Here is a 144179-nt window from a genome sequence, read left to right as displayed (position 1 = left end):
AAACTGTCATGCAGTAACCATACCCAATTTTGTACATTTGAATGACAGAACCAGTGCACTCACCTGTATAGCTATAGGTTTGGCACACTTAGCCTATTCTGAAAAATAATATATCATTTCCTATGTCCTAAAGACACATTCAACATATTTTAAAATTTACACCTCAGTCTTGCACTAGGATCCGCTAGAACGGACTCCTTTGCCTATACAGAGTCCCATTGCTTTTAAAGGGCCACAGAGATCTGTGTAAACGTAGCTCATGCAGAATTAAGGCCATGTTTTGCAATAAGTAAACTGTATTTAAAATATTATAAAACTGATCGTTCAATGTTTGTAATATAGCCCATCACATGCGGGGGCATATTCTATACTGCTTCTGTATTCTGTTTAGTGCAAGAGGATGGGAGGGAGCAGTCAGTGAGCTGGTTATGGATCCCTGATTCTGTGGGTTTGTCTGCACCTGTCCCAAGCTTTGCATATGGTCCCTTGGGAGCCAGCAGAGCTCCAGTCTGACACAGCCCCAGCCTGCATTGATAGGGGGTTTAGGAGGCTGATGCAATAGCCTACTCTGCTGGCTTTACACTTGATGGGCAATTCTCAGCTGGCTAGCTACAGCCAGGATCCAGCAGACAGCTCATAGGCACCATACCTCAAGAGAATTTGATGCCCAGATTATTTGTGAGATGCCCAATCAGATGCCAGGTGGCCTAGTGGCTAGAGCGCTGGACTGGGATTCATAAGACCTGAATTCTGTTAAATATTAAGAGCTAAGTATTATTATGTGAGCTAAGTATTATTATCAAAAAGAATGAGGAGTCCTTGTGGCACCTTAGAGACTAAGGCTTGGTCTACACTACCCCCCCTAATTCGAACTAAGGTACGCAACTTCAGCTACGTGAATAACGTAGCTGAAGTCGAAGTACCTTAGTTCGAACTTACCTTGGTCCACACGCGGCAGGCAGGCTCCCCCGTCGACTCCGCGGTACTCCTCTCGCCGAGCTGGAGTACCGCAGTCGACGGCAAGCACTTCCGGGTTCGACTTATCGCGTCCAGACTAGACGCGATAAGTCGAACCCAGAACTTCGATTTCCAGCCGTCGAACTAGCTGGTAAGTGTAGCCAAGGCCTAACAAATTTATTTGGGCATAAGCTTTCGTGGGCTAAAACCTTATGCCCAAATAAATTTGTTAGTCTCTAAGGTGCCACAAGGACTACTCGTTCTTTTTGCTGATACAGACTAACACGACTACCACTCTGAAAAGTATTATTATGTGACATACAAAACATAATGGTGGAAAGAAAAACAATATAGGCCAAAGTTTGCAAACTTGGGTGCTTAAAATTAGGCTTCTAAAAGCCAAATTTAGGCACCTAAATACAAGCAAATTTTAGAAGTGGAAAACATCTACAAATCCTGTTGAAGTTGAAGGGAGCTGCAGGTGCCCAGCATCTTTGAAATTGAAGTCACGCATAATGAAGTGTCTAAATATGGATTTACAAGACTAACTTTAGGCACCAAGGTTGGAATATTTTGGCCATAGATTTTTGTATGGTCTTCTTTTTATATTTTGATTCCCAAAATAATCATTTCATTGCCAAATAAAACTTCTAACCAAACATTGTCCTGCCAGGAAAGTTTAGGGGAACAGTACCATATCTCAGAAACACAAAGAGGAACACAGTGTAATTTTCTTTATAAAACTAAAGTCAGTGCATCATTTTTTATAGGCCATGGCAGGCTGTGTGACACCATGTAATTTTTGAGGTATTTTATACTTTGCAAGGAAAACAATAACAATACCTAGTGTCTTTTTAAGACTGTTTTTGCTGCCAAAAGCATCCCATTTGCTTTGTCATGATTACAGCAGTAAATCTTACAGTGAAGGTATTTAATGATGGCTACAAAGATTCCTTTATTTGACCTTGCAAAGAGACACTTTAGAACTGTCCTGAGCATGGATCTGTCTGCATCTCAAGGAAATCAAAGTACACTGTGTAAAGCCTATTTTACCCAAGTACCGGGTACAGGTATAGCTGCAATAAAAGAGCACTGGTTCAAGGTAAGCACTAAGCCGCCATATCTCATTAAACTATCTCCAAACCTTTCTGTAGAATGTTTAATTACATAGTAAATTAGCATTGTATCTGGCTTTGCAAGGATGAGGGGGGACACAAAAGCCTTTGCACCACTGTGTTACCTCTTAGTGCTAGGGGTCAGGGCCGGCTCTGGCTTTTTTGCTGCCCTAGGCAAAAAAGCCACCCGCCGCTCCTCCCGCCCCCAGCCCGGCAGGGGAGGGTGCTGAGCCTGGCCGCGGGCCCACAATCCCTGGCGGCCAGAGTGCTGGGAGCAGGGCGGAGAGCCCAGCCGGGGCTCTCCGCTCTCCCTGGCGGCCAGAGTGCCGGGGGGAGGGCGGAGAGCCCCCGGCGGCCAGAGCGCCGGGGGGGGGGCAAGCCCAGCCGGGGCCCTGCTCTCCCCGACCGGCTGGAGCGCTGGGGGGAGGGCGGCGAGCCCGCTGTGGCTCCGCTCTCAGGCCGGAGCGCCCCGCTGCCCCCCATCCAGGCGCCGCCCCAAGCACATGCTTGGTGGGCTGGTGCCTGGAGCCGGCCCTGCTAGGGGTGCACAGGCCTCCCCAAAAGGAAAGAGGGGAGAGGGGCAGGTCAAGACCCTGACATCCCCCTTCCTTCTGGCTGTCAGAGTTGGCTGAATGCAGACTGTACCATTCTAAAGCATGGGGCAGCAGACGTGCCCCCCCCTTGCATATTGAGGAGATCCTGAAAGGAAGGATTGTGCCTCCTGGAAGCATGATCCCGCCTGAAGCTCCACCTGGAACAATGTGGCTCTGCACCAATCCCTGCACGGAGCAGGGGTTAAATTAGGCCCATCACAAGAGAGGCTGAGCTAAAACTAATCGTGCTTGTCAAAGACCAGCTTCTCTCAGAGTTACTCGTCTGCAAGTGTGACATTTACACAGTCTGGCACTGAAAGGCACAGTCATTGCAGCTTAGATCAGGAAAGCTAAAATGAATGGACTTATTTTTAGAAAGTCAGTTTTTGGTGAGTGATTTAGTTATTTGAAGAAAACTTCAATTTCATCCTTGGATCTCCCCTTCAGTCAGAAAAGAACTGGGAATTGTATGGGAGGTGAATTTACAAGGAAGGCTGAGGAGGAGGAGGAGGAGGAGTGGGTGGTCCAGAGTTTGAGATGAGACTAGGTTTAGAGAACATTGTCCTGACATTCTGCTTTCCCCTCTCAAGCCTGTGCATGCTAAAGTGCAGTTTGTTTAGAAGTGTGTTAATTGGAGTTGGGCAGAAAACTACAGAGAAATTCAAGTATTGGGAATTCTGTTCTTTTCAATCCTGAGGATTCACAAACACACATCCACAGCCACAGCGTTAACTCACCATCATGGCCCTGTGCACAAAGCCTGAGTAAATAGGTTCTGCATGTGGGAGTGGCTCTAGAGGCTTGGGGAGGAGGGGGATAAAATCCACAACCTGTCAACCTGCAGGCAGGGTGTAGGACGGCTTCATAGCCACTACTCAATCTCCTGGGCTAAAGTAGACTGTGACCTCTGTGTTTCCCCTAGGCAGGGGTTTATGGTCTCTGGGTCTGCACAATCACAGACCCAGTGGCCCTGCTTATTCTCCGGCCTCAGTGGCGTTCCATATGGAATGATCTCAACTAAATGCAGAAAATGTCCTTCTTTGTGGCCTGCACACTCACTCCACAGCAAACTTCCTGATTTTGGAGGAAAATCACAGCAGTCCTGCTGTGATGTGTTTCTTCTGTGGTACTTACCATGATGGGAGAATTTCATACTCCTTTAATCAGTCTACCAGCTCATCTACTACACTGAGCCATTCTTCCTTCAAGGCAACTTTCTTTCTTTTTTTCTTTCTTTCTTTCTCCACCTCCTTAGAAGCATAAACCCATTCCCCAACTCTGTGTAACTGATTTAAATGCTTGCTTTTCTGAAGCATTGTACAATTTAATGTAATCCTCTACTACTGCATATGCTAGTCATTGTTACTGCTACATTGTACTGAACTATCTTTTTTATACTGTTTTCTTATTGATGTGTATTGCAAGCCATTCTTTCACAGTTATAAAGGAGATAGTCAATTGAACAGAAATATAATATAACTTATCCATTTCATCTATTTGAAAAACAAGATAAAAGAGCACATCAGAGTCTATGCTCAGTCTTTGAAATGATGGAATATATGAATTGAACGTTCATAGAATATAATTCTTTGAACTGAAAGATTACTAATGAAAAGGCCATTCACTCTTTAATGCCACATTTTTCAAGATAATGTTAAAGGGACACTATGCAATAGTCAAGACCAGTGCTAGACACTTGGGGCCAGATTTTTAAAGGTATTTAGGTGCCTAAAGGGGCAGATCAGCACTTAGTGGATTTTCAAAAGCACCTTAAGCAGGTTACATACCTTGATTTTAGTTGTAAGTTGGCATCTAACTCACGTAAGTTTTGTTTATAAATCCCATTAAACATCTATCTGTATCCTAGATGCCTAAGTACCTTTGGAAATCTGCCACTTGGTGCCATAGGCTAGCTTGGGGTGCAGAGCACCCTTAAAAGAGCAAACATCCTCTCGCTCGCAAACAAACTGCCCCAGCTGGTGAATGGGCTGGCTAAGCAGGATTCACCTCTAAAAATCAGGCATTCTTAGCAGTCTTCTGAGTAACCTGCTCCAACTCTGGCAGACCAATTAATTTCAAGACTCCTTCACATTAAAATCCTTGAGTTCTTCAGGCCAGTCATCCTCCTTAACTAATTCCCCTTTTGAAATCCCTAGCCGCAGACCTATTTTTGTTTATCCTATCCTATCTCCTAGAACTGGAAGGGACCTTGAAAGGTCAGCAAGTCCAGCCCCCTGCCTTCACTAGCAGGACCAAGTACTGATTTTGCCCCAGATCCCTAAGAGGCCCCCTCAAGGATTGAACTCAGAATCCTGGGTTTAACAGGCCAATGCTCAAACCACTGAGCTATCCCTTATCCTTCCATTTAATTTCAACTCATGATCACTCAAAACAAGTTGTTCTCTCAGCCAGTTCTTCTATAAGGACCTTGGTACTTACCAATATTAAATCTAAAATGGCATCACCTCTTGTTGTTTCAGGGACTATATGGTGAAGAAATCTCTTGGCTATCACATCCAGGAATTTAAAGTCCCTGCCATTTTTAGTAGCATTTGTCCTCCAATCTATATCTGGGAAATTAAAGTCTCCCATAATCACACAATTCCCAGTTGTATTTATTTCATTAAAAATATTAAATAGTGTCTCTACATATCCAAGTTATTCACTATCCCAGTGGAGCCTCTGTTACCTTTCTTCTGAAAGTGATTTTGACCCAAACAGATTCTGTTTTATTATCCATTCCATTACTTCTAATTTCTGTATTGTCTACCTCATCATTAAAAAGCAATGCTTCTCCACCACCTTTACCTTTATTTCTGCCTTTCCTGAACAGCACATACTCTTCACTACATGTATTTCAGTCATGACTACTATTCCACCAGGTTTCCATTGTCCCTATATCTAGTTTCACTTCCTGCGCCAGTAGTTCTAGTTCCTCCCATTTGTTATCAAACCTCCTTGCATTGGTGTACCGATATTGTAGTTGTTTCCTCTTGGTCCCACCCAGATTCCTTCAGCAAATTAGATACAATCATTTTACTGCTGGTATCACTTACCTGACTGTTACTGTCATTGGTATTGGCACTACCTTTCCTCTTGTTGTCCATTTTCCTTTGTCCATTTCTGTATACTCTTTAACTTTATTTTCCACCTGCTTAATATTAGAGTCTCCCCCGAATTCCTAGTTTAAAGCTTTTTTAATCACTTGTGTCAGTCTCCATCCCAGAAGTCTTATTACCCTCCCTACTCTGGTGGAATCCATCCCATGAGAACATCCTGTGTCCATGAATGCCGCTTAGTGGTTGAACATCCCAAAGCACTTCGTAGAGTACCACTGCCTGAGCCATCTGTTGATCAGCATAATCTTGTCTTGCCTTTGCTCTCCTCCTCTAGCGAGAGGTAGAATCCCACTGAAGATCACCTCCACCTCCATTTATTTCAGTGTCTTCACCAGCCTCACATAGTCTTCTGTGATGCATCCCAGAGAGAATCTTACAGTATAATTTGTTCTCACATGAAGGACAATCAGTGGATTCTTTCCCACTCCTATTAGGATTCTCTGCAGCCTTGGGTCCACATCCAGTATCTTAGCTCCTGCCAGACAACACACCCTTCTGTTCTCCAGATCAGTCTGGTGACAGACCTGTCTGTTCTTAGCAGGAAATTGCCAGTCATATACACCTGCCTCTTTCTGGTATTGATGAGACTCTCAGACATTCCCCTTTCTGTTTTTTTCTGGCTGTAAATCTTCTAGTCTTCTGTTTCACCTGCAGTCTTCTGTGAGTCGTCCTCTATTTTTCTGGAGCTCTGAACTCAATTGTCTCTTTCCATCTTCTTGTAAGGCTAGCCTTGCTCTCCCATCTTCTGTTATTCTCTGCCTCGCCCCTTTGTTTTCCAACCCAGTGAACCTGTTCCTCAGCTCTGTTTCTCCTTCCCTAGCTGATCTTTTCCTTTGTCTTGTTCTCATAGTTACATGCTTTCAAGGGCCACTTTCTTCATCAAGTAGCTTACTATCAGAGTTCTCTTGTCCAGCATTCATCTGCAAGTCTTGAGTTGTCCCTTATCAGCCAAACTTGTATTCTCATAAAAAAAAGTCAAGTTAGTTTGACAGGATCTAATTTCCACGATTCAAGGTTTAGTGGCATTAATTATATACTCTCCTTTAATTCTTTATAAATCTAGTCCCATATCAGTTGCTCCATTATCCTGCCCAGGATTGATGTTCGACAATCCTATAATTAGCCAGGTCATCCCGTTTACTTTTTTAAAATATTGGCACAACATTAGCATTCTTCCAGTCTTCTGGAACTTCCCCAGTGTTCCAAGACTTATTGAAAAGCAACATTATTAGTCTAGTGAGCTCCTCAACCAGCTCTTTTAAAACTCTTGGATACAAGTTATGTGGACCTGCTGATTTAAAAATGTCCAACTTTAGTAGCTGCTTTTTAACATCTGCCTGAGATACCAGTCAAATGGAAAGAGTGTTAGTAATGGTTCCTGCATGTATCCTTGTCCCAGACTCTTCCAACTCTTCTTTTAACTCAGGTTAGTAGCTTGAATTCAACTGAAGGGTCCCCTATAAGTTTTAACTCAAGCTACTAACCTGAGTTAAAAGCCAACTTGACATGTATTCACTGCTATTTTAACCCAAGTTAGCTGTTAGCTAACTCATGTTAAGAACACACTTTTTATTATTTGCAGTGAAGATATATTTCTAGCATAAACTAGGCCTGAGTTCAGCTACGTGATGCCCATGCTCTTTATCACTAGTTATTACCACATGTGCAAGTTCCTATTTTGAAATCTATGACAGAAAATGTATTCCATTCTTGTTCCATCTAATCAATAAGGTTGTTTCAGATACAATAGCAAATTCACAGAAATTACTATAGTTTTTCAAGTTATACTTAGGTGTTCACGAAATTGTCATTAAACTTTCTTCTCCATGTTAACACTAATGGTCCTGATCCTGCAAACACTTATGCACGTGATTAACTTTACTCATGCAAGCCAGTGGGAGTGCTCACAAGTAAAGTTAAGCACACACATACGTATTTGCAAGACCAAGGTCAATACTGATGGAGACTTTGACTAGGGCTGGTCTACACTACTGCAGTAAATCAATCTAACTACGTAACTGAAGTCAACGTAGTTAGATCTACTTATCGTGGTGGCTACACTGCATTGTGTCAATGGAAGAGCATCTCCCGTCGACTTCCCTTACGCTTCTCAGAGAGGTGGAGTACACAAATCAATAGGAGAGTTCTCTACGATCGATTTAGCATGTCTTCACCAGACCCGCTAAATCGACACTCACTGCATCAATTGCAGCAGTTCCAAACTATCGGTTAGTGTAGACATGCCCTTTTTAGGTAAAACTGTGAGAGCAGTAATGGATTCAAACTGTGTAGGAATCTCTCCCCTACCCAACTTCTTGGCCAAAGAGAGGTGCACTTGTACCACATCTCTGTAGCCAACTGACTTTCAGAAACACTTATGAACATCTATAAAGGCCAAATTGTGCCCACAGATCCACACCCCATATCTCCAAAATTCTTAATAAGTGATGCGATTGAGAGGCAATAGCAACCTCTGCACTTAATGTATGGTATGCCAGCATACTGCCATCCCCCAAATATGTGGTTATCCACATGTCATCTGGTGAGTTCACAAGAGAGACCATGGATTTAGCCAAATATTTCAGTTCTTCATGTCCCATTGTCTTTCTTAAACAGTGTTAGACCCATTTTGAAAGTGTACATTAGCAGTGATATGGAATAGTCTCCCATTGCTCTGTACACACAGCTTCCATTAATGTCAGTGGGAATTGTACATATGAAATGAGGGAGGTAATAGCCCATTCTCAGCTTTGGCCTGATCAGAGATTCAAAAGCAGAATGCAGCATTTATGTGGGGCTATTTATAACACTTCCTGTAAAATTATTTCAATGGCCAGTGCCTTGTAGAGGGGGAGAAGCTCTCATGTTCGCCACCCCCTCACTTTCTGTTGGTGGAATAGCTAGTGTAAGTCTCCCAAAGATCAAGAGCATTATATCTCGGTTATTCAAAGACTGGGGCTATCAGCACCCATTTCCCTACAGATGGTGCAATTCTTTTTATTCACCCATTCTGACTCAGATCTGAGCCAGGACGCCATATCCTACTTCAGGAATCCATTTTACGCACTACTCTGAGTGTTTCTCTTTAATGAAATACTCTGCATTTCACAATGCAATAAAGGTACTGTGATGATTTAGTAACCAGGGTTAATACCCCCATGTATTAAACTAGTAAATAAATCATTGTTATAAAGTCATGATAAATGAACTGGGATTTGGCAATTTTCTCTTCAGAAAATGTCCAACATTTGTTTTTTTAATGGCTGTCGCTTACCTCTCTGTGAGAGGAAAGAAGATGAGTGCTTTTCTTTTACCTCTTGAAACTTTGCTTCAGTGAGTCACACATACTCTTATGTGGGTAACAGAGTTTTCTGCTCTACATATGGACAAACTCTGCCACACACAATGACAATGGTAGTATAACCAGAAAGTGACTGTCACAGTATTGCCAATCCCAAGCATTCAAAATCATGAGATTGGCTTAAAAATCCATGTGAACCTTTATAGGGTCACATTTTCATTCTTTTCTCTACACCCTTAATCACATGACTCCGGGAAGCTTTAAATATATACCACATACTCCCCGACTCACAAAAAACTGCAACTGACAACACTCTATAGTCATGGCATGTCCCTGCTAGGCACTCTAACTGCTGCTAGTAAGGGACAACTATGAAAGCAGCATTGCTTCTGATTAGCAGAGCCAGCTGTAGTATTTTCCTCAAACACCTTACCATAGGGCTTGTGGTGCTGGAGTTTAGAGTGATGTTGAATTATTGTGTCAGATCAATTTCCACTTTTTAGATAATATATTTTATTTGATTATAATCTTATGGGGTGAGGGAGGAGAATCCCCCACATTGCTACACACAGAAGTGGAATTTGCCAGATTGTGGGGCAGTTTGGAGGTCATTGCAGAGGTTAACATCCGCATTACAGATGGGGAAAGTGAGGCATGGAGAGGTTAAATGAGTTGCCCAAGGAGACACAGTAATTTAGCAGAGATGATAATAGAACCAGGTATATCCTGACTCCCAGTCCTGTGCCTTATTTACCCGACTGCACTGCAACAGTTTTATACAGTTTATATGTATATATGATACAGTTTGTGTATCATCAAAAAGAACAGGAGTACTTGTGGCACCTTAGAGACTAACAAATTTATTTGGGCATAAGCTTTCGTGGACTAAAACCCACTTCATCAGATGCATGCGTATATCATGTGTATCATGTGTCTGTTTTTTTCCATGGGCTTTGTAAAGTTTAAGGAAGTCATTTATTGAGGCAAAATAATGCAAGATCTAATCATTTTTCATTATTTCAATTCCTAGAAGGTGCAAATATTATGAGAAGACAGATAGTGTGTTATTTCAGCTCACAAATATTTCCCTGGGGCCAAGAAAAGTTAATGAAACAAGTACAAACACAAATATCAAAGTATTTGGATTTATTTGGGTTCCTATGGAATCTGAATTCACAGCCATAGCAAAAAGTAACTTTGCTTATGCACACACAGTGGCATTAATACTTAAACATTAGAAGTCCAAAGGTGATTTGAAAATCTTTTAGACCTGCCCAGGCCTGAGTTCAGGGTTCTACTTCACTTGCAACAGATGATGAGATCAGATACTAAAACAAAGCGAAAGCAGCACAGATGTTAGTATATATGTCTACTAATGCAGAAGCAACACAGTACCCTGAACTCAGGTCTTGGGTAGTTAAGTGAAAGAAGAACCAATAGTCTCCTGGAAGTGCTGATAGACAGAAATACTTGTAATTCTGTTACTGATTTGGGCTCCTCAGTATTGTAATTAATTAATTTTTTAAAAAATCAATTCACCTTTAAAAACAATGTGATATGCTTGATTAGATTGGATTGCATATAATATGGATCGCATATAATATGAAATTTTTTTATGTTTGGATCTACATTTATTATATGAAAATCTAATTCATTCTTTTCTGATGATATCCAATTGCATCCTACATTTAGGTCACCTCTTGCAATTAGTGTAGCGTCCTGATCAGTGCACCCCAAGCAACTTCCATGTCACTTGCAAAAATGATTTTTTATTACAAAGGCTACCTGCTAGCGATAGTGTCCACCCCTCTACTTTGACTGTCTTCTCACAATATTGTAATAAACCAGGAGGATGTTGTTGATGTCCATGCAATAACACTGTTGTGAAGTCAGTGTAAGCAAGAAGAGAATCAGGCCCCGTTTGCCTTTAACTGTACTGTATTTTTGGTTTGGGGGTTTTGGTTTTGTTTTACTACTATATGTTGCCTTGTTTTACTGCATCTTGTTCATAGTCATGCTATACAACAGTGGTTGTGGATAGTTCATGATATAGCTAAGGATAAGTTCCAGTTTCCATTCAACCCTCATTCTTTTTCATTGGTCAGAACTTTGTCAAATTCCTTTGGCTATGATATAAATAATAAAAATAATTATATTTGTTGTAACAAGAAGTTTTGTGCACCAAATGAAACAAAATTAAACACAACTGAAATGCAGTCAAAATGTATATTATGGTATTATTCATATTTATTTTTAATTTGAGAGATTCTATAATTATACTATTGGGATTAAAAGTATTATAATTAAGGATTCTTTTAATATGGGACTAACTCACTGTAGTATGCACACCTGTTTGAGACTATTTCTACTGCTCTCAGATTTGAAACTGTACAGCTATTGTATGCCTCAAATTATTAATTTATTTTAGAGTGGGAGAAGATATTTTCTTCAGTTCTATTTACTTCTCCATCATATTATATATAAGGATATTCAATTTTGTGTCCCAACTAAGTGCTGCTTTTAATGGCTTATAGCTGCTAATGGCACCAATCATCTACTATGTTTTCCTCAATATGTAATGTCTTATATGTATTGTCTAACTTAATCTTGTTACAACTCAGCTCTCTTCTCCCTAAAAACACCAGACCGTGATATTTCATGATGTTGCTGGCACCATATCATTTACAAATGACCCACATACTTTGATGTCCATTGAGGTAGAAAGAAACTTGTCTACCATAAAGCTTTGTAAAACAAGTGAAACAACTTCCTACATTACATTAAAGGCAGCTCAAAGAAAAAAAGGAGGGTTTTATAATGGCCCATTGCTCCTTGATGTATGGCTGCATTATGCAAACACTTAGAGAAGCAGTATCTGGATATCTTTCCGCAATTAAACTATTTGAAAACTATCTCTTCTCTATCGACAAAACATTTTTTACTGAATAAGGGGGACTTGGAAGGGGAAGGGGGATGGGTTAGCTCACTAAAAGTATTTCAGTGTTGAGATGAAAAAATCCTAATTTTTAAGTAGCTCAGTAAAGATGAGTGCACACCAAAGCATATGTGTGTGTGTGTGTGTGTGTGTGTGTATTATATGACAATCTAACTCATTGTTTTCTAATGATATCCAATTGCATCCTACATTTAGGTCACCTCTTGCCATTAGTGAAGCCTCCTGATCAGTGCACCCCAAGTAACTATTGTATACATTGTGTATATATATATATTGTATCTAGAGATGGTCCCAAAAATAGGCCATTGGATTCAAACCTGTGAGATCCAGATCCAATTTCCATAGAGATCTGAGATTCATGATTCAGGATCCATTTCTCATTACATGTACAAAAATTAGCCTGAAATAACTTTAAAATGCTGTTCTACTGTCTAAAGTGACACTGTCAAATGGTATTGAGAGGTTTGGATCTGGATGTTACAGGGAGATGATAATCAGTTGACAAGCTAAAAGATGGTTATCCTAACAACCAGCTTCTAAACCTCAACTTCACATATGAAAGTCAAGTTGCTTATTTACTACAGGAAATAAATGAGCAAAAAGAAAAGGGGGTGGGATTTTAAGCTCCAATTTAATATAAGCTTCTTGGGCTTACACTTAAGTGCTCATCAGTAGAAGCCATAAGTGTCAATCCTGCAAGTTGCTCCATGAGGGAAGAACACAGGACTAAAGGTCTGTCCATTCTGATCAGCTTGTAGGATTTGGGACCTTACCTTTGGTCCATATTTTTAAAGATATTTAGGTACCTAGAGATGCAGATAGGTTGGAATGGGATTTTCAAAAGTGCTTAAACACCTAAATCCCATTGTGGGAGTTAAGCATTAAGGCTCTTTCAGAAAAAAATCCTTCTAAGGGCCTATCTGCATCTTTAGGCAACTAGATACCTTTAAGAACAGGCCCGTGGTCCCTAAAGTAAGCTGATCCATCTGTGAATATATTGTGGCAACCAGCGGTGTAGTGGCGAAAAAAGAAGTAGGTAAACTAACCTAAATTAAACTGCATATTCCCCAAATGAGAAATGGGTATCTCGACTTACTACTTGCCGCAACCAGTCTGCTGACTGAGATGGTACAAATTTTATATAGATTTTTTTTCAGAGTAGAATCACACTTTATTATTTTTATTTTTTGTGCATATACAAATGTGAAAGATCTGCCTTGCATACTGAAATCAACAAAGACCAAGAAGTTCAAAGAAAACATAATAGTCAACCTGTTCCTGTTCTGTCTAAGTGTCTCAGATGTCTCTGGCTAGTTAATATTGCTATATACTTGGACTCTTCTTTCCCGTGGTATGTAACTGCTGTTAATGTTAATGGAAGTTAGGAATGCTCTTGAAGAGGAGAGCAGACCCCTTTATGTTCTGCAATCCTACAATGCAGTGGGTTAAAAATATAGGGCTAGTCTTACATTTCCTGGGTGAAATCCTGGCTCCACTAAAGAGTGTTGCCAATGACTTCAGTGGGGACAGGATTTCATCAAATTACTTCTGACTGTAAATGAAACTACTATTATTTGAGGATATTTATTACATTACTTTACTTTTATTTTTAAAATAAAAAGTAAAGTAAAGACCAAGACACATTCTCCCACAACAATGTATGGGACCAGACACAACTGAATGCCACAAATCCTTCATGGACTTTCTGATTGATAGTTTATATAATGTGATTTAGACATGTTTTTAGGTAACAGACCAAATCATATGCATCCACTTTAAGTTGCCAAATTTCCATTTTAAAATTTAGGATTTTTTTTTATATAGCACAATTCAAAGAGCAAACAACATTTTGACCTGGTAAGGTGTGGGTAAGCAAACGTCCATAAATGTATGTTTATCTTTAGAGAAATAATCACACATCTCACTTCAAACTGAGCAAAAATGGCTTTTAAAAAAACCTGTGGAACAAAAATTAGCTTGCAGGCTGAGACCTTGTCTGTCCATTTTCTGCCAGAAATAAATTTTCCAGACAAAGTTATGAATTCCTGAAGAAATGAGTTTGATGGACACACTGACACCATTTAGCTGTTCCAGCACTTCATGAAGCTGTTATACAATGAATATCTATTTATCTTTAAGATCTTACTTATTTTCAAGAACAAGACACTTTAAAAAAAAACACTTTTGTTTATACAAAGAATTGGTTTGGGTTTGTTTGTTTTTTACTAACCCATTAATGACATCACATCACACGTTACTTAAACTGGAATATAGGTGCAAAAATGACAAATGTACAAAAGATTACTTAAGCTATAGTATGTTAAAATGAAGGTAAAGAAATAGTTTTAAAATCTTAAAGCAAACACCTGTATCTAGTTAATTTCTTGCCTTATTAGGTTTTTCAAGATGCATACTATATCTCTTTGCTTTTATATATTAGAAATACATCTAAGATTGCTTCAGATGTTTCTAAAAGTAGAATGAAACATAACTGTTAATATTAGGTCCAATGCAGTCTTTGTGATAATCTTCTTAAGGACATATTATATAGAGAGATGTGTGTGGTATATTTTAGTCATAATTCTGTATTTGCATCATGAAATTTGCATATTGGGGTAGGTGTGCGTACAAACACACACACCACCAACACAATATTTGGACAATTATGAGATGTTAAGAGAGTTTATTCATGAGACAGATCACACATTCCTGTTTGCTAAGAAAATTATGTGGTGCGTTAATTAATGCTGAATTGCAGTAGATTTCCAATGTAAGTACTTATGACATTTATAAGAATGCAAAATGAGTTCAGTCTGATCAATGTTATTACAATGAATGCCAAATGAATTAATAATGCTGGAACACTTAAAATGAAGAATTACCAAGGTTTGTGATATAACGCATATGGTTAATTATTATGTAATTAAAAACCCTGTAAGCTAAGAATCTCAATAGGAAGAAAGCAAAATTCAGTCTCTGTGGCACAGATTTAAAAGTGGAGTCAAGCAAGATGTGTGCTGGCCTCACAGGTTTTAACTTTAAATAAATGTACTGTGTACTGTGTTACAGCCCTTTAAGAACACTGTCAGCATTTTAATTACCAGGGTCCCGTTGAAGAAGCAGTTTATAAATAGGTTTGCCTGCACTGGAATCTCATATTAAAGCTCTCTCGTGTCTTTCTGTTGTTGCAGTTTATTGTGTACCTCCAATCTATAGCTTTACAATAATTCACTTATAGGAAAATGGAGAAGTAGCCAGCCCCAAGGCTCTTTTAGCATGGTACTCCGAGTTATACCATTATGTGGGAGACATTCTGTACATAATTGAAAAGAAACTATTTGAAATATAATAGCCCAACTGCGTCTGAGTAAGTTATTGCTTCACAACTGCTAACGATAACCTGTATTGCACTTGTAATATTTATGCGTGTAGATGGAATACATAGCAACAATTCATATCTATTCTAGACATGAAGGCATAAATGGGTTTAATCAGACATGTAATTATTTTTATGCCTCCAACTCAAAAATATGCATAAATGAATTTATGGTTATTTGGCAATCACTGGGAATAGTGTTTATAAATGTTGAAACAGCTGTTGGCAAATGTATGTGCAAAAGCAAGGAAAACAGCTTTCCACACCTATTAGTCAAGTTAGCAATAAAGGAACTACTCCTCCTTATTTAATACCTGAGGGCCAGATTCTGAGCTTATTTACAGCACTGTACATTCAAAGCAACTTTCCTGAAATCAGTCTATTTACTCTGCATTTATGGGAGTGTAAGAGATAAGCGATATCAGACTTTGGTCCCAAATCTTTGAATAGTTGTTTCATCATCCTTGATATTGTCTGTAAATATGAACACCTATAACAACAATTTCCTGTGGTATTGAGAGAATATTTTATTAAATGAGGATTTACTATACATTTCTCTGTCTTAATTCTTTCAGTTTAATTTCATAGTTGAAGTTGTCCATTTTGGTTGTGTTTCAGCAAAGCGCTTAAAACTCTGTTTAAAGCTCATTGCATGCTTATATATTTTGCTGAACAGAGATGGATTTAAGTATGTGCTTAAAATTAAGCACATGCTTAAATGCTTTGCTGAATCAGGGCCATTATGCTGCCTTGCTTGCTCATTCTCATTTGCTGTGTTATTTGTGGTACATTCTACTTTACACAGAACACATGCATTTAAAATAATGGATGATGATGATGATATACATAGTTCTGTCAAGTATGTGAAATCTGGCATCTGTTTGAATTTCTCACAGATAACTCTGTGCTGGTATACTGTACCATTTGTAAAGTTTTACACTGTAACAAGTAAAGCTAATCCTATGAATACATAGTTAGATTATCCCACACAATAAATTGCATTTCAGTCCATCCCGTACAAATAATCCAGAAACATCTAATTTGCTCTTTTTTCTTCCAATTTTAGATTTGAATTTTGTAATTTTGATTTGACAAGAACTGATAACAATGCAACTGAAATGTTCTGTAAACTAGCATATTAAATATTATCTGAAGGAAACAACAGCTTAGGCAATATTTTGCATTTTTTGAATTCTATATTGAGCAGGTTTTTTGCACTGAATTGTCCAGTTGTAAAGCATTTTGTGTTAGAATGTTAAGGCAGCAAACAAACAGACAATTTCTCTTTGCTGTATATGTGAACTTTGAATTAAAAGTATGTTTCACTTTACAGTGTTTAAAGGGTAGCTACCAACTAACACTGTGTACTCCACAGATTTAACAATCTCTAGTATCTGACTCTCTCAAATGATGGGTTTCTCTTTAATTCATGTATTGTATGCTATTGTAGAGATCAGTAACATTTTCAATAAATTATACATTGACCAGTCCTAAGAGCTTCTGCCTGTTGTTGGAGTATGCTCGTCTAAAACCTTACTCTGTGAAACACACACTCAACTCGTAAAAGCTGCTGCTAAACGCCTTTGAAAACCATAGAGTGCCCTCTGTTGATCAAAAATGCTGCATATATTCCCTCATGAATATTAAACCCTTTGGAAACCAAATCTTAACAGCTTCATTTTTTCTAAACATCAGTAACAAAAAACAAAGCAACTCTTGTAAAAATGAAAATAAATATATGCTATCTGGATACAGAATGTGTAAAATAACAAAAGGCTGAACACAAATGCCTTGATATATATATATATATATATATATATATATATATATATATATATCCATGCACATGATACTGATTGGGTAAGTACATACCTTGAGATGCTAAGTGAGGTGGCTTCTTTCCATATATATGTGTGTGTGTGTGTGTGTGTGTCTTATGGATTAATTAATATAATGTGAAATAATATATTTAAACAATATGTAGAAAAATTGATATGAGCTCTACTGGTAAATGTTGCAGAACCCAACTAGTAACAAAAATTGTTTTATATATTGATGATTAACTACTCCTCTCAGGCTCAGAAAAAAGCCAAACAGCTGAGTGCAGCTTTTAGCTCCTGTGTTGTCTTTATATGACATGGAAAAATTGATGGCCTGGTTTGCTGGTATCTCTTTCAAATAAGTTCCAGTAAGCCTTGATAAAACAGTAAATTTCATTGCAATTTTTGAGCAGTAATTCATGGAAGGGTGAGTACATCTCAGAGTTTGTTCAGCCTTTTTCCTGTTTTGTGTCTCTTTAGTTTGTAGGCTGAGTTAAAAAAAGCATCTTCACCGTTTAAAGTTGTTTCATGTGTTAGCTGATTTATGATGCCAACACTGAAAATTATTAATCTGCATAAAACATTTCCTGTGGAAAAAATACATGTTTTCCTTTACATTGTTGTTGAGATGTTAATGCCAGAATGGATATAAATTAAAAAAAACACAAACAAAAAAAAACCCTTGATTGTTTAAGAAACTTGAATAAATAACTTAGTTTGCATCTATAGAGTTGCATAAAGTTGACTTATTTCTAGAAGTAATTGTTCTGTTCTGTTTTGTGGTAGAGAAAGATACATTTTCTATTTTTAGAGTCCTTTTTAAAAGACAAAAGAATGGAAAAATAAAAGATATCATGTAGCTTGATTTCTTAATATTATATTATGGACTGGGTATAGCAAGTGTTGCAGAATTCTGCTTAGAAACAAGCTCTGTGCTGAAGGTCTGTGCCTTCAGAAATACAATATTAATCATAAAACCATAAATACTGGAAACATCCCAAATCATCATTAAGGTGCTGGCAAGTATAAACAATGTGATAATTTTGTAACATTTATTTTCTGATATAAATTTATAATGTTAATTCAGTCGCTTGGAATATAAAGAAGAAAAAAAACAGAAACTCAGTTATATAAGGATCTTTCCCCATACTTGCTTTATATTTATTCTCCAAATAGGATTTTTTTCTAATGCTATAATTAAAACATGTATTCATGAAACCGATGTTTTATTAAATTGAGAAGGTGATAATATATAATCTTTTTATGTACATTCATCATATCGTTTTTGCATATAATCTTGCTTTTGTCAGGTCCATAGATTACAGCATTTTCAGCTGTGAATTTAAACATCTCATACATGCTTTTATGAAAAAAAGGAAAAGATACAAGAAATGGTAAAAGGAAACATTAAAGTGTTTTTGTAAATTAACAACATTTATTAATGCTGATTTACACTTCTTTGAAACAAGTTACTTAACAATTTTCTATTGCCATAAGCAGCTGTCGGCAAAACTATTCCTGGGCTATTAAGATTTTTTACATGCAAATATTATAAAGATGTTAATGGTATGCAACCGGAGAAGATTAACAGCATTAATACGACTACCAGTACTGAAATACAACTCTAAAACTAATGGAAAATAACACCTAATACTATAGCGCCTGAACGAAAAGAAAAATGTGTTTGAAGTAGCTGTTTAAAATCAAATTGTCTTTTGTGTTTACAGAAATAATTCATATAATTCTTTTTTGAAAATGAACTCTAAACAGAAATCACTTTCTTTGTATATGATTCTAACTGCAAAACATCCCCATGACAACAAATATCCTAGGCTAGTTAGTAGTTTTGATATCCCTGTGTTTTAAATCTGATACAAACTGGCCACAAGAGGGCACTCCGTTTTTGTTATTGTGACTTGTGTTAGATGGTATCTGTGTATCTTAGACCTGTGTTGATTTACAAACAGTATTCTCATTTTTCAATATATTCTTTTTTTAAATGATAAAAATAGTATGTTTTGTCATTGAAGAGAATTAAACTTTGCTGATTTAAGATTAAAAAAACTAAAAGGTGAGTAAACAACTCTAACTTTTCTCCTCTTACACAGGTATCTCTTCATCATTGTATTGTGGATGCTTTCACAAACATTGCATCTTGTTCTGACCAGTGCATATGATACATTTAAAAATATCAATCAGCCAGATTTGCTTGAGGAGGCAGATGTGTGCAGTAAGGTCCTGGAATGACTGCTGGATTTGAATCCCACTGGGCCAGAAAGTGGCATACGATGAGGGGTCACAGCAAGATCCTACATTACATACCTAACCCCAACACATCTGGTTGATTGGTATTTGTTAAATGCACTACCTGCAGACCCTGGAACTGCAAGGAATAATATTTTTTCAACCATTTATTTACTGCAGCCTGATTTTTCATTACATAAACAGAAGTTAACATAGCTCAATCTTCCAATTCGAGCTCCAAAAGAGCCCTTCAGAAGGAGACTGACAGGAAATGTACTTGTGATTCCTGGGTGCATCCAATCCTTTGCTAGCACCACCCACTTTCAGAAGTGTATTGGACTGTATTCTCCAAGCCACACAGTAAACTGAGGGATGCAGGTATCATGCATCGCTACAGTCCTTATCTCTAGAGTCTTTCTGCTCTGGAAGCCCTGTGAAATGGATTATTCAGACAGAAGCCAATTTATTATGGGGCTAAATTAAGCCCTGTATCTTTATTTATACTACCTTTATCTATGATTTTCAGGATTTTTCCCAATGAGGCTGGCTCTAAAACTTTCAAATATAAGGCTAACTTGTGACCAGCCCTTGTGAAAGTGCACAAGGCGAGAGGCACAACCTTCCTCGCCTTCCATGTGTACCTCGCACCCACTCATGGGAATCAGTCACAAGTGCTGTCCTTGCACCCCCGGAGAGAGAGAGTGGGTGAAATCCTGGCATGATTTACACTAATAGGAGTTTTGCCACTGACTTTGATGGAGCCAGGATTACATCACACAAAGTTCTGACTGGGTGCTGCAGTCTCCATACTGCTCCCAACACCAGGCTCAATATAAATTGTCAGTCTGAAAACAGGGCACAATTTCCAAGATCTGTCAGTTCATCTGCATTCAAGATCTAGCTATTTTTATTTCCTTATTGTGAGAGATGGTGACAGCTATCAAGATCCTTGTTCAATTTAGATTTCGGTCTCGGTCTATTTTCAGGATTAGTTAACTTTATGTAGAACCTGTCCCAATGGCCCTTTTGTTTTGTGTTCATTTATTGCAAACGATAAAATATTACCAAAAAATAAAAGGCGAACCGAATATTTTTCCTGCGAGAAACTCAACTGCTGGTGCACAGGGTCCTGAGCACAGCCTCCCGGGGTGATCTGGATGGCTAAGAAGAGGTCTTGTCAAAAGAACAAGAGTTATGGAACAGGCCTCTTTCTGACTGCAAAGCCTTTAGCTATTGCTAGATCGACACTCGAGAACTCAACCACACATGTATCGATTTCATAGAACTATTTAGGAGAACATTTTCATGCCTCCCAGGTAACTGGAGGATATCTTTTGAGTTTTCGTTCTACAGTCTACAGTTATAGGATTACTTTTATTTTTTTTTTCTATATCTGGGTGAGCGATGCAAAGGAAGGTGAGGGATACATATTGTACAGTCGTGTGAACAAACATTTCTCTCTCTGTATATTAGGTCTGAGCAGGTGTCACCTTACTATCTCTCTCCTAGACTTTGCCTGTGAAGAGAGTGCCAAATCTTGAGGAATTCTGCCAGATTGTACTTTTATAAGTGTTTGGTATTTGCATTACATATACTTATTCTGTGATACAATATCTGGAGATAACAAAAATTGTATAGATTTTTTTAATTGTGGTTTTTGTTTCTTAAATTTGCTTGTAACTTCTAGGATCATAAAATCCTCTTGGTTATGCATTATGAAGTATTTCAGTATGCGGTGTTGTTGCAGCCGTGTTAGTCCCAAGATACTAGACAGGCAAGGTGGGTGAGGTAATATTTTTTATTGGACCAACTTCTGTTGGTGAGAGAGACAAGCTTTCGTATTTATATAGAGCTTACGCAGACCTGAAGAAGAGCTCTGTGTAAGCTCAAAAGCTTGTCTTTCTCACCAACAGAAGTTGGTCCAGTAAAGGATATTATCTCACCCACCTTGTCGCTCTAGATTATTTTAGATGTTTCTGTCACTGCTTATGGACACTCTCCACCCAGCAAGTCAGCCTCAAGGGAAGACGACATTAGTTCAACTCCCCATTTGGTATTAGCCTTGGAGATGCAGTCTCCCTAACATCAGCTGAGAGTCTGCAGCTGTGTTTTGGATTGTATTTCATGCTCACAAGGATTTCTTCAACCAGCAGCTTTGTCTCAGTCTTATATCTCTAATCTCCTTATTAAAAAGCCAACTCTTCATTGAGTTATGGACAAAAAAGAAAAAAAGGGCTCTGTCTGAGCATCACTGGAAGAAGACATCCAGTAAAAGTAGCTTGGAGAAAGAGTGGAAGATAGTGTCAAATGATCAATCTTCAGGTATAGCCTTCAGGTCTCTTTCCCTACTGTCTGGGCTATGGGGATTTTTAAAAGGTACACATAGCATTTGTAGTTGCATATGCTAATGTAAGGGTTAAAAAAAAAAGAGAACCTTGCTATTTATTTCATTGCAAAACTGATCACCTGCAATGATCAGAGAGGAATATCCCTTCACTCCATGCGCCACCACCCATAAGTATAACATTGCGTCATTAGTTAGCAGCATTACCAGGATTGCAGGTTGCTTTCCCCCAAAGCACTAGCTATTGGTCACTGCTGGAGGAAGTATACTGAACTAGATGAACTAATCCTTTGCGCTGATATGCAAATATTTGAAACTAGGAGTGAGGAGTTAAAAAAATGCTATCAGCTCCAATAAGTGTAAGCAAACAATATCATATTAATATTGAATTCATCCCAGAAAAATGATTTAAGTTCCAAACCAAAAGAATTCCCAATTAGCCAACCAGCTTGGTATCCATGAAAAATGTAGATTATGGATGGGTGATGAGATCTTATGCAGTCCCAGAATTTTTAGCTAGAGCATTAGTAATAAATAATGCCTCTGAGTGTACATGCTGTGAAATTGCTTTCTGTTATGAATACATCTCTTCATTATCTGCAGGTGCCGCAGTGAGAATGTTGGCATTGTTAATCACTCTCAAAGTGGGGAAATTGGAAAGATTTCCTTGGCTTACTGATGGGGTCTGGTTGAAATCTCAGTGATCTAGACAGTACATGATGTCCAGAAATTTAGTAGGGTGCCTAGATACAGAATGGATATGTCATAGATCTGAATGACATACCTCCACTCCAACCTCCTTTCTCTCCCGCTACCCTTTGGAAAAGTCCCAACTTTAATACAGAAAGGCTGTGTAGGCAGGGAAATGTTTTACCTTGTCTTATAATCTATCTATCTAGGGAATAGGTCAAAGAAATCAATAGGGCTCTTCTGTCTGGGTGGGATATGCTGCTCAGCCATCAGTCTCATATTTAAGAGTGCCAACATGCTATCCTTGGAAAACAGAGGTTCTCCAGCTCTCGACAGAAATTGTACAGCAAAAGCAACAAACACTACATGTTTCAGAGTAACAGCCGTGTTAGTCTGTATCCGCAAAAAGAAGAACAGGAGTACTTGTGGCACCTTAGAGACTAACAAATTTATTAGAGCATAAGCTTTCGTGGACTACAGCCCACTTCTTCGGATGCATATAGAATGGACAGTCTCTACGCAAAAGAATTAATGGACACAAATCTGACATCAGGAATCAAAATACTCAAAAACCAGTGGGAGAACACTTTAACCTGTCTGGTCATTCAGTGACAGACCTGCGGGTGGCTATATTACAACAGAAAAACTTCAAAAACAGACTCCAAAGAGAGACTGCAGAGCTAGAATTGATATGCAAACTAGACACAATCAACTCCGGTTTGAATAAGGACTGGGAATGGCTGAGCCATTACAAACGTTGACTATCTCCCCTTGTAAGTACTCTCACACTTCTTATCACACTGTCTGTACTCGGCTAGCTTGATTATCACTTCAAAAGTTTTTTTTTTTTTTTTTTTTTTTTTTCCTCTTAATTAATTGGCCTCTCAGAGTTGGTAAGACAACTCCCACCTGTTTATGCTCTCTGTATGTGTGTATATATATCTCCTCTTTATATGTTCCATTCTATATGCATCCGAAGAAGTGGGCTGTAGTCCACGAAAGCTTATGCTCTAATAAATTTGTTAGTCTCTAAGGTGCCACAAGTACTCCTGTTCTTCTTTTTGCAAACACTACATGTTTCATCATGCTGGTCTTTCGATGAGCCTTGACAATGATCTTCATCACCTCACTGGGTGAGAAGTTAGTTTTGCTTCCATGCCTCCTGATACTTTGTTATCTTTACAAAATCTGACAAAAGGTTCAATTAACACCAGTGGTGTTTGTGTTTTGTGGTCTGTAGGTCATCTTTATTGCTATTCTTTTTCTCCTCAAACTTGTCACCTTCACATCAGATAGAAGTTAGTGTCAATCTAACTCTTAGTGGGAGCATTCCTTATCTGGTGAATATAAGGTTATATGAATGTGTGTCTGACCTATTGAGAACAAGTATATACCCATATATAGGTGTAATGTTTCTCTATCTGTAGTTCTCTAATTCTTTCAGTTGATTGCCTCTGTCTGTAGCATCATGTAATCTAACTTCACTCACCCTCTCATCTTGTGCTTGCTTTTTAAAAGTTGTCTAAGTGGAGGATATTACATTACCTCATAATAATGTAGGCTCATTCGGAGCCAGACAGAGCAAATTTGATAGTTTCATGATGGCCAGGGCTGGTTATACCAGCTTTGTAGAGAAGAGTTTGCTGTATTTTGTTGGTTTGGGCAAATTGTATTTCTTATTTTTTAACACAGTCGCTGCCCTTTCTAGGATCACTGCCACCCTTGAGTGAAACAGGCAAGATTCCTGCACCCCACATTCTGTAAGAGAGAAGACAAACGTTATGTAATGTTGTTATGGTACATTTTTCACCACCATTATTTGAAAATCAGAGAAATGCCACATTGGGCAAGAGAAGAAACATGGTGAGTTGATAAAGCACACAAGGGGTGTCTATTCAAATTCAAGAGATTTCTATTCTGTTCCTGGATCTTAGTCAAATTACTTAATTGTTCTTTGCTTCAATTTCTCAAGTTGTAAAATGGGGATCATAGTGCATACCCACCCCACAGGGTTGTTCAGGCTTAATCCATTAATGTTTGCAAAGTGCTTTGAGATCCTTGGATGGCACGAGAGAAATACAAATTATTATACAAGAAAGATTTTTCTTTTTCTTTTTTGTACAATATCTGGCAATCATAACTTTTACACAAAACAAGTTTATATTCACTTGTACTTTAAAACTAATGGAAAATAACTGAATCTTTTGTAGTTAAGATTACTTTTCATTTGCAAAATTCATTAGCATTCGGTCCACAGGCATAGTAGAAAATCGTTTGACAGATATATGACAGTTACACACTGAAAAATTATTTCATCTATCTTCTACACAGTTATTGTTCTTAATTTAAAACACTTCTGTCAACCATGTGCATTAGCATATCTCATGTCTATGTATATTGTAATAGAGAAAAACAAACAAAAGTGTCTGCATTCACAATACCCCAAACTGTGATCTTGTCAGATATCCTACTAAGTAGCATTGGACTGGTTCAGTAGCTGAATTGCTGCTTTTCCCCATTCGTTGGTGTTAGACTAATACTCCAGTAGCACAGTCACAGTGCCATCCAGCACAACTGGAGTACTACAGAAGGTGCTGTTTTGTCACAGCTATAAAATCTAAATTATAATCACTTTTGGTCAATTAAAAAAATCCAATATTTTTTACAAGAAGAGGAATATTAGCCTTGATGTCCTGTCCAAATTCCAGCTTGCTTAATTATATTCTTCATATTTCTGTTACATCTCTTGTTTCAGCTAGATACAGTAATATCCACTTTGAGCCTAACTCTGTTTACACTGACTTTTTAAGGCATCTTCATACTGCCAGAGTGGAGTAAAGAGACCTTAGTGTAAATAAGAAATCAGGCTCTACATGTCTTAAAATATTGCTTTGCACTGTTAAATTGTTGCAGCAATCAATCAAGGGGCAGCCACACTTTGGTGATGGACACGGTCATTCAAATATATATCAAAGAAGTGTCAGTGGCAACTCTAAAATTAAGCTTGCACTGAGAATGGCACTTGCAGCAGGGTCATCCTACTATTTTACAATTACAAAATGCATTTTGGACTCATAATTTAATATGTGAAGTCTTCAGATGACAATTTTCTCTGCCATTTGCAAGAGTGCCCACTCAAATTCTTCATGGGGGGGAGGGAAGCCAGAAAAAAAATAACCATTTAAAAAAATTTACCCTTGGTTACTTAACTTTTTTTTTCTTCCGTTTCTTCATAATTTGGGTTTTAAAAGGCAATGATACATAAAACCACACACAAACACACCCAGATAAAAACTACATTAACATGGAGTTAGGACTGAGAATAAATATCAGTAATTTAGAGTACAGACATTACTGATATTTTGTAATTATTCCAAAAGTAAGCATTATAAACCTAGGAAATTCAGAGTTAAGGTGAAACTTAAATGAAATCCAAAAATGTTAATATAGTTAAAGTGCCCAATCAACCTTAACTGTGCCCTACAAGTGATACCATTATAACTGGGTTCAAAAAAGAATGAGCTAAATTCATGGAGGATAGGTCCATCAATGACTATCAGTCAAGATAGTCAGGGATGTAACCCCATGCTTTGGGTATCCCTAAACGTCCAAATGCCAGAAGCTGGACAACAGGGGATGGATCATATGAAATTGTCCTGCTCTGTTCATTCCCTCTAAAGCCTCTGGCAGTGGCACCTGTCAGAGACAGGAAGCTGGGCTAATTGGACCATTGAACTAGAATGGCTATTTTTTATGTTTATGTAATAATGATTAATGCATTTTAGTGTTTGTGGTCCCAGATTAGATGCAGCATATTTTAAAGGCACATTCCTCCCTCCCCCCCCCCCCAGTGTCACTAAAGGGCAGAGTTAAGGTAGTTTGAGTGCCTCAATTGAACGTTTCCATATCTTACCATGTTTAAATTTCTTTTACGTTTAAACTTAACTCTGAATTTCCTGGGTTTGTAATACTTGTTTTTTGGGATGAATACAACATCACTTTTATCCTTAAGTTACTGCTATGTACTCTCAGCCCTGGTCTACACTACAAGTTTAGGTCGAATTTAGCAGCGTTAGATCGATTTAACCCTGCACCCGTCCACACGACGAAGCCATTATTTTCTACTTAAAGGGCTGTTTCTGTACTCCTCCCCTGACGAGGGGATTAGCGCTGGAATCGACCTTGCTGGGTCGAATTTGGGGTAGTGTGGACGCAATTCGATGGTATTGGCCTCCGGGAGCTATCCCACAGTGCACCATTGTGACTGCTCTGGCCAGCAATCTGAACTCGGATGCACTGGCCAGGTAGACAGGAAAAGCCCCGCGAACTTTTGAATTTCATTTCCTGTTTGGCCAGCGTGGCAATCTGTAGGTGAGTGCAGATTTCATCAGCAGAGGTGACCATGATGGAGTCCCAGAATCGCAAAAAGCCCCAGCATGGACTGAACGGGAGGTATGGGATCTGACCACTGTATGGGGAGAGAACTCCATTCAAAAAGATGAAATGACCAAACATTTGAAAAAATCTCAAAGGGCATGAAGGACAGAGGCTATAACAGGGACCCGCAGCAGTGCCGCGTGAAACTTAAGGAGCTGAGGCAAGCCTACCAAAAAACCAGAGAGGCAAACGGCCGCTCCGGGTCAGAGCCCCAGACATGCTGCTTCTATGATGAGCTGCATGCCACTCTAGGTGGTGCAGCCACCACTACCCAGCCCCTGTGCTTTGACTCTGTCAATGGAGTAGCACGCAACAGGGATGCAGGTTTTGGGGACGAGGAAGATGATAGCTCACAGCAAGGAAGTGGAGAAACCATTTTCCCCAACAGCCAGGAACTGTTTCTCACCCTGGACCTGGAGTCAGTACTCCCCGAACCCACCCAAGGTGGGCGCCCCAGACCCGCCAGGCGGAGAAGGGACCTCTGGTGAGTGTACCTTTGTAAATATTATACATTATGTAAATATTGTGTGATGGTTTAAAAGCAAGCGTGTTTAATGTAATTTGCCCTGGCATTCGCGGCCAGTACAGCTACTGGGAAAAGTCTGCTACCATTCAGAGGTGCCCGTTCCTGCTGGGCTGTTTGCCTGTGGCTGAACAGAAATGTTCCCCACTGTTAGCCACGCGGTGGGAGGAGGGGTGAAGCGATCATCCCAGAGAATTGGGTGTATGGGGGGGGGGGGGGGGTTAGTTGGGTTTGTGCTGCACGTTAACCTGAAAACCGCAGCCCTTCCTCCTTTTAAATGGCCAACCCATTTTAAATGGCCAACCCATTTTAAATGGCCAACCCAAAGGCTGCTTGGTATGGGAAATGAGGGCACTGCTGTTTGAAACCATTCCCACATGTTATGAACATTAAAGAAGCCAAAAGACTGTCTTACCATGGCTGCCTGCAAGCCAAATTTTATTGCCCGGCCCTGCGTGAAAGATCTCTCACACAAAACCGGCATACACTCAATAAGAGGCAAAATGTGACCTTTTACCAAAAGTACATGTGCTATGTAATGTTAACAGCAAGGTTTACCGTGAAAGAGTCTACCCATTGTTCTCTAAAATGTGTCTTTTTAACTACCACTCTCCCTTTTTTTTCTTCCACCAGCTGCAAATGTTTCAACGCTCACACCATCTTCTCCTTCCCAGAGGCTAGTAAAGATTAGAAGGCAAAAAAAAACCACACTCGCGATGAAATGTTCTCTGAGCTCATGCAGTACTCCCACACTGAAAGAGCCCAGCAGAATGTGTGGAGGCAGATAATATCAGAGTCCAGGAAAGCAGAATATGAACATGAGGACAGGTGGTGGGCTGAAGATAATAAGTGGTGGACTGAAGATGTTAGGTGGCGTCAGCTTGGTGATAGAAGGCAGAGGCAATGCTGAGGCTACTGGAGGAACAAACTGATATGCTCCGGCGTATGGTTGAAGTTCAGGAAAGGCAGCTTGAGCACAGACTGCCGCTACAGCCCTGTGTAACCAACTGCCCTCCTCCCCAAGTTCCATTGCCTCCTCACCAGGCGCCCAAGAACACGGTGGGGGGGCGTCCGGGTACCCAACCACTCCACCCCAGAAGGGGAAAGCGCCGCTTCTTTCCGGCCGCTGGCTGCACAGCTGCCCTTGCTTCTTCTGAGTCCTCTGGCCCGTGCTCGCAGGGCCGCATTCCGAAAGGAGCTTTAGAGCTGCAGGCCAGGGCCCCGGGGCCCCCTTTGCGCAGGGCCCTGCAGCCCCTAAAGCCCCCACATTCCGGGTGGCCCTGCCTGCCCGGGGGGGGGGAGGGGCAGCTCCCAGAATCATGGCTCCCAGAATCGTGGCCATGGGTGTGGTACAGCACTGTGCAGAGCCACCTGCACACCCCCTGCACCAAACAGGAGCTGCCCCAGGTAAGTGCTCTGCACCTCCTGCCTGCCCCAGTCCTGAGCACCCTCTCGCACCCTAACTCCCTCCCAGACTCTGCACCCCCACCCTGAGCACCCTCCCGCACCCTAACTCCCTCCCAGACCCCGTACCCCCACCCTGAGCACCCTCCCGCACCCTAACTCCCTCCCAGACTCTGCACCCCCACCCTGAGCACCCTTCCACACCCTAAGTCCCTCCCAGACCCCACACCCCACCCTGAGCACCCTCCCACACCCTAACTCCCTCCCAGACCCTGTACCCCCATCCTGAGCACCCTCCCGCACCCTAACCCTAATCCAGACCTTCGAATCGCTGTCACAAAGTGTTAAACCAAGTTTTTCAGAAATAATGAAGCATATTCAATCACATTGCTCTCACTAAAAATATTATTATTAATTTTTTTGTGAAAGCAAAAAGGTTTTTTGTACCGTTAAATAAAATTAAATTAAAAAAATAAAAAATATTATTTCATCTTTATCTCATCCTTTTTTAATTTTATTTTGGTGTATGTTTTATAATGTACATAATATATTACTACAGTAGTAGATGTGTATAATTTATACATAAATAAATATGCATATATTGGGGGTGCATGCTCAAAAATTTTTTACTGATAGGGGTGTGTGGTCAAAAAAGTTTGGAGACCACTGGTGTAGACATACCCTCAATCTTAAGTCCATTTTAACATAGTATTTTTATTAATTGTCCTGATTTTGATAGGAAACTTGGATTTTCTTACTGAGCTAGTGTCTCCCATTAAAAGCATATAGCATATAACTTCTAATTGTAGAAAGTTTCTGCATCAAAAAAGGAAAAATATATTGTACACCACCCAATGCTTGAGATTGATATGAGATGTTGCATGTTATATAATATGATACTGACACTCATCAGTTATAATGTAGTCTTGAGGATACTCAGATGACTCTTCCAGGGGAGAGGGGTCCTACATTAAATTAAATTAAATTAACAATTTAAAACAAAAATCTTTAATATGGAAGAGACATCTCTGGAGGAGATTTTTGGAGTGTGGGTGCTGGAAGACGGGTGGGAGTTCCATCTGTTTTCTCAACCCTGGTTGCTTCATGTTTGTTTTGTTGTGTTCAATAAAATTGCTGGTTCCAGGTCAACTAATGAGAGAGATTAAACAAACAATCAAAACATTGTTGTCTAAGGATGAAGGTCAGCGCATCACATCCACTCTGTCCTGTTTGACAAGTATGTGAGGAAATCACTGTGTGGTGCAGAGGTGATTTAGTCCCACTACCCCACCCACTCCTGCCCCCATGTGAAGGATAGAAAAGGGTGTGACTAGCAGAACAGGCTCCCAGGATTCTCTAATCTACACTGGGGCCAGTCTGGCTGCTGGTTGTGTTCATGAACAAGTGAGCTCAAAGGTCCTGCACTGGGCCCAGCTCGGCCACATGTGAGGGTCTGGCCTAGTGTTAGGAACAGAAAATCAGCTAGAAATAATTGTATAATTTTTTTACTACATTTGAAGTTTAATAACAACCATTCCAATCATTGTCCCAGTAGCATTCTTGCAGATTCTTGTATTCTAAACCTTCATATTTGAAATACATAGAGCCATCTCAAAGAAACAGTAACAGATCCTAAAACTAGGGCAATCTTCCATTGTCACTTTAGATAGAATTGGAGGTTTTGGCATGAAAGAGTGGATCATGTTTTGTAGGATTTGGTTTTGTGTGTTTTCTGAAAAATTGTCTTTGTTTTTTGCTCTCACTTTGTTTTATGCTTTGGTGTTTTCTTTTATGTTTTGTTGTGTTTCTGCTTTGTACATGTGGGCCACTTTATTAAAGGGTCACGTGAAAGGTGTGTGCAAATGAGGACTCCATTCACTTTCATGGGAGTTGCATTTGTCAGCATCAGAATAGTTGTTTGCTTTGGTAGGGTTACCATACGTCCGGATTTTCCCGGACATGTCCGGCTTTTGGGGGCTCAAATCCCCGTCCGGGGGGAAATCCCCAAAAGCCGGGCATGTCCGGGAAAATCGGGAGGGCTCGGCCGGGGCCTCTTTGTCTGGGGTCACCGGTGCGGGGCCGGGGGCATGGTGCCGGGCCAGGAGCCGGGCCGGGCGCGCGGTGCCGGGCCAGGGGCCAGGGTCGCAGTGCCGGGCCGGGCGCGCGGTGCCGGGCGCCGGGGGGCCGGGCCGGGCCCGCGGGGTCGGGGAGCCGGGAGCTGGGGTCGGGGAGCTGGGCCCGCGGGGCCGGGCCCGCGGGGCCGGGAGCCGGTCCGGGCCCGCGGGGTCGGGGAGCCGGTCTGGGGTCGGGGAGCCTCGCCCGTGGGGTCGGGGAGCCGGGCCGGGCCCGCGGGGTCGGGGAGCCGGGAGCTGGGGTCGCCGAGCCGGGGGGGCCGCCGGGGGTGGTCGGCCGGGGCCGGCACCCCAGGGCTCGAGCCGACCCAGGCTGGAGCCGCCGGGGGCCAGCCTGGGCCGCGACTCCTCCCCCCACACTCCCCCTTACCTGCTACAGGCTTCCCGCGACTCAAATGTTCGCGGGAAGCAGGGGAGGGGGCGGAGACTTTGGGAGGGGCGGAGTTGGGGCGGGGCTGGGGGCGGGGCCAGGGCCCCGGGGAGTGTCCTCCATTTGGAGGCACAAAATATGGTAACCCTAGCTTTGGTCCCTATTTTATGCAAGGTAGCAATAGTGGGTAAAAATGTAAATTCAAAGGTGCAGAAGTCAGAAAAAGATAATAGGCTTTCAAGCCTTTCTACATTCCTGAAATATCCAGTGTACCTATGTTTCTGCATTATTAGGTTGAAGATTTCCTTCATGGCCTGTGAAGGGAACTTAAAACAAAAACAACAATTATTGTGAAATGTAGAAAGGTTTGAGTTCTCTGGGTCACTTGTCCAAGGCAAGTGAATGCCAATCAGCATTAATGCATACCAAATGTTTAAAGTTTTTACAATTCTGACAATATTATATACTATTGTGCTTTTTGCAATTCTCTGTTAGCATGCTAGACAAGTTCACTGTGCTGTTGTGAATAAAATGCAATTAAGGAGTTCACTTTTTTCTTCTATGCTCCACAATTTCCCACTTCTTCTAATCTATTTAAATTCTGTATTACTGCTGCTTCTGCCAGGTCAGATCTCCCCTGCTATGCTGAGATAACACTTAAGAAAATCCTGTCTCTTCCCAGCATGCAAAATCCTTCAGCTTCTGAAGTGCCTTTTCAGAGGAGCTATAGATAGGTGACCAGCAGGAGTGTCTGAATGCATTAAAAATCAGAAATCTAGGAGGGAATTAGAATGAGAGAGGGTATAGAGAAGTGCCTTTTTCAGAAGAGAGAGAGAGAAGGGAAAAAAGTGTACAATGAAGAAAAGTGATGATGGAATAAAGAAGCAACTACTGAAGGGAAAATTGGGGAAAAGTGACAACAAAGGGCCTGATTCTCTGCTGCCTTGCATCTTGTATAGTTATGCACACCAGCCCGTGGTGAGTGTCAATCATTCTGACTGGGCAGTATTTTACAACCACTTTGCACTTGTGCAACTGACTGCAAGGGAGCAGAAACTCAGGCCCACAGATTGACTAGAAGGAGAAAAAAGAGGGAGAGAGTGAAAATGGGCCAGCAAAAAGGACTCAATGTATAACACAGTTTTTAAAGTAGAGTATAGTCACATTCTCAAAAGCCACTCCCACTAAGAATTTTGCAGAGACTAAAGTTTGCTTAGCATGGGTGTGATGGGATGTACCAACCCTGCACTGGGCCAACGGGGCTTGAGCAATCACTGTGGGCCCAGGAGATCACGTCCCCTCATCCCTGCTGTGCGTCCTGTAGGTGGAGGAGATAGATAAAAGGAGGCAGCTCAGCTCAGTTAGGGCTGGTGGAAGAGGAGGAAGGACATGTGTTGCAGGTTCCTGCAGAGGAACCTGCATCTCTCCAGGCTCCTGGGGACTGTGGACCAAACTATGCTATGGACGACCAGCCGACTGCAGAGACTGACTGGGATGCTGAGCTGCAGTCAGCCGAAATGCCCGAAATGGGCCTTATGGTAGGAAGTGACCCATAGAACATATTAGAAGCTGATGCTTGAACCCTTAACAGGGAATATTCTGGCTTCCTAGGGCACTGGGTCAGAACCCGGTGGAGTAGGGTGGCCCTGGGTTCCCCTACCCACCCCCCTCTGCACTGCCATTCGGCATGGCTCCCAGCGGGCCTAGCTTGAGACTGAGCATTTGCTCTGCCACATCTCAGGCGCTACAGACTGTTTGCTCTGCCCTGCCCAGGGGGTCAGAGCCCCAGCTGCTATTGTCTGCCCCAACCAGGAGCTCTGGGCTACAGACTGACCATTTGCTCTGCTCCTTCCAGAGGGACAGAGCCCCCAAGAGCTTTATTTGCCCAAGCCAGGAGGCTTGGGAAGCCATAGACTGAGTGTTTGCTCTGCCCTGCCCCAGGGACTACAGACTTTGTTTGTTTCTTCTGCCCTGCCAAGAGGGCCAGAACCCCAACTGCTATTGTTTGTCCCAGCCAGGCAGCTAGAGACTGAGCGTTTGCTCTGCCCTGCTCCAAGGGCTACAGACTGCTTAGTTATTCAGAACCGTCAGGGCCCCTGAGTACCCTCATCACAATTGTTTGACCCAATAGGGAATCCCAACAATCGTGTGATGGGGTGTCCCAACCCTGCACTGGGCCAACAGAGGTGGCCCCACTCAACATGCTGAGCCCCCCGTGACAATGGGTATCAACTTCCTCTGGAAAAAAAGTGGACGAGACAAAAGTTCGCATTGTTGCTACTGAGTTTTATCAGTTCTGATGCAGAATGCATCTGTTCTCCTGTCTCCTTGTTCCTTCAGAAGAAACTCTCTGATAGAATTATGCACGCTTAGCCAAGGATGACAGTGCCTTGTCTGCCTTGGGTACTTGGATTCAGTGTGTCTTGGTTTCCTGACTTTTGTAGAGCCTTGATTACTGCCTGCTCATACCCTGTTTCCCCGAAAATAAGACAGTGTCTTATATTAATTTTTGCTCCCAAAGATGCGCTAGGTCTTATTTTCAGGGGATGTCTTATTTTTCAGAAATGAAAAATGCCTTATTATCGGTGGATGCCTTATTATCGGGGAGGTCTTATTATCGGGGGGATGCCTTATATTACAACGAGAGGCAAAACTGTAAGTAGGCCTTATTTTCGGAGGATGTCTTATTTTCGGGGAAACAGGGTATGCAGGCACCTATTGAGCTGTCCAGGCTCCCAGGATGGCATCTTCTGCCAAGTTTGTCAGGTGGATTAGAGGTGGTTCTTTGTGTGTGTTAGAAGGCAGATGTACTTTGCTTTGAGGCTTGGTCTACACTACCCCCCCCAATTCGAACTAAGGTACGCAACTTCAGCTACGTGAATAACGTAGCTGAAGTCGAAGTACCTTAGTTCGAACTTACCTTGGTCCACACGCGGCAGGCAGGCTCCCCCGTCGACTCCGCGGTACTCCTCTCGCCGAGCTGGAGTACCGCAGTCGACGGCGAGCACTTCCGGGTTCGACTTATCGCGTCCAGACTAGACGCGATAAGTCGAACCCAGAACTTCGATTTCCAGCCGTCGAACTACCTGGTAAGTGTAGCCAAGGCCTGAGACTGGAGGGTTCTACTTCCTCTTCCTGTAATTCTGAGGTAGAGGCAACATTTACCATCTTAAAGAATTTAGCTGCAAACTCTTTGCGAGGCATTTCTTGGTCCAATTTCTCTGTCTCCATGCTCTTCTGAAGAAGAATCATCTAAGGAAATTGAGGACATCATCTTTTTTATGTTTTTTTTTAAATCTACACTTCTTTTTTACTCTTTTTGGGGAAGGGGAAAGGAAAGAGGACAAGAAATCTGTAGAGACATTTTTGGCATCCCATTCAGAGAACTTGAAGGGATTAGAAAGAATCTCAGCTGTCTTCTCTTAAAGTGGTCATGTTCTTTCTTAATTAAGGAATTTTTCTGGTCTGAAGCTTGGGAGGGTTACCCTGGTACCTTAAAGCTCAAACTCATACTTATGAAGAAGCTGAGAGGGTTCAGGAAGACATGGGGCGGCAAAGCTACATTAGTCTTGAAAAAAAGATATGGCAGCTGGAACAGACTGTCTTTGTAGAATACTGCTAAAGGGGATTTGGTAGCAGTGGAGGAAGGCATCCTTGCAGAGACTGACAACTGTAAGAAACTGATTAGAACTCTGTCAGAGTGAAACTACACTGCTAGACACAACCTTTTTTCCCCCCTCAAGAACAATGGTAGAAAAGCACTTTTATAATCAAAAACAAAATTTCTGCTATGACAGAGAGTGTCGCAGATGGCCTGCAACTCATCTGGGAGTGTGATTGGGGACACAGCTGGCCAAATACTGAGGGCTTTATGTCTACACTGTAATCCTGTCTACACCGTAATCCTGTTTGAAGAGCATTATATTAATGTGAGCTAGGAATCTTAGTTCTTGCCTGCAGCATCCACATAGGTGAGTTACACTGCAGCAGTCTGGTGCGCACTGCTACTCATGCCCCTGTAACCCAAACTGTGGGTCAGTGAAGACAAGCCCAGGTCTCTGCTGGTTTCCTCCCCATCACTACCAAGTACACGAGAATCCCCATCAGAGAGGACTGCCAACCATGCACTCAGCTGAGAACAGAGTTTTGATTGACCTTTCTTAGGAACAGAACACAGAAAACTTCCAAGCGTTGCTTGCAAAACAAATTCTTCTCTTTTTATGTCACTGATTTCTAAGACTTGTTAGCTTCTTAACAGGACTTGCTAGCTTCAAATAGATAAAACTACTGAACAAAATTAGCTTGTGTAGAGCTTTTAAGGTGCAAATACAAACAGAGCAAGCATGTTTTTTCAGATCTCTGTGGTTTATTGTTTCAGTGTGTACAACAGCTAGCCATGTAATTTCACTGAAATACCTGTCAAAGTTTCTTGCATTATTTAAGTCTGATGATGGGTAATTCTAAAGAAAAACTAACAATAATAGACTATAAGAACATAAGAATGGCCATGCTGGGTCAGACCAAAAGTCCATCTAGCCCAGTATCCTGTCTTCTGATAGTGGCCAATGCCAGGTACCCAGAGGGAATGGGCAGAACAGGTAATCATCAAGTGATCCATCCAATCGCCCCTTTCCAGCTTCTGGCAAACAGAGAGTAGGGACACCATCCCTGCCCATCCTGGCTAATAGCCACTGATGGATCTGTCCTCCATGAACTTATCTAGTTCTTTTTTGGAACCCCGTTATAGTATTGGCCTTCACAACATCCTCTGGCAAGGAGTTCCACAGGTTGACTATAGAGTCCTCTGGGTTATGGCTTTACTCTAAATACTAGATTCTTTCCCATATTTAGCAAAAATAAAAACTCCAAAAAGTAGGTGTATGTTATGCACCGTACAAGAAGTATGATGCACGACTCCCTCTGAAGAATCCTGATTGGGAGAGTAGGACAGCCAGTTGGGCCCTAAATGTCTTGGTGGGAGAAATGAGACTTCCAGATGCATCCTAAAAACCTCAGAGGAGTTTACACATTGGCTACTCCTTGAAAATACAAAAGGGGCATAATGGCTGCCAGGTTTTCACCTCCCGCAACCAAGAATCCAAGCCAGGTTCAAACCTTCCTTCCTCAACCCTAGCAATGTCAACACAAAGCTATGTCTATCTGACAAAGCATTTACACCATGCTCATCATGGTGAGAGCCTAACATGTACGTCATGCCTATATACCATCCTAATCAACAACAAATGCAACAGGAATGCATGCAAGTCCACCTCTATGAGGGGCCTGTCCACCACTGTAGAATAATCCTGAGGCCCCATTATCACCACCACAATTGTGAATGATGTGAATAGGTAAACACTGTAATCACAAACACAGTTACATGTTCCCATCACATATAGCTCATGAAATGGCTCACTTAAGTAAACAGTTGTGTAAGTCATCCACTAATACAGTGCTGAAGCCAATTACTCCTCCTGAAGTATGATTAGAAAGCGTATAACACTTCAATACAGAAATAAATACAAATGCGCTATATGGAACTGCAGCAGGCTTCACGCAAGTTGACCTGTGGTCAAACTCCTCCAGAGAATCTGGAAGGATCCCAACATTTTAATTTTAGATTGGTAATATATTTTATTATTTTAAAACCTCCCATATTTTGACTTCTTGGGCCACAAACTTTCCTGGTGATCTGCACAATTCATAAAAACTTTTAATCTAAACTCTTTTTTTTTAAAGGCAACTCATAAATGTATTGCAGTCTTATGGCATACCATTCAGATTGATTTATAGGAAACATCTTGAATTTCTTATAGCTGAATTAACAAGCATAAGCCAGGTAAGCCATCATATTAAAAATAAATTTACTATGGGAACTGTATATTAAAAGTTAAATAATGGCTTGATTTTTAAGCTTAAACTGAAATATTTGCTTTTCTGCCAACTAGTCAAAAACAATCTCCAAATGATTGCATTATTTTTGCTTCCAAAATGTTGTTTTTTGTTCACTGAAAGTCATAATCATTTGGACAAAAAATATAGAATAAAAAGTGTTATTTACGTACTCTGACCTGCAGAGTTATTACAATGCCACCTTCTCACATCAAAAATGGACAGGTATAGCCTTAACCTGGCATAAGGATGCAGTGATTTTTTTCCAGCTGTAATCATTATGAGAAGTGATATACAGATATCTATATTTATAGCATGTATACACACAGATGCAATATTTTAGTATTTTAAAAACAGAGAATTACAAAAAAATTGTGCATGGTACTATTTTCATATGCCTCCTGCAAAAACAGGCTGTCTTGTTATTTAATACACTACTTGCTACTTCAACTGCACAAGCCTTGAAAGGTGAGCAACAGTCTCATTAATACAATGTAGAACCTTCTAAGAATGATCTAATATTTTTCTAATCATAATAATGTCTGCATTTTAAGCTTTTGCAATCTACACGGCTAAATGCAGATGCCTTAGATCAGTGAAAAGGAGGGATTCCAAACTGTTCGGTGCTATAGAAAATCCACTTCTCTTCATAAAGTTCTCCAAACCTTAAACTTGGCACTGATTCAGGATTGAATATTGTCTATCCTGCACCTCAGAGCGGTGTCATTTTCAGAAAATATTCTATATTTGAGGGAAAGAAGGAAATATATTTGCAGCAGAGATGATATCAGAAGTGACATCATCATAATCAGTAGATATAGGTGAACTTCAAAAGATTTGAGTTTGTTAAATATCCACCTGCTCAGATATTTATCCCAATATTAAACATCACTTTGACTGAGAAATTGGTCTGAAATCTCATGAGAACAGACTTTCTCCCACAAGATCTCCAGCACTTATTCATTCAACCAGAAATACCCGAGAAGTATTTCTTATGGTATAGCCATACCTTCACATTCACTTTCAGCTGAATGAAGGCCTGGGAAACAAAACAAAAAGAAAAAAGTTAACTATTTTTTTTCAAACATTAAATGATTCATTTGGGGATCAACTGAGATTTTGGACAAAATCTCAGGTCATTTCTTTTTATTTGAGCTAGAATATCCATCCCTAACAAGGAGACATGTGAAGCAACCAATCTGGCTCTTACTAATTGATTAAGACTGTTTTACATTGCTGAAACCTATGCAAAGTTCTCATTCTGCATAAAGATCCAAGTAGTTCCCTTCATGAAATAAAAGGGAAGCCTTCTACCCATATTTAGAATCCTCACTCTGTTTATGACCAGGTAGTGCTTTACATTAATCAGGAATGTGCATTATTTGGTTAAAAAACAACAAGGAGTCTGGTGGCACCTTAAAGACTAACAGATTTATTTGGGCATGCCCAAATAAATCTGTTAATCTTTAAGGTGCCACCAGACTCCTTGTTGTTTTTGTAGATACAGACTAACACGGCTACCACCTGATACTTCACATTATTTGGTTGTATTGCAAAGTACACTATAACTCTCCCCGCCTCCAGACGCTTATGTTTCTTCTCTTCCCCCCTTTCCCTTTTGGTTACCCTACATTTACACACAAGGATAGATTCCTCCTGGTTGGAGCAGGGAGGTGCAAATTACTATACTCAGGGCAGATTCACTCCCAGGGAATGCCCTTCCCTGCCTCTGCCAGGTGACACATCAGGGAAGAGCAGCATTAGTTTCTGTTATGTGGCCTTCACTGGCAGAGACCGGGGCAGGAACATGCTGAATCAGAACATTCCATGGTCACACTGGCTATGTCCTGATCTCATCCAGAGTTGCCCACTTTTGAGGCTGCATTGGTTCCCTACTAGATTCCCATTAAAAGGAATTGCAGTTACCTTGTACTACTGGAAGACTTTCTATATTCAGAGATTTTAAGGGTGGAAGGGACCCTCACCCAGTAATTTCTGCTAGCTGCCCTGCACACTCATGCTAGAAGAAGCCATTGTAAACAAGGGGCGTGTCTGATTTGTAGATCTTATTACTAGGAAGAGCAAGCAAAGGATACTGCAGGGTACTGGACTCAGCCAGCAAAGGTATAGCCATCCTAATCAAAAAGTGGAACAGGATATGAAAGAACATTTATAAAAAGTATATAAGTAGTATGTCCATGCGGAGTACTGAATATTCAAGTTCACTGGTATATTATAGTATTTGGGAGTAGTTTTCCAGTAACTGATCAGAGCTGCTAATGATAATAATTTTAAAGTAAAAATGTAATTGCAAAGAAAGCATGTCTCTTGTCTTTTATCTGGTCGGTGAGATACTGTACAATAGATATGATTTACTGCATGTGTTGTGAAATTTCATGATTGAGCAGCACTGCTGTGAATGCTATAAAAACAATGGCATAAAGGTAGAGTTATTTAACAACTTACTTTCTAGCTTCCCAATTGTGGTGGTAGTTGTATTTTTATATGCAACTATCCTTTTTATAAACATTAATTACTGAGCAATTTATGACAAATGAATGCAGAAAAATGTTACATAAAACAGCATATGTCAGCACTTATAATTTATTCTGGATGTCAGCCTTAAAAAACATTCTCTCACATTTTCTTCTAACTGTAAAACATATTTCATTGTGGAAAGTACAAATGGCTTTTCCATAATGCCTAACAGGCAGGAAGTCTGAAGTTGTGATGGTGAATCTGTGCCATGCAATGTCTAGTTTGCCAAAATACACCTGCAGAATGATAAATGGGGTCAGCAAGTGATGTGGCATAGTCTGACAGCATGCAAGGACACTATCTGGCACCCTGCCAGGTTAATTCCAGCTCCACTTCCCCCATACTTGTACAGGAGCTCAAGAGAGTTACTGTAACAACATACACCTCCCTCTGCTTTTCCAGTGCAAGGAGAGGCCTTTCAGCTCTTGAGTTTTCAAGCCACACTCCTACTACTAAAAAAAGAACAAGAGTACTTGTGGCACCTTAGAGACTAACAAATTTATTTGAGCATAAGCTTTCATGGGCTACAGCCCACTTCTTTGAATGCATAGAATGGAACATATATTGAGGAGATATATATAACATACAGAGAGCATGAAAAGGTGGGACTTGTCTTACCAACTCTGAGAGGCCAATTAAGTAAGAGGAAAAAAATCTTTTGAAGTGATAATCAAGATAGCCCAGTACAGACAGTTTGATAGTAAGTGTGAGAATACTTACATGGGGAGATAGATTCAATGTTTGTAATGGCTCAGCCATTCCCAGTCTCTATTCAAGCCTAAGTTGATTGTATCTAGTTTGCATATCAATTCAAGCTCAGCAGTTTCTCGTTGGAGTCTGTTTTTGAAGCTTTTCTGTTGCAAAATTGCCACCCGCAGGTCTGTCATTGAGTGACCAGACAGGTTAAAGTGTTCTCCTACTGGTTTTTTAATATTATGATTCCTGATGTCAGATTTGTGTCCATTAATTCTTTTGCGTAGAGACTGTCCGGTTTGGCCAAAGTACATGGCAGGGGGGCATTGCTGGCACATGATGGCATATATCACATTGGTATATGTGCAGGTGAACGAGCCCCTGATGGCATGGCTGATGTGATTAGGTCCTATGATGATGTCACTTGAATAGATATATGGACAGAGTTGGCATCGAGCTTTGTTGCAAGGATAGGTTCCTGGGTCAGTGTTTTTGGTCAGTGAAGTGTCGTTGCTGGTGAGTATTTGCTTTAGGTTGGGGGGTTGTCTATAAGCGAGGACAGGTCTGTTTCCCAAGATCTGTGAGAATGAGGGATCATCTTTCAGGATAGGTTGTAGATCTTTGATGATGCGCTGGAAAGGTTTTAGTTGGGGGCTAAAGGTGACAGCTAGTGGTGTTCTGTTATTTTCTTTGTTGGGCCTGTCTTGTAGGAGGTGACTTCTGGGTACTCGTCTGGCTAACAGAGGGGTAGCCATGTTAATCTGTATCCACAAAAACAACGAGGAGTCTGGTGCCACTGGACTCCTCATTGTTTTTCTAACCAATCTAGCGCACCTATTTGCTCAGGCATTTGCCTGCAGTGGAAAGATGGAGGGGAGTGGAGGAATGTAGTTTACTTTTGAGTGGGCAGGAGATTTTTTATTGAATTCTTTAAAGTGAGTTTTGGATGAGTCCTCTGATTGACACTGGGTCAGTTTGCTGTGCTGCATCAGTTTACAGTGTTTTGCATTATTAGTATAAAAAGTGCTTCGTACATACACTTGGAAAACTGTAATAGTGCATTTTATGAACTAGATAAATAAATCAATGTTGTGAATGCCAGTCTCACCTCATGCCTCCCAGAAGGAGTTTACAGGATCTCATGCTGGTCAAGAGCTTTTTGTTCCCTTACCATGAGGGGAAAAGACTTATATGAAACAAAGATAGATGGCAGCTGGGGTTGAGGGAGGAAAATGCAGGAGATTGTGATGGCCCTCACTCAGGGTTGGTTGGTAGGGGAGTGCTGCCTAGTGGTCAGGGCTTAGGCCAGTGACGTGCAGGGGGGTTGTTGGTAGGGGAGGCCAGGCCCTCCCACTCCACCAGGCTCCAACCCAGGGCCCTCTGAGGGCTATCAGTGCTCTTATAGCCAGAGATTCTTAAGGCAGCCCTCCCTGGGCCACTTCCTACCACTTACCTCCCTGTGATTATTCCAAGGTTGCTGTCTGAGGTAAGGCAGCACAAGGGTTATCTGCTCACCACAAGGCACCTTCTGGTGGCTGTGTGTAGCAAGGTTGTTCTTGTTGGGGCTGACGGCAAGTTACCTTGGGGCTATTATTACAGCATAGTTCGGGGGGAGCTAGTAGTGAACTGGCTTTGACTGGCCCGGCTGGCTTGCAGTCTCTCAACTGAATAAACAAGTAGAGATAAGGAAGGCCAGAAAGTGTTGAGTGTGGGAATAGAGAGCAGCAGTGTCTCCTGCCAGAGCCTGCTTGTGGTGAATACAATTTTTCTATTGTCTTTCGAATTTTCACTTCAAACAGCTGGAAAGTAGAAAGCAGATTCTCTTCCTCTTCTCTTATCTTTTGTTACAGTCTCTCTGACTAGGTCTCCTTGACATACCCACTGCACATAAGCCAGTAAGCGTTTAACAAGGCATTTTTTCTGGAAAGGGCCTATTTATGCAAAACCTGTTTAATATTGATAGGAACTGAGTCACAGACCGCTTTTAATTGCTAAATCTATCTGTTAATTTAAAAAGAAAAATCTGCCTGGAGGCATTTTTCTGAAATAAATACAACTTACTCTTAATTCTGTCTTAGGTCTGGTCTATACTACCCGCCTGAATCGGCGGGTAGAAATCGACCTCTCGGGGATCGATTTATCGCGTCCCGTCGGGACGCGACAATCGATCCCCAAATCGGCGCTCTAACTCCACCAGCGGAGGTGGTAGTAAGCGCCGCCGACAAAAAGCGGCAGAAGTCGATTTTGCCGCCGTCCTCACAACGGGGTAAGTCGGCTGCAATACGTCGAATTCAGCTACGCTATTCACGTAGCTGAATTTGCGTATCTTAAATCGACTCCCCGCTGTAGTGTAGATGTACCCTTAGTTTACTTGCAGTTAGGATCAGATAGTGAAAGGATGGGCATTTCCCAGAATCCTGACTCAGTAATGTGTGGCAAGTAATTTCCTTACAGGACCATGGAGAGTGCATTTATTGGCCCTGAGAGGACTGTCTCTGCTCTTTGCAGCTGGAATATGGTTCAAATAAATGTTTACAGGCAAAAGAATAGTTAAACTGAAGATAAGGCTCAAGTACCTATCAATGACTTAAAGGAAAAATCCCTTAAGAGAATGTTGTATTTATCTCAGCCCCCTGACATTCCATCCTGCACACTTGTCATTCCTTCCCTGTAAGATATTTTGCTGAAGGAGGTTTCAATAAGAACTTTAGTCTCTACAGCCTTTCACTATGGAAATTGTAAAATAGGAGTTCTCAAATGTTTGCATACTGTAGACTACATCTTAGCAGAGAGATGGTCTCACAATTTGCTTTTCCTCCCCTTCACAAATGCACAAAGCTTCTTCCTCCCATTGGTCATTGTGTATGTACTGCCTCACCTTCTCATTCATGACTGCATTACATCCCTGTGTCAGCTGCAGCAATTGTTTACATAGGGAGGTAATATTAGGAAAGCATTTAATGCATTTTAAGCTATGTCTAATGCGATTTTAGAAGGTGAAAACAAGGAAAGTTGGCACAGGGTAGGCAGCCAGCTCTCCTCTGCGGACTGCAGTTTGAATACCTCTGCCTTAAAATTTTTAAGGTACGTAGCTGCCTATGAAGATGGACTCTTGAGTGGGACTTTGATTTTATACAAAACATATGTGTGAAACATAAACCAAGGACCTGATTCTGCTATCCCTACTCATGGTGAATAACACCTTAATCTGCAAGAAATCCCTTTAGTTTCAGTGGAGATATTTTGATTCAAATGGGACTATTCATAGAGTAAGATACTATTCATTGTGTATACCGATGGCATAATCTGGCTCTAAATCTCACTATTGCATATGAAAACTTGTATACTTTGGAGCATTTGTCCTAAACAATTACCCTGAATATGGTTATTTTGGTGAAGAGATGTGAAAGCCTGTCTTTTTCTAATTACTCAGTATGGTCTTAAAGATAGGAGTAGTTGTGTGTTGGGAATAGGATTGCCTCCTGTTTTTCAGTGAGTGATAATACAAGGACAAACTCTGTAGAGCCAAATTAAATTAAATTACAAAACTGAATTTAAAAAACTCCCCCTAGTGAAAGTCATCAGTCCTTTACCAAGACTAAAGCTGAAAACAAATTTGGAGTTTCTAGCAGAAGCTGATTTGAATTATAAAGAGCCACAAAATCACCAGAAAAAATGATCGGGAGGTGACATCATCTTTTTTTCCCCTTCAGATTTCCCAAATACCTTGTCTAATCTTGCCTCTAACCTTTCAGAAAAATTCTATCTTGCCAGAAGATCAGGCTTATGAAATTACAGGCAGATGTCTTGGCAAAGTTAGGTCTTTAAATAAAAGGTTGGCTTCACCCTTTACTACTGAATGACTAAAATCTATCCAAAAATGTAGCCTTTTAAAATTTGTGTAGCTTTAATTAATCAGGTAGCACTTTGATGTTATTAACGCTTTTAGAATAATTCATGATTTTTTAAAAAAAAAACTGTACATCTATAAATCCAAATTCTCAAACAAAAAGAATTCTGGCAGTCAACCAAATCCATCAGAAGGTATCAAACAGGAAATAATCTCTGCATGAGAAAAACTTATTCTGAAAAAAATTGCAGTCCAAAAATTGAGTAAATGGAAAAATTACCAAACTGTAAAAAAATAAGCCTACTCATATGTATAATATATGTAGCTATAAAGAATGTCTGTGTACACACTATATATATCTCTATATATTATACATATGAATACGTTTATTTTCCTGCAGTATGGCAATTTTTCCACTCAATTTCTGGACTGCAATTTTTTTCAGAATAAGTTTTTTTAATCAAATAAGTTTATAATTTGTCTAAGAAAACAGTACGGGGCCTGACAGGTGTTTAGTTACAAGTTATTATTAATGGGGGGATGAAGATTTGAAACTGGACTCTAAGAGCAGCTGCAGAAAAGTTTTTTTTTTTTATGAAGAGAGAAAGCAAACACTAAATTGTACTAGAAAACAACAGATTTGAACAAGTTCCAAAAGAATACCTGAAATTCCAGATCCTTTTCTCAGGCCTTCAGCAAAAAGCCTTTTGTAGTTGTTGTCAGTAAAGAAATGCTATACAGCTTGAACAAATCAAACACTTTCCATTCAAGACTGTCTCAGAGGAATGGAACTAACTAAAAGATTAGATGGAATCTTATTTTTAGACCTGAAATTCATCCTTAACAGGATTCCTTTTAATAGCAAATGCTATTTAATATTATTGATGTGGGCGTTACAGTACCCCAAAGCATGTCACCTCCTCAAGGAGCTCTATAATTCCTTTAGTAAGATGACTGTAAAGAAGTCTGCTCCCTCTTTGATAACTGACCCAGAGGGCATTTACTGAGTTCAAAGAGATGGGAAAGATAATTTTTCCCCATAAAGGCAGCATCTACACAGAATATAGAGCACAAAGTATCTCACTCTTTCTTTCTTTCTTTCTTTCTTTCTTTCTTTCTTTCTTTCTTTCTTTCTTTCTTTCTTTCTTTCTTCAACCAGAGGATTGATTTAATATGTGCATACAAGCATAATCTTTCTTTTCAAGGCTATTGACTCAGCTTTATTAAGGTCCATTTTTTTAGTATGCAACTGTGAGCAACTGCAATGGATTAACCCTTTCTGTTACCTATGGCCAACGCTAAACCTATTCCCTCTGTCTCTGAGCTGGCTCCACCAGAAAGCAAGAACTAAACCCCACTGTAAGCTGCCTAGGGTGCTGGGACTGAATTTAATGAACAGACGGAATTTCAAGTGAACATGACAATGCATTTGGATACAACATCCAGATTGCCCACAGCAAAACAAATGACCAAGTCAAATCAAAAGGAAAATTAAGTGACTTCACAGAAATTCATATATGTATCTTGTTTTCTCTCTTTTGACTGTGGGACGTTTTCCTCGGCCCTGGCCCATATTAATAACAAGGGTGAAGAAACATAAGCCAGAGCAGTTCATACACAGTTCAAACACAGGTTAAAGAATATTTATATAAGCTAGATATATTCAAGGCGGCAGAACCTGATAAAATTCACCATAGGGTACTTAAGGAATTAGCTGAAACAGTCTTGAACCATTAGTGATTATCTTCAAGAACTTATGGAGGACAGGTGTGGTTCCAGAGGACTGGAGAAGGGCAAAGTACCTATCTTTAAAAAGGGGAACAAAGAGGACCCAGCAAGTATAGACTAGTTAGCATACTTCAATACCTGGAAGAATACTGGAACAAATTATTAAACAATTTGTAAGCATCTAGAGGATAGTAGGGTTATAAAGAATAGCCAGCATGGATATGTGAAGAACAAATCATGCCAAACAAACCTAATTTCCTTCTCTGAGAGGGTTACTGGCCCAGTGGATGTGGGGAAGCAGTAGACATGATATATCTAGATTTTAGTAAGGCTTTTGACACAGTCCCACATGACATTCTCATAAGTAAACTAGGGAAATGTGATCTAGATGAAATTACTATAAGTGGGTGCATAACTGGGAGGGCATATCTAGTGAGGTCCCATAGGGGTCAGTACGGGATCCAATATTATTCAATATTTTCAAACTGTCTCGCGGCCCACCAGTGGATTACCCTGACGGGCCATAGGTTGCCCACCACTGATCTAGATAATACTTACTCCTGCAATGAGTGTCGGGGACTGGACTAGGTGACCTCTCGAAGTCCCTTCCAGTCCTATGATGCTATGCACTGGTTTGTAGTGTTGCCATATTTTAGTTAGGTTGAATAATTGTCCATTTCTGTTTGTCTTCCTTCTTATCCCCATCTCCATTACTTTTAGCAATTCCACTATCCTTCTTAGCCTACAGACTAGCAAGTAGGTAATTTTATTAATGTCTCCCTGGCTCTCCCTCCCTTCCATATGAATCCTTTTGCTAATTCCTGTTGGCTTCTCTTCTACAATATCTATGAAATGCATCCGATCCTCTCCATTCCCACCACTAAAATATTTGCCTAGGATATAATCATCACTTCTCACATTAACAACTGAAACTGTCTCTTCTCTGGACTTCCACCTTTGTCCTCCATCTTCCTCCTGACCAAAAAGTTGCTGCAGAAATCATCAACTTTGCTTACTGATCTGATCATATCCAGCCCTTTTCCTTTTTTTTTAATGTAGGTTTTATTTAAGTCATATCCACACATCCTCTGTAAATCAGCCTAATAATACATGTTTCCAAGATGCAGTACAGGTTGTATTTTCAGTGTTCAGCCTCTGAACTTTGCAAATGCAGTCATTTTGAGCACACCCTTCCAATAGCTTATCTTCTGTCTGTACACAAGTGTTGACTTCTTGTGCCTACAAAACTCATTGGGGGCAATATTTTTCTTGTAGCTTTAAAATTCATTTTAATTATGTTAAAATGTCATTTTCTCCTGCAATTGTAAAATATGAAAAATTTAATGGAAACACTTATATTTGTAATTTTCCACTTGCTACAAAAGAGGCAGGAAGACAATCTCTGCAATGAAATGTCTGAAAACTGCACTGCTTTGCTTCTGTATTTTTTTTAATGTCCTCCAGTCTCCTCTCCGTAAATATATTTTTAATCTCCAACCCCTTAGTATACTATTTTTAGTTCTTAGAGCCCCTCTTAAAATGATTTGCAATTGAGGTAGCCCTTTTGTCATCAATTAAAAGTTGCTACTGTGGTTATACATGGCACCAAGTCAGCATTACAGTAAAGACATTTTGTCAATCATCTTTTTAATTTTGGCACAGACACCAGCATACTGATATGGCATTTCTAATTCTACCCTCCTATTTTGTCACTCTGTGTGCACTTATTATCTATCATCTGCTACATTAACCCAGGAGTTTCATCCCTTCTCATTTCAGAAGTTCAGCACTGCCCCCAATGGAATTAGAGAAGTGAAAACCGATTCACAAAATGTTATGACAAGGAGGAAGCTTTGGTCTGTATTAATAAACCATAGTATTTAACAAAGATAATTAAAACATGACACCCCCTTCCTATATATTCCCCTCTACATACATGTACACTTCATTAAGTAATCAATCAGTCATTCTATGTGCTGTTCTGGAGTTGCCACCTGTTAATGGAGAGTGCAAAAGTCCCAGATTTTCTTCCCACAGGACCAACATGTAGATCAGAAAACGAATCCAACCTTCTTTTTACCTCTTTGTCAACAATATTTCCACAACATTGTCACACTGAAGAGTTAGGCCTCAAAAAACTGACAGACTTAAAATTGCAACATTTAAAGAAATAATGTTCTGTTTGTCTTGTGATATTGGAACCTTAAGGGACAAGCTTCCTCACCACCAGTTTGTGTGAAACTATTTCAGTTTGAACATGGCCTGACATATGTACAAAAAACATGGGCCTCCCTATAGCTGCTAGAGGGAGATCCACTGACCTCTCTTACTCCCTGCAGTAGGGGAGCTCATTATACTTAACTTTCTTCTCCATCCTACTTCCTTCTTCTGCTTCCCCCACTGCCTTATGTTCCCTCTCCTCAGTCTCTTCCATTTTTCCATCACTGTCTCTTGCCCTCAGTCTTTCCTCACTGTCCCTGCATTCCCACATTCCCAGTCTCATTTCCCTACCACCGATACACGTTCCCTTTAAGCACCTAATTGCCATTTGTGCCTTAAAAATCTCTCCCACAGTCAACAATATGGAAAAGCAAATATTTACCTTCCATGTTACACAAACAACCCTACCACTGATCCACAAGACATACTTACCAATCTGAAGACACATCATAAATATATATTAATTACTTTTTAAAAACTGCATTAAAAGAACTTGATTTAGGTTGCAAGTCAAGCATTCAGAAGTTAGGAAATGCAAAGTTTATGGTTGTCTTTGGAGCCTTAATTCTGCCCCCTTCTGCATACGCATTATGATATAGTCTTTAATTACTTGATCACACATTTTTTCCACAGTAACTCTGGCTTATTCAGTGCACAGGATAGATGCACAAAGTGACAAATTTAGGATTTCACGGACGGTAGAAGTGCAACTACTCACAGAATGTTTTACCCATCAGCAGCTGTGCATGAATCTTTCTCCATTGAAGGATAACATCTGACAGAAAAGTGTTGTTCCTGATAGAGAAAGGTTTGTAGGTAGCTGCCTCCTCCTCCCCTCCACCCCAAATCAGTCATGTGTGTCCCTGGCCTCCTGTGACAGAATATAACACTGTGTCCACTATTGTAATCTTTGTACAAAGTATGCCTTGTGAGGTATCACTGGCAATGTCATAATTTGCTGGTCATTATTGTCCTGGTAAAATATGTGTGGCAACATTGTATGTAAAGTTATAAAGTTACATTCCACTGCATGGTGTTACTAAAACATGTTCCAAGTCTGGGGAGTGGCCAAACCAGCTCCTCAGAGACAACAAGCAAGCTGACGCCTCAGCCAGGTGTAAACAAGGCCTATGGGCCATTATCTGCTAAGTGGCCATTCTTTGGCAGGAAAGGGGGCAGGGGCAAAAAATCTATATCTTAGCAAAGAAACAGCACGGAGTTCCCACCCACAGAGACTGCCTGTCGCCATGCTCCCAGCTGGAAAAGTTTCTCAAAGGGGGAACTGGACTATAAAAAGAAGGGACAAACACCCTCAATGGATCCACCCCCATCCTGCTCTCTCATTTTCTCTGTCCATTCTCTCTTCACCAATAAGCCTGTTGAGAGCATGTGGTGAGAAAAACTTTCCTTTGAATTTAATCTAGTTTGTTAAATTAGACACTAGTTGCAATTTGTCTTTATTTTTTCTGGTAACCATTTCTGACTTTCGTGCCTCATTTCTTGTATTAACTTAAAATCTAGCTCTTTGTAGTTAATGCACTTGTTTTATTGTGCTATCTAATCCAGTGTATTTGACTTGAAATGTTTGGGAAACTCAGGATGTGCGCATATCATTTCTATTAATAAAATGATGGACTTTGTATAAGTTTGTATTGTCCAGAAGAGGGATGGGCAGTACAGGATATACATTTGGGGGGGGGGAATCTAAGACAGGGAGTGTGTTGGGGTCACCCTGAAATATAAACCAGGCTGGTAAGAGCCTAGGTGTGGCTCAAACACAAACCAAGTTGATTTACATGCTAAATACTGTGAGCAGTCCAGGACTGGAGGCTACAGCAGCAAAGCAGTGTAAAGGGCACCCCAGGTTAGAGGGCTGGGAGACACAGCTACTCACTAGTCTGGATTGTACCCTGAGTATGTCACACCTCCGATAAGTTTTGTGTGCACAGAGTATAAACTTTCATTTATAACATGAATAACAGCTAAAAGTTATCATAAATCCAACATTAAAAAAATAAACCAGCATCAGATCTTCTATACCACTGTTTGTATGGATAGACAATACATTGTCAGAAATATTGGTCAACAATTAAAAGTAGAGCTGCCAAGGAAAAATTTCAGCAATAGCCCAATTTCAAAGATATGCTCATAAAAACGTATGGAGATAAACCAAGTAAAAAGTACATAGAAAATTCAAAGGGCATAAAAACTGCCCTATGTGAAATTTCATACCAATTGGTCACATACTTTCATAGATAACCAGGTATTTATGCCCCATTTTCAGCCAATTTTAGAATGGAACCCTAGTTGCTACCAAAACCTCCATAATTTATACATAGAAACTCCTGGGTGCATACATTAAAAGGATTTGTAAGTACGTCTTGCTGATCAGGGTTAAGACTGTTTATTAAATCTGTATGGTTAATTTTTTTTTGCTAGTGTAAGCAGCCCAATTTGCTTTCAGTTCCAGGTCACACATTGTGCAGTGTCCAAATCACCCTCTTTTGAGGATTTGGTTTTATTAACTCATAAATTAACAATGACACAAAGTTCAGCCTTTTTCCTGGCTTGGTTCCTCCTAGAATTCCCATTTCAAGCCTGCTCAGCCCACAGCCTAGTTCCTCTTTCACTGGAAAGCCATTCCATGGTCCCTTATGTTTGAGTGGGGTAATGAGCAGCAAATCCCACCTAACCCTTCCCCAGCAGGATCAATACCTGTAACAAGATGGGGTGTTTCAGGTAAGCACTTCTGTGCCCTGTGTTATGCAGGAAGTCAGATTTGATTATCAGAATGGTCACTTCTCATTTAAAAATCTATGAATCTTTGTTATGCCTACTTCTGTTTCTGTAGATGTATTTTAATTATGACTGAAATCACTTGTTTCTTTAGCCTGTGAGAGTTAAGGATAAATTGTTTCAGAGCAGTGATACAGGCAGTCACTCAGCTTCTAGCCAGTCAATATTTTTAGGGCATGCAAACATTAACACACAGCATGCAAAGTACTTCCGGTGCTACTTCTCACTCATAATACTGCTTTGCGTGTCCAGGAAGTGAATAACAGAAGATAGCATTGTTGGAAATCAAATTAGTTTAAAGTAGCATTACCATTTTCTTTTTAACAGTATTCAGTTTTTTTTTAAATTAAAATCAAGATCAATGGTTATACAGTTGGTTTATTTCCTTTTGAAACAAAAATCAAATCCTTAGACATTCCCTGGAGTCCCAATATTTGCAACCCCGACATTATTTGCAACTAGGACTTCAGTGCAGTATTGATTTATCAGTGTATTTTCTCTTACTGATGTCCACTGGTAGATTCATGGTCTATGTATATAGGATTTGAATGAAATTAATGATACATTAAAGATTTAGAATATCTACTTGAAAAACAAAACAAAAACAATTAATTTTTTCATGTCTTTGCTTTGAAATTTCTATAGATCTTATTATTGCTTTATGCCAAAGATTAATTTCAAAAAGACAACATAAATAATTTTTACTTACAAATTGTGGCACGTTGTTTTCAACCACCTCCAACACTGTACTCAATATATGTGACTCAGGAATATAGACAGAGGTAAATTTCCCCATGGCAAAGAACATTAAAACTTTCTGTATATCCAGGCATATTAATAAGAGTTTTTACTGTTATACTGCCAAACAATGCCACTAACCATACAGCAGTTTGAGGAGAGAAGACATTACTATTTTTATTTCAAGGACCACATATTTACAGTTATATTATTTAAGTGCTAAAGGTCACATGAACGCCATGTTATAGCTTGCAGTTCATCTTTCTAAGAGACCAGTTCTCTACTGAGTACTTTCAACTTTCATTAAAGTTATATTGACTTTAATGTGAGTTGAAAGTGCTTGTTTCATTCCAGGATTGAGCCCTAAGTATACTAAATTGTGCATTTAATTGTGAGCTGTATAACATGCTGTAGTTTTAGATCTCATATAATATGTTATTAGATAGAGAGATCCTCTGAGTATTACCCTGTATAAAACATTTGCTAAATAAATGAGAGGCTTGCAGTGATAATGTAGGCCAAAAAAAAAAAGGTTTTCCAACAAGAAGGTGTGAGTAACAGTAGGAGGAATAGTTCTACTTTGTGTAATGACCCATCCACTGCCAGTCTTTATTCAAGCCTAATTTAATGGTGTCTAGTTTGCACTAATTTGCTTACAGACAGCCCCCGACCTGAAGCAAATACTCACCAACAACCACACACCACACAACAAAAACACTAACCCAGGAACCTATCCTTGCAACAAAGCCCGTTGCCAAATCTGTCCACATATCTATTCAAGGGACACCATCGTAGGACCTAATCACATCAGCCACACTATCAGAAGCTCATTCACCTGCACATCTACCAATGTGATATATGCCATCATGTGCCAGCAATGCCCCACTGCCATGTACATTGGCCAAACAGGACAGTCTCTACGCAAAAGAATAAATGGACACAAATTAGATGTCAAGAATTATAACATTCAAAAACCAGTCAGAAAACACTTCAATCTCCCTGGTCACTCAATTACAGACCTAAAAGTGGCAATTCTTCAACAAAAAACTTCAAAAACAGACTCCAACAAGAAACTGCTGAATTGGAATTAATTTGCAAACTAGACACCATTAAATTAGGCTTGAATAAAGACTGGCAGTGAATGGGTCATTACACAAAGTAGAACTATTCCCCCTACTGTTACTCACACCTTCTTGTTACTTGTTGGAAATGGGCCATCCTGATTATCACTACAAAAGTTTTTTTCCTCCTGCTGACAATAGTCCACCTTAACTGATTACACTCGTTATAGTTGGTATGGAAACACCCATTTTTTCATGTTCTCTGTATATATATCTATATCTCTCTATATATAACTTCCTACTGTGTTTTCCACTGCATGCATCCGATGAAGTGGGTTTTAGCCCACAAAAGCTTATGCTTAAATAAATTTGTTAGTCTCTAAGGTGCTACAAGTACTCCTTGTCCTTTTTCCAAGTCTTGCTCCCCACTGCCTCACACAGAAGAGTCAGGGATATATAGGGGCCTTTGGCATCAGTTGACTGGATTCTTAGACAGGATGATGATGTTTACATTTATATTGGAATCAAATGCCTAAATAAGACTAAGTGTGGAGATTTAAACTTTGCTGAAGACCTATTTACAGTATTTACATGAACAGCTCAAGGCCTGGAATAATATAGTAACAGACTACAGTAAATCTAATAGATATGGACTGTTAATCAGTGATATGACCTCTACAACTATAAGGGCTGATTTTTAAGGAGAATGAGCTGTCAGTTTCTATGCAAGACTGGAAGGAGTAGGCTCCTTCATTTGTCTTCGGAGCTTGATCATGATAGATAGATTGCAGAAAAAGGAAATGAGTGTGAGAATCAATAAGGCTACCAATACTTTTTTGTCTGCTATACAATCTGGAGCACGATGTTCAATATCTACAATATAGCATTCCAGTATTATCAATCCTTTCTTATGACAGTGAGACCAGACCTATACAGCCCAACAGATAACACTGCTCTACAGCCAAAAAGCTTCTGAAATAAATGTAGTCAAACTTTACTAATTCTGGGTCACTGAGAACGAAAATGATGCTTAAAATTGTTGATTGGCTCTAGTTTTCAAGATATGCTATTGGGTCAGTATATACGACCCTTGACTTGGGAATGGCAGAGGATAAGTGAGTTATAAAGGGAAGGGATCTCAATTTAAACCAGAAATGACTAAAATACATCTTTGACTGGATCTATGAATAAATCTATGACTGGGTTTGGACAGTACTTGCTTTTTAGGCAAAACAATGAATGATGCAATCTGAAGCTGGTATTGCGTCATACATGATATGAATTGCATCATGTTATTCCTAGAAGTCATGGATGATGCAATCATAACGAAGCTTACATCACTCTGCTGAACAAATTGCCCTATATCAGCTCTAGAAATCATACAGTGTCATGCTCTCTTATTTGTCAGTGTTTGATTTTGCAAAGGGACACATTTCTGTTTAGCCAAAGTGAGCAGAGATGCCTCGTACTTGTGTGAACAGTGCAGATAACTTCTGCTATGTTTGTGGTGAAGTGACTTTTGCATCACAAAAGCGCAGTATAACCACTATGGTTAAGAAAGCCTATCACCTTCATTTTGGCTGCAAAATTGGAGATCAGGACAAGAGGTGGGCCCCAGACATATGCTGCAACACTTGTGCAACAAATCTTCGCCTGTGCATTATCCAAATATTCCATCAGCTATACGCCCAGTACCCCATGGAGAAGGACTGCCGGTTCCTGGTGCACCAGAATCATTCTTACTTGAGTCAGACGAGGAAGAGGAAGAGGATGAAACTTGTGGTCCTGAACCATCAATGTCACAGGACCCACATTTTCTCCCATCCTCCTCCTCTGAACCACACCTCATAACACAAGGTGAACTGAATGACCTTGTCAGGGATTTGGAACTACCCAAGAGTAAGGCAGAGCTGTTGGGCTCCAGACTACAGCAGTGGAATGTCCTGGCAGGTGATGTTAGGGTTTCCATGTTCCGTGACCGTCAAAAGGATCTTGTCCCATTCTTCTTCATGGAAGGTGATCTTGCAGCCTGCAACAACATCGATGGTGTGATGGCAGCCCTCAACATCATTCACGATCCAGATGAGTGGAGACTGTTCATTGATTCATCGAAGACGAGTCTTAAAGCTGTTTTACTGCATATTGGCAATGTTTTGCCATCAATTCCAGTTGGTCATACAGTCCATATGAAGGAAACCTATGACAACATGAAACAACTTTTGAGGTGCATAAACTATGACCAACATCAATGGCAGCTTTGTGGCGATTTGAAGGTTGTTGCTCTCTTGCTTGGTCTGCAGACTGGATACACAAAGTGCTGCTGTTTTCTCTGCGAATGGGATAGTCATACAAGAGATTCCCACTACATCAAGAAAGATTGGCCACTCCCACAGTCATTGGAGCCTGGGAGGAAAAGTGTTCAGCATCCACCACTTGTTGAATGAAGGAAGATTTTGTTACCACCCTTACACATCAAGTTGGGTCTGATGAAGAACTTTGTCAAGGCCATTGACAAAACACAAGCAGCTTTCAAGTACCTCTGTGAAAAATTTCCAAGGTTAAGTGAAGCTAAGATAAAGGAAGGTGTCTTTGTTGGTCCTCAGATTCGTGAACTTCTTCGAGATGATGCATTTGACCGTGCACTGCGTGGCAAGGAAAAGACGGCATGGAAAGCCTTCCAGTTAGTGGCAATAAATTTTCTTGGAAACAACAAGGCAGAAAACTACAGGTTGTTGGTGGAAAACACCTCCTCAAGGGATACAAAAGCCTTGGTTGCAACATGTCACTAAAGATACATTTTTTGCACTCTCATCTAGATTTTTTTCCACCGAACTGCGGAGCAGTGAGCGACGAGCATGGCGAGCGATTTCACCAGGACATTGCAACAATGGAGAAACACTATCAGGGCAAATGGAGCCCATCAATGCTTGCAGACTATTGCTGGACAGTGACAAGAGATGCTCCATTTAATGAATACAAGAGACAAGCCAAGAAGCGCCGAGTAGACACTGAATAGAACTAAACTATGTACATAATAGTTTTTTGCCTTTTGTTGCATAATAAATTTTATTTATATAACCCTTTTGCTGATTTTTAAAGTGTTACATAAACAGGACAGGTGCAATATTATCATGTAAAGCAACCATAAACACATGAAAAGACCTAGGTTTACAATTTCTGATTAAAACTCTACTATCTACACAATATACATAGACATAAAATGTAAAAACTTAAATATCTTAGAAACAGTAGCCAATCAGTTGTTTTAATTGTCATATTTGAATTCAGCACATCAAAATACATAATAAATAGCACATTTTATCTCTGAAGCAGACGACTTCTCAAAAATTGTAGACCAGTGTAATTAGACCATATTTCTCAAACATTTCAATGTTTGAGAAAAACAACAAGGATACTCTGTCAGAACCCTAATTTTGACACAAAAACAATTAGCTAATTTAGAGCTAAGGTTGCTCAAGTATATTTCCTATCAAGGCAATCACTAATAGTTAGGAAAATTACTATTCACAGCCACACCAAACCAATTCACATCCTTGCCATAAAAACATCATAATATCCAAACATGCTCACAGACTCCTCAATTCCACTCAAAAATCACTTTCACTTCTCTTCTAGAACCACCCGCAATGCACCCATCCAATCACATGGATTGGATCACATCAATATCACATAGAAATGGAGAACCTAACTTTGACCTTTGCTAAATTAAGCTATATTCCTTATAAACATACATGTAGTGGCCCGATTTTCAAAAGTACTGACAATCCACAGCTCTTATGTTGTTCAATAGGAAATAAGGATGCTCAGCATTTTTGAAAATCAGGCCATGTAATATTATTTGCATATAGAACATAGGAGGTCAGAATTAAACGGTGGGATTGTATACTGCATCTCCAGAAGTTGCAGCATACACAAGTGCACCAAGGGGAGGGGCAAGGATGGCTCTCAGTCACTGTTGTTCTCTTGGGATTCTGGGTTGGCTGGGGGCTGATACAGCCCCAAGCACAACGTACTGTCCAAGAAAATATGGGCGGGGAAGGGAATCAATGTCTTAAAATATGGCCCATGGTGTCAGTAGTCTGGTAACTGATCCACATACTAGTTCTGAGGTAAATTGTCTTTCATCTTAGGGTGACACCAGATCAGAATACCAGAGAACTGATTTCCTTTTTCGAATTAAGCAAGGGGTGAATGTATACCTGTGTGTGTGTACATATGTGTACACCCACCCACCCACCCACACACACACACCAGGTACATATTATCCCTGTTTTACAGTCTACATTTATAGATGTGGGACTCCTAAATTAATCTGTTTGAAAGTAATAACTCTCTTTTAAGTAGTTCTTTGAAGTATGTGAGTGTTGTAAGTGAATGAGGGCTAGAAACTTTTTTTTTTTAAATGGAAGCTGAGATTTTCACATAATCATATGACTTCAGGGGCATGGACTTCAAGAAAAGCAATAAATACTGCAAGACTTGTATTAGTTAAAATGGCAATAGTTGACAACACAGCCTGAAACAGAATGAGGTGCTGACTGGGTGAACATTGAAAAGCTTGGGCTGAGGAGGAGTTCAGCACTGAGGCGAGTGAGTTGTTAAATTTATTTGTTGGTGAAGTAAAGCAAAGAAAATTTGTTAAATAAAATAAACAACTAAAAATCCTTAGACTTCTTTCACCATATTTGCCATATCTCTTTTGTGCCTCATCCTCTCCTTCTTGGCTCCTCCACCTCTTGAATTCCATCTCAACCCCACCACCTGCTCCACCTCCACTGACCATGTCTCCTGCCCCATGACCAATCCAGGCCAATCCAGTGAGGGTGGAATTCAAGAGGGGCCATGAGGAAGACATACACTCCCTGCTGGTGATCTCAGAACAGAGTTGAAGGATCTTCCCCTACCAAAAAATACCACGACAGCAATTACTTCAGAATAATGAATAAACCCTAATGTTTGTCATAATATGTAAATAGGCAAATAAATAGGACAAACTTTGAAATTGTATGCATTAATGGAATTTGTATCTGCATTTTATATTCTGATTGAGTCAATCTTTCCATGAATTACATGATGATTTCACAAGAAATAACAAAAGTATTTATGATATTTTCTAGAATGTACATTCTGTCAAAATTAGCTTCATAAAATTAATAGACAATGTTTTCAGTAAACGTTAATAAATTAGCCTTATGCATCTTTTTGTGTGCCATTTGCAGACAATGTCTTGTACTTGTAATTGTTCTCTTCCTCTTATTAGTTTTTCTTCATTTTCTATTCCACTAAGCTAACAAAAACATCTTGGTTCAGAGCTCATCACTCTATTTTTTGGGTGTGTGGGGAAACAACTATTGCTAAATCCAAAGTATATAAGCTCTCTACTCTCAGTTCCAAAAAATCAGCACAGCCTTTCTAAATAAAAAACAAAAGAGGAAAAAAATATAACAAAACACAATCATTATTCCCATCCCCTGAGCATACTAATATATAGTTAACTAATTTGCCATTGTTGACATTCTTATATTTTCTGGAGGCTGCCACTTGTGATCACAACACCTTCTTTATTTAGAGATAAAACATTTTTTTAAAGAGGCAGCCTACCATTTTTATGACAGCCTTTCTTTTCTGAGGCATGTTTCTGTTTTTGAACTGAAATCATCATAACTGAGATACTTTCATAAACAGTTATAGTAATGCTGCAAAGAATGCTGATCAAGCCTAAGTATAGGTAATATTGAGCTTGATCCTTTTTCCACTGAAGTCAGTTGAAAAAGTTCCATAGATGTCAGTGGCTGCAGGATTGAGCCAATGGGGTGAAATTCACTCACATGTCAAGGGCCAGCACAAAGCCCTCTGCTTCTCAGGTAGTTTCATTCATATAGTGGGTATGCTGGCTGAGGAGTCGCATATGGGTGCAAGGGAATCCCCTATGTGTTGGGGAAAAGGTCTGTGTGTCAGCCTTGTATAGGCCATCACAGATTACTACACTGGGAGGTGGGCTGGGGTTAGTGCAGGGGGGAGCCGCCGATCCAATATGGAATAGCAGCCACGGGGGGGGGGAGGAGGGGGAGAGAGGAGGGCGTAGAAGGATGTGTGTGCAACAGCCCTGCACCTGGCCCTGTCTTGTGAGAGGGTAGATTTCACCATCTCAGCCACTCTGTACTCCTCCCATGTAGAGCCCAAATACATGGGCTTGATGTGGGTAGAGTGTACGTCAGCCACAGCTTACAGATATAGCCTGATGGGTACTACACTTTATCCCAAATGTATTATGATGCTTTGAATTGCACTCTTAATAGGTAATGAGATTGGGAGAAGAATGTTCCCTTAGTCATGAAGACAGTGAATGGCAGGCTGCTGTGACAATGAAGAGGTAAAATTTTTAGTGTATAAACTAATAGAAACCCCAAAGAACTAAAAAGGGGTCAGATGTGTCAGAGAAATATGCTAGGGCACCGAGAAAAACAAATAAACAACATAGAAAAATGTTTTAAAAGATATTATTTCTGGTCAATGATCTTCATTATAGTCTCTCCAATTGATTGATTTAAAGATAATTCAAGAAAAGGATTTCTAAATCTTTTTGTTTTATGCGATACTTCACTACTAAAAAGTGCATTATATATCATACCTATTGTCTTCATAATTAACTAACCATGGGTTACTTCTGTCTGAAAGAATTTGTCTTACATTATTTAAATTCCACATGTTGTTATTGCCAGGAATATTTAAAAGGGAAAGAAAAATGGGGAAAAAAATACAAACAATTGAAACCAGACTCTGTAAAGTTCTTGCTGGAGCAATTTTAAACTAGATTAATGTAAGAATAATAGAGTTGTATGTTATATTGAACAGCACTAAACTTCTCTTTATTACACACAGCTTCTTAGTAATGTTATATGTTTAATTGCCTGTTGTTCTAATACTGTCTACCTAATACGTATCCCTCTTAAAATTTGACATTTAAAATGTATTTCAATTAAAGTCTAGCACTTTGAATTTCTGGAAAAGAGGAACTTGCTATTGTACTTTTATAGTACAAGATAATTGGGTTTGAACTGAAAAGAAATGAGATTCTTGAGCACTAAGGTATAAGAAATTCCAAGGTATTTCTTCCGCATTTAATACTATCAGTTTACTCATTATAAAAACAACATGATGTTAAATTATGGAAACATAAACACATTGCTTGATACCAAGCTATATTCTACAAAGTAAAGTCTGGGTTGGGCATTTTGAATAATTTGAATGTCCTTTAAGCTTAGATGAAAAATAGTAACAAATAATTATTTTTCTGAAAATCCATATCTCAATGGATGCCAGCTGTGTGTGTCTGTGCGCCTCCAAATGGGCTTGAGGCGGGACTCTAACGAGTCTGCAGTCTACTATTCTATCAATACTGTTTCTAAAACTTCCCGCAAAAGGCACTTCAGAATAATGTAAGATTTACTTACTACACTTTCTACATGCAACCTGCTAATTAGTTGAGCTGCGCTCAACCCCAGCTGCCAACCTGGGAAGAAAGAAACCCAGTGAGGAATTCAAGCTCAGATCCCTTACATGTCAGGGCATGTTTGTGTCCTTTGAAAAACATTTATTCCATCTCTTGGGTAGTTCCCATTTCATTTTTCCTCCTTAGCCATAAAACATCCATGAAAGGGAAAATGATTTTGTACATATGTCTACCAAACAGATCTCTAACAAATTAACTCAACAAATTCCAGAGAACATGATCATCTTCCTGCTTGATTTGAAAGGCTAAGAAGTCTTTTGACACTGATTCAGCAGAGCAAGACTGTGATACAGATAACATGGAACATAACATCTGTGAAAACTAGACTCAGACTCCTATCAGCTTCAAAATTGTATTCATTTGCGCACAAGCCAGACATTCCAAAGATCTTGGAAAATATTACTAGACTGGTTTTTTATGTTCTAAAGGAAAGCAAAATTTACCAGAGAGTACCTTCATATGCCAGTCAAAAGAAATGCTCCACCTCCCTTGACTTCCAGCCCTCAGGGTCTCAAACTAACATGAAATTCCTTAATTTAAGCTTGCTTCCATGTCATCTATATGACTTTTCAAAGCTTTAGGGTCTTTTGTGTCCTCAGTTATAAAAGGCATCATCATGCCCATCAACAGTGATCATTATATCTTTTTTCTCTTTTGTGACCTGTATCCAAAATCTTTACTAGATGATAATTTGTTTACATGCTAAACAAAGTAATTTAAACCCTGCTTTAACTAAACTACTCAATAGCACATTAACTAGGGAGGAAGGATGGTCTAGTGGTTAGGCTGCCAGCCTAGGACTCATCAGATTTGGGTTTAATTACTTGTTCTATTCTAGACTTTCTGTATTACCTTGGGCAAGTTACTTAGGGTGTGTCTACACTTTGAGTTGCAGGGGTATTCCCAGCTGGAGGAGACATAGCTGCTGTGCTAGCTAGGAAGTTAAAAATATAGATGGTAGTGGGGGGCATAGATAAGGTTGCCCTGCTTTTTCTTTCTGAGTTGATGTTTGTTACAAGGTGTGTGTTTATGGAACCACCATGAATCAACATTCATGATGTCATGTACTTTTTCACAATCGGGAGCTAAATTTTGCAGAAAGGCTCTTGCTAAATTCTGCAGAAAATTGGAAATTCTGCAGCAGTGATGAAAAGTGCTATATAAGAGTTAAGTATTATTTAATGAGAAATTGAGGTAATAACTGAATTAAATATGAAAATGAATACTACAGTCAGTACATTTTTCTTTACCTTATTTATTTTGCTATTGAATTCAATGTATATTAATACTGCCTTCAGTGTGCCATAAATTTTTTTTGACAGTGCATTACTGAAGTTATCTGAGGTATGTTCAAGGGGTTCGTGGCGAGCTGGAGGTTTTGATAGCTGTGTCCCTCAAGTCTTTGTCTACATCACAAAATTACTTGTGGCTGGCAAACTTTTTAAACCACATCTGAAATTATGTTGAATGCTCTTTGTCACTGGCTATGTTTGCAGCTAAACTCTGATCAGCCCTGGTTTTACTGCACCCACTGCTGATTCCGTTTGTCCTCAGTGGGTAATTTTGTTACTGTAGACATAGGCTAAAGATGCTCAAATACTTTCAAATGTCACACTGATACCTTCAGTTCTTTTTTAATGTGTCCAGTATTGGTTGATGAGCCATGTCCCGTCTCTTTGTGATACTTTCTTCCAACAGATGATTTGTTTAAATACAGCAAAAGCCCAGCAACTTAGGTTACCAGCAAAGCTGAGCTCAAGTCAGTGGCCAAACTGTAAAATCTGAACAAAACATTTGATTAGTTTCAAACGAAAAGCTGAATTTTGTTTTTGTTTTGTTTTTCTCAATGAAACAAAAAAAAAACAACAAAGAAAATCAATTTGTGTTGAACAAAACTTTTCAACCTTGGTGCTCCCTCATTCCTGGCTTGACTGTGTACCATGCTAGTCCCTTAGAGTAGCAGGCTGCTCTAAATTATTCCTGTTGCCAACAGCTGGAGATGGGAAGAGGACTTAGTATAGGATCCTCTATGCTACTAGAAGATTCCCCCTCAATGTGATTATTCTTCCACGATTGGCTATGTCAGCTTTAGCGACAGAATCCACCATTATTATAGTGCTAAGCCTCTGCAGATCACAAGAATCACCATATGCACCGTCCATCCCTGGCACACTCCTCCTCCCATATGTTGCCCATAAAGCAACCAGAGAAGGGACCAAAGATCTGGTACCTAATCTGTCTACTGCTGAATCTTAATTTAAAATGATATTTTTCAAATATATAAAGAGATGAATGTATTTTATATTAATTTTTGTTTTCAGGTTACTTGTCGCTTTGGTTTGTTTTATATTCAATTACCTAATATAAAAGAATGCCAAAAATGTAAAAGATGTCTTCAGTTGCATGGAACTAACTTACTTTTGCAGTGTTCATCCATTTGTCATTGCAAACATGTATTTCAGCAGGAAACCACATCAGATGAATTAGGATTTCCTGTTCAGCTTTCAGAGTAGCAGAAAGCTATTGACGTGTCTAGCTAGTTCAGAGTTGTTATCTACCATTACAGGAGATACAACTTTGACATAAAAACACTTTAGTAGTTCTTCACTGGAAGGCTAAAGTGTCTGGGCTACATGGTGTCAAATTAGTTCTGTCCACCTCTGTGGATTGCTTGCAGCAACATGCAGCTACTGGGACTAGCAAAGTACAATAAATTGCAGCCTAAGAAAGCTGTCTTTGATGTCAGGCAACTGTGCTTGTGCTCTAAAATAAAAAATATGTATGTACGGTCATAAATCAAGGTGCTCTTCTTAGCCAGATGGAGACCTGTTCATGGCCATGCTCTTTTTTCCAAGCAAAAGAGCTCTCTTATTTCTTAGCAACATCATCTTATAACATCACATAATTCCAGGCAGTATCAGAAAGCAATTTCCTTTTCTCTCACACACAATAACTAAGACTTGAAGAACAGAGAAGAATTTTATGATTTATAATTTGATTTTTAACACTATGTGGGTGAATTATAGCAATCTGCATGAAGTTCTTTATAAAACAGAAAGCACTTCTCAGGCCTCTACCATAATTCAGTCACACACAAAAAAAGTGTGTGTGTGTGTGGGAGGGGGGAGATATGACCAGTATAAAATGGCATAGTCATTTTCTTGACTGATTTTTTGACAGCTTTTCCTTTAATTTCTTCTTTGTTCTTTTTTAAGTGATCACTGAATCCTGCCACAAGACATAACACTGAACAGGGGAAACTTAGTACAAAACAAGAACAAAGATAAATAGGAGTATTTCACAGAGGTTTAATTTTCACTACAAAGATCAGTTATGTTTAAAATGTTCAAACTACTAGGTGTTTTTAAAGTATGGGGCCCCATCCATGAGGACAGAGGTATTTCCTATCTTGTCCTTCTTGAATGCCTTCCATTTATCTTCCATCTAAAGATAGGAAATGTATCTCCTTCAGGCTCATTTTTGTTAGCAGCTCAGCAATTTCATTTGTACATTCCTTCATAACTCTTGGATAAATGCCACCAATTCCTAGTATACAGTGTTGTTGTAGCCGTGTTGTCCCAGAATGTTAGAAAGACAAGGTGGGTGAGGTAATATCTTTTATTGGACCAACTTCTGTTGGTGAGAGAGACAAGCTTTCAAGCTTACACAGATCTGAAAAAGAGCTCTGTGTAAGCTTGAAAGCTTGTCTTTCTCATCAACAGAAATTAGTCCAATGAAAGATATTACCTCATCTATCTTGTCTAGCTATTCATTCCTACTTACTTATTGCAGTTTAAATTGTCAATTTATTCCACCACCACCTTATTTGCTATTTCAAGTGCTGACAGTGCCTTATCTTTGTTATCTGCAACAAGTAGCTCTTGAGTAGGTGTTTTCCTCCTTGTCTTATATGGTGAAGCCTTCAGAGAAGCTAAATAGATTCTTCCTTTGCATCACTGTCCCTTTATTCCAAGTAGCCTAGTGGAACCCTTGACTCTTGCAGGTTTCTGACTGCATATATAACCAAAGAATGCATTTGTCTTTGGATATTTTCTTTTCCAATTCCATCATAGACTTCCTAGCTTCCATTATATAATTTACCTGATACAATTTATGTCTCTATCTATTGGTATCACTTGGGTTGAATTTTTACTTTTATATGGATAATTTTTTTATTTGAATAAACTCTTTAACCAACATTGTTTACCTTCTTTTCTGCTTGTTTCTTGGTTTTGGAGTACACATGCACCCTGTCATTCTAGCATGGCATGCTTACATATATAGATTCCAATCTGATGCTAAGGATTTTACTTTTTTAACTTTTGTCTTCAGTTTCATTTTTAAAACAGGGTTTAGGTTTTTTTTAACTTTCTAAAATTATGATCACTATACTAATCCTTTATTATCTTATGGTTATTCTTACTTAGTCACTCAGTTGCAATTGCTTCTTAAACCAAATCTTGTTTGTTACTTAGGCCTGGTCTACACTATAACTTTAATTCGGATTTAGCAGCGTTAAATCGAATTAACCCTGCACCCGTCCACACAACGAAGCCATTTATTTCGAAATAAAGGGCTCTTAAAATCGATTTCTGTATTCCACCCCGACGAACGGAATAGCGCCAAAATCAATATTGTCATTTCGAATTAGGGTTAGTGTGGCCGCAATTCAATAGTATTGGCCTCCGGGAGCTATCCCACAGTGCACCAGTGTGACCGCTCTGGACAGCAATCTGAACTCGGATGCACTGGCCAGGTAAACAGGAAAAGCCCCGCGAACATTTGAATTTCATTTCCTGTTTGCCCAGAGTGGAGAGCACAGGTGACCACAGATAGCTCAGCTCATCAGCACAGGTAACCATGCAGGCCGATAATCGAAAAAAAGCACCAGCATGGACTGTACAGGAGGTACTGGATATGATCGCTATATGGGGAGAGGATTCAGTGCTAGCAGAACTTCGTTCGAAAAGACGAAATCCCAAAACTTTTGAAAAAATCTCCAAGGGCATGATGGAGAGAGGCCACAATAGGGACGCAGATCAGTGCCGCATGAAAGTCAAAGAGCTCAGATAAGCCTATCAAAAAACAAAGGAGGCAAACGGTCGCTCTGGGTCAGAGCCGCGGACATGCCGCTTCTACGCCGAGCTGCATGCAGTTCTAGGGGGGGCTGCCACCCCTACCCCATCTCTGACCTTGGATTCTGAGGTGGGAATAATCTCATCAGCTACACCTGAGGATTCTGCACCCAGCACTCCGTTCTCCCCAACAGCCAGGATCTTTTTCTCAGCCTGACTGAAGTACCCTCCCAACCCTCCCAAGTCAGTATCCAAGACCATGACCCCATGGAAGGGACCTCAGGTGAGTTTACCTTTTAAAATATAAAACTTGTTTTAAAAGCGTTTTTTAATGATTACTTTGCCCTGAGGACTTGGGGTGCATTTGCAGCCAGTACAGCTACTGGAAAAGTCTGTTAACATGTCTGGGGATGGAGCGGAAATCCTCCAGGGACATCTCCATGAAGCTCTCCTGGAGGTACTCCAAAAGCCTTGCCACAAGGTTTCTGGGCAGTGCAGCCTTATTCCGTCCTCCATGGTAGGACACTTAACCACGCTATGCTTGCAGCAAGTAATCTGGTATCATTGCATGACAAAGCCTGGCAGCATATGGTCCCGGTGTTTGCTGGCATTCAAGCAACATCCGTTCTTTATCTCGCTGTGTAATCCTCAGGAGAGTGATATCGCTCATGGTAACCTGGTTGAAATACAGGAATTTAATTAAGGGGACAGAGGTGGCCATTCCTACTGGGCTGTTTGCCTGCGGCTGAAAAGAAATCCTTCCCTGCACTTAGCCAAGCGCGGGGGGGGGGGGGGCGGAGGGGGAAATTGGCCCTGAGCTTTTCACATTTGGCTAGAAGGGATCTTCCCTGTTACCACCCATGCGGTGGGGGGAGGGGTACAGCGATCATCCCAGATAATTCATGGTGGGAGGGAGGGACGGGGGGGCTAGTTTGGTTTCTGCAGGGATCTTCCCTGATACCAGCCATGCGGTGGGGGGAGGAATAAAGCGGTCATCCCAGAGAATTGGATGGGGGGGGGTTAGTTTGTTTTCTGCTGCTGAAGGTTAACAGGAAAACCGCAGCACTCAATGGGCTTTGCTTGGTATGTGGGAAAGGAGGGCGCAAAAGCCGAAAGACAGTGGCTTACAATGGCCGCATGCAAGCCGAATTCTGTTGCCCGGACCTGCGTCTGTGATCTCTAACACCAAAGCCACAGGCAGTCAATATTAAGATGGAAAATGCGACCTTGCACAGAAATCACATGTGCTATGTAATGTGAACAGTGTTGGTCACCGTGAAAGAGTATAAGCATTGTTCTGCAAAATGTATCTTTTTAAAAAATTATCTCCTTTTTTCCCCTCCCTCCAGCAGCTGAAAATTCTTCAAGCCTCCCTCTTCCGTCCCGAAGGCTATCTCAGATAAGGCGTCGGAAAAAGAAGACGCGAGACGAGATGTTCGCAGAAATCATGGAATCCACCCGCAGTGAAAGAGCTCATCTGAATGAGTGGAAGGACACGGTTCCAAAGTATAGGAAAGAAGCCAGTGAACGTGAGGACAGGAGGGACCAACGTGAGAAGGAGAGACGCTCGAGATGAGAGGTGGCAGCAGGAAGATCAGAGGAGGCAGGATGCAACGCTGGGGCTGCTGCGTGAGCAAACAGACATGCTCCGGCGTCTGGTGGAGCTTCAGGAACGGGAGCAGGATAACAGAGTGCCGCTACAGCCCCTGTATAACTCCCCTACCCCATCACCATGTTCCACAGCCTCCTCACCCAGATGTGTAAGAACGCGGGGGGGGGGGGGGGGGAGGCGCCGTACGCCCTCCCATTCCACCCCAGTGGACAGCCCAAGCAAAAGGCTGTCATTTTTTTAACCTTTTTTTTAGTGGCCTTTACCTTCCTGCCGATCCTCCTCCCAAACCCCACCGGGGTTCTCTCCCTCTTTTTATAATCAATTAATAAAGAATAAATGATTTTTAAATGATAGTGACTTTATTTTCTTTCAAAGCAAGCTGGGGGAAGGGGGAGGGTGGGTTCCTTACAGAGAATGAGTCAATAAAGGGGGTGGGTTTTCATGAAGGAGAAACAAACAGAAATTGCACACTGTAGCCTGGCCAGTCATGAAACTGGTTTTCAAAGCTTCTCTGATGCACAGCGCTGCCTGGTGTGCTCTTCTAATCGCCCTGGTGTCTGGCTGCGCGTAATCAGCAGCCAGGCGATTTGCCTCAGCCTCCCACCCCGCCATAAAGGTCTCCCCCTTACTTTCACAGAGATTGTGGAGCACACAGCAAGCAGAAATAACAATGGGGATATTGGTTTGGCTGAGGTCTGACCGAGTCAGTAACCATCGCCAGCGACCTTTTAAACGGCCAAATGCACATTCTACCACCATTCTGCACTTGCTCAGCCTGTAGTTGAACAGCTCCTGACCCCTGTCTATGCTGCCTGTGTATGGCTTCATGAGCCATGGCATTGAAGGGTAGGCTGGGTCCCCAAGAATAACTATTGGCATTTCAACATCCCCAATGGTTATTTTCTGGTCCGGGAAGTAAGTCCCTTGCTGCAGCCATTTAAACAGAGTAGTGTTCCTGAAGACGTGAGCATCATGAACCCTTCCCGGCCAGCCCACGTTGATGTTGGTTAAACGTCCCTTGTGATCCACAAGTGCTTGCAGCACCATTGAAAAGTACCCCTGGCGGTTTATGCACTGGGTACCCTGGTGCTCCGGTGCCAAGATAGGGAGATGGGTTCCATCTATCGCCCCACCACAGTTAGGGAATCCCATTGCAGCAAAGCCATCCACTCTGACCTGCACATTTCCCAGAGTCACTACCTTTCGTGGCAGCACCTCAGTGATTGCTTTGGCTACTTGCATCACAGCAGCCCCCACAGTAGATTTGCCCACTCCAAATTGATTCCCGACTGACCCGTAGCTGTCTGGCGTTGCAAGCTTCCACAGGGCTATCGCCACTCACTTCTCAACTGTGAGGGCTGCTCTCATCTTGGTATTCTGGCACTTCAGGGCAGGGGAAAGGAAGTCACAAAGTTCCCAGAAAGTGCCCTTACGCATGCGAAAGTTTCGCAGCCACTGGGAATCGTCGCACACCTGCAACACTATGCAGTTCCACCAGTCTGTGCTTGTTTCCCGGGCCCAGAATCAGCGTTACACGGCTATAACCAGCCCCATTAACAGCATAATCTCCAAAGCACTGGGTCCCGCGGTTTGATAGCATTCCATGTCCATATCCTCATCACTCTCGCCGCTGCGCTGCCGTCGCCGCCGTCTCCTCGCCTCGTTTTTCTGGTCCTGGTTCAGCATAAACTGCACGATAACACACGAGGTGTTTACAATGTTCATGACGGCTGTCTTGAGCTGAGCGGGCTCCATGCTTGCCGTGGTATGACATCTGCACTATTCACCCAGGAAAAAGGCACGAAACTGTTGTCTGCCATTGCTTCCCTGGAGAGGGGGGAGGATGTACCCAGAACCACCCGCAACAATGTTTTTGGCCCCATCAGGCATTGGGATCTCAACCCAGAATTCCAATGGGCGGAGGAGACTACGGGAACTATGGGATAGCTATGGGATAGCTACCCACAGTGCAGTGCTCCAGAAATCGACGCTAGCCCCGGTACATGGACGCACATCACCGAATTAATGTGCTTAGTGTGGCCACATACATTCAACTTTATACAATCTGTTTCCAAAATTCGAATTATATAAATTCGGATTAATCCCGTAGTGTAGACATACCCTTAGAGCTAAGTCTCTTGTGCGCCAGCAAAGCCAGATATTCCTAGAAGCAATTCTTTATGGTGTCAGGAACATGCTTCTCCAAACTGTGCCCTGAATAGACATTTGATCAATTAAATTTGAGTAGTTGAAATTACCTATTTATTAGTGGTTTACTAGTTTTTGTGTCTTCTTTGATTACTCTTAATATTGCACATCCTCTATCACTATCCTTATCCAGAGGTCACTACTAAATTGCCATTCTTATGAGTTGGAATTTGTATCCAGATAGAGTACCTGGCATCTACCTCTCCAATCAGAAATTTTATTTCAAAAGAGAGAGCGAGATTACAATTGAATCAACTTGACATTTTGTTTCTTTGCCTTTTTACTAAAGTTTGGTGTGCAAATTCCATCTTGAGTCCCCCTCCAACACCTGCAGTACTTGGGGACTTGACACTTCCAGGAGGTACCCCTCATCTTCCTCCAATAAAGACCACTATGACTACTGAGAGTTCATTCAGTATCTCCCCCTGCAGCTCACTGCTGCGTTTTTCTCAACTCTCAGTCTCCAAGTGCAGTTTGTGCTACTGGGAACTGGTAGGAGAGGAGTTAATCACTGCAGGTTCAGCCTTCTTCCACCTCCCATACTCTTGGTTCAAGGGGTGAGGGCCCAGGGTTCGGCTAAGCTCACTGAAATTGGTGGGTGTAACAGCGGCCTTTCTTTCAGGCATATGACAAGGCTTGAGTAGAAGGTGTGCGTGTGTGCTAGAGCGAGAGCTTTTTGGTTTGAATGCTGGCTGAAAGTGGCTTGGAATTGTGGGCAAAGAACATGTCTGCTGTTGTTTGATTCCTACTGTGTTCAGGGAAACAGGACGTTAGGCTCCTAAGTCACTTTTGAAAATGGGACTTAGCCATCTAAGGCCATATCTGCACTACAGATGCTACTGCAGCACAGCTATGGCACTGCAGCTGTGCCACCAGAGTGCAGTAGTGTAGACATACAGTGACTGAAGAGGTTTTTCCCTCGCTGTAGTTAATCCACTTTTCAGAGAGGTGGTATCTAGGTTGACCAAAAAAAAAATTATAATTCCATCATCCTAGCCACTTCTACGCAAAGGGTTAGGTTGGCTTAACTACAGTGCTCATGGATGTGAATTTTTCACACCCCTGAGTGACATAGTTAAGTCAAGCTAAATTTTAAGTGTAGACTACGGCTTCATTACGTAGGCCTTACAATGCTGAGCACAGCAACACCTAATACCTTTATAAATTTGGACTAATGTATCTGTGAGAAGAGTCAGGTTCATGAGTACATGGGCAGACCAGAAGGTGAAAAGGAGAGAAAGCTAGAAGGAACCTACAAGGACATAAGTGGTAATTTGGAAGCAGCAAAAGCAATTTAGGAGAGAAATGGGAATTTGGATGGAAGAGTCACATTGGAGGGCAGAGAGAGATGAGATGAAAGATAGGGAAAAGGAAAGGAAGTATAAATTGATGGGGGAAAGAGATTTTAGTAGCCAGCAGAGGAAGAAGTTAAGAGAAAGAAAACAAAAGCTTACAAGATTGAAAACAAAAACTAGGCTGGATAAGAAAGAGAGAAGTAGAGATGAAATAACTAAGATTGGACTCAATTAAGGTTGGAAGAGTGGGAACAATTTAAAAAATAAAAGGAACAGAGCCCTGGAACTATGGAAGAGAGAACAGTTAAAGGGCTGGGCCCGAAAGAAAACCGGGATGGGTATTTTGTTTTCTCTGTCCCTATTCTTTATTGTACAATTCCCCATGTTTTCTTTCATTTTTTCCAGTAGCAATTAGTGTGGCTGTCTATAACCCCTGTGTCAAGAAATATGTGCTACAGGGGTTGATCCAACTCCCGTTTAAATAAAAAAATCAACGAGTTCAGTGGGAATTGGACCCAACCCACCTAGAGCTCTTTTGCAGCAGGCAGGGGAAGATTGCACACTGGGTCTTGTAAGGCTTTTTGTCTGAATGGCTAGAGACAAGACTCAGATGACTTGAGGAGGAGCTGGAGAAAGGAGTCAAGTCATGAGGTAAATATGGGATGTAGCAAAGAAGTAGGGGTACTAAGTAGTGTATGAGGGGGCCCACTTGGATATAGTATGTATGGTAATTAAATATAAAAATCATTATACCTTACTGACACTACCCTTATTTCAATTCCCACCATCTGTCCATCACTGGCTTCCAATGTCACTCTCCTCTATCACCCAGTTAGACTGGGATAAGGCTGGCAGAATTGAACACTTGGGGCCTGATTTTAAAAGGTATGCAGACAGAGGCCTAGTGGGAATTTCATAAGCGCTTATATAGGTTAGGTGAAAAAGAGGTGAGTTTTTTCATTATAATCTCTCTCCCCCCCAGCCTAGCCTTTATCCAACCTTTCTTTGTTTGTTAGTTAACAGATCTAACTCCATGGTTTGGAACAGGACCTTAAAAACCAGCAGGGGAGGATAGTTCTTGGGGTAATGGTGTCATGTGCTCTCCCCATGAAAATCCATCCAGATTTGGCTGAGTTATAAAATGTGGAATATTGCTATTTGCACATGGCACTTGCAGTTTCATTTTCTGAACATTCTAGCTGCACCACACAGGCTCCTCAGTGCTGCCTAGAAAAGCCTAGAAGTGGCTGGAAAATTTTAAAATGGGTTTTGTGTCATTTTTTTAATTCTTTATGATGCTTAAAGCCTACAAGATGTTTCTTTTTGCTGTGTTTTTCACTTTAGAAATATCATTAGTGGCAAGCCTGGTTTCCCTTTTTTCTAGAAGACTTGTTGGAGGCCTCAGATGGATATTGGTAGCTTTCTCACACCTTAATTGAGGGATAAGTTTGATAGACATTTATCAAATAAGTTATTCCTCCAAAATACTTCGGTTTTGATATTAAATAGATATTAATAAAAACTGGTGTCTTAAACTTTAATCTGACTATTCCCAGTCTTCATCCTCTTCTGGTGTCATAATTTCATAGCTCTTCTTTTGTTTGGAGTATAAAGTGTTGTCAAGGTCTGGACTTGTAATGAAAATGAGCAGATTTACAAAAAAAGAAAAAAGGTTTTCCTGCCTTCTTTATACATTACAACATTTTTTAAAAGGGACACAAGCCTCTTTTATGAGAAATGCATAAGGAACATAGCTAGGGTGACCAGTTCACCACACTAAAATGGCACCCTAATGTGTTCTGATATCAGCCCTGCCCACAGTCCACCCCCACTCCTCCCAGGCTGCGGCCCCACTTGAGCCTTTTTCAGAAAGAGATGATGTGTCAATAGTACTACTGCCAAACAACTTGCAGCAGAAGCAAAAGACAGAATCACTTGATGTGGAATACTGCAGCCACTGACGGTGCATTTCTTCTCCATTAACAGGTCAACGTTTGTAATGAATTGTCAAGAATTTTTTTTGCTTACTATCTTTGGGAAAATCGAACTGCTGAACTTGTTCCGGCCCATGTTCCACCAGAATTTGTCGGACTTGATCATTGCATTTGGCCCAAGTAGCAGAATCACTAAAGCTCAAATTCAAACGAGTGACATTTTCGCTTTTAGCGTCTTCCAAGTTTTGATCCTTGCATGTCTCATTTGATTCGTCTTCAATATTCAGATTACATTCTTCAAACTCTTCTTCAACTTGTGAAACTCACATCCCCATCTCCATCTCTGCTTGATCCTTTGGCACTGAACTACCCTCATCTCTGGCCAGTGGATGGAGATATTTCAGAAACGAATCTTCTTGCTTTCTTTCTTCTTTTTGGTTATCAGCCTTCCGCTTACGAAATTGTGACCCAGACAATTTTTTTTTATCCGCCATGAGGCTGCATCAACTGAAAACGAAAAAAAAAAAAAGAAATTTTATTCCTATCAGTTCTTTTTCTTGTTCACTATTAAAAGTAAAGGATAGAGAATACATGTCACTTACTATAAGTCACTATTTGAATTTCATCAACTGTTTGATGTAAATATTGATTAAGAGATCAAGATGACTTTTCCTTAAAATTAAGCAATGTTGATTGTAATCAGAAATACATCTCTTTTAGTCATGTATACTTCCTTCCTTCCTTCTTTCATATCAAAATCTGACTGGGAGTGCTGCAGAACCCATTCTGTCCAACCAGCCATGTACCTCCAAATGGTATTCAATGGTAAAAACATCAAATGGTATAAACTCAATCTGAATGAAAAGTTCCATTTTCTAACTAAATAGGTCACACGCTCGCAAATGGTTGCCAAGTGTTCTCTGTAGTGGTATGCTCATCTGCTCTACATGCCTACTAACTTCCTTGTGAGAAGTTTCAGAGTAACAGCCGTGTTAGTCTGTATCCGCAAAAAGAAGAACAGGAGTACTTGTGGCACCTTAGAGACTAACAAATTTATTAGAGCATAAGCTTTCGTGGACTACAGCCCGTATGCATCCGAAGAAGTGGGCTGTAGTCCACGAAAGCTTATGCTCTAATAAATTTGTTAGTCTCTAAGGTGCCACAAGTACTCCTGTTCTTCTTTTTCCTTGTGAGAATAATCTTTGACTTTGATCCAGTGAAAGCAGGATGGAAAAGTCCCCTCACCCTGAAGACCTAAGACGTGATGGCTGGATGACATAAACAGACACTTGTCCCTCACAGGCACTACCTCATAACATGCCAATTTTGCTCAGGACAGAACATCGTAGAGGAATATTATGCATTCAGTGGTCTCTACACTGGCCAAGCAACAGCATGACAACTAACCTAACCAGTCCATCCAACTTTTTTGACTGCTTCTTGGGCACTGGTGAGCGGTAGCAGTGCCAGACTGAGCCTGGTGACAGGGGCGCACTACAAGTCTACAAACCCAGGCGAGGTGCTGGGCCTAGAGTCCTGCTGAGACTGCAGTCCTGCGCCAAGTGAAGCGCAGCCTCCATGAGGAGAGAATTCAAATATCACACTCCTTCTGCGTGATTCCCCCAAGCACTTCTTCAGGCAGCTGCTATGGGGGGTCACTCACAGGCTTAGGCCTGCCTGTTGCAGGCATAACACAGCAGCAGGGTTTAAAACCCAGATACCGGGCATGACAGAGGCTGGGGCAGGGAGAGGGGTGCACTGGGGCAGCTCAGCTCTGCAGGCTGCCGTCCTCTCCAGCCGCCCACGCACAAGGGGAGCAGGAGCACAGACCAGCCACGGACCAAGAGGAGCAGGAGCACAGGCGCCCGAGGCCGAGCTGTGGGGAAGCGCTTACCTTGCCCAACGCACGGGCGTCGGGGTCCTCTTTCTTCCTCCACTGGACCGCTGCCTGAGGCTCTTTTGTTCTCTGTGCCCCCCCGCTGGGGCTGACCGTAGAGGCTGAGCCAGGAGGCAGCCGCCCGTTTCCTCACGAAGCCCTGCTGCTACACCCGTCGCCAGGCTCTTTAAGTGGAGCCACGTGCCATGTGCTTTAAGCGGAGCTGTGGAGCTCTGCCCAGCCGCCAGCGCCCCCGCCGGCAATGACAATAATTGCATGGAGCGGCCGCTGCGCTGGGAGAGGGCGTCTGAGCCGCACATATCAGTGCACCGCCGGCAGCCCAGCCCAGGAACGCTGTAAAAAAAAATGGGGGCATCACTTTTTGGCGCCCCCAAATCTTGGGACTCTAGACAACCACCTAGTTTACCTTAATGGTAGCACCGGCCCTGCCTCCCCCCTGGGAGCTCTGGTGTAACCCAGCTGCCATTGCAACACGCTGCCCAACCTATCCTGCAGCCTGCCCGAGGGCTTCCCCTAGCGTATGCGCATACCGGGAACTACACATCCCAGCATGCTCCTCACTGCTCCTGGGCCAATCGGCAAGGCGAACCCACTTCCCTCCCTATCCCACCGCCGGGTGCGAGCAATAGCCCTGCGGGGTGGGAAAGGACACCTCAAGTTCCCCGGCAAAGTGCTGCCGGCTGGTGCCAGGGCGCAGGGAGAGCGCGCTGGGAAGGCTGCAGAGTCTCGGCAGCTGGGCCTACAGAGAAATGAGGCGCGGCCACAGAGAGACAGATACAAGGGGCAGCGGGTCCCTCACAGAGTTGGGAGTGGGCTGAGCCCGGGGTGACTGAAGGGCAGGCGGGGGAGGGCCGCGTCGGGGGACTTGGCGGTTACAGCCCAGCGCCTTCCCGCGCGCTGTCAGTCAGGGGGCGTGAGGGACCCGGCTGCCGTTTGGTTGGCTCATGCCGTGCGAGCCCGCCCACGTGTTATTTTTCTTGTTCGCGCGCGCTGTCAATCAGCGCTCTGGTTGCTCGCGACGGGCACGGAGGCGCTTTGCCGCTCACCACCCCCGGCTTGGCTCCGCCCCTTCCCTGCCTCGCTTGGCGTTGTCAGGCAGCGTGGGGAGCCTTGCTGCAGGCGAAGGTTGACTTCGCTTAGCTCGCCTGCTCCGCAGCTCGCGCAGCTTTGGCCCCGCCCTCTCCCTCCCTGTGCGAGGGCCCCGACTGCCTGCTCTGGGCTTGGGTCGCGCGGAGCTGGCTCGCGCCGCCCTAGCCTAGCCCCGCCCATTTGCGAGGAGCCCAGCTCTGTCGGAGAGGAGCGGCCGAGTCGGCTGCTGGGCTCGGTTTCCTGCTCAGTGGGCGTCAGTTGGGCCTCGCTGGGCCCCGCCCCTCCTTCCCCCCCGGCTGGCTCTGAGCTGTCAATCAGGCGCCGGGCTCAGGGGCAGGCGGCGGCGGCGGGCGGAGAGAGGCAGCTACGCCACAGCCCAGCGGCGGCCATTCGTGGAAAAATAGGCCGTCCCGCTCCTCCCAGCTCCGGCTGCGACCGGCCTTCTCCCCGCTACCCCCACCCCACCCTCCGCCTCCTCCTCCTTCTCCTCCCCCCCAGAGCGGCGCCTCAGCGGGGCATTAATGCGGGATGAGCGGTATGTAACCCCCTCCCTCCCTGCCTTCCTCAGCCCGCTCCACCTTCCATTCCTCATCCTCCTTTCTTCTCCGCTGTCCCCTCCATGCCCCTCTATCCCGCCCTCTTTCAGTCCTCCTCTGGCCCTCCTTCTTCCCCCCTTTCTTCTCTTCCTTGCCTGCCCACTCCGCTCTCCGTCCCTCCTCTTTTCCTCCCTCCTCCATTCCCCTTTTCTCCCCTAACCCTCCCTCCTGTGCACATCCTTCCCTCCTTCATTCCTCTTTTCCTCCCCTGTACAGCCCTCCTCCTGCCCCCTAAAGCATCGACGGCCACTCAGTGGCCGTCGATGCTTTAGGGGGCAGGAGGAGGAGGAGGGTTGTGGGTGGGTTTTTCCCCCTGCTGTCTGGGAGAGGAAATCAAACCTCCCCTTTCTGGGTGTTAACTCTCCAGCCCCCATGGGTTGGGTTTCAAACCACGTTTTTGGGACTGGCTCTTTTGTCATAATGATTTGGATTGTGGTTTTCAGAGCGGTAAAATCGAAGAGACTGGGTACCAAAGAGGAGGTGCTAATAGGTGTTGGTTTTGTATAAAGAAAGGTAAATAATTAATCTGTTATGCTTTATATTTTTGCAGATCAAAAGAAGGAGGAAGCTATGCCCACAGAGGGAGAGAAATCTCCTGAGGCAGAGAACAACAATAATAAAAAAAATAAAACTGGAGGCTCACAGGTAACTCGTGCACACAAAAAGGGAACTGCACACCTCTTAAAATGAAATGTGCAGTTAACTGCATTTCCCGTTCAAGGTGTCTTTCTTTGGGGTGGGTGAAACATGAATGGTAATCTTGACTGCCTGGACATGTTTTTTGGGTGGATTATACTTTAAACTGATAAATTGCTTGCTGTGTATTGAGGAATCTTGTAAAAAGGACTGGATTGAGGAAGAAACACTTCGGTAGTAGTTTTATTTATTGGTAATAAATGGCCTTATTTTTCAAGCATATGTGAGGATCTGAGAATGTACTTCCTCATTCAGTACTGTATGATCTCGCTGTGTACTAAAACATCTTAAGCATTTTTGTGTTTCCTGAATAAACTTTGATAGTTGAACAGTCAGAAATAACTCACACCTACTCTTCTTCTAAATTTGCTGCTGTTTTCTCTGTTTATGGGTAGGATTCTCAACCTTCACCCCTGGCTTTGCTGGCAGCCACTTGCAGCAAAATAGGAACTCCTGGTGAGAATCAATCAACTGGACAACAGCAGATTATTATAGATCCAAGCCAGGGTTTGGTGCAGCTTCAAAATCAACCACAACAGTTAGAATTAGTTACAACTCAGCTTGCTGGAAATGCGTGGCAGCTTGTTGCTGCTGCTCCTCCTGCTTCAAAAGAAAATAATGTTGCTCAACAAGGATCTTCTATTGCTTCAAGCACAGCAAGTCCCTCCAGCAGCAACAATGGGAATACATCTCCTTCAAAAACTAAATCAGGTAATTCTGCTACTAACCCTGGACAGTTTCAAGTAGTACAAGTACAGAATCCAAGTGGTAGTGTCCAATACCAAGTGATCCCACAGATTCAGACAACGGAAAGTCAGCAAATTCAAATCAATCCTGCCAGTGCTACAGCTCTACAAGATTTACAGGGTCAAATTCAGCTCATCCCTGCAGGGAATAATCAAGCTATCCTCGCAACTGCAAATAGGACCACTTCGGGGAATATTATTGCTCAGAACCTGGGAAATCAGACAGTTCCAGTGCAAATTAGGCCTGGTGTTTCAATACCACTGCAGCTGCAGACTATTCCAGGTACTCAGGCTCAGGTTGTAACAACCTTACCTATAAACATTGGAGGAGTAACTCTAGCATTGCCTGTGATAAACAACGTGGCAGCAGGAGGCGGTTCTGGACAGGTTGGCCAGACTACTGATAGTGGAGTTTCCAATGGGAATCAGGTAGTAACCACGCCTGTCACCACTGCTTCTGTTAGTACTATGCCAGAATCCCCTTCCTCTTCTTCCATTTGTACAACCACTGCCTCAACATCTCTGACTAGCAGTGACACTTTAGTAAGCTCGGCAGAGGCAGGCCAGTATGCAAGCACAGCAGGCAGCAGTTCAGAGCATACTCCTGAAGAATCTCAAACAACTGCCACAGAATCAGAAGCCCAGAGCTCCAATCAGCTTCAGCCTAATGGACTACAAAACGTGCAGGATCAGTCAAGTTCACTTCAACAGGTGCAAATTGTAGGTCAGCCTATTCTACAGCAAATACAGATCCAACAGCCGCAACAGCAGATTATTCAAGCCATTTCTCCACAGTCATTTCAGCTCCAGTCAGGGCAAACTATTCAGACCATCCAACAACAGCCTTTGCAAAATGTTCAGCTGCAAGCAGTGAGTCCAACTCAGGTACTCATCAGGGCTCCAACTTTAACACCATCCGGGCAGATCAGCTGGCAAACTGTGCAGGTTCAGAATCTTCAAAGCCTTTCAAATTTGCAAGTTCAGAACGCTGGGTTACCCCAGCAACTAACCATCACCCCAGTGTCTTCAAGTGGGGGCGCAACTATTGCCCAGATTGCGCCAATGGCTGTTGCTGGTACCCCAATCACACTGAATGCTGCCCAGCTTGCTTCAGTGCCTAACCTCCAAACAGTAAGTGTTGCCAGCCTCAGTGCAGCGGGTGTTCAAGTTCAAGGAGTTCCAGTTACCATTACCAGTGTTGCAGGTAAGTGTTCTAGCACATATATTTTCTTATATTTAATAGTGTTGGGCATTGAGCGTGGTTTTGTTTATACTTCTGGGTTTAAAATTGTAAGAAAATAAACTAACATTTTTTTAAATGATTTTTTTTTTTTTTTTAAATGATACGGAGATAGATCAGGGGTTCTCAAACTGGGGGTCAGGACCTCGGGGTTATGAGGTTATTACATGGGGGTCAGGCTCCACCCCAAGTTCTGCTTTGTCTCCAGCATTTATAATGGTGTTATAAATTAAAAACACTTTTTTATATATTTAGGGGGGGGGAGGCTCAGATGCTTGCTATGTGAAAGGGGTCACCAATACAAATGTTTGAGAACCACTGAGAGAGATGTATCCAGATCTCCCATCTGAGGCCTTTTCTAAATATGGAACTTCATTTAATTTGATTAAGTATCTATCATTTGAAATTATATTTGAATAAGTGTTGTTTAGAACGTGTATGACAGAAAAAAGGACCGTTTACCAAAGGTATGCTTTTTAGGTTTCTCTGCGGTCTGAGATTCTAGTAGTAAAACTTTAATGTTGCAGAAAGTTTGGATAAATATATAAACTTTTGGAGAACATTCAACTCCCTTGATCTAATGCTGATAATTGCTATTCTCGATGACAGGTGAAGGTGGAGATAGCAAGTGAACTTAGATAATCTTGTGGCCAGTACTCACTTCAATTGATTATAAAATTGCTTATCATTATGTAACTTCTGCACTACCTTCTACTTCTATAAGCTGACCCCTTTACAGTCAGGGTTTTGCAAATATATCATCTGGATGTAGAATGAGTGAAATGCTCTGAATTTGTACATATAGAACAGTGATTCTCAACTTGCAGGCCAGGCTGCTTGCAGCCCAGTCAGCACACAGCTGCGGCCCATGTGATATCTTCAGGGCCTACAGGTAGTACATATGTTGTGTGGATGTGGGCCACATCCACACAGAGAGCTGCATATGTGGCCCACAATGGTAAATAGGTTGAGAACCACGGAAACAGAGCATAATTCCCATAGTCTGTTTAAAAATTACTCTTAGCTGTGATTCAGTGTTTAGTATTGGAAGTCTTAATTTATGTTGTAATATGCTTGTCTGACTGCTCTTTTGTAGGTTAGGAAGAACTGTTTTTAAATACTTAAATGCTGATAAGAATTTTTTCATAAATATTCTGCAGGGTCTCTGCATTTCCACAGTCAGGGAGAGAGGGAAACAGGGTGGTAGGGGCACGTGTGCGTGTGTGTGTGTGTAATATATAACATTTTAAAGTAAATTTTCATATGTAAAGTTTTGGCAAAAAATTCACTTTTTTATTACGTTTTAATTGACCCAATTTAGAGATTCTTCCCATTTTAGTTGTAAGGAATAGAAAAATCTCCAGTGTGTAGAGATATCAAATTACCACTAGAAAAGGTTTGCTAGTATAGATACACCTAGTGAAGATGCAGCTACTACCAGCAAAAAATGTTTTTGCCAGAATACTTTATACATGTTTCTTGAGCAAAATAAACTGTTCTGGCAAAAGCACTCTTTTTGTCATTGAACTGAATCTGCACTAGAGGTTTTATCAGTATAAAAAAATATATATTTTAAAGACACTCCATCTGACATTATTATACTGTCAGAAGTATCTAGTGTAGATCTGGCTTTACTGTTGTACATGTATGCATATGCTAAGCAGGACTTTTCATGCCAAATGAATTAAAACTGTTATAGCTGTAGGCCTGAGGATTCTTCACCTTTTTTCAGGGGGGATTAGCCATCATTTTTATCTTCTGATAAGCAGACCTGAAAGTTAGTGTAGTTTTGTATCTCCTGTGGTACTTTCTTTCCATGGTTTTAACTATCAAGAACTAGTCTGTAATGATGGCATCATATCTGTGTATTTTCATTTTCCTCTGCATATGGCGTTCAGGTCACTTGCTTGGATTATCTGGGTACAGGTCACTTGCTGGGATTATCTGGGTGTATCTTACTTAATCAGTTCCCTTCCATTGTAGGGGTCCTTGGGCATTGGTGCACCTCTGTCACTTCTAGTCTCTATCTATGGCATGTAATAGTGTGATCTTCTATGGGCTCTAATACTTTGGTCTGATTTCAGTTGTTGGATTTAGTGTGCAGGTGCAGGGTGGTGGTTGTAGCCTGTGAGAGATACAGTAGGTCAAACTAGATCTGATGGTTTCTTCTGGCCTTAAACTCTGACACTGTGTGCTGCTATTAAGACTCCTGGGTTTTTGAAAAAACAGTAAGTTTGTTTCAGTGGTGTCTCATCTCTAATCAGCATTACAATCTTGACCTTTTGGCTGCTCTGGTTCAAACAAATGATATTGCACTCTGGGAATGGATTACATAGTTCTGCTGTTGTGCTAGCTGGCCAATTTGGATTGGAAAATTGTCGTGGATGGGGGATTTTGCATATAGTCAAAAGAACTCGTTAGCATGGAACTTGTACTGGGAAGAGTGCTTGGGGAAGCAGTATAGGAAACAACAAATTTTCTGCTTCCTGTATGCTATTTAGGCGTCAACTGTGTACTAGGCATAGGCAGGGCCGGCTCTGGCTTTTTTGCCACCCCAAGGAAAAAAAAATAAAAAATCGGCGTGGCCAGAACGGCAAAGCAAAAAAAAACCCACAAACCTGTGGCGCGGCCGGAGCCAGGGTGCAGGGGGACTCCCTGCGCTGCAGACGTGCCCCAGCTGGCGGGGGGGACAAGAAGGGGGGCGGCCAGGGCTTCAGCGGGGCGCTCGCCACACGGCCCTGACTGCTGCACCGCATGCCGGGAGGGCTCCGCTCCGGTCGATGGGCAGGGAAGGACGCGTACTGCCCTGTCGGGCTTGCTACAGACCTGGCACCAGCTGGGACAGACTGAGCGCGCAGCCCGCTCCCAGCAGGGTGCTCTCCTCCTCTGCGCCGCTGCCCCCTACAGGGCGGCCGGATCAGCAAACAAAACCAAAAAAAAGTGGCCATGCTGCCCTAGAATTGGGCGGAATGCCGCCCCATAGAATCTGCCACCCCAAGCATGAGCTTGCTCGGCTGATGCCTGGAGCCGGCCTTGGGCATAGTTGGGAATTTGACTGAAAGGATAATATTGAGTTCTTTGACATGCTGCTGTTCACACAGTTTACCAACCCAGGTTATGAGGTCTTCTCTTGGAAGGAAGAGGGAGGAAGACACAAGGTGAGGGGAGAGAAATCAAATGGCAGTTGTACGGTACTATAGAGGCTTCACAGTAGATGAAGGTTCTTGCCTCTTGTCCCTTCCTCCAAAAACATTAACATACCCAGCACACTTGCTGAGTGCTCTTGTGAATGAGGTTAGGTGTGAATATTGATTAAATGTCTCCTAAATATACCTACATCTTTCCTTGAAATATTTCTTCATTAATATGAATATTGTGGGATAGAGGAGAGGAATAAAAATTAACTGAATTTTACTTGTGGCTGTCACTAGTGCAAAGCTTTAGTTAATAGTTTAAATTACTGTTCATTAGGAGACTCCATAGACTGCTAATTCACTATGATCTGATGTCGCATGTAGAAATTAGATTGGAGTTTTGTGACTTAATGGAGATTCTACCACCATTTATAAACTTAATATTTTAAAAAGACACTGCTTTTTGCTAGAAATGTTCTCACTTGCATAATAGAGGTGCACTACTATAAGCTAATAATTATATTCCATTGTCATAGATCCATAAATACAGATGAAAAGGGGAACTGTCATAATTGTCTTCAGGTAGTGTATTTTTTATTTTATTTGTTTATTTTTTGCAAAGTAATGTTGTCCTTCATCAATAAGTTCTGTTTTAGCTTTGGCAATTTGTTTCATGTCTATACTACGGTGGGGGTCACACCAGGGGCTCCTTGCATTCCTCCATTTTACCTCCTCCACTCACAGCTCTGTGTGCCAGACTCACATCCCCCTCTATTTCAGGGATTCCTGTGACACTTCCACCCCTCCAAACATGGAGCTCTCTGTACCCCTAATTTCCCTCCCCCAGTAGCAGAGTCTCTGTGTGGCCCCTTATTCTCCCCTGTACTGTATGCCGGATTCCCTCAATCTTCCTCTTATAGGGGTTCCCTGTGGCCTCCCATGTCCATTTCTTCTCCCACGCTTGAGACGCAGTGTGCCTCTTTCCTCCTCCCGTCTTATCCCAGAGATTATGTACATACTTTCCTCACTCCCATTATTCTTTCTGTCTGGGAGATAGATCATTCAAGGTGTCAACATGTTAAATTCTGTTGGGAGGATAGGCAGAAAGGAGATTGTGGTATTTTGTTGGAAGGCACCAACGAATGCCATTAACCTGTTGTTTGACCTATAGATAGTTGCAAAGGTACACCTCTACCTCAATGTAACGCGACCCGATATAACACGAATTTGGATATAACGCGGTAAAGCAGTGCTCTGGGGGGACGGGGCTGCGCTCTCCAGCAGATCAAAGCAAGTTCGATATAATGCAGTTTCACCTATAATGCTGTAAGATTTTTTGGCTCCCGAGGACAACGTTATATTGGGGTAGAGGTGTACTTAAAACTCTGGCTCTGCTAATCATAAGAGGGGCTCCATGAATCCTCCATGTTTCCCTTTCTGGCTTTCTGATTTTTCCCTAAAATCAATAGGGTTCTGGCTATGAATGCCTAGAACTCTTCCTGAAACTGTGGAATTGATTGGGTGTGGGTGATCAAAAATTATCATGTTACAAAGGCATAAACAGAAATGCTGTCAAGTTGAATGCCAGGACTTTGCAAGCTTAGTCAATAAAGTAGTAGTAGTGCATAGAGAATACTTTATTAATCGTTAAATATATGTATGGCATACTTTACTAGATAGCAATAGATTATTGTAAAAAGGCTAACTTTTAGTTCTTTTGATAGTCCAATGTAGTTGGCTGCTATGTAAATTTGTATTGGTTTTATGCTGTTCATTCCACTCTCATTTGTAAATGTTTACATCTGGTAATGTCAGATTTATTGGAATTCCAACTTTCATCGTTGAATTCTGACACCATCAATTCAATTAAGCTTTGTCGAGCATTTATAGTGAAGACATCTATTGTAGCATCCCAGTGTAATAGTTAACCCTGGGCTGTTCTAGCTGATAACACCATGGGTTTGCTGAGGTTATCTGCTAGATTTCAAACTGATGTGGAAAGGTCAGATTTATGTTCTGAAAAGTTGCTTTCACCTAATGCTCAATATGTAGGTCATGAATGGATTGTGGGTTGAAACCTTGAACTTGCTGAGAGCGCCTTAGAGCCATGTAGTTCTAGTCATCCAGAATGCCTAAAGACATATAGGGCCTGATCCTGAAGTCAGCGGAAGTTTTGCCTCAACATGGCCTGTAGGTTCTGGCTCAGAAATTGGATGTTTCAACTAACATAAGACAAGGAATCATTGCATTCTTCCAATCTATTGTTAAAAGGATTGATCTTTACCTGATCAGTTTAGAATCCAAGGCTTGATCTTGGTTTCAGTTCTTGGTAATATGAGGACTGTAAGACTGGGCTTCTAGTTAGAATGTCTTGTGTAACTTTCAATACATACAGTGTGTGCTAGATCATGCTGTCCTTTGGAATATTTTATTATATGTATTGCAGTAGTGCTTAGTAGCCACATCTGTTATGTTAGTATTAACATAATAAAGTGGTCTCTGGAATACAGACTCTAACTCAACGTTTTTTAATTTGGAGAGTCCCCACCCCTCTCTCCAGTGGGCACAAAGAACTTGCTAGGGTGAGGGTAACAGACAGACAAGCCCTCTGTTGTCCAGAGTCTTAGCATAACTAAGGTCTCTATTTTGGTAGGATTGTGAAGAAAACCTTTAAAAAATTACCAATATTCACTGATACAGCAGTGTCTACATGAGTTTGCAGAGAACATAATACAATAGCTGTTTGTGAAATGCCCTATTCATTTCAATATGTGCTAACTCAAATTCTCATTAACAGTTTTGCCATTTAAAGTATAATTAATTGCTCATCAAAAAAGTAAAGGAAACGTGAAAATCTACTATATCCTCTCATTTCAGGAAAGCTTTTAAGAATACATGATAAAGTTGGAGGGGCTGTGGTTGGTTTCTTTTTTCTGAAGAGATGGGTGGGAGTTTGACTTGGCATTTAGAAGTTCAGGAAATGCTGTTGTAACTTGACTGTTCAGAAATATTGTATTTTGCAAAATTTCATTCATGTGATGTTTGCAATTAATTTTTTTCCAAAAAATTAATATGTTGGTAGACGACTTCTATTTCAGTGTTCATGTTATAAAGACCTTTAGTATTCCACCATTAGTTGTTCTGAAGCAAATTTTTTTAAGTTTGTGACAAATGATAGGAAAAACTAACTATTGGATTTTTGGTTTTTTTTTAAATTCTTTTCACATAATGGAGACAATAAAAACTAAATGATTGAACTGAAGTGTTTTGTAATACTTGAATTTCCCCCTCACAGACACTTAAAGTATTTAGGAAAGCATATACACAAGAGAGGTTAAACTAAGTTACTAATATGCACTATTAAAGCTTGAAAACTCCATTTGGCCACTTAATTATAGCAAGTAGGAAGCTTTCTTTTTCACTGCGATCAACTTCTATAAAGAAAAGCTTTTAGTCATTACAGTTACAACATATATAAACTTTGTAACTGATCACCTTCAACATCTGGGGACTGATATATCCAGTACCTCGACAGCAATTCTCAACTTTGTCAATATAGATACTTGTGGGCAACAGTGAAACTAGCAAGGAAGTGGAAAGAGGGAGAAAAAGTTCATAGCCAAATCCTGGCAGGCACATTTCAGCCAGAGGAAAACAAATAGTCCTAACTACAGTTTTTGGCAAGATGTTCAGCCCTTTCACAGGGATAAAGCAGTCTGTTTCCCATGTTCTCCTTGCCTCTTTCTCATGGGCTGGCCTGAGGTTCTCTTGCCTTCCAGTCTAGAGATGTAATGAAGCCAGGAGAGAACACTTTCTTCTGAGAACCCCAAGCTACATCACCTTCATTTTTTATATACTTGCTTGCACGAGTCCAGGTAGGGATCTTTCCAGCTGGCAGACTGAGCCATTTCTCCAGGGTAGGCTTAGTGCCTAGTTTTTTGAAGGCATTAATCCTTTTCTGTATCTGAGTGAATGGCTATGTACACTCCATGTGTGGGTGAGGAGGAAGGTAATCAGCCAGAAGGATTTTTTGGTAGATTAGGAAAACTGTAAAAGGCCCTTTGGATCTCCCTGTTCTTCCCCTCTCCCTCCCCTCCCCAATGTTAATTTATATGCCCTTACTAGAGTATTTAGGAGAGCTTGATACCACACCTTCCTGCTCTTGGAAGCTGTATGTGACAGAAGATTGCTTATACCTCTTGGCTCTGGCAAATAGCTACACTGGTTACTGGTCTTAACAACTGTAACAGCAGGTGTATTGCCCATAATACGCACCCTCATAAGACTCTTCGAAGATCCCTTAGGCTCAGTAGTCTTAGGCTACACAGACAGTTTTATTGTATACAAGTGATTTCTCCTCTTCTCCCTCCCCCTCCCCGCCCCGGTTTCCCTAAGCTGCTCTGGCTTGGTGGCAATGCAGAAACAGTTTAGTTAGGGAAGAAGTTCCAAATTAATCATACAGTCCTAGCTGTGAAAGTAACCTGTCTTAAATAAGGTCTTCACACTGGACTGTAAACTCCTTGAGATAGACATCTTTGACTTGCCTAAAGCACCACAAAAGCCTAAGGTAGCCTCTACATTAAAATATTACTTGGTCTCACCAGAAAAAGTCTTCTGTTTAGCAAGGTAGTCCTGAATGCACAAGGACATTCAGAGATCTTGAACCCCAAAAGGTATCCCTACTTCAAATGGACTGTTAGGTCACCATGTTATGATATATAATATGTCTTCGGTATTTTTTGTTTGAGACACTGTACCTTTCCACTTTCTTGGCAATGAAAATAGGCCCCCCACTCCACCCCTATCTGAAATTGCTGTCTCAGAAGCAGGCTAAACGAATCAGTGTGGAGCTACATCTGAACTATTTTATTTTGCAAAAGATACTGGAAAATAACCATATTGAAAGGGCATACTTTCTCCTTTGATTAGGGATGGACACTTACCTGTACTTTCCCACTAATTGTTCTGATAACAGGTCATGAACAAGCTCAAGAAAGACAAACGTTTTCATAGTTGGTATTGGCAATGAGCAGTATGGGTTATTCTTTTTATGGATTGCTGTGAATGATTCAGCCTGAGGATTTGCCCACATTTCTCTGATCACAGAGAATCAGGACACCCTACATACCAATTCAGGATCCAATCTGTTTGCACGGCTGCTGAGAAGTTTGGTATTGAACCCTCCTAAATACTCCAAAGAGGGCATACAAATTAAAGTGGAAAAGGTGGGACTTGAGGTAGTTTTACTTTAATCCTAGAGACTTGTGGGTAGTAAGAGCTAGGCAAATAATTTATGGTTTTTATTTTTGTGTTTTGGTTGGTTGTGTTTTCCCCTCTTCCCCCATTGGTAGTTTTAAACAAAAACTCAACTCTGTTTAAGGTAAGAGCGAATTTGAAAATTCAAAAAAAAAATCAGCAAATCAAAAATGTCAGTTTTGGGTCGAATTAAATGTTTCAAAACATTTTGTTTCTGGATGTTTTTAAAGGTCTAGATTCACAAAGTAGGAAGGATGGTCGTGCCCCCCTTTATAAACTTTAACCCATTGTTCAGGGTGATCGCCAAGGATGTGAAAGACCTGAGTTTATTTTTCCCTTTGCCTGATGTAGAGAAGGGATATGAAACTTGAGTTCCCCACATTTCAGGAGAGTGCCCCTAGTGAACTAGGAGATATGCTTAATCTATACTCATTTAGTTAAGCAATTAAATAGTTTAACTTACATTTTTTAAGAGTCTTAAATTTTATATTTTTTACATTAGAAAATGGTGAGTGATAAATTTCTTATCTACTAGATAATTGTGATTTGTGTTAAGCCCTACTTGGTCTTTAACTCTAATTTTAACTTCAATTTAAAGTGCACAAACAGCATTTTCAAATTGTTTATTAGTTAAATAATAACTGTATGGTACATAAGAAAAGTTTTAAGTGCAAAATGTGTTTTGATAAACTGATTTACTAAACAGAGAAACTGATTGTTTCTGGTCACCATGGCCTTTAAGATTTTAGAATTAGCAGATGTCATTCTCTCTCACACCTTGTTTTTATTCATAGATTACTCCCGAGGGAATTATGTGCCAAAAAATAAAAATTCTGCACACACAATTTCTGCAAATTTTATTTGTCAATAAATAAATGTGGAGGCTCCAGCATGGCAGTGAATGGGGAGCAAAGGCAACTGGCTGCACGGAGGTGGGAGATCACCCTGCAGCCTTCCCCAGTACACAGACTTAGCAGTGAGGCTGCACCTGACCCTGACACAGCACAAGAGCTGGGCCTGCCCTAGAAGTCTGTATCCTGGGAAGGTCGGGGGGGAGGGCCGCAGGGTTATCTCTCACCTCACAGTTGCCTGTGCCCCCTATTCCATGCTAGTGCCTCCACATTTATTTATTGATAAATACAATTTGCAGAATTTTAAAATATTGGGTGCAGAATTTTTATTTTTTTGTTTTCTCTCTCTTTTCATTGTGAGATGAGTGGTATTTCAGCCTTTTTCTGCAAACCTCATGAAACTTTTTTAACCCAATAGACCAAACTTAAGTACGTACTTTAGGTACCGAGCTGAATTAGGGCATTAGGCCTGGTCCCCACTAAGCCCCCACTTCGGACTAAGGTACACAAATTCAGCTACATTAATAACGTAGCTGAATTCGAAGTACCTTAGTCCAAACTTACTGCGGGTCCAGACGCGGCAGGGAGGCTCCCCCGTCGATGCCGCGTACTACTCTCGCCGAGCTGGAGTACCGGCGTCAATGGCGAGCACTTCCGGGATCGATTTATCGCGTCTAAACCAGACGCGATAAATCGATCCCAGAACATCGATTGCCTGCCGCCGGACCCTCCGGTAAGTGTAGACGTACCCTTAGTTTAGTGGAGGCCTCGCTTTAGATTTGTTTTCTTTTTAGCAAATTCTGTAGCTGAAAGAGGTGATTAAATAATCCTTGAAAAAGATGGTACTTTCCTCCAGCTTCTGGTTTTATACTGTAGCAGGCTTCTGGTGCAAAAGCATCTAATTAGCCCCTGCCTGGTTGGCTCCAATCAAGGGAAGCAGATTGGGGCTGATGGAAAAGGCCTGATGCTGGCCTGAGGATTGGCAACACCTGCTGGCCTGACAAGCGAGGGGCTATAAAAGCAGGGAAGGAGCCAGAAGGCAGGGGGCAGCAAGGGAGAAGTCAGTCAGTCAGGGAGGGAGTTGGAGGATTCCTAGTTGAAGGCTGACTCTGCCTGTAAAGCTTATGTGTAGATGGACAGTAGTGGTGGGACAACTTTAAGTAAATAAAGACATGGGTGTTGCACAACTCTGTAGCCTCTCTGCGCCTTATTGGGGAGAGCAAGTGGGCCCGAGGAAGAGGGGCGGGTTGTGAACCCTGGTACACATGGCGGCTTGTCCAGGATCCTTTGCCAGAGACACAGTTTGGTGACCTGGAGATGGAAGGCACTCTGCAGTGGCTCACGGAGGAACGCGGGGAGATTCAGAAGACACTGCAGGCCTTTCAGCAGTCCTCTGTCAAATGGCCTCAGCGGATGACCCCAATGCCTTTTTGGGTACCTTTGAGCGGGTGGCCCTGGGCGCGGGATGGGATAGGATAACTTGGGCCCTGTGGCTAGCCCCGTATCTTGCTGGGGAGGCGCAAGTGACATATATGGCCCGGACGGATTGCCAGGCTAGAGACTGATGCTATGAAGGCATCCATCTTGGACCTCCTGGGGCTTTCATTGGAAAAATATTGGCAAAAGTTTTGGGCAGCCCGGTGGGCAGGGGGCATGCGGCCCCAGGCCTTTGCCCAGGAATTGACGGACTGGGTGACATGGTGGCTGAGGCCCAAAGCCCAAACAGTGGGGTAGGTTATGGATCAGGTGATCCTCAAACAGTTTGTGCAGTGCCTCCCTGATAGAATGCGGGTTTGGGTGTGGCGACATCAGCCTGGCACCGTAGAAGCTGCAGTCAAAAGGAAGGAGGAATATGCAGAGGCAGACTTCCCCTGGAGGGAGCGTCGAACCCTGCGAGACACAGAGAGGGGCAAGAAACCCCATAAGCATCTCGCTGGGAAGCCGATAAACAAGCGACGGGAGGAGCACAAGGGAACCCCTCACTGCCCGGGACAGCTTGTATGCTGGCAGTATGGACAGCCGGGGCATAAGAGCCCTGACTACCCGGTGATGGACTGTGGGGCTGCTGAATTCTGTGGTTGGACCAAGGCTGGGGGGCGGAAGAAGAGACGTGGAATAATCCCATCCCCGTGCGGGTGGGGAGAAATCCATTAGACCCCTCTGGGGCTACGACCTCAGCCCTCTTCCCTCATACAGCGGCACTTGGTAAAGCCACATTGGCTAATCCCTGGAGAAAGGATGATGGTGGAATGCATCCCCAAGAATAGGGAATATTGTCCCGTGGCCCAGGTACCCCTGGAGCTGCAAGGACGGTTTGCCTGAAAGTGGGTGGGGGTAATGGAGGGGTTGCCATACCCCATGATCTTGAGGTTGGATTGGAACCCTCCCCCAAAGGGAAAGAAGGCACGGGGAGGGGACCAACAGAGAAAGTGAGAGAGAAGGACCTGGAGGGAGGAGGCCAGGCCCCTATGGGGGAGGACCCTGAGAAAGGGGAGTCCCCATAACCTCAAGGGGGAAAAGATACGAACCCTAGACAACACAGCCAGGATAGAGACCCTACGGGAGTGACTGATGAGGGAATGGAGGACCCAGGATGGGACCACCCAAGGGAGGGAATCCCTGTGATAGAGGAAGAGAAGCCAAAGAAAGTTCAGAGGGTTGGAACCCAAAAGGGGGAGGCTCAAACTCCAGTAGGCAGAGGCCCTGAACTGGAGACACGGGGCAGCCTCGGGACAGTTGGCGCCAATCTGTCTCCCCCACCAAGGAAGGAAGAACATCCGGCGTGACCTACCTGAGGTTGCAACTGGTGTGATGACTTTTGGGCGGAGGTGGACTTGTGGGGTGGCCCATCCCCTACCCAATGCGCCTTTTATGGGTGGGGCATGCCAAAACCCCACAGGGTTGAGCCCGGGGACCACCCAGATGGGCAGGGAGGCCATCTCCAGAGTAAAACCCCAGGCCGAGAAAAGCAGGGCCAAGCAAGATCAGGCCTGGCATCGGCTTAAGGGGGGAGCTATGTAGCAGAGTGCTGGTGCAAAAGCACCTAATTAGCCCCTGCCTGGTCAGCGCCAATCAAGGGAAACAGATTGGGTCTGATGGAAAAGGCCTGATGCTGGCCTGAGGATTGGCAGTACCTGCTGGCCTGACAAGCCAAGAGCTATGAAGGCTGGGAGGGAGCCAGAAGGCAGGGGGCAGGCAGCAAGGGAGAAGTCAGACAGAGGGAGCGGGAGGCCTTCTAGCTGAAGGCTGACTCTGCCTGCAAAGCTTGTATATAGATGGACACTGGTGGTGGGACAACCTTAAGTAAATAAAGACACGAGTGTTGCACAACCCTGAAGCCTCTCTGAGCCTTATTGGGGAGAGCAAGCGGGACCCAGGAAAAGGGGCGGGTCGTGAACCCTGGTACAATACATAAGGGAAAACAAAATCAAGTTCCACTTCAGATACGCTATTTTTCTCCCCCTGCCCCTTCCAACCACAAACATTGTTTAGAAAAACAGCTTTGTACTTTGGATGTGAAATGAGCTTAAAAATCTACTTTCAGTGGACCAAGAAATGGATAAAGATGCCTATATTCTTCTTTCATGATGTTCTAAAATGCTTGAAGCTTTTTAATAATCAGTCTATCCATATATCAGACATACAAAGCATCCATTGATAAAGCCCTTTCTAAAAGCATGAAAGTATATTCTGCAAGGGGCTCATGTTCATGGGATAAGAAACATAGGGCTTTGCCTGTGGAATTCACAATGGTACCATTTTAGATTTGCAGTTACTTCAGTAAGCTTTGTAAGACTGGCATTCTCCTCTTGATTGATGCAGCCTTTGTTCCTTTTGGGTGCCCTCAGTCTAAGTTAAGCAAGTAAATTAAAAATACAAAATCTAAACGAATAAATTTCCCAGGATTGAATTTCTTAGATTTGCTGCCTTATTTGATATCTTGTCCTTATTGCTTGCTATTTTCCATCAGTGAATGCATGTTTTATGCTTGCAACTTTTATTTTTCATATTTGAGAGCATCCACTGGTTTGGACTCACTATTCCTATATACCAATGTTCTTGATTTTAAAATTAAGCTTGTAGAAGTTCTATTATACCACAACCTATAGCATTTAGATATTCATTAATAATTTCTACATAGTTTTAGTTTCAGATTTTGAAACCCTCTCTGACAAAGGGATTGTGAACTTTGGTGTGCAGGAGCCTAAAGTGCCTCCATTATAATGGATGGCGCATGTCTAACTGTGAACAATAGCCAAACAAGTGCATGATCTCTGCTATGAGAAATAAAAATTATAGTTAAGAAAATTAATTTTCTCCTTATCTTAAAAACAGTGAGGACTAGAAACTTCAAATGTGGTCTGGTGTGAAGTAGTGCTGGCTGTCATTTTCAAGAAAAGTAGGTATATGTTTGGCAATTCCTGATTACCCCTGAATGAATTCCCAAATGTTACATGAACACTTGTTAGTACTCCATGTTCACTAAATAATTATAGACCTTGGAGGTTTATATTAAAAATCATAAATGCAAGCCCTTTTCCTGGAGGGAATAGTCTTCAAAATGTAAATGGATTGCTGAGTGTGTCACTATGATTCCTAAGCTTAAAGAAAAATTTCAGAGTTCTGCTCCTTTCCCCTTACAATCCAGGCACTTTTGTCAGTGATGCTAACCTCCTCTGCTCCTGGCAGCTTCACTGAATTAATTACTAATTAACAACTCCAAAAGTAACTCCTGGTGGGCAGCAGCATCTCCTTCCCTTCTTGCAAAATGGGTACATAAACATACTTTCAAGTTGTCCTTGATTTTTGGTGGCTACAGCAACAACGAAACCAAGAGGAAAAACTGTCAGTGTCCCTTCTCCAATACCAGTGCACTTACCTCCAACTCTCCTTCTTGCTGAGTGAAGATACCATCTCCTGACATTTTTGAACGCTGATGAAATTCAGTTACATTATCCTCACCATGTGTTACATTTAATTTTGGAAGAGCATGCTTGGGTACTACAAAACACTATAGAAAGATCTTGCATCTGAAGAAGTGAGATTCTTACCCACGAAAGCTTATGCTCCCAATACTTCTGTTAGTCTTAAAGGTGCCACAGGACCCTCTGTTGCTTTTCATAGAAAAATCTGTTACAAACAGCTACTCTTTCTCCTCTACCCCCCAAAAAATCAGTTAGGCATGCCCCAGTATCTAAGAAAACCAGCCTCACCCTTTTTCAGCAGCTTTTTTGTCTCAGTGGGTTTCCCTCAGATTTCTGATACAGTCTCCTGCTGTACCCTGAGGGCTGTCCCAGATCATGGAACCAGAACCCAGGTCATCTGCAGTACCCATTATACAAACTGCTTCATTTTTCTTTGAGTATCTGATTAAGAACTCTTGGGATTGGCAGGTTCAGAGGGAAAGGGAGTGGCAGATTTTGCACTTAGAGGGGGATGTGGGACTTCTCAACGCAACACAAGTGTCATGGAAGTCACTAACCAGGAAGACCAAGGTACATGCTATGCAGATCTTGAAATCCTGGATCTTGGGCATATTAATAACCTAAACATTGTGGGTTTGAGGTGGTGGGGGAGTGAAGAGGGGAAACACCTAGACTTTTACTACCATTATTTAACTAAAAAAAATCTAAAGCTAGCTGGAAAAGAAAACTATAGAGAAAACTGGAATTTGAAACAGCAGTGCTAGCACAGCTGCATACACTGACAAGTTGAGTCTTGGACCAAGGCAATAGAGTGGAACTGGAGAGATAGTAGGTTTATGCTACCCTTCATGCCCTTGGTTTGTAGCTCAGACATGGACCAAAGAATGCTGCTAATTTTAAATCTTCACGACTTAGGTGCGTGGAGCGCACATACACCTTGAGTGGAATACGCATAGGAACCATCACCAAAGATATTTTGTATACGTCAATCCCATGCTGAGCTCATGCACCCTATGTACAGATCAGAATCTTGTAACAAGTGGCTGTCAGAGCCACTCATGCACCCTACAATAGCTTTGCTCTCCCTAGCTCCACCAGGCATAAAGGGCGGAGCACCTCCAAGAGTGGTCACATTTTTCCTTCACCACCTGGAATCCTTGTCAAAAAATTCTAAGCTGCAGGGAAGGAGGGCGGGCCGTGAGATCCACGTGTATAGAACATCTTGAACACTTGGTTACTGTAAGATAAGAAACTGTTCTTTGACTATCTGTACACACATGGATCTCATTCTCAATGTTTAGCCAGCAGTTAACTCCTCCAGGAGAGGGAGCTAGGAGCTCATCTAAACAATAATTGCTGAAATGCCTGATCAAACAGCATCGGAACTGGAGGCTGACGAGGATGAATAGTGGTTGGGGAATGTGTGAACAGAGCTCTATATAGCTGAAAGCTGTGGAGCAGCTATGGGAATTCTACCAAGACATGCTGACCAGGTCACCTGTAGCCTGGTGGAATGAAATGAGAGATGGAGGAGTCAACTTATAGATATCATATGCTGCTCTAATACAGTCTATGATCCATTTTGAAAGTCTTTGTGCTGAAATAGCTTGCTCTTTGGACCTATCTCTGCGAATTGCAAAGGTAATCAGACAGTACTCTTCTCACATCCAAAGTATTCAGTTTTGCCTCCCTAGAAGATGAACAATGGAAGAACACTAGGAAATGCATCTACTAATTGATATGAAAGTCAGAGACCACCTTAGGTATAAATCTGGAGCAAGGTCTCATAGTTGCTCTGTCTGCATAAAATATCATAGCTGGGGGACCCATCATCAGAGTCTGAATCTCACTCTCTGGGCAGAAATGATTGCTACCAAGAATGAAGTTTTAATTGTCCGATAATATAGTGAACCCAGTGTCATAGGTTCAAATGGTGGATATATCCATGAAGTAAGCACAAAGTTCAACTCCCACGAAGGGGAAATTTGCCTGACAAGTAGAAAACTGAAGACAATTTTAAGAATTTGTAAACAGTAGGGTGAGACAAGGCCAAGCTATTTTGGACTGGTGGATGATAGGCAGAAACTTCTGCTACATGAACTTTGATGGAGCTAACTGAAAGACCTGACTACTCTACTTGAAAGACAAGTAGTTCATTATAACCAGAATCAAAGTTTGTAATGGACCAAATCTGTACTTAGAAGACTGTGAGGAAAAACATGTTCATTTTGCTCTATATGTACACTTAGTGCAGGGGTGGGTAAACTTTTTGGCCCGAGGGCCACATCTGGCAATAGAAATTGTATGGCGAGCCATAAATGCTCACAGAATTGGGGTTGGGGTGCAGGCGGAGGTTAGGTCTCTGGTTGGGGTGTGGGCTCCAGGGTGGGGCCAGAAATTAGAAGTTCAGGAAGTGGGAGGGGGCTCCAAGTGGGGTGAGTGGGGGCAAGGGCTCCAGCTGGGGGTGCAGGCTCTGGGGTGGTGTTGGGGATGAGTTTGGGCTGTAGAAGGGTGCTCTGGGTACCAAGGGGTTTGGAGGGCGGAAGGGGGATCTGGGCTGGGGCAGGCGGTTGGGGTGCAGGACGGGGTGCAGGCTCTGGCTAGGGGTGCAGGCTCTGGGGTAGGGCTGAGGGGGATTAGGGTGCAGGAGGGTGCTCCAGGCTGGGATTGAGGGGTTTGGCGGGCGAGGGATTAGAGCTGGGGCAGGGGGCTGGGACGTGGGGAGAGACTCGGGTGCAGGCTCGGGTGCACTTACCTCAAGTGGCTGCTGGAAGCAGTGGCATGTCCCTTCTTCGGCTCCTACGCGGAGGTGCGGCTAGGTGGCTCTGCACGCTGCCCCCTCTGCAGGCACTGCCCCTGCAGCTCTCATTGGAGCACCAGAGGGGGCCATTGAAGCACGTAGGAGCCAGAGGGGAGCCATGTCACTGCTTCTGGGAGCCACATGAAGCAGCCCCTGACCCTGCTCCCTGGTGGAGCGCCGGAGTGGGGCAAGCCCTAGATCCCGCTCCCCAGCGGGAGCTTGAGGGCCAGCTTAAAACAGCTGACGGGCTGGATTCAGCCCGCAGGCCATAGTTTGCCCACTCCTGACTTAGTAGAGAATTTTCGAATCTCAAGTAGAATACTGGATCTTCTACTGAACAACTTCTCTCTACTGATGTCAGCCACATAGCATCCATGCTATCGGGTACAGGGACAAAGGGTCCAGGTCAAGGTCTAGACTGTAGCCCTTAGAATTTGTGCCCATCCAAGGTGGATATGTTATAAAAAGATGATCTGAGAGATATAGTAGGTTGAAAACCAAAACTGACATGGCTGTGCTGGAGACCTAGGAAGGTCACCTCTCATGGGGTCATATCTGATCCCCAAGTGATCCACTTTAGGACTAGTGGGGGCCCTAGGTTTGTTGTGCTTTGTGTTTCCATCTGGTGGCTGGTATAAACTAGTAGACCTTATGATCTATAGGATGCTACACATTATAGGCGCAGGGAAGCAAGGATCAGATTACAAGAATAAATCATTTTATTCCATGAAAACTAAGGGCAGATTAAAAGGGAAAGGAAACAGGCAGAGTTAACTAAATGAGTAATCAGCCAATCCTGCAAGAATAATTTAAATAACTCAAAAGCCCAGAACAAAGTAAAAATAGTTTCCCACCCCCAAAGTCTTCCAGTGGGCCTTAGCTGCTGTTTGGAGTTGGTGCTTGAAGAAGAGTCTGGTACCCATCTCTGGGAAGTCCTGGTTGTCCCGTCATGCAGCTGGCAGTCAGTTCTTCCTGGTGAGAATTCATCTTGGGTGTCAGTCTTTCCTTTATGGAGAAGTGTGCTGCTGGTCAGTCTCAAGCTCTGGCTATCCCCCAAATCCCAGTGCAGGGGAATTATACCAGGCTTAGCTGGAAGACAGCTCTTTCAGGTAGAGAGAGACAAAATAGAGTCTCAAGTCATTTGTGGAAGAGAGAAACTCAGGAACTGCATCTTCTACTGCTGTAACCAGATTCACTGTAGACAAGGGATCGGCAACCTTTGGCATGCCGCTCGCCAGGGTAAGCACCCTGGTGGGCCAGGCCACTTTGTTTACCTGCCACGTCTGCAGATTCGGCTGATCACGGCTCCCACTGGCCACGGTTTGCCGCTCCAGGCCAGTGGGGGCAGCAGGAAGCAGCATGGGCTGAGGGATGTGCTGGCCAACGCTTCCCGCCGCCCCCATTGGCCTGGAGCGGTGAACCATGGCCAGTGGGAGCCACGATCGGCCAAACCTGCAGACGCAGCAGGTAAAAAAACTGGCGAGCCGCATACCAAAGGTTGCCAATCCCTGCTGTAGATAGTTCTCTTCACAAATGCTGTCCCTGCCTGAGCTCAGCTAACATGTCAGGGTGGTCCCAGCCATGGACAGGCTTTCTGGGGCCTACAGTTGGTTGGCCAAATATGTCAGTCAGTTTCTGGTCTGGTAACTCTACTGTTTCGCCCCATTGCTGGCCTAGGTCTCAAGCACAGATTAGACAGGCAGTTTCAATTTCATTTCCCCAAGGCTGTGGTGTGTTGCTCGAGGCTGCTTTTCTCAAATCCCCAAAATGGTGCACACGGCTACATGAGTTGGAAAAATTAGTTGATTTGTTAAATGAGCAATCTCTTATACAACAAAATGACCACATCTTAAGGTGAGGCCTAGAAACTTGAAATTATTTATGAAGCTCTGGGTGACAGCTAAGTGGCAAATTAGGAATATCAGACTGTTCCACTAACATGATGAGGACACTTAAGGTCTACTAACCAAGAACCTTTTTTAAGTTTCACTTTCTCTTGGAGAACTAGCAAGGTTCATGAAAGGTATGCCCTTAACAAGTTTGACAAAAGATCAATGGACTTCAGAATTATGGAGCTTCAGTACCCCTAAAGATTCCAAGGGGCATTAGAAGTTTTATATGCAGTACAGGAGATCATCTAAGCTCTGTATAAATCAGTAACTCCTCTGAAGCTCTTATGTTCCAGGAGCTCATTCAAATTGCCTGCAGACCTTATAGAGGTTAAAGGAATTTAAGTAGTGCTTGTAAGCTCCTTGGCAGGGATCATCTTTTTGTTTCTAGCACAGTGGGGTCTTTTTTCATGACTAGGGGTATGTCTACGCTACGGGATTAATCCGAATTTATATAATTCGAATTTTGGAAACAGATTGTATAAAGTCAAATGTATGCGGCCACACTAAGCACATTAATTCGACGGTGTGCGTCCATGTACCGGGGCTAGCGTCGATTTCCGGAGCGTTGCACTGTGGGTAGCTATCCCATAGCTATCCCATAGTTTCCGCAGTCTCCCCCGCCCATTGGAATTCTGGGTTGAGATCCCAGTGCCTGATGGGGCAAAAACATTGTCGCAGGTGGTTCTGGGTACAGCCTCACCCCTCCCTCCATGAAAGCAACAGCAGACAACCTTTCGCGCCTTTTTTCCTGGGTGAACAGTGCAGACTCCATACCATGGCAAGCATGGAGCCCGCTCAGCTCAAGACAGCAGTCATGAACATTGTAAACACCTTGCGCATTCTCGTAGAGTTTATGCTGAACCAGGACCAGAAAAAGGAGGCGAGGAGGCGGCGGCGACGGCAGCGCGGCGGCGAGAGTGATGAGGATATGGACATGGAATTCTATCAAATTGCGGGACCCGGTGCTTTGGAGATCATGCTGTTAATGGGGCAGGTTATAGCCGTGGAACGCCGATTCTGGGCCCGGGAAACAAGCACAGACTGGTGGGACTGCATAGTGTTGCAGGTGTGGGACGATTCCCAGTGGCTGCGAAACTTTCGCATGCGTAAGGGCACTTTCTGGGAACTTTGTGACTTGCTTTCCCCTGCCCTGAAATGCCAGAATACCAAGATATGAGCACCCCTCACAGTTGAGAAGTGAGTGGCGATAGCCCTGTGGAAGCTTGCAACGCCACACTGCTACGGGTCAGTCGGGAATCAATTTGGAGTGGGCAAATCTACTGTGGGGGCTGCTGTGATGCAAGTAGCCAAAGCAATCACTGAACTGCTGCTACGAAAGGTAGTGACTCTGGGAAATGTGCAGGTCATAGTGGATGGCTTTGCTGCAATGGGATTTGCTAACTGGTGGGGCGATAGATGGAACCCATATCCCTATCTTGGAACCAGAGCACCAGGGTACCCAATACATAAACCGCAAGGGGTACTTTTCAGTGGTGCTGCAAGCACTTGTGGATCACAAGGGACATTTCACCAACATCAACATGGGCTGGCCAGGAAGGGTTCATGATGCTCACGTCTTCAGGAACACTACTCTGTTTAAACGGCTGCAGCAAGGGACTTACTTCCCGGACCAGAAAATAACCATTGGGGATGTTGAAATACCAATAGTTATTCTTGGGGACCCAGCCTACCCTTCAATGCCATGGCTCATGAAGCCATACACAGGCAGCCTGGACAGGGGTCAGGAGCTGTTCAACTACAGGCTGAGCAAGTGCAGAATGCTGATAGAATGTGCATTTGGCCGTTTAAAAGGTCGCTGGCGATGGTTACTGACTCGGTCAGACCTCAGCCAAACCAATATCCCCATTGTTATTTCTGCTTGCTGTGTGCTCCACAATCTCTGTGAAAGTAAGGGGGAGACCTTTATGGCGGGGTGGGAGGCTGAGGCAAATCGCCTGGCTGCTGATTACGCGCAGCCAGACACCAGGGCGATTAGAAGAGCACACCAGGCAGCGCTGTGCATCAGAGAAGCTTTGAAAACCAGTTTCATGACTGGCCAGGCTACAGTGTGAAATATCTGTTTGTTTCTCCTTCATGAAAACCCACCCCCTTTATTGACTCATTCTCTGTAAGGAACTCACCCTCCCCCTTCCCCCAGCTTGCTTTGAAAGGAAATAAAGTCACTATCTTATAAAAAGAGGGAGAGAACCCCGGTGGGGTTTGGGAGGAGGATCGGCAGGAAGGTAAAGGCCACTAAAAAAAAGGTTAAAAAAATGACAGCCTTTTGCTTGGGCTGTCCACTGGGGTGGAATGGGAGGGCGTACAGACTCTCCCCCCCCCCCCCCCGCGTTCTTACACGTCTGGGTGAGGAGGCTGTGGAACATGGTGAGGGGGTAGGGGGGTTATACAGGGGCTGTAGCGGCACTCTGTTATCCTGCTCCCGTTCCTGAAGCTCCACCAGACGCCGGAGCATGTCTGTTTGCTCACGCAGCAACCCCAGCGTTGCATCCTGCCTCCTCTGATCTTCCTGCTGCTACCTCTCATCTCGAGCATCTCTCCTCCTCACGTTGGTCCCTCCTGTCCTCACGTTCACTGGCTTCTTTCCTATACTTTGGAACCGTGTCCTTCCACTCATTCAGATGAGCTCTTTCACTGCGGGTGGATTCCATGATTTCTGCGAACATCTCGTCTCGTGTCTTCTTTTTCCGACGCCTTATCTGAGATAGCCTTCGGGACGGAGGAGGGAGGCTTGAAGAATTTTCAGCTGCTGGAGGGAGGGGAAAAAAGAGAATTTTTTAAAAAGATACATTTTGCAGAACAATGCTTATACTCTTTCACGGTGACCAACACTGTTCACATTACATAGCACATGTGATTTCTGTGCAAGGTCGCATTTTGCCTCTTAATATTGAGTGCCTGTGGCTTTGCTGCTAGAGCTCACAGACGCAGGTCCGGGCATCAGAATTCGGCTTGCATGCGGCCATGGTAAGCCATTGTCTTTCGGCTTCTGCGCCTTCCTTTCCCACACACCAAGCAAAGCCCGTTGAGTGCTGCGGTTTTCCTGTTAACCTTCAGCAGCAGAAAACAAACTAACCCCCCCCCTATCCAATTCTCTGGATGATCGCTTTATCCCTCCCCCCACCCCGTGGCTGGTATCAGGGAACATCCCTGCTAGCCAAACACGAAAAGCTCTGGGCCAATTCCCCCCCCCCCCGCCCTGCACTTGGCTAACCTCAGGGAAGGATTTATTTTCAGCCACAGGCAAACAGCACAGTAGGAACGGCCACCTCTGTCCCCTTAATTAAATTCCCGTATTTCAACCAGGTTACCATGAGCAATATCACTCTCCTGAGGATTACACAGCGAGATAAAGAACGGATGTTGCTTGAATGACAGCAAACACCGGGACCATACGCTGCCAGGGTTTGTCATGCAATGATACCAGATTAGTTGCTGCAAGCATGGCGCGGTCAAGTGTCCTACCATGGAGGACGGAATAAGGCTGCACTGCCCAGAAACCTTGTGGCAAGGCTTTTGGAGTACCTCCAGGAGAGCTTCATGGGGATGTCCCTGGAGGATTTCCGCTCCATCCCCAGACACGTTAACAGACTTTTCCAGTAGCTGTACTGGCCGCGAATGCATCCCAAGTCCTCAGGGCAAAGTAATCATTAAAAAACGCTTGCTTTTAAAACAAGTTTTATATTTTAAAAGGTAAACTCACCTGAGGTCCCTTCCATGGGGTCGTGGTCTTGGATACTGGCTTGGGAGAGTACTTCAGTCAGGCTGAGAAAAAGATCCTGGCTGTTGGGGAGAACGGAATGCTGGGTGCTCTCCGCAAGCTCGTCGTCCTCCTCTTCTTCCTCCTCTTCCCCGTCCGCAGAATCCTCAGGTGTAGCTGATGACATTATCCCCGCCTCGGAATCCACGGTCAGAGGTGGGGTAGTGGTGGCGGCCCCCCCACTACTGCATGCAGCTCGGCGTAGAAGCGGCATGTCCGCGGCTCTGACCCGGAGCGACCGTTTGCCTTCTTTGTTTTTTGATAGGCTTGTCTGAGCTCCTTGACTTTCACGCGGCACTGATCTGCATCCCTACCGTGGCCTCTCTCCATCATGCCCTTGGAGATTTTTTCAAAAGTTTTGACATTTCGTCTTTTCGAACGAAGTTCTGCTAGCACTGAATCCTCTCCCCATATAGCGATCAGATCCAGTACCTCCCATACGGTCCATGCTGGTGCTCTTTTTCGATTATCGGCCTGCATGGTTACCTGTGCTCTCCACGCTTGGCCAACAGGAAATTCAAATGTTCGCGGGGCTTTTCCTGTCTACCTGGCCAGTGCATCCGAGTTCAGATTGCTGTCCAGAGCGGTCACACTGGTGCACTGTGGGATAGCTCCCGGAGGCCAATACCATCGAATTACGGCCACACTAACCCTAATTCGAAATGACAGTATTGATTTTGGTGCTACTCCGCTCGTCGGGGTGGAGTACAGAAATCGATTTGAAGAGCCCTTTATTTCGAAATAAATGGCTTCGTTGTGTGGACAGGTGCAAGGTTAATTCGATTTAACGCCGCTTAATCCAAATTAAAGTCATAGTGTAGACCAGGTATAGGATTCCTAGGCAGTACAGTAATAGAAATAATAAATAGGTCTTCAGGTATAGCTTGGAAGGTACCGTACATTTTGGTGGTGGTCTGTCAAGACGGAGACTATGATATTTTAATTAATATGGCTGCTAACTAGGATGTCACCTAGTTTTAAAAATGTTTTATTTGGACATAAACATACAAGAACATTTCATGCAAGTATTAATACATTTTATTCATAAACTGTTATCTTCTTAAAGCACCCCTTTATGTCTGATCAACCTCTTATGTGTTTTTGTTTATATTCCCCAAATATTAATCAGATATTATAAACACTACTTGATCCTAATTTAAGACTGGTTGTCACTTTTTTCCATTGGAGGGATTTTCCGTACTTTATTTCTCATGCCAATAATGTTGAGGGAATCTGTCCTTTTCCAAAAAGCAGCTACCACACATCTTTAGATATATAGTTGCTAATACATACAGGTACTTTCATATTGCAGGGATACAAATATTTTCCTTGATAACGGAAAGAGAAAATTAACCTCAGCTTTACAAAATTTTTGTCTCATAAAGATGTAAAGCAATTACTAAAGAATGCTGAAAGTTTTAAAGAAACATTCGTATGTTGTAAAATTTAAGGTAAAACAAAAAAACAACAACTACACAACAGTTAGAAGGAATGAATACAAAGCTGAGGTACCTGAAACAGTCTTAGCTTGCCTTAGTCCACCAGCATCTTGTTATCTAATATTCAATATTATCTTTCGGATTCTGTGTTTTATTTTCATTAGTGCTGTCAAACGATTACAAAAATTAATTGCAATTAATTGTGAGATTAAAAAATAGTCACAATTGCAGTTTTAATTGCACTGTTAATAACGACCATTTATTTAAATATTTTTGGATGTTTTCTACATTTTAAAATATACTGATTTCAATTACAACACAATACAAAGTGTACTGTGCTTACTTTATATTATTATTTTTTATTGCAAATATTTGCACTGTAAATTTTTTAAAAAAAATAGTATTTTTCATTTCACCTATACAGTAGAATTTCAGAGTTATAAACACTAGAGTTACGAACTGACCAGTTAACCACACACCTCATTTGGAACCGGAAGTACACAATCAAGCAGCAGTAGAGGGAAGGGGGAAAAGCAAATTGAGTACAGTACTGTTAACTGTAAATTATGGGGTGGGAGGAGGGAAAGCAACATTTTTCTTCTACATAGTAAAATTTCAAAGCTGTATTAAGTCAATGTTCAGTTGTAGAACAACCATAATGTTTTGTTCAGTTACCAACAGTTCAGAGTTATGAACAACCTCCATTCCTGAGGTGTTTGTAACTCTGCACTACAGTACCTGTACAGTAGAACCTTAATCTCCTTATCATAAAAGTGCAACTTACAAATGTAGGTTTTTTTTTTTTTTTACATAACTGCACTCAAAAATAAAACAATGTAAAACTTTAGAGCCTACAAGTCCACTCAGTCCTATTTCTTGTTCAGCCAATCACTAAGAGAAACAAGTTTGTTTACATTTACGAGAGATAATGTTGCCTGCTTCTTATTTACAATGTCACCTGAAAGGGAGAACGGGCGTTCGCATGGCACTGTTGTAGACGGTGTTGCCATGTATTTACATGCCAGAAATGCTAAACATATGCCCCTTCATGCTTCGACTACCATTCCAGAAGATGTGCTTACATGCTGATGACGAGTTCTGTTCGATAATGATCTAAAGCAGTGTGGACCAATACACATTCATTTTCATCATCTGAGTCAGATGCCATCAACAAAAGATTAATTTTCTTCTTTGATGGTTTGGGTTCTGTAGTTTCCGCATCAGAGTGTTGCTCTTTTAACACTTCTGGCTGTACGTTCCACACCTCGTCACTGTCAGATTTTGGAAGGCACTTCAGATTCTTAAACCTTGGGTCAAGTGCTGTAGCTATATTTAGAAATCTCATAGTGGTACCTTCTTTACATTTTGTCAAATCTTCAGTGAAAATATTCTTAAATTGAACAACATATGCTGGGTCATCATCCAAGACTGCCATAACATGAAGTATATGGCAGAATGTGAGTAAAACTATACAGCAGAAGACATACAATTCTTCCCCAAGGAGTTCAGTCACAAATTTAATTATCATATTTTTTTAACAAGCATCATCCGAATGGAAATATGTCCTTTGGAATGGTGGTCGAAGCATGAAGGGACATGTGAATGTTAAGCATATATGGCATGTAAATATCTTGCAACACCATGTACAACAGTGCCATGCAAACACCTGTTCTCCCTTTCAGATGCCATTGTAAATAAGTGGGCAGAATTATCTCCCGTAAATGTAAACAAACTTGTTTGTCGTAGCAATTGGCTGAACAAGAAGTAGGACTGAGTGCACTTGTAGGCTCTAAAGTTTTACGTTCTTTTGTTTTTGAGTGCAGTTGTGTACAAAAAAAAAACATTTTTAAGTTACATTTTCATGATAGAGATTGTACTACTACTTATATGAGGTGAGGTGAACTGAAAAATACTATTTCTTTTCTTTTATATAGCGCAGATATTAGTAATAAAAAGTAATATAAAGCGAGCACTGTACACTTTGTATTCTGTGTTGTAATTGAAATCAATATATTTGAAAATATAAATATTTTTGGATTTTTTTACAAGAAGTTTAAATTGGTATTCTATTATTATTTAACAGTGCAATTAAAACTGCAATTAATTGTGATTAATTTTTTAATCCAGTTAATTTGTTTTGTATTAATCGCTTGAGTTAGCTTCAGTTAATTGACAGACCTCATTTTTAAGCTTATGGATTTAATAGAAGTTAAATGAACCACTTATTATGGAAATGTTGTGAAAAAATACCCAGTTGTCCCAGGATAAATCTGAATTTCAAACTTTCCATCATTTTCCCTACCCCCACTTCAGAGAAAAGCCTGTAATGTAGATATAAGCCAAGTGATTTGACCCTGCTGAGGTAGAGATGACCGTCCCGGTGCGGCCTTGACTGGAGCCAACTAGTCTGGTTAGAGCTCTTTCAGACTAAGCATGTGATCGAAACAACTGAGAGCAGCAGGAGACCCACAGGAACTTACGATAAAGACCGTATTGCCAGTACTAAAGGTTCAAAACTCATTAGTCAAGTCCCATAAATCAGGAGATTTAAAAAAGACTATTCATTATTTACATACTTGTTTCTGAGCCTTAAGGGTACACTTCATGTTTTCAAACTGTTCTCCACAGCCATGAGGAATAGGAATTTGATTTATTTAAAATGAAAGCTGAGATTCCTGTGTAATCTGGTTCCAACAGGTGAGTCTTTTAAAACACAAAATGTTACGAGAGTTGCCAGTTTGGGAGAGGGGAGCTGCCTCTTCTGAAGAAAGTAATACTGTCTTTGAGTGAGAGGAGAGGGCCAGACTCCTTTCTTTTGAATGATTTTGTTTTTTCTTTCTTCTTCCTCTGCTGCTACCATTGATCTAGTGTACAAGTAAACTGGCTTGGAGGGAATTAACTCCTCCTCCTCCCTGGCTCTGTCCTTGGCCACTCTCACAATTTGCCCCCACCTCTTTCTGTCAAAGGTTATTTTTCCCATTGATGGTAATTCATATTAAGAACTCTTTGGTCTTGCTTAGTATTATCCCTCCATCTTCTTTTTGGTTGAAACCATAAGGATGTCCTTCCAAGAGGTGCTTAGCTAACTGTTCTGTCTTCTGTCATCCTAATTACGTGCCCTACCCGGAGAAATCATTGGGATTTCATTATATTTATTATATTTGGTTTTTCATAGACCTCCCACAGTTAGCTATTCTATCTTCTCCACACATCAGTCTCCATTACTGGCCCAAAAATTCATCTCAACACTTATTTTCTAAGGTATTTGGCTGGGTGTCTTCGTTCTTAGGGTCTCTTATACATATAAAACAATAGGCCTTATAATGGTCTTGTATAGCTAAAGATTAGTCTTTTTCAGTAGTTGTTTGAAGCTGAAAATTCTTTTCAGAGAAGTATCAGGCCTTCCCACTCTATAACTGCCTTAATTTTTTTCCCTTACCAAATTGTTATTGGTAATTAAAGCTCCTAGGTATTTAAACTGTCTTAACTTACTGATATTTATGGTCATCAACTGCTTAGTGAGCTTGTCCATTATCTTCTCATCATTGTACAACCATATATTTGAGTTTATCTTCATTGATTTTAAGTCCCATTTTTTCTAGCTGTTCTCTTCAAGTCTCCAGTCATCCTTTGCACTGTATCTCTCCTCTCTATCCTACGATAACCAGGTCATCAGCGTATTCAAAAAATTAATACAGGCCATTTAAATTCACTCCCATCCTGAGAATTTTGCTGTGATAATACCACTTCTTTCCATAGGCAGAGTACTAGGGATAATGCCTTAATACAGTATTGCTGTCAGATGGGGCTGAGATTTAATTCCCTATTCATACTCAACTTTTTGAACCAAACACAGTTGTACCATCCTGTTAATTTTGTCAGCAATTCTGAATGCTTTTATTATGGCCCAGATGTCATCTCACAACATGCTATCATATGCATCCTTAAAGTCTATAAAAGCTATGTATGTATTCTGATCATGTTCCCATCTTTTCTCAAATAGTCAATAAATTGAAAATATTTAATCCACAGTGAACCTATTTTTTTGGAATTCACACTGATAATCTATCTTCTGTGTACAGAGTAAGACCTGGTCTACACTAAAAAGTTAGGTTGAAGGAAGCCGCCTTAAATCAACCTGTTAATGTATGTGTCTACACTACCGCGTTCTTTACGCTGACCTACATCGCCTCTAATGTCGATTTCTGTAATCCATCTCTGTGAGAGGCGTAGTGCTTAATTCGATTTTTATGGGTCAACTATGAGGTAGTGCAGATGCAGTATTGTATAATTTGAGTTAATTGGCCTCTAGGTGGTGTCCCGCAATGCTCATCTGGGACTGCTTTGGAGATCATTCTCAACTCTGTTGCACTGCAGCCAGGTACACAGGAAACAGACCCTCCCCTGCTAAAGCCCCAGGAATTTTTGATTTCCCATTTTCTGTTCGATCAGCATTGGGAGCATGCCAGCTTGAGCATAGCTGATCATGGAGACTACACACCCCAAACGCACTCCAGCTTGGTCTGCACGGGAGGTGGTGGATCTCATCGCTTTGTGGGGAGAAGAGTCTGTGCAGGCAGAGCCCCAATCCAGCAAAAGAAACGCTGACATCTATGCAAAGATCACCCATAGAATGGGGGAGAAGGGCTACACGAGGGACACACAGCAGTGCCATGTGAAAATAAAAGAACTTGGCCAAGCGTACCAGAAGGCAAGCGAGGTGAACAATCGTTGTGGTGCTGAACCCCATACGTGCCGGTTCTACAATGAGCTGCATGCGATTCTCAAGGGTGACCCTACCAGCACCCCCACAAGTAACCTGGACACCTCACAGGTGTGTGAGTCTAGGGACAACCAGGAGGACGATATTTTGGAGGAGGAGAATGGAAGACAGGTGAGCGGTGGATTCATTCGCCACGAGAGCAAGGAAATATTTTTAACCCTGGAGCCCTGTGGGTTGCAGGACATCACACTAACGTGCCTTTACTGTGTTCAGCGTGGGTCAGCAAGTAGTTCAAAGAGGCTGATAAGGGACTGGGGCCCCACATGATAGAGACTGCAATTTGGGAGTGAAAACGTTCCCCTCCACCCTGTTCGTAAACAGCTTCCCATGGTGCTATGGGGAAGGGCCATTGTTGCACTAGCTACCTTCGCTCCCAACATGAGCCTGCCATAAACTTCATTAAAAGTGCGGTCACTCATGACCAGGGGGGAGGGGCCAGGACTACTCACCATGGCTGGAGCAACAAAATAGCACAGTAATGGTTACAGATTCTGATTATGTTATGGCTTGCAACTAGAGTAATAAGGTTTTTGTTTGTTTATTTTTTTATGAAAACAGCCTTGCTATGAAAACATTTTATTCATGTACAATGACTCCTTTATTTTTTCCCATGACTGACAGCTGGAAATGTGTCCTTCAGCATGTCATCAACACCTGAAAGTAGACTTTTGCTGATTAGGAGTCAAAAAAGAACGTGGGAGGACATGTTCACCAAGATAATGAACACCTCCAGGACAGCTGACACAGAGCTGAGACCGTGGAGGATTTCATTGTCCGAGAAGATAGACATGGACATGGAGAGCAGGAAAGCTTCCAATGAGCAAGAGCATGCAGTGCAGGATGAGATGCTTCGGCTTATGAAGGACCAAACAGACATGTTGAGGCATCTGGTTGATGTACAGGAACAGAAGCAGGAGGGTAGAGTCCTTTTACAGACCCTGGCGGACAGCCAGCCAGCATCGCCTGGTGCAGAATCACCCTCTCTTAAGCATTCCAGGAGGCATGGGCGAAAAGTCCATTATCCCTTTCACTTAACTCGGGGAGGGTACAAGGAACAGAAGGTGCCCATTCAAGACCTTTGATGGTGTGAAATGCAGTGTTATGTTACACAGCTGAAAATGTTTCTCCCGTTCCAACTTTACAACCCCTTTTCCCCAAGGTTACCTTTTTTTCTGTTCTCCCTTTTTATTTATGTTAAATAAAAGTAAATGGATTTGAGAAATAAATGTTCTTTATTGAGTAGAAGCAGTGGGCATGTTGTCTCAGGGAAAAACGTGCCATTCCACTCTTTTGATTGGGGGTTGGCTTTACAGGGACATTAATACAAGCCAGGTGAAGCTTTGTGAGAGCACAGTGCCGACAAGCAGCTTACATTACTGAGACCCATGATTGAAACGGCTTTTCAAAGCCTCGCGGATACGCAGCATCCCTTGCTGTGCTCTTTTTATTGACCTGGTATCTAGCTGCTCAAAAATGGCTGCCATGCGATCTGCCTCAACTGCCCACCCCGTGGAAAATTTCCCCCCCTTTTTTTCCATAGATATTATGGAGCACACAGCAGGCAGCTATAACCATGGGGATGTTCTCTTCACAAAGGTCCAACCTTGTTATTAAACGTCTCCAACGCCCTTTTAAATGACCAAAGGCACATTCAACCACCATTCTGCACTTGCTGAGCCTATAGTTGAACCGTTCCTCACTGCTGTCCAGATGGCCCGTGTATGGCTTCATGAACCATAAGAGCAAGGGGTAGACTGGGATAACTATAGGCATCTCAACCTCATGAATGTTCATTTTGTGGTCTGGAAAGAAAGTCTTGGATTGCAGCTTTTTGAACAGACCCGAGTTCCTAAAGATGCGTGTATCACGAACCTTTCCTGACCATCTTACATTGATGTCAGTGAAATGCCCCCTGTGGTCTACCAGTGCTTGCAACACCATTGAAAAGCATCCCTTTCAGTTTATGTATTCTTTGGCAAGTTGGGCTGGTGCCAAGATGGGGATATGCATGCCATCTATCACCCAAACCACAATTAGGGAACCCCATCGCGGCAAAACCGTCCTCTATGTCCTGCACATTTCCCAGACTCATGACCCTTCATAGCAGAAGTCAATTAATGGCCCTGGACACTTGGAGCACAGCAGCTCCCACGATTGATTTACCTACTCCAAATTGATTCCCCACTGACTGGTAACTGTCTGGAGTTGCAAGCTTCCAAATAGTGATCACCACTCGCTTCTCCACTGTCAGAGCAGCTCTCATTTTTGTGTTGCTGAACTGCAGGGTAGGGGAAAGCTCTGCACAATGTTCCTGGAAGATGATCTTCTGCATTCGAAAGTTCTGCAGCCACTGTTTGTCATCCCATACCTGCAAAACAATGCGGTCCCACCAGTCAGTGCTTGTTTCATGGGACCAGAAACGGTGCTGAAGAGTTCAGCTGCTCTGTGACTGCCAGCAGCAACTGTAAATTGTTTTTTTCAATGGCTTGCAGTAGGGCTGCTTGCAGGACATCACTATGTTCCGCGCGGTGGAGCCTACTTCGGCTCTGGAAATACTGCAGGAGAAGGCGCGAGATGTTTGAGATGCTCACTACAAGAGTGCACAACTGAGCAGGCTCCATGCTTCTGGGGTTATGGCATATGCGCGGCGGTTTTAAGGTGCGAAAACCACTGGGTTGTTTGCTGTTGATATGAGGGAGGGATCTCCGTGCATCATGGGATGTTGGCTCAATGTTCCCATTCTCCCTATAACAATGTTTTGATCCCATGAGGCATTGCATAAACTTCCCAAAACACACTGTGGCAAGTTGCACTTTGGGATAGCTACTAACGATGTGCTGCCTTGTGCATTGATGAAGGCACTGCTAGTGAGGACGCACCCCATCGAAACAATAAGCCTGGTGTCACACACAATCGACTTAATTAATTTGGAGGTTCGAGGTCGAATTACATAAAGTAGACTTAATTTTCTAGTGTAGATAATCCCTAAATCTATGTAAGAGTTTCAAAGATTTTATAGGCCATAATGAGGAGAAACATTTCCCTCCTCACAATAGTTTTTTAAATTCCATTTTGTCATCCGTTTTTTTCAAAATTGGGCATATGACCAGCTGCTTCCATTCCTTTGGAATTTTTCATCCCTCTAGACCAACAAAATTACTTTTGTAAAATTATAATCTTTATAGGGAACCAGATTCATTGGAAAAGGGGGGAGAGAAATAATGAAGAGAGAAGGAAGTGTTTCCTGTTTCCTCTCTCTCTCCTCCCTCTGAAAAACAAATAGTACTGTTGTCTCAGGGAAGAACATGCCATTCCCCTCTTTTGATTGGCTCAGTTCTCACGCTAGGTGGTCTTTGGTTGTCTTAGATGAGTGAATTCTGCAGACAAGTATGGCAGACTTCAAAGCAATGTTGGTTTAAAAAAAAAAAAAAAGCAGATTCTGAAGTAAGAAATATTTCTTCCAAAAATCCATTTCTACAGTATTAAAGCAAAATGTTCTAGATTTTATGTTTTCTATTATATGAAATACTCCAGTTGATCAAAAAAGAAAAATTATCTACAATTGCAATAAAATTTAAGCTCTCTCCTTCAGTATGTGATGAAGTTTCTAAATGGCAACCTGCCCTATAGAGGAAAAAGGTAACTGTGAAACAGTTGTTAGGTACAAAAACAATGTAACAAGGAAATAGCTGTTTTTAATTTGGAAGTATTTACAACTGCTAATGTATCACTCGATGTGCTAGATAACCCAGCTCTGCATTTTTAATTGGAGGCAAACCTAGACTCTATTAGGGCCCTACAGATGTCTCAATGGTTAGTAAATATCTCTCTAAAGTTTTTGATGACCATGTTGTTGAAGTAACTTGACAGCTGCATGTAGATTTTTATCTTTGATAAAACAACTGGTGCCCCAAATGACTCTTATCATCAATATACCTGCCATACTTTCACTCAGCAATGATGTTAATGTTGAACAGTCAGATGACCTCTGTACAAGAGTTTGCCGGGGCTTGACCCTCTCCGGGGCAGCGGGGAGCCACACTTGTGAGCTTGAGAAATTCGTCGGGCTGTGGGGTCTCCCTCGGCAGCTCTTGCTGTAACCGGAAGAACACGGTAAGCCCACCCCTGCTCAGGGTGGGCAATAACGCTACGTCAGGAGCTCAGGCCCTCAGTCAGGACTGAGCAACAAACGAGTACAAAGTATTAAGCCCAGGCCTTAGGTCAGGGCTGGGCAACAAACGCTGAGTCAGGAGCTCAGGCCCTCAGTCAGGGCTGAGCAACAATAGTAGGCCCCAAGCCTCAAAAGGCCTGGGAGAGGGGGAGGCTGCCACCCAACCCGTGGGTGGCAGGGGGGACGCAGGCCCTCCCACTCCACTGCGTCCCATCCCAGGGCCCTAGCAGCAACAGAAGACCCGCTGCTGTCAGTGGGGATCCTGGCCACAACACACTGACATAGGCTCTGGCAGTGCTGCAGCCAGACTGGGGTCGGCTGCCCCCGGGCTACTTCCACACTCCCCCTCGGGGCCTACCTGGGTCCTGGTGTTGGCCTCTGGGGGATCCAGGACTATGGGTTCATCAGAGCAGGAATTGATCGGCAGGACCGGCGGCCCCTCCGAATAGCGGGCGCAGGGCAGGCCCGGCGGCTGTTTTGGGCCATGTAGTTTTCCAATGACGATCTAAGCTGGAGACATCTGGTCTCTCCGGCGGCTGGGGCCTTACTGAGCTCTGAGGGCGAGGCTTTATATTTCTGGGTTGCTGCCTGACCCTCTGGGGGGCGGGCTCTGAGCTCCCTAGCTCCGCCCACTCTGGCCTCCGGATGGGCTCTTCCCCCTCCGGAGCGGCGGGGAGCCACACCGGCTCACTACAACCTCTCAAAGCTATTGTATTGAATGTGTCGCTAGCTATTAATTTTAATGCATTTTCAGAAGCAGTATTGCAAACACAAGTTCTTTGCATAAGGGTGTTTGTGACAGACAATTCTGTGCATGTGAGCAAGAGTTGGGAAAAACTTGAAACACACATTATTTATGGGAGTTCAAGTTTGTGCAACATGAACTTAACTCCTGAACTTGCTGTGGGACATCTAGATGGAGAATTGTAAATACTTTAAATCTTGGTTTGAGGGAGAAGGAGAGAAGATAAGGGGAAAACCTGCACAGCTTCTTCTGCATGGAGAGACTTACTAAAAAGAAATCCTCAAGCATTGCTACTCTTGCTGGAGATCACAAACACTACTTGTAGTCTTTCTATTTTCCACTATGCAGAATATTTAAATAACTATTTTTTTTCCCCAAAAAGAATGCTGCAGGTAATAATAGGTTAACCCTGTCCCTGCCACAAAACAAATTTTACAGTTGGGTGGCAGTGGAGCTCACATCTTTATTAGTGTAAGTGTTGAAGTAGGAGGTAGAGCAAGTAAACTCGGTTTGTGTAAAACAAGATACTGGATTTTGCCCATCAGAAGTCACAGGGGAAACTTCTAAGCACAGGATAGAGTGATAAGTAGTGTATTTAACAAAAAAAACACTGTTAATATTATAATTTTTACTACTTCCATTTAAAAAGTTTTCCACTACTTCTGCATGATCATCTCATGTTTTGCTGTATATTAAAAAAAAGTTGAACTAGGTTGTCTCTTGCCTTAAGAGAAATTAACAAACTTGTGTTGATAGTTTCTCTGAATTGTTGGAATAGTATGAAATGTTCTTCACCTGCTCGGAGATCTTATGGGAAAAATCAGGGCAGCCATCCAAAAGAACATGAGGCATTATCTTGTTTGAATTGCTAACTAAACCTCTAGTTTGCTGTGTACTACAAAGATCTGTTCCAGGAGCAGCAACACATTGTGAAGAACCACTGAGCACCAACAGCTGGATTTATTTTATTATATTGTGTTCTTGGAGTTTTATATTGTATACTATATTGTTCTCAATGGCTCTTTTACTACAGTTCAGTATCTGCTATACCAAATATGAAATAAGTAAATCATTTTTTAATTAAATGAAAAACACTATCAAATGGAAAATCTCATTTCTGTCAGAAAATTTTTGAAGCTACGATTATTGCCCTAAAGAACATAGCTAAAATTTTAGAATTCAAAAGCTTTTAATTGACTTAAGCTCCTGAAACCTCTTAGGCCCTTTTGCATATTTTACTCTCTGCTGGTGAGGAACAGAAATACAAATAGAAAACCTTTCTCCATCTTTTTTAAGAGGAGATTTTAAGAGTTGACAGCATCCATTTAATAAACAAGACTGCTGATATACCATTATTGCTAATTTTAAATTCAAAACTATTTCTCACAACAGCTGTAGCTTGGCTCTCTTGTTTGTCTATAGGGGCATATTTAGTGGTGTGCCTCCCAAGAGCTATGACACAGCAGTCACTGGCCAGGTGCGGGACAGAAGTGGCTTTACAGCCCCCAGTGTTAACTGGAGCAACCTCAGTGGCTGCTCTAGCTTATAGTAGCATCATTGGAGCTACCTATTGGGTGGCTGTGCAGCAACCCATATTCTCTGTAACACTTGGCATTATACTACTCCCCATCCTGCTGCAACTCACTCCCTTCACTAGGGAATGCATAGGACTAACAGGGTTCCTGTACTGGGGAATTTTTGCTTGGCCACTTGTAACACTTATATAGCCCTATTTGTCACTAGTGCAGGGCCAGAGAGTAGTATAGTATAGTAAAGAAGTATGGGCTGGATGAATGGACTGTAAGGTGGATAGAAAGCTGGCTAGATCGTCGGGCTCAATGGGTAGTGATCAATGGCTCCATGTCTAGTTGGCAGCCGGTTTCAAGCGGAGTGTCCCAAGGGTCGGTCCTGGGGCCGGTTTTATTTAATATCTTGATTAATGATCTGGAGGATGGTGTGGACTGCACTCTCAGCAAGTTGGCAGATGACACTAAACTAGGAGGCGTGGTAGATACACTAGAGGGTAGGGATCGGATACAGAGGGATCTAGACAAATTAGAGGATTGGGCCAAAAAAAATCTGATGAGGTTCAACAAGGACAAGTGCAGAGTCCTGCACTTAGGACGGAAGAATCCCATGCACTGCTACAGACTAGGGACCGAATGGCTAGGTAGCAGTTCTGCAGAAAAGGACCTAGGGGTCACAGTGGACGAGGAGCTGGATATGAGTCAACAGTGTGCTCTTGTTGCCAAGAAGGCTAACGGCATTTTGGGCTTATAAGTAGGGGCATTGCCAGCAGATTGAGGAATGTGATCGTTCCCCTTTATTCGACATTGGTGAGGCCTCATCTGGAATACTGTGTCCAGTTTTGGGCCCCACACTACAAGAAGGATGTGGAAAAATTGGAAAGAGTCCAGCGGAGGGCAACAAAAATGATTAGGGGTCTGGAGCACAAGACTTATGAGGAGAGGCTGAGGGAACTGGGATTGTTTAGTCTCCAGAAGAGAAGAATGAGGGGGGATTTGATAGCAGCCTTCAACTACCTGAAGGGGGGTTCCAAAGAGGATGGAGCTTGGCTGTTCTCAGTGGTGGCAGATGACAGAACAAGGAGCAATGATCTCAAGTTGCAGTGGGGGAGGTCCAGGTTGGATATTAGGAAACACTATTTCACTAGGAGGTGAAGCACTGGAATGCGTTACCTAGGGAGGTGGTGGAGTCTCCTTCCTTGGAGGTTTTTAAGGCCCGGCTTGACAAAGCCCTGGCTGGGATGATTTAGTTGGGAATTGGTCCTGCTTTGAGCAGCGGGTTGGACTAGATGACCTCTTGAGGTCCCTTCCAACCCTGATATTCTATGATTCTATGAGTAGTATAGTGTCTTATATTGAATACTGTTTAACTTGTGCCAAAATATGTGTTATGGCTTTTGTGGGATGTAGCCTATAGGATAGTTTAAGTTAAGAAAAAATAAGGTGAAGTTAGATTTTGGGCCAAAGTGTTGAGGAGTATGGGAAATTGAAGTTACTAGCGTGAGATAAGTTGAAGACAAAATGTTATGAGAAGAAGGTAAGAGTTAGTAAGGACATGACCCAGAGTTGTGTTCCCATTATACTTTGGTTATAAGTGGCTGGAGCAAGGTTTTTAAAGTGTTTTTGAGAATTGTGAATGTTTTATAAAAATGCTATCTATATTGCTAGTATGGGAAGGACATTGGTGCAGATGTTAATTTTAAATAATTGGTAACGTAAAGAGCCAAGTGAGAAGGTGGTGAAAATATAATTATGGTAAAGAGCAGTTTAATATTAATTAATATTATAATAGAATATAAAAGGAGTAGTTTTGTTAAATTGAAGGAGAGGTCCAATCAAAAGGGTACTGTTAGGTTCCAAGATTATAAGGCTGTACTTCACTCCGTTGTCAGCAACTGATCACCAATTCATGCACCATTTCATTTTTGAGTAAGTATAATTGTAGAGTTGTGTAAGTAGCAATTGCATGCCTGTTTGTTTAAACATTTTTCTTTTTAATAAAATTTGTATCATTCATAGTGTTGTCTAGTGGTCCTCTACTAAATACATTTTCTCTGACCTAGAGGCTCAAACCTGAAAACTAAGTTGGGTTTTGTTGCACCCTTATCTTCAGCAACTTAATATTATTTGGGAAGATTTCAAATAAAAGTTACAGAAGGGCTACATGGAGCCTAACTTTGCATTTATTTTGCACATTTAAATTATAAAACATAATTAGGTATTCACATATTCACAGTTCTTGTTTAAGTGCAAAATGGTACCAAATTTGTAGCGAATCACACACTGAAATAAATGCAGAGCTTCAGATATATTCCCATTAGGAATCTACCACCTCAACTTTTTTTGGTTTTGTGAGAACCTGACTAAACTTAATCCAAACTCTTGGTGTATATATCCAGATGCCATGAATGGAAGCATGCTGGGGAGAAAAAAGGAGTGGATGTCTCTGAATTGAAATGGTGGGAGGAAGGGGAGAGGACTTCTATAAGCTGATGATGATACATACAAGCTTTTCAGTCCCAATCCATTTCATCTAGGCCCTCCCATGAGAGTGTCTGCTCACTTCCATCCTTCGGGCTGAAAGCCTGTTCTGAGTGTTTCGTTCCAAGAGTGTAGCTGTTTCACATTGTTCTCCCCACAACCCCAATTGCTAGCACTCTAAACTGGCACACTTTCCCAGCTCCTTCTCTGGGACCTATTCTCCAACCTTAACAGTGATACAGATTCAATGCTGGAATACTTGTTTTTGTTTTGTTTTGTTTTTAACAGGTTATTCCAGTGACCTTTGTGAAGGGCCCATTGCTGGTCAGCTTTTACCAAGTAGTAACAGCAAAGCTTTAGGGGATACTTACACTGCTTGATCCTTAAAGCAGATTTTAAAATACCCCTTTTCTAGTCAATCCACTTTTGCTGCACCTTTCCTTCAAGATCCATCTCCTAAAATGTTTATTTCTTCTATCCTTCTGATTTTCCAGCAGAATTATGGTTCTTTCTTCTTTCTGCTGCTGCTTTGCTTACATTCTTGCTTTCACCAGTATTGGAGGAGCAGCGGGTTTGCCTACTCAGTCATGTGAACCAAAATGATGTTATAGGAATTTTCCCTCAAGCCCCCAACTCTGTGCTGCCTGGACTAAAAGGAAACCTCTGTTTTGTATTTATAAGAACATGAGAATACTGAGTCAGGCCAATGGTCCATCTAGTCCAGTACCTGTCTTCTGACAGTGGCCAGTGACAGATGCTTCAGAAGGAATGAACAGAACAGAGCTATTACTCAGTGATCCATCCCCCATCATCCAGTCCCAGCTTCTGGCAGTCAGTGGTGTAGGGACATGAGGTTGCATCCCTGATCATCTTGGCTAATAGCCATTGATGGACCTGTCTTCTATGAACTTACCTAATTCTTTTTTGGCCCTCACAACATCTACTGGACAACAAGTTCTAGAGGCTGACTGTGCACTGCGTGAGAAGGTACTTCTTTTTGTTTGTTTTAAACCTGCTGCCTATTAATTTCATTGGGTGACCCCTGGTCTTGTGGTATGTGAAGGGGTAAATAACACTTCCCTATTCACTTCTCCTCACCATGATTTTATAGACTTCTATCATATTTCCCCTTAGTTGTCTCTTTTCTAAGCTGAGCAGTTCCATTTTTTTTAATCTCTCTTCATATGGAAGCAGTTCCATACCCCTAATCATTTTTGTTGCCCTTCTCTGTACCTTTTCCAGTTCTAATATATTTTTTGAGATAGGGTGACCAGAACTGTATGCAGTATTCGAGATGTAGCATGGATTTTTTTATAGTGGCATTTTTCTGTTTCTTATCTACTCCTTTCCTAATGGTTCTTAACATTCTATCAGTTTTTTAGACTTCATACAGAGGTTTTCAGCGAACTATTAGTGATGACTCCAACATCTCTTTTAGTGGCAACAACTAATTTCGAACCCATCATTTGTATGTATAGTTGGGATTATTTTTTCCAGTGTGCGTTATTTTGTGCTTATTACCATTTGATTTTCTTCTGCCATTTTGTTGCCTAGTCACTCAGTTTTGTGAGATCTTATAATATTACCTTTGTAACTTTTCGCAGTCAGCTTTGGACTTTACTGAGTAGTTTAGTATCATTTGCAAACTGTGCCACCTCACTTTTCACCACCTTTTCCAGATCATTTATGAGTATGTTGAACAGCTACAAGTCCCAGTACAGATCCTTGGGGGACCCTGCTATTTACCTCTTCCCCTTACGAAAATTGACCATTTATTCCTACCTTTTGTTTACTATCTTTTAATCAGTTCCTGATCCATGAAGTCCTTCCTTCTTATTCAATGACTGCTTACTTTGCTTAAGTTCCTTGGGTATAGGGCCTTGTCAGAGGCTTTGTGAAAGTCCACATGCACTGTCAGCTGGATCACCCTGGTCCACATGTTTGTTGACACCCTCAACGAATTTTAATAGATTCTATTAGTAGTTTGAGGGAAAGGTTAAAGTCTCATCTTCACCTGTCATCTCTCCCCCGTCACAAGGAAAAGGACTGTCTACCAGCTTTAATAGTCAGAATTAAAAATCCAGAAGATAACATGTTCCCGCTTTACTCTCAGATAACTAGGCTGATGATAAGAGAGGTTAACAAAAAAGTAAGAAGTAGAAAGATAAATCTTCCTATTCCTGTCATAGAGACTGTGCAAGGTAGTTTCTGGCAGAGCTGGGACTAGAACCTCCATTTGTTATGGATAGATCTGTCATCCACTAAGCCTCAGTGGCTTTCACTTTGAACATGCCAAGTCTATGGCCTGGTCTACACTGGGGGTGAGGGGTGGGGATCGATCTAAGGTACGCAACTTCAGCTACGAGAATAATGTAGCTGAAGTCGACATATCTTAGATCAACTTAGAATCACTTACTTCGCATCCTCGCGGCACAGGATTGACAGCGACCGCTCCCCCGTCGACTTTGCTTCCGCCTCTCACCGAGCTGGAGTTCAGCAGTCGACGGGAGAGCGATTGGGGATTGATTTATCGTGTCTACACTACATGCAATAAATTGATCCCCGATAGATCGATCGCTACCCGCCAATCCAGCGGGTAGTGTAGACGTACCCTGAGTAATTGGCTATGCTATCTGTAACCACTACTCTAACACCTTTAGAGAAGAGTCAGGGACAAAATCCTGATACTGAACATTTCGCTGTTTTCTAGCATTTATTTGTGTAACTTTCTGGCATATGGTTGCTGCTATCATTTATTCCTTTACCTTTAATGGTAGAAGGTTGCACTGTGGATCTTAAGGTCTGGAATTCAAACTGTGCTGACTATCTCTGTGTGGTGGTTGGAGGAAGGCAGTCATTACAGTTGCATATGATGGAATTTCTATTTTTTCAGTTTTCAGTTTTAAAAACGTAGGTAATTAAGTAAAGTCATTAAAAGTATATTGCTCACGTTGAAAAGTCAAGCACTCAAAAATTAGGAAGTACCATAATTTAATAATTCCATTAGAATAATTACTATCTGAGCATGTAATTAAAGATTATTTAAGTTCAGCCATACATTGGGGCAGATTTAAGGTTGAATGGGCAATCTTAATTCTGGCATTTCCTACCTTTTACATGCTTGACTTTGCAGCATTAATGTTCTTCCAATATAAATTTGTTTTAAAGAAATCCTAATGGAATACATCAAGATACTGCATATTTTTATGTATAAATGAAGTTTGTGACTCAGTTGCTTGCAAAAATAGTAGGTTAATTCCATAAAATAACTTAAAAAAATAAATGTGTGTGAGTTTTAAATAGGAATGTGGTTTCCAAGGTTATTCTAGGGAAAAGCATCAACAGTAGAAAATGAATTCTGTGTAATGTTTTGTTTCATATCTTCTACTAATGTATCTCTTCAGTCTCTAAAAAAAGAAGATGCCTGTAAAACTAGTTATTTCCTGTTGAGAGCACACATTTTGCTTTACTATACTCTTTTTATAATGAATTACATTAATCGGGGCTCTCTAAAGTTGTGTATAAAGTCTGTTTGTAGTATACTAAAGCACACTAGTAAACTTACTGGATTTAATATTTTTTGTGCAGTTTTCATCCACCTACAGTGGATAATCTCTTGAACAAAAGGCATGTAAAATATTATGTTGTGACCTTTCTGAGATGATCACTAAAACTTACGAAGACTTTCTTATTTTACAGGTCAACAGCAAGGACAGGATGGAGGCATGAAAGTACAGCAAGCCACAATAGCTCCTGTAACTGTAGCCGTAGGAGGTATTGCTAATGCAGCAATTGGTGCTGTTAGTCCTGATCAGATCACACAAGTGCAGTTACAACAGGCCCAGCAAGCTTCTGATCAGGAAATACAACCTGGCAAGAGGCTAAGAAGAGTTGCCTGCTCGTGTCCTAATTGTAGAGAAGGAGAAGGAAGGTAATGTTAGTTTGTCAGTTAAACTTTAGGCATCTTGTGGGCCTTCTTATTTTGGGGGCTTTTTTCCTTGTATTACTGTCATGTTTCTAATCATGTCCATAGGAAATCATACTTGTAAATTTTCTATTCAGAAAGAGGATTATAATCAACTTAATTTTACAATTTCAATTTTTTTCCTTAGAGAGCTGATAATATTTTAAAATAAAATCACCTAACTGCTTAACTTTTGATCCTGTCAGAGGCAGCAGTGAGCCAGGAAAAAAGAAGCAGCATATCTGCCATATCGAAGGATGTGGAAAAGTTTATGGGAAAACATCTCATCTCCGGGCACACCTTCGTTGGCATACTGGAGAAAGACCATTTGTATGCAACTGGATGTTTTGTGGCAAAAGATTTACACGGAGTGATGAGCTGCAAAGACATAGAAGAACCCACACAGGTTAGTCAACTGTCTGTATTTGATAGAGTAATGCCTTTAATGATGGTGGCCATTGGTGAACAGTGATTTTAAATCAAGTTTCAAGCTGTTCTCCTGCATCTGCATTAGAAAAAGATTGAGTTTAGGACATGGTTAACTAGCATGCATTGGCTAAAAGCCTGACCTAAACTTGATCAATTTTCCTAATCAGGACAAAGCCTTGGGGCTTTTTTACACAGGGGTTTAATCCACAGTAACTCTGGTTGGTTTAATGAGAAAATGTCTGCATGCACACAGCACAATTCGTTAGAGTGTTGTAACTCCAAAAACTCTGGAATACTCTTTCAAAGTGTATTACGTTTAATGCAAATTGAGTTAGTGTGGTGCATTGTTCATGTGCACACAATGCTGCTGTGCACTACTGTAGCAGTCCTTCAACTGGTATCCCACACTGTTTGTGGGCATCCATTACTGATCTGTCTGTTTACCTGTGTGCCCTCCATTGCTCTCGGATTAAGTTGACTGGATTTCCCTCCTGCATTTAAAAACTGTCATGGGGCCAGTATTTGCCCATTTGCTCCTGGAATTTAATATATCAGCATTGCTACAACATGCCTCCAGCAGTTCCTTAGACCTGTACTGAGACGCTAGATCTTATCCTTATCTTGGGAGCAAACTCTTTTGAAATAAAGATGTGTTTGTGGATTTTATCAAGTAGATGTTGATGAGGGGCCACAACCAGGACACCAACCAGTGCCAGATAAAGAGCAAACAGTGAAGAGGATTTACATTAAAATGAGGGATCCCAGGAAGAGGTCTAGCAATGGAAATGTAATCTATCCATTTTTTGAGAAGCTGGACAGTATTTGATTAATTACACCACTGCTGAACTCAAATTGGTTGTGGACCCTGCTGCCTCCCCTACAGCCTTCCCCTGAGGACAAGCAGCAAGAGTCATCAGAGGAGGATCACGAGGAAGGCAGTGAAGAGTTCTCCCCAGAAAGCCAGGATCTCTTTGAGACTCAGGATCTGATTCTGTCAGAAATCAGTTTGCAGGCAGAAACCCAGGCTGGGACTGAGGAGGCACACTCAGCTGTCATTCCACAAATACTGAGGTGATAGTTAAACAGTTCCTTCCTTCTGTCCACGTGGCCAATGAGGGTATGTCGACACTACATCTGAGAGCAAACCTCCCAGCCCAGATACAGTAGAACTTCAGAGTTACAAACACCAGAGTTGCGAACCAATTAGTTAATAACACACCTCATTTGGAACTGGAAATATGCAATCAGGCAGCAGAGACAAAAATAAAGCAAATACTGTACAGTATAGTAGTGTGTTAAATGTAAATTACCAAAAAAAAGGGAAGGTTTAAAAAAAAAGATTTGACAAGGTAAAGTAACTGTTTCTTTGCTTGTTCACTTTAAATTAAGATGGTTAAAAGCTTCATTTTTCTTCTGAATAATAAAGTTTCAAAGCTGCATTAAGTCAAACTTTTGAAAGAACAACCATAACATTTTGTTCAGAGTTACAAACATTTCAGAATTACGAACAAGCTCCATTCCTGAGGTGTTCGTAACTCTGAGGTTCTGACTGCATATAGTGGGGCTTGTACTAACGTGTTAAAAATAGCTGTGTAGATGATACAGCTGAGGGTAGAGCCTGGGCTCTGTGGCCATGGAAGCAGTGTCTACACAGCTATTTTTAGTGCAGTAGCACAGGCCCTTTTAGCATGAGTCTGTGGAGCTGGGCTTGGATCTAACTCCCAGATGTAGTGTGGACATACCCTATATGGCAGGGGTGGCCAAACCGCGTCTCATGAGCCGCAGCTTGCAGAGCCCTCCACTCCCCCTTTCTCCGCCTATCAGACTGTTTGGGGGGCTCGGCAGTTCTGCCCTGCAGCAGGTGGTGGGGCCAGGGGCTTCTGCCCAGCAGGAAGGGAGGTCTCAGGGCTTCAGCCCTGCAGGAGGCGCCTGCCAGGGCTCGGGGCTTCTGTGGGAGTAGGGCTGAAGCCCCAAGCCCTGTCAGGTGCGCCCTGAAGCCCTAGCCCTACCACCCCGCCACACACGCCTTGGTTCTCGAATGTCTGAAGATTGTCATATACGCTTTGGAGGGTCAGTAAGTTCTTCTTTGATGCTGGTTCATATGTGGATTCCAAACACGGAAGAGTAGCAAGCAGTGGTCAGTGTGGAGGTAGGCGTAAGTGCTCCGGAAAAGACCAAGTCTGTGGGACAGCATGACCGACTGCCGCATTCGTCATTGTAGAGGGAGCAATGGCGAAATGAGTGGAGAAAGGTGTGTATGGAAGACCAACTGGCAGCTCAACAAATGTCCTGCCATGGAATGTTGGTGAGGAAGGCCAACGTGGCGGCATATGCCTGCATGGAGTGGGCTGTGATTCCCAGTGGAAGTGGAATGCCAGATAGCTCATCGCAGATCGCAGTGCAGCGGGAGATCCACTTAGAAGAGCCGGTGGGATTTGCAGAAGCCACAAGTGCAGTATAGATAAAAGGCAAGCACCCTGCAAACATCGAGGGAATGGAAAGCGTGCTCCATGGGTGAGGCATGAGGTTTGGGGTAGAAGACTGGAAGGTGTATACTTTGGTTGAGGTGGAAGGAGGAAGCCACCTTGGGTAGAAACTTGGGGTGTAGATGTAAGGAGACTTTGTCCTTATGGAAGACAGTGAACGGTGGGTCTGCCATTATGGCTACCAGTTCACCGATACAGCAAGCAAAAGTGATGACCACCAAGATGATGACCTTCATGGAGAGGTGAGGGAGGGAGCAGGTAGCGAGGGACTTTGGTAAGAGTAGAGAGGATCAAGTTGAGATCCCATAGCAGGGTGGTCTTTTGTACAAGCGGAAAAACATTGAGGAGTCAGGAGGTCATTGGGTGAGTAAAGACAGAGAAGCCATCCATGGGACGGAGAAAAGCAGTGAGCGCAGATAGGTGAACACAGATAGAGGAGTGCGCCAGGCCCGATTGGCAGAGATGGAGAAGGTAGTCCAGGAGAGAAGAAATGGAGACAGAGTCTGTTGGAATGTGGCGGGCCCAGGCAGTAAAGCAATGCCAGAATAACAGGTGTGAGTGGATTAGCATCTGCTGTTAGTGAGGATGTTGTGGATGGGTGCAGAGCCCCCCTGGTTTACACATGATCCCCAACCAAATACCAGGCCAACTGAAGAGGGCGTGGGTTGGGGTGTCGTAGTCAGCTGTGGTCTTGCATCAGGAGATCCGGGATGGTGGGGAGGAAGATCAGGGGGCGAGTGGAGAGGTGGAGGAGATCGGTGTTCCAGTACTGGCGAGGCCAGGAGGGAGCTACGAGGATTACTGGAGGTTCTTTGAGATGTATAGTCACTCAGTTTTGTGAGATCTTATAATATTACCTTTGTAACTTTTCGCAGTCAGCTTTGGACTTTACTGAGTAGTTTAGTATCATTTGCAAACTGTGCCACCTCTGGATTCAGATCCCGCCTTCCTTCCCCTCTGCTCCGGGCTTTTCTGTTGCTGAGTAAGAGAGAACTGGAATGGCGTCGACCTGCGCAGCCTCTTAAAGCCTCAGATGCGCCATGTGGCTGATGCATGATACACATGCAGATCAATGGACACGACTATGAACAGTTCCGGCGCATGGCACCATATGCGCATTACGATTGGAATCCAGATAGGGACCACACATCTCAAAGAACCTCCAGTTACAGTAAGTAACTTCTCTTTAGCCACCCCTGCTATATGGCATCATTAACCACAGCAGCAGAGGATAGGGCAGCTCTCCGAGTATAACCGTAGCAATCTCTACACCATTAATGCCCATAGTGATCCTGGCAGCAAACTGTCTTTGATTCATTTAGGTAAATCCAACTGAATTCCAAAAGAGCCTAGCATCATGGACCTTTCCACATCACCCTCCTTTTATGTTTATAAACCTGCCTTGGTGGTCAACCAGCCCTTGGAGCACCATGGATAAGGCTGCACGTCTGTCACGGAGGTTGTGGAAGTCACGGATTCCCTTACTTCACCAACATCTGGCTCAGAAGACCCCATGCAAAGGAGATCTGCAGGGCAGCACCATCCTAATTGGCCATCCAGCACTCCAAAGGAACCCCTGAACCTCTTCAGAGGAGTGGCTGACCTCGATCCGTGGGGGACAGTATGGAAGCTACCTGGGTCCCCTCTCAACAGATATCAAGTATTTTAGTCATGTTCTCCTTCCATCCACTGTTAGGTTCTAAGTTTATGAAAGAGAATTCTTATTGAGAAGCTAAAATTCAGACCCTGCATGGAATAATCACAACAGAGGAAATATAGGCTACAAGTATATCTGTTGAAAGCATTTTAAAAGGGAAGAGTAGTTTATTCAATGGGTCTGGAAATCAGACATTTAGAGAAGATAAGGTTGTATCTATTTTGCAACTTTAGATACATCCAAACACTTTTAAAATGTTTTTGAATTGGGGGGGGGGGGAGGCTTGTTTGAATGACTGAAAGAAGTTAAATACCTTTAAATATCTATTTCACTGACATTTTTGTTTGTTTTTGTTTTAAATTAGGTGAAAAAAGATTTGAGTGCCCCGAATGTTCTAAGAGGTTTATGCGGAGTGACCATCTCTCCAAACATGTCAAAACTCATCAGAACAAGAAAGGTGGTGGAACAGCCCTTGCTATTGTTACTTCAGGAGAACTGGACTCTTCAGTTACTGAGGTTCTTGGCTCTCCAAGAATTGTCACAGTTGCAGCCATTTCTCAAGATTCAAACCCAGCAACCCCTAATGTTTCAACAAACATGGAAGAATTCTGAAAGGATCATTTATATGGACACCTAGTGCTGCACTTAAGTTTACATACCTTTCATGATATGGAAGTGGGCTGGTAAAGTGGATTACAGAGCAGAAAATCATGTTTTCAATCTTGACTTCTGTAAGTATTCCAAGTTGGAGGGTCAGCATGAGAAGTGTACACTGGTGCAACAAGACAAATTTTCAAAAATACAAACAGCGCAAATTGACATACTGGATAAACAGTTGGGGGAATACTGCTTCCATACTGTACTTTTTTAGTTATGTGGCTCTATATTATATAATTGTTTTAAATGAAAATTTCCCCTCTCTTTTAACATTTGTGTGTTGTTGTGTTTGTAAAATCAGACAATATCAATATGACAGGGTGGATCTTGATTAGGAGTGTTGTCATTTGGAGATACTTTGTTTATAATCTGAATCTGTAATATTTTCAAGGGAACTTCTTTTCCCATAAGGCACAACAAAAATGCATAAGAATTGAGTGGTAATTATTTCTTTGCTCAGTTCTGTGGAATCTGTACATTGATTTTGGCCGTCTTTTCTCAAGTTTAGAAATTATTCAAATAGCAGTTGAATTTACATGCTGCAAAGCAGATCTGAGGTGCAGCTCAGATAATTTTGACCACTACATTATAGTAGTGTGTATAAATGACAATCACTGAACTCAGATTTCTCTCTTTCTTTGGAGAGTTAAGAGATATTTAGATTTAATGTATACATTAGAAAAAATTAAACTACAGAAATATATTAACATAAGATTTTACAGAATTAATATCTTTATGTAGGATAATAATAAAATATGGCAACTTGTGTGTTTAAATTTTGATATTCCAGTTCATTACATTTTAAGACATCAGGAATCCATTTGTTAACTTGAGTCACAAAACTCATACTTTTTGAATATTTAAATTTTATGGGAATACTTGGACATTAATTACACAACTGAATTGTTTAATGAGTGTTGTAACTCATTCTCCAGTTCTCTCCTGTATATATAAATTATTATATTATGGTGAAGGTGAAGAATTCTTTATACTTTGACTAAACAGCCAAAGAAAAGGACAAATTATGACATTTTAACATCAAAAAAGGTAATTGTAAATTAATGTATTTTTTCTTTCTCTTCCTCTAAAGATTAATCATCTTATTTTCTTTCCAATTGTAAGTGCATAAGCTGGTAAGGAATATCCGCCACCCATTTTCTTATATGATCAATAATTTTGAGCCTCCAGCCACAAGAGAAACTTGTGCAAAAAAGGAATATAGGTATCTTTTTATCATATAGCAACTAATTTAAAAGGTTTGATTATATTTCCAATATCTATTAACTTAATAGAACATAATTGTTGGAGAAATAAAACAACTGAGCATTTTTTTATGTAAAAACTCCAGTGCATACATGGAGGAAAGATGGCCAAATATTTCACACTCAGGATTTTGAATTATTTCCCATAGTCGTAAATGGAATGTTTTACAAATTTAGCCATTTGGTATCCCATGACAGTCCATTTTTTTAAATGTATACATCAAAATATTTTTGTGATATAAAAGGGAGTACAGTGCAAGAAGGATTATTCTTTTTCCTGCAGGTTAAAGATGAACAGTTTATTTGGGAAATGTTTGTATGAGACACATAACAGATACCGTGTGCATTCTCTCAGAAAACATACTTCTCATATGAATGCTTTATCAATCTTGTGATGTTTCATGTATTTTTGAAGAAAGAAATACCAATCATTGTTTACACTGTGTACACTTTAGGCCAGCCCTTTGTAGCGAAATATAAAGCTGAAGGTCTTTTATACTTTCAGTTTACATTAAAAGCTTTGAGATTAAAGGAAAAACAATTTTACACTGTGGTTATAGATTTCAAGTTTCTTAAAGCTTTTGTAGACTTGTAACGAAGTCTTTAAATTTTAGTTGGGTTTTGTACATTCTTTTGTATATTTTATTTAAAGAACTCTCAGCTGATGTATCTGGATTTAAAACATCAGAATCAATTAGATTACTACATTTAATACAAATGAACATTAGGTAGTGCTAATTGTTAATTTTGTTATATAAGAACTGGAACATCAAATATATATTTTATCATTATGCTTCACAATCAGTGCTATAAATTTCTTTATGCAAAGAAAAACTTTCCTAATGTTATGATCATGTTTCTTAGAAGTTAACAGTTTTTATAAACTGAAGGTATGAGCATTCTGCACAGCCATTTCATATTTTTTTCATGCATACTTATGTATGCAGATAAGAAACTGAAGTCATTTTTAATCTACAATGAGTCCATATTACAAATGTATCAAAATCTAAATCCGGTTGACTTCATAGTATCTAAAGTACATTCACTTACGTTAGCAGGTGCACATTTTACCGCTGGAATTAGAAACATTTTGACAGTCTGTTCTGCATACCATTCTGAGTCCACTTTTCTGTCTTAGAAGGATCGTAAATTTCAATGTCCTTTATTTGACTCAGTGGGATATAGCTGTTGTAAGTAATAGGGCACAGATGTGCAGTAGTATCTTGTTTAATGGCATTTCACTGTTCATTCCCTTTGCCACTGTTATAAAATTTTGCTTTATTGTAATTATCAGTGCAAAGTGTATTTATCATGGTAGAACTCCAGTGTTAGAATAGTTTTTTTCTTACAATATACATTCTTTGGTTAGTTTTGTGTATGTGTTGCCGATTACATTAGAAATTGGTGTTAAGTCATTATTTATCACACTCTTTCACGAGAGCAGTAATAAAAGTGTGTAATTTAGAAGAAAAAGTTAATTTGTCAAACTTAGGTAAGCATGATGTTTAGGTCCTATTTTTCAATTTTATAACTGTTTTATTGCAACAATATTTGTATTTAAGTCTTCATTTTAATGCCTTGTGGTGTTTTTTAATGCATGTCACTGAATTGTCATCCCGCATAAATTGATGTGCAGCATAGGGTATTAAATCTACATAATGATTTTGAAACAGAGAAATAGTTGATGGTAAAAATGTAAATGTTTTGCAAAAATTCCTTATAAAAAAGTTTTGTAGTAATATTTCACTTGTAAATTGTTTTCTAAAAAAATAGAAAAATTAAATAAAAAAAAGAGAGAGAGAAATAAAACCAGATTTCCCACATTCTAGAAGTTAGAACTGAATTCTGCCAGCAAAGCCTCTAAGGCATTAATTTGACATTTTTATATTGCTGATTTTTTTTTTTTTTTGGTAGATTTAGAACTCAAATTATGTACAAGTTGTTGCCTGCAATAACAATTTTGCAAGTAACCTATTAAAATTCCCTTGAGTTAAAAATGTTTCTTCATTTAATTACTTATAATATGAAGCAGTAATAAATTATGTTTGAATGATCTGCTCATCAAGAAGACCAGTGGAAGGCAAATGCTTCTCAATGGAGAAGCATTGGCAGCAGCCTCGGGATTCATGTAATTAAGACCTATACTTGCTGGTCTGCGTTCCCCAACTGGCAGACTCCCAGCAGGGAATTAAAAAAGCAGATTCCAGCTCAGTGTGAATTTTGTTCAGCTCTTGGAATGGAAGTTATAGTTATGCCTGAACACATTCATTTTTATTAAAGAACATTACAAGAGGTGACTGAAGGAAACATTTAACTAAGATGAGAAATAGAAGAAACTAAGAAAAAAATGTGAGAATTGCAATTTTTTAAAAGGAGACAACAGATGATAAAACCAAAATGTCTCAATTGTGTTTCAGATTAGAAATGAAATAAAACAAATCCATCGGAAGGATGAAGGTGCTCACTTGAATACTCCAAAAATTATGCTGGATTTTACTTTGTTTCAGTGATCTAGATGGATTTGTGCCGCTGGAAAACAAAGTAATGATATTTTGCACTTTTGTAATGCCTTTTACCCATAAAACTTAAAGCATTTTATAATGAAATCTTCCAGAATTCCTGTGATGGACATACATAGTATTATGCCCACTTTACCGATGAAGAAACAGGTACAAAAAAATTGATTGACTTGCTCTATGTTTCACACAAACTCTGGCACATATGGGAACAGGGTGGATTTGATTTACATCATGACTTAAATCATAGTCAGGAAGACTCGATTTAATCATGGATTTCTACATAAAAGCACATTCTTATTGGTTGTTATAACCTTAATACATATTCTTCATAACTCAGAGATAGATGTAGGTTTCATTTTTAGAAGGTACACACTATACATTTTTAAAGTGATTTATTTTGAAAACTTTTCAGATTAGTTTTACAGCTATATCAGAAAATGAATGATTGGTTATTTCATTTACCAAAGGTAATTGAAGCAGATATTTATGAAGTCATTGGGAGGTGAACTATCTCCAATTCAACAGGTTAATCATTAATATTTAGAGGATTTTCTTGTCATGCTGTATTTGAAGGAGAACATCACCAGAGAGACATTTAATTTGTTTTATTTAACTAAAACAACAACGTTATGTATTCTGGATTTTTTTCTTTAGCAGTAAACATATAATATTTTAACAAGACAAGCATATGAATTTTTGAGTTTAGTTAAACATTCAAGTTTTTTAAAATGTTTGTTTTTGTTAAAATTGTTTTTAACTAAAATAGTTAAATGAAATATTTAAAAAAAAAAAGTTAAATCTACCATGTCAGCCAGGTCAACATGAGAAACTTAAAATATTCGCTTCTGCAACTAACTCAGTCGTCTTCACCTTCATTTTCCTGTTTGTTCATAATCTGGAAAAGAAAAATAAGCTTTCCTGCTTTTTCAGGTCCCAAATGATTTCTCAATTTGGAATGAATTAGTCCAAAGGAAGAAAATATTCTTTCTACACTGGCCAAAGAAGCTACTGCTGTTAAAAGTGAGATTATCACTTCAACAGTCTCTGAATCCAAGTGCTTAAGTGACTTCCACCAGTTCACTGGTGTGACTTTCTTTAAAATATCATCCGCAAACATATATTTCTTGAATGGTTCACCCTAAGCTCTGAAGTTTTATAGTTGACATTATGGAGGGATGATTGCTGGATGTCCATGTCATAGCCAACTCCTCTTCTTCAGCAGTTAAGGTTTGACCTTGATACCGACTATTGAGAATATTAGCAAGAAAATGAGCTGGAGATAGTGCTTGTCCCATTCGTTTTTTTAATGCTTGTAATTTAACTCTGTCACTGCATATTTCTCTTTTTAAGCTCTGACTCAGTTCCTTCCAAATTTCAACAGCGTCAGCAATAAAATCGCTATTTCCCTGCATTTTGTTCAGGGCTACAGAAATAGGCTTCAGGGTACTCCACATGTGTTCAACATTTCTCTTAAGCCCAATGTTGAGAACTTTGACTATGACTGTGCCATTTATTTTTTCACGATTTTGTTCGCAAACTGTCATCAGATTAGGCCAGTTCTTGATATAGTGCTCAAAACAGTCCACTACTGAGTTCTATTGCACATCTTGTGGGAGAGTTAGTTTGGGTTCCTCCCACTTTTTTCAGAGCAGCTGCTGCAAAGTGGTTGTTACGGAAGTATTTTGTAATTTCAACAACATTAGCCTTTGTTCTGGAACACTGAAGTCTTTGGCTAGGAGGTGCATCAAATGAGCACTGCAACTGTATGTTATTAGCTTGGGACTCTCTTCACTGTCTTTTAAATTTCTTCCCATCTTGGATACATTTGTAGCATTGTCTGTGACCAAGCTGCATACTAGACATTGGAATTTTTTTTCACAGTTATAGCTTTTACTGTTACTTCTTGTAAGTATTCTGCTGTGTGTGCATTTCCTGATGTATCAATTGTTTCTGTAAGAAAGACATACCCTTCTTCTGTTGTCACACAAGCACTTACAACAGGATCATTGTGGACATTGCTCCACCCATCAAGACTCAGGTTAACAATTTCATCCTCTAGACCTTTTGTACACTGCTCAATTTCTCTTTCATACACTTTATCCAGCAATTTGCCTGCAACATCTGCTCTGTTGGGTGGACTCTATCCTGGTCTAATGACTGAACCATGTTAATGAAGTGTGGGTTCTCAGTCATACAGAAAGGAGAGTTTGTTGCATAAACAAACACAGCAATTTTTTCATCAATTGCCTCTTTTTGTAATCTGTTGGTTCTTATCACAAACTTATCTATGGTTGTTTCTGGATGATTGAGTTGTTGTTTTTTTCTTTTTGCTACAGGTGATATTCTGTGGCTATGTGACAGTGATGGACTGAAACACTATCATTGGCAGATAACTCTGAAACTATAGAAAATGATGGTGATCTTGAAGGTGGATAGTCTTCAGAATCCTGTATGTTGAGGATGGATTCTCCTAAACAAAACAAGTCAATGCAGTTATTTAATTATTATTATCATACTGCTCATTTAGTATTTCTCGATGCATTCACTGACACTCAGTACTACTTTAAAGGTGAAATTGTAAAAGGAAGATCTGCCTATTTCAGCTATTTATTTTTTTATCACAACTGCATCTAAAATGATAGTACCATAGAATAACAACTATATTTTTTGCTCAAACATGAGAATTCAAGAATAGTCCAGAAGGGAAGGCAGACAGTCCTTAAGAAAGAAGTATGAAATAAAAAAGTTTACCAACCTGAAGATCCTGCATGTTCAGACATGTTCCTTTCATCAGCTTCAACACAGCTTCCTCCTGAGAAGGAACACTTCTCATGATGATGTTTCATTCGGGCAACCAGGCCTTGCATTTCTTTGTTGCACTGTTTGCATTTTGCATGCATGCATATCTTACCCACAGGTAAAGGAACTTCATTAAAATATTCCCAAACTGGGTCTCTTTTATGGCCTGCTGCCATTATAGATTTTCCCTTCTAGTGAGAGAATGGTATGGTAGATCTCAAATCAATGAAAGGTACACTCAGAAAGACCTCAAGACTTCTGGAATATGCTGCTCAGTTTCACTTTTGTTTCTACTGCCTGTCCCTCCCTTCTCACATTTATCTCCAGACTTCTTCTCCTTGTCCAGATCTAGTCCGACTCCAACAATCTTCTATTCATTGAACTTTTTGAAACTTTGCACTTTTAGAGAGAGGTAAGGGATTGACTCTGTGTTCACAATTTGCAGAGGGACAATAGGGTTGAGATCTGTTATTTCTCACCTCTATTATTTATTTATTTAAAAACATTTTTGCTGTTAACAAGCATGTTATCTGTGGAGACACAAATCCACAGTTTGAGAACTGCAAAACTAAGCATCTCTGATGGTATCTTCTAGACTGAGAACTGAGTCCAATTGGGTAGATAGAAAGATTAACCTAAATAATCTATACAGAAGCCCCTGGAACCGCATAAGATTGGGTCTCTAATCCATGAACTATTGGAACTCATTTAGAAAACTTATCTTAAACTTTACATGAATATGTCTCATACTATAGAATTAGAATTTATAATCCCTATTCCATGATGATATCTTTGAGCTATAATGTATCTTAATTAAAACTATCTTTAGATAGGTTTTTTCCTCAAAAAGCATTTTATCAAAAAAATCTGATTTAAAAAAAAAATCAGATTTTTTAAATTTAAATCATTGATTTTTATCCACCTTGGATGGGAACAGAATCTAAATTCCCGAGTCCTAGTCTTGATTTAAGACAACCATCCTTCTTCTCCTCTAATACAGACCTAGAATCCATGAGCTTCATTGTATCTACATGTTTGATGAGATATGTTTAATTTCAAGTTTCATTAACTTCTATTTGAGTAGAATAACTAATACTACACAAAGCTTTCAACTGTAGCCAAAGTCTAATAGATTTTGAATTAAAATCTATAGTTTTATGTAACCTATTACTAAGTCTATATTACAAAGTAATTTTAAAAAGACATTTTACAGGGGCACAGGATTCTTATTTTTAGACGTCTACTACTGAATGTTCTAAATTTTCTTAAATTGTTGAGAAGAGAAAAATCCTTCACTTTGCATCCATCACTGTAGTATAGTATCAGAAAATGTAACACAAAACTTAAACCAATTAGGAGACTAAGGATAAATATTCAAACTTTCATTCTGTCCCCTTTATGTATGTGCCTTAAAATGTGGCCTTTCTATCATCTACTTTTTGTCAAATGTAAAATGTAATTCCAAATGGAATTTCTTATATAAGCTTAGATACAATAAAATAAAAATAATGCATTGTACATACAGTATATACATTGATATACTTTTGTGAAATAGATACTGTGCAGGTAGGCTAGTAACAACATTTTATATCCAGTTAAGTGGCAAAATACAGTATTAGAATTTTTCTGTAATGACCATAGATCAGCTCCATCCCCCCCCTCCCCTGGCTCCCACACCCCAGCTACTTCGCACCTTTCTAACAAACCTAGGAATTCCATTAGATTAAGGGGAATCGTCAGGTGGCATAGTAGGCCCTATATCATTTTGCCCCACCCCCGTTGTCTCATGAGAGAGGGGTATGTTAGGAGTTTCCTGAGGAAAATGAGATGTGTCTAGAGCAGCGTATCTCAAATACGCATGCAGCCACCAGGGGCTTTTTCTTGTGGCCACAGCCTCCTAGGCAATAACTGGGGGTTTGGGGGGGGATGACACAAGCAGTGGCCCCTACCTCAGGGCCACCAGCAAAAGTTGGACCCTGCCCCCCCCCCCAGGCCACAAATGCTGGATGAGCAGGCAGCCAGTGAGTTCCCCACCTTTCTGAGAGTGGTGAGGCTCAGACTTCAGCCTTGGTGTGGTGGGCGGCAGGCTCCGGTCATGGGACTTCAGGCTGCAGGCCTAGACCCCCGCCATGGGTGCCGGCCCTCAGCTTACCACCCCCCTGCATTGCCTCTGGCCCCTGCTGCCTCCCCGGCCCCCCACCCATCCCCTCCATCGCCACTGGCCCCCACTGTCTCCCTATCCACCTCCCCATCCAGGACTCAGTTTGTTCCCTAGCTTGCCAGGGCCGAATAAATCTGCTGTGAAAATGGATACTTGTATGTTTGTTAATATCACTTTTCACAGCCTCCCAGCTAGCTGGTAAGTCTGCTGTGAAAAGTGATATTAACAAACATACAATTACTTTTCACAGCAGCAGACTTACCAACTAGCAAGGCAACCAAAAAGTAATAGAAATAACAACAACAAAAAAGACAAGAATGTGCAGAGGACCTTATTTGTCCTTCTTTTCTGTTTAGGTCCAGTAAAGAATAGAGACGACTGTACATTATTATTATTGAGGCTGCAAAATAAACTCTACATAAATAAATTACAATGTTTTGGATGTGTATATGTGCATATTTATTTCCTCCCTTCCCCCCCCCAAAAAAAAGTTTAAGTGTTTTAGGAAAAGTCTAAACTTCCTAATGTCCAGTTTATATCCATTTGTTCTTGTGTCCACATTGGTACTAAACTTAAATAATTCCTCTCCCTCCCTGATATTTATCCCTCTGATATATTTATAAAGAGCAATCATATCTCCCCTCAGCCTTCTTTTGGTTAGGCTAAACAAGCCAAGCTCTTTGAGTCTCCTTTCATAAGACAAGGTTTTCCATTCCTCGAATCATCCTAGTAGCCCTTCTCTGTACCTGTTCCAGTTTGAATTCATCCTTCTTAAACATGGGAGACCAGAACTGCACACAATATTCCAGATGAGATTTTACCAGTGCCTTCTATAATGGTACTAACACCTCCTTATCTTTACTGAAAATACCTCACCTGATGCATCCCAAGACCGCATTCGCTTTTTTAACGGCCATATCACATTGGTGGCTCATCGTCATCCTGTGATCAACCAATACTTCGAGGTCCTTCTCCTCCTCTGTTATTTCCAACTGATGTGTCCCCAATTTATAACCAAAATTCTTGTTATTAATCCCTAAATGCATGATCTTGCACTTTTCACTATTAAATTTCATCCTGTTACTATTATTCCAGTTTACAAGGTCATCCAGATCTTCCTGTATGATATCTCGGTCCTTCTCTGTATTAGCAATACCACCCAGCTTTGTGTCATCCGCAAACTTTATTAGTACATTCCCACTTTTTGTGCCAAGGTCAATATTAAAAAGATTAAATAAGATTAGTCCCAAAACCAATTCCTGAGGAACTCCACTAGTAACCTCCTTCCAGCCTGACCATTCACCTTTCAGTACGACCCGTTGTAGGAACTTTAACCAGTTCCTTATCCATCTTTCAATTTTCATATTGATCCCCATCTTTTCCAATTTAGCTAATAATTCTCCATGTGGAACCGTTTTAAATGCCTTACTGAAATCGAGGTAAATTAGATCCACTGCGTTTCCTTTGTCTAAAAAATCTGTTACCTTCTCAAAGAAGGAGATCAGATTGGTTTGGCATGATCTACCTTTTGTAAAACCATGTTGTATTTTGTCCCAATTACCATTGACCTCAATGTCCTAAATTACTTTCTCCTTCAAAAATTTTTCCAAGACCTTGCATACTACAGATGTCAAACTAACTGGCCTATAGTTACTCGGATCACTTTTTTTTCCTTTCTTAAAAATAGGAACTATGTTAGCAATTCTCCAGTCGTACAGTACAACCCCTGAGTTTACTGATTCATTAAAAATTCTTGCTAATGGGCTTGCAATTTCATGTGCCAGTTCCTTTAATATTCTTGGATGAAGATTATCTGGGCCCCCCGATTTAGTCCCATTAAGCTGTTCAAGTTTGGCTTCTACCTCGGATGTGGTAATATCTACCTGCATATCCTCATTCCCATTTGTCATCCTACCATTATCTGTAAGCTCCTCATTAGCCTCATTAAAGACTGAGGCAAAGTATTTATTTAGATATTGGGCCATGCCTAGATTATCCTTAACCTCCACTCCATCCTCGGTGTTTAGCGGTCCCACTTCTTTCTTTGTTTTCTTCTTATTTATATGGCTATAGAACCTTTTACTATTGGTTTTGATTCCCTTTGCAAGGTCCAACTGTACATGGCTTTTGGCCTTTCTCACTTTATCCCTACGTGTTCTGACCTCAATAAGGTAGCTTTCCTTGCTGATCCCTCCCATCTTCCACTCCTTGTAGGCTTTCTGCTTTTTCTTAATAACCTCTTTGAGATGCTTGCTCATCCAGCTTGGTCTACAACTCCTGCCTATGAATTTTTTCCCCTTCCTTGGGATGCAGGCTTCTGATAGTTTCTGCAACTTTGACTTGAAGTAATTCCAGGCCTTTAGATCCACTAATTCTTCAGTCCAATCCACTTCCCTAACTAATTTCCTTAATTCTTTAAAGTTAGCCCTTTTAAAATCAAAAGCCCTAGTCCCAGATCTACTGGGAGCTCCACACTGGACTCCTCTTCAATGGTACCATCCTGCTTCGAGAAGAATCTGCTAACCACCATGCCTGTAGAGCAGTGGTGGGCAACCTGCAGCCCGTCAGGATAATCTGCCGGTGGGCTGGGAGACAGTTTGTTTACATTGACCGTCCGCATGCACGGCTACTCACAGCTCCCAGTGGCCGCGGTTCACCCTTCCTGGCGAATGGGAGCTGCGGGAAGCGGTGTCCAGCATGTCCTTGCAGATCACACCGATTCCCACAGCTCCCATTGGCCGGGAATGGCGAACTGCGGCCACTGGGAGCTGCAGGCGGCCATGCCTGTGGATGGTCAGTGTAAACAAACTCTCACGGCCCACCAGCAGCTTACTGTGATGGGTCTCAGGTTGCCCACCACTGCCCTCGAGGTACTGGATCCATTGACACCCGTTTCTGGGCCCCTTGCACTCTGGGATGTACTGAAACCTTTACCTCTCTGGATGATATTTATCTTTGTACCCTACCCTCCTCCTCTGTTTATGGGTCCAGTCCTCCTCAGGGACATCTGTACATCATAAGAAGCCACCTTGAGGGGAAAGAAATTGTCCCCATCCCTTGCACAAGTCAGAGCAGGTATCCACCAGTACCATCAGCACCTCTGGTAGAACGTGAACCCACCATCTTGTCATCCAAGTCTGATGTTCTAGATGAACCTTCACCTCACAGGGAAGCCAGCTCATGCAGAGGTTCTAGGATATCTGGAGCTGTCCTAACAGATATGACTACCCAAGAGACCAACAGTACTCAGTACCTTGGGGCCCTCTGCAACTGGTCAACCCTTTATACTGGCCATAGTGGAGTTCATGGCCTCTCTGTGCTAGGCAACCCGGATCTGTGCACGAATCACAATGACTCTCTCCTTGTAGCCGACACCAACTGGCTCCGTTGGAGAAGGCAAAGGAAGAAATTGAGCCAGATTCAACAGTACTGGCGCTTCCAGTGGGTATGTCATCTCCCTCCCCTGCTGATGCAGTTACTCCATTATCACCATCCTCATTTGATCACAGACAATACCCCGAGCTGTGGCAGAGGGTGGTGACTGAACTCAAGATCCTAGTAGAGAAGGTCCATAACACATCGCATAGGATCCTGCTTGTCTTACAATCCTCTGATCCTAGTCAGGTGACCCTCCTAGTCAATGAGGCCATAATGGAACTGGCCAGGGTAGTATGCCATACCCCATCATCCTGTCCCTGAAATGGTCTCTCAGGCAATATTTTGTACTAGCTAAAGGGGTAAAGTTTCTGGTTACTCACCCATGCCCAACACATTAGTGGTGCAGGCAGCCACAGAGAGAACCAGACTGTAGCACCCCAAGGCAGCCCCAACAGACAAGGGATCCAAACATCTTGATCTTCTTGGGAGGAAGGTATTTTCATTGATCAGCTTTCAGTTCAGAATTGCTGAGTACCAAGTTCTGTTAGCAAAATATTTCACTAATTACTGTAAATTTGTGGAGTACAAGGACAAACTTCCCCTAGAGGAGAGGGCCCAATTCTAAGCCTTCACTGATGATGGCAAGCTGGTGGCTAAGACTTCACTCGATGCAGCAATAAACCCAGCAGATAATGCATCTAGAGCTATAGCCATAGTCACATGACATGAATCATAGCTTCATTTTTCAGTATTCCCCAAGGAACTCCAGAATACCATTGAGGGCTTGCCCTTTGATGAGTCCAATCTCTTCAGCGAAAAGACTGATGAGTAGTTACACTTATTAAAGGACTCCAGGATGACCCTCCATTCCCTGAGCATTTATACATCAACCCTAAAAACATCACAGGCAGGTATATAAGCAGACCTCCCCCTCAATGGATGATGCCCCTCTGTTATCCTGGACAGACCAACTGAGTTATGCCTTTCCTCCCATTCCACTGCTATCACAGGTTCTGCAGAAGATTTGTTATGGCAAAGCTTATGTGAATTGTGATCCAAGAACCCCTTAATGCTAACTGGCAAAGGAGCATCCTGATTCTGGTATGTACATTCTTGTTCATCAAAGAATATCATGTGAAGTCTTAAATAAAAGCAAGGGTGTCACAGGTTATTAATGTTGTGAAATGCAAGTACAAATGCTATGTAATGTTATGTGTATCTTCTGAAAATATGTTCTTAAACTCTGTATAGAGATATGAGTCACCAGCAGAAGTGAAAAAAACTGATTTTATGTCAGAGGTGTCTTCACCTGGCGCTATCAGAATGTAAATTAAGCATTGTACACTAATACAATGGTTACTATTTACATACAAAGTCAACAGAGAGATGTGAAGTCAACAGGGAAGTAGGACACAGGAAAAAATAAGACATAGATGGTTATCCTGTGTGAGTACAGACAATGAGCTTTGGAGAGTGTAAGTAGAAGGCAAAGATGACACTTCCTCATCCTGCACTTGGGAAGTAAATGGGGAGTGTGTTTACATTCATGAAAACAGGATCTCAGCCAACCTTGGTTGAAACACTGCAGTGGACTTTGGGGGTGAGATTAACTCCTTTAGATAGGAGGTTAGCCTGTTAGTTAAGTTTTGTCTCCAGAAAGTGTATTATGACTTTATTTTAAATGTAAGCATTTGTTTTGAATGCTCTTACTCACTATCACTTGAATCTTGATAATAAACTTATTCTGGTTTTCACTGTAAATATATCTTAAGTCATGTGATATGAAAAAAGATGCTGATGCAGAGTTGAATCACACAAGCTGGCGTGCATACTGTTCCTTTGGGTACAGCAGATTTCCTACTACTGTGAAAGCTCAGTAGATAAGGGGATGAACACTACAGGGGGAATGCTTCCAAGGGACTTGGGGACTGGGGTGCAGCAATTGTTAACCTGCAAGTCAAAGAAGGGCTGGCATAGTCCAGAGGAGAGTACTTGGCTGGCTAATGGACCGGTGGTGTCAGGGAGCTGACACCCAGATAAGCACAAGCAAGACTCCCTCATGCTGGAGACTGCAGGGGTGGGGAGAGAACAAGTTGACTCACAGTCCTGAGTACCCCAAGAACTGTCACATTCTCATTGCACCCAAATGGCCCAGACAATTCTTGCTTCTGAACCTCTTACAAATGTCAATGTGTCTCATTAGCATCCATCCCTTCCTGGACCTGTTAACTCAGGAGAACGGCAAGATCAAACATCCCAACACAAACCATCTACACCTCATGGCCTGGTATTTGGATGCACATCAGAACATAGAGCATTCAGGTTCAGAGGCAGTTCAATATGTTCTCACTCAAAGAAGAAAAGACTCCAGAAAATTCTGTTTAGCTAAATGGAGTAGTTTTTCTACCTGGATGTAACAGAACCTGTTATCTCCAGAATCAGGCTATGTCTACACTGGGAGGGGTTCGATTTAAGATACGCAAATTCAGCTACGTGAATTCGACATATCCGATCCGACTTACCCCGCTGTTTGGACGGCGGCAAATCGACCACCGCAGCTCCCCCGTCGACGGCGCTTACTCCTACCTGGGCTGGTGGAGTAAGCGCGTCGATTCGGGGATCGATTGTCGCGTCCCGACGAGATGTGGTAATTCGATCCCCGAGAGATCGATTTCTACCTGCCGATCTAGGCGGGTAGTGAACACAAACCCTCAGTAGACATCCCTGCTACTTTAGACTATTACCTGTCCCTGAAGCTGTCAGGGCTTTCCATTAATTAGCTAGAGTCCATCTATCAGCAATTGGTACCTTCCATCCTCCAGTAGAAGGCTACTTTATTTTTACTCAGCCAACAACAGTTAGATTCCTGAAAGATCTCATTAGTACTTTGCCATTGGTGGTAAAACCTACATTACAATGGGACCTCAGTCTTGTATTCTCAGTACTTATACTATCCTTTGAATTGTTGGCCATGTGTATAGTGCCTCCCCATGAAGGTCGCCTTCCTAGTCACCATCACATCAGCCAGAAGGGTGACTGAACTAGTAGCTCTCCTGGCTGACCCACCATACACCATATTTCATAAGGAAAAGGTGTGATGGGTTGTTACTCCTGGGGTGCAGTCTGGGAGCTGTGGGAACTGCTGCGCCACTCTAAAACACAGCGGGGTTGGGGACACAGCCAACCTCACCCAGGCCCTATCATCACCCAACACGACAGCAAGTGGCACCACTCACCCAAACTGGGCTACCTGAGTGCAAACAGCAGACCCAGCCAGTTTCCCAGCTCCCCAGGCACCCTGCCCCCCCCCGACAATAAACCAAAATTATATCATCTTGCACTGCACAGGGATCTGTACAGTATGAGCTCATTAATATGTCTGCCCCTCCCTCAATGTGGATAGGAATATGCACATTCATGGTAACCAAGCTGGTATTTTCCCCAGATACTTCACTTAAAGGCACATTGGTTTAGGTTAAAATATAAAACAAGTTTATTAACTACAAAAGACATATCTTAAGTGATTATAAGTAAGAGCAAACAGATCAAAGCAGATTAATTAATAAATAAACAAAAATGCAAACTAAGCCTAAGACACTAGAAAGATAGGATATGAATTAGGAAATTCTCCCTGTGGCTGATGATACAAGCAGGCTTCCAGATTCTTAAGGGACAAGGTGCATTTGCTTTGCAGCTTGGGATTCCCTCCCCGCTTCCAAGTCTTTTTCTTTTGGAGCTTCTCTCAGGTGTTGAGTTGTGGGGGAGTGAAGAACAACAGATGATATCACTCCCTGCCTTATATAGCTTTGTTGATGAGCCGATAGCACTGTTTGGCTTTTTCATTGTTGTACCAGAAAGGCTGGGTATTTTCCAGAGTAAGCCCATTTGAAATACAGATCCACAGTCAATATTCGTAACTTCAGATACAAAAATGATACATGCATAAAATAGGATAATCATATTCAGCAAATCATAACTTTTCCAATGTCACCTTACATGACCTGTCTTGTACAAAATGCATCATAATTATGCTATAATCATATAATAATAATATTAGTAGGATGAATATGGGGTGTAGTGTCACAGAAGGTTTCCCTTCAACTCCTCCCAAACTTCATTCACAAGGTAATTTTTGAGTTTCACATAAATCAACCTATTCATTTGCCAGCATTCTATTTGAAATCTCGTGTTTCCAATAAGGAGAGAAGACTTCACTCTTTCAGTGTCAGCTGGACTTTAGCATTCTCTCTGCAAAGAACGAAAACAATTAGGAAATCACTGTGGGTGTTTGTTGCTATAGTAGATCAACTGTGAGGACACGTATTATCTGCTCAGAGACTCTCTAAGTGGCTCTCAGGCTGCATCATTCTTTGTTATTAGTTGGCTCTCATTACTCCCTTGGACAGGGTAAGGGCCCATTCTACTAGAGCACAAGAAACCGCAACAGCATCTCTTTGAGAAGTACCTACACTGACCTCTTCTGCCGATGCAGCTGTTCAGACAACAGTTTCACAGACACCTATACCAACTGCATCCTCACATACACACACACCCTCCACTATGTATACTGCTTACCAATCACTCATGTGTGGAATGCATATAGGGACTGGCACTTAAAGAAGAAATGGAGGTTACTTACCTGAACAGGAGGTTCTTCAAGATGGTGGTCCCTACTATTCTACTACCTGCCGACCTTCCCCTCTGTTTTGGACCTTATCTGATTTGTGGTAAGGAGAGGAAGTGGAGAGGCATTGGTTGACACCACCGCTTATATCCTCTGTATGGAGCACAAGAAGAGCAACTGCACAGGTGCTGGCCAATGGACACTACTTGCAAGAAGTCTCTGGTGCATGGAGTGTATGTGTACCCATGTGTGGAATACATATTGAGACCACACATCTCGAAGAACCTTCAGTCACAGGTAATTAATCTCCATTTTTCTATGTAGCTTTGTTTGCTTTATCTTTATAATTGTTAATAGGAAATCTTTGAAATTGGGTTCTGACTGAAATTTGTCTTCGACTGTCTGACCTTGGCTGATATATTTTAAAAAGCATTGTCTTTTACAAAACAAAATTTGATAGGGTGTATATCCTCAGTATATCTGAAGCAGCATGTAAGTTTTTAAAAACACTTAATTTGAATTTAGGATCATTTGTAGATGTTATTTGTAATATCGAATAGTGCTGACAGCTAAATTTTATGTATCATGTACATAAATTTGTTGGGCTATGTGCAAGTATGCATGGTGGGCAGTGTGCATATAAATTTGATAGACTTTTGGATGGGCTTGATGCACCATGCGTTCATGCAGTCTCTTGAGGAGCTACAATTTTCGGTCAGATTTTATTCTACAACAGAGAAGGGTTTTATGGTTAGCTGCTGATCTAATAGACATGGGTTCATATGCAGTTGCTGATGGATTAAATCTTTTCAGTAACCACTTGCACTTCTGTTCCCGCCCTCAGGAATGCTCCCCTCTTATGCAACCCTCCATCTCTGCTTAAACTTTAAAAATAAGTAAGTTAATACATAAAAAACTTAATTATGAGGCACTAACGGGTGCTACATGCATAACAGAACTGATGCTAACTCCCAAAAGCCAAGCAATGAAAGGTTAAGCCACTGAACAGGACATGCCTGCTTCTCCATTCATAGGCGCACACCACTGCAACAGCTACAGTACACCAGACCACAACTTTGCTCTGCCCCATAAGGAATACCAGCCTTTCACCGTCCTCTTCACCAAACTACCCTCTCAGCTCTCACAACACAAGACATTATTACACAAGACATCAACAACTAATAGTGTTGGAAGAGAATTGTTTGTTAAAGGAAAAGAGCAAGTTGGGGTGTGGAGAGGGTCAAGTTTGGGGGGCAGGGTTACAGATGTGCTATTTTCCTGCAGTCTTTGCATTTGGCAGTGAGGTTTACCTCTATTAAAAATAGCCATTATCTTCCACTGTTTCTAATGGGACTGAGGCCAAGCAAACCGTAAGGAAGGTGATCACTTTCTGGGCTACTGGACAATAAACCATGAGGGGGCATGAAAATGGAAGTGTGCAGTAGGTAAGATTTAACATGCAAGAGGCAGGAGACTGAAAGGACTGGAAGAGGAAATGGGACATTGTGAGACAGGAAATGGGGGGAGTGTGAAAGAGAATGTGAATGTGGCAGGGAAGGACTGGGTGAGGTAGAGACCAGGAGAGGAAGGGAGGTTCTAGCAGGAAGGTGTGTCACACACACACACACACACACACACACACA

General features: G+C 41.8%; 1 protein-coding gene across 2 annotated transcripts; it reads left to right on the top strand.

The window, feature by feature from the left end:
- Positions 1-75890: 75890 nt before the first annotated feature.
- On the top strand, positions 75891-134982 carry SP4 (Sp4 transcription factor). Of its 2 annotated transcripts, none has more exons than XM_054020212.1 (6): positions 75891-76076; positions 76688-76782; positions 77229-78783; positions 120300-120531; positions 120771-120970; positions 125501-128796. In XM_054020212.1, the coding sequence occupies exons 1-6, from the start codon at positions 76070-76072 to the stop codon at positions 125746-125748; spliced, it is 2337 nt and encodes a 778-aa protein (XP_053876187.1). In that variant the 5' UTR covers positions 75891-76069; the 3' UTR covers positions 125749-128796. The 2 variants fall into 2 exon arrangements, 1 of the variants encoding a protein (XP_053876187.1); XR_008444026.1 differs by lacking the exon at positions 75891-76076 and adding an exon at positions 131911-134982 and having other exon boundaries at positions 76669-76782; positions 125501-129596.
- Positions 134983-144179: the final 9197 nt, after the last annotated feature.

The sequence above is a fragment of the Malaclemys terrapin genome, chromosome 2 (assembly GCF_027887155.1).
Source record: "Malaclemys terrapin pileata isolate rMalTer1 chromosome 2, rMalTer1.hap1, whole genome shotgun sequence".
Lineage (NCBI taxonomy): Eukaryota > Metazoa > Chordata > Testudines > Emydidae > Malaclemys > Malaclemys terrapin.
The sequence above is the reverse complement of the archived record's forward strand: the minus strand, read 5'-3'. Positions and strand labels throughout refer to the sequence as shown.

Coding starts and splice junctions, on each gene's coding strand:
- SP4 (XM_054020212.1), top strand. Junction 76,783..77,228: donor ATAAAACTGGAGGCTCACAG/GTAACTCGTGCA, acceptor GTTTATGGGTAG/GATTCTCAACCTTCACCCCT. Junction 120,532..120,770: donor TGTAGAGAAGGAGAAGGAAG/GTAATGTTAGTT, acceptor TGATCCTGTCAG/AGGCAGCAGTGAGCCAGGAA.